Source organism: Grus americana, chromosome 12, assembly GCF_028858705.1.
Source record: "Grus americana isolate bGruAme1 chromosome 12, bGruAme1.mat, whole genome shotgun sequence".
Classification (NCBI taxonomy): Eukaryota; Metazoa; Chordata; class Aves; order Gruiformes; family Gruidae; genus Grus; species Grus americana.
Window position 1 is genome coordinate 11,998,923 of NC_072863.1, and position 135,423 is coordinate 12,134,345.

A 135,423-nucleotide genomic window follows, 5' to 3' on the forward strand; every position below is an offset into this window, starting at 1 on the left:
AGGAGGCAATGCTCTGCCCTCCTCTTCCTTGTGCAAGGGGCTGGTCACTACTTGCCTCAGGCAATGCCAAAGACAAGGAGTGTCTCTCTTCAAGGAGACTGCTCTACTTCTGGGCTACATCAGCAGTGCTGTACTGAGGCAAAATAGATACAAGTGGAGAAAAGTAACTCCCAAGGTGTTTAGGAGCTTGTTTCTGAGAAAACTCAGGCTCTTGGCATTAGCAAAATCCTCCTCAGACAGATATCTTTCAAGGGTGGAGGAGCAAGGACTGCAGCACTGGAGGACCCTGGGCAGAGACAGATCCCACAGGGCTCTGCAGGACAGGTCAGGCTTGAGATCACTGCTGGTGGAGCTGGTGACACCAGAACAAGGAGCTGCCAGGGTATTTGCAGGCAGCCACTGCCAGGGCTATGCAGCAGAGAGCTTTGAAGAGCTGCGTGGAGGTGAATTTTTTTCCCTCCTCCCATCACTGCTCCACGTCATCTGTCTGAGGACAGAACACAGTTAGAACCACTGTCCTTGATGCTCATTCTCCTCCTGGTAATGAACCAGGGCTTGTGCTGTTACCTAGCCAATGCATCCTTGTGTTGGGTTTGCGTGGCAAGGTTTTGGTAGCGGGGAGGGCTACAGGGGTGGCTTCTGCGAGAAGCTGCTAGAAGCTTCCCCTGTGTCTGATAGAGCCAATGCCAGCCGGCTCCAAGATGGGCCCGCCGCTGGCCAAGGCCAAGCCAATCAGCACCTCTGTGATAACATATTTAAGAAGAAGAAAAACACTTAGAGAGAGAGAGCTTTTGCAACCGGAGAGAGGAGTCCGAGAAGATGTAAGAAACTCTGCAGATGCCAAGGTCAGTGAAGGAGGAGGGGCAGGAGGTGCTCCAGGCAGCGGAGCAGAGATCCCCCTGCAGCCCGTGGTGAAGACCACGGTGAAGCAGGCTGTCCCCCTGCAGCCCATGGAGGAAGGATGAGGGGGTGTAGAGATTCCACCTGTAGCCCGTGGAGGACCCCACGCCGGAGCAGGTGGAGGCACCTGAAGGAGGCTGTGGCCCGTGGGAAGCCCACGCTGGAGCAAGTTCCTGGCCAGACCGGTGGACCTGTGAAGAGGGGAGCCCACGCCAGGGCAGGTTTGCTGGCAGGACTTGTGACCCTGTGGGGAACCCCACACTGGAGCAGTTTGCTCCTGAAGGTCTGCACCCCGTGAGAGGGACTCCATGCTGGAGCAGGGGAACGATGAGAGGAGTCCTCCCCCTGAGGAGGAAGAAGCGGCAGAAACACCATGAGATGAACTGACCGTAACCCCCATTCCCTGTCCCCCTGTGCCGCTGAGGGGGAGGAGGTTGAAGCCGGGAGTGAAGTTGAGCCCGGGAAGATGGGAGGGGTGAGGGGAGGTGTTTTAAGAGTTGATTTTATTTCTCATTCCTCTACTCTGTTTTGCCTAGTAATAAATCAGATGAATTCCCTCTCTCAGTTCAGTCTGTTTTGCTCGTGACAACAATTAGTGAGTGATCTCTCCCTGTCCTTATCTCGACCTACAAGCATTTCATTATGCCTTTTCTCCCCTGTTTAGTGAATGAGGGGAGTGAGAGAGCGGCTCTGGTGGGCACCTTGCCTTCAGCCAGGGTCAACCCACCACAGTCCTCCAGGAGCAAGACAGGTTCCCATGCCAAGGTTTCCCATGGATCTCCTCCCCATGCACAGGGTTGTGGCCTCTGGCAGAAGGTTGCGAGTCTCCTACAGCAGCATCCATGAGGCAGAGTGTGCTGACACACCTGGGACAAGAGTGGTGAAGGACATCTGAGGAGAAGCTGGTTACAGGGTCCCTTTGGAAGGCTTGGGGGATGAAAAACCCTGTGTAAGCCTCAACCCTCTTTGAGTTGGGGCACGTCCTGCGTGGTAGAAACATTTGTTTACTCTACCAGGGCATTTGTTCAACATAGCCAAGGTTTTGTCTTTTTCAGGCTCACCAGGCAGACCAGGCACAGCAGCAGATGTTGCATCTGGGCTCACATGACATTAGTAACCGCTCCAGCTGGGCTCTGGCTTCCCACCATTATGGACAGTGATGATATATGAAGCACGCAGGACACAGTTTGGTTTTTAGGTGCTGGAGTGAACTTGCAGTGCTGACAGATAAAAAAAGTGTTTGGAGCCTGAACAAATGTGACATGAATGTTTTCCAAGGAGAATGAAGGGTGTGGGAGGACAGCCCAGGCCATAGCAAGAGCTGGTGCAAACTGTCCCAGAGGGTGACAAGAGCATTGACGGGAGTGAGAACTTTACTTTCATCCTCTGCTGCTACGTCAGGCCAGGCCTGAAGGAGTCTCCACTTCCCTTCCACTGTGGACAGTCCCTCTTCAAAATTAGTTGCTTAGTGGGAAGAGATCACCAAACAGATAGGTGATCTGATCCTGGGTGTCAGAACAGTTCTCGATGTCATCCTGGGGATGAGAAAGATGCCATTTCCTGTACTTTTATGGTTCTGCTCTTCTGGCACTCTCCCCAGCTCAGGGTTTCCTCCTAGGGATCACTATGTGAAAGGAGAAAATGTACATGGAAGAGGGTGGGGAGGGAAGAGAATTGGTAGCATTTGACAAAAAAGGGAAAAAATCTCAGCAAATTGAGCACCAGGTGTTTCAATACTTTTTGAAATGGAATTCGTAGCTATGCCATCCATACATCTGATGTCGTATGTCCAGTACAGGACCATGAGCTAGTATTTTGGTGTGTTGCACCCAGAATAACTCCCAGGCAGTACATCCATATTTTAAATACTGTGCAACTGCTGACACAAACTTTGGGGACATGCAGCTGTAGTAACAGGAGCAGCTGCTTCTCTTCACTGTAGAAATGCAGCTGCCTCTGCATGGAGACACACTAGCTCCTTGTCAACTTGTGCCGCAGTAGTTCAGGGTAGAGGAAAAGGAGCCAGGAAGGTCGTGGAGGCAACAAAAGCTGTCATTGGGATGCAAACTGTATTTCACACAGTGATTCTTCTCGGGGTTGCTCAATAGCTGGGAAAAACCTGGGCTTGGGGCTCTCCAGAGGATGCGCTGGGATTCAGAGCAGCAGAAGATGGCACTCACGACCAAAACCCCATGGATGGATGTGGCCAGCGGTAACCCTGCCTGACCCTTTCCATACGGCAGCTCTGAAAGCGCAGCTGAGGGCACATCACTGGCCTCCCTGGCAGGATTTAAGAGAGTGTGAGAGGGAAGCACAGTTGCCTTTTATTGTTAATACCCTTAGGCATTTCTGTCCAGAGACGCAGGGATTTCAATGACTTCTCTGTACACTGGCATGGGAATGTTTATACACCAGTAAATAATGTTAACTGCTCATCTGTGGCTGAGTTTAGCTGTTGCAATTACAACCATTTCCAGCAGCTGATCTGGGTCCTGCACTCTGCTTTCCCTCTTGCCCTGGCTCCGTGGTTTGCCTGGCAGTTTGACATTTTGTCAGCCTGAGGATAATGCAAGTGGAGAAACCAGTGAAAGAAGCTTTCCTCTGAGAGCCAAGGCAGAATGCAGTCCCCTCTGTGGCAGGTAGCAGTTGATCTGGGGGTCACATGAGCTGTGTTGCTTTACTGTCTGTTATGGGACTGACTCCGAAGCCCCGGACAGATGCTTGCAGTGATCCCATATTTTCACCTCTTTCCTTCTTGGGAGCTACTAGGCATTTTCAGGCTCCTTTATTTTCCTCCTCTGTGAAGCTCTGGTGTCTCCCCTAGCAAGAGGGTAATGCCCCTTTTGCTCAAGTGTCTGAACTCAATGGATACATTTTGGAGGGGCTGGGTTTTGTTTTGTTTTAGGGAGGCAGTGATCAGGACTGTAGCTCTGCGGTCCATGGTGCCACCCCCACAGGCTGCATTAGCAAGAGCTCACTGGGGAGGTGACCACCTGAGAACAGGCTTGGCACACCTCAATGCACTTTGCCCATCTGGCATGTGGGGTCCCCAGCACCTGCCTGCTCAGGGCAGGTGCAGTGCCTGCTCCTCACCTGGAGCAGCTCGGCAGCCCCTCCTCTACCCCTGGCCCAAAGCATCATTCATTCAGGAGGAAGAGAACATCCTCTGTGCTGCTATTAATCACTCCCAGATCGGGGGGGGGGGGGGGGGAAGCAATGGGACCGCCTCTGATTCCATCTCCTCTTGGCCCAGGTGGGATACAGCAGGACAGTTGGTCCCCATGGCAGCCCTGAGAGACCCCATGACACCAGGGTTCTCCTGAGTCCATGGCACAGCAGGGCTGCTCTCCCAGTCCAGACTCCACCCAGCTGTAGCTGCTCTCTGCTGCTGGCACTGTCATTTGCCCCCTATCCACCTCCACACCCCTGTGAGCATCCACGATGCTCCTCAACCCATGCCCACAAGAGTACATGGAGAAATGCCAGCACCGCTCTCCCGCAGCTCCAGGATCTCCTGTGAAACACTGATCTAGATCAACCCTGCGCTGTGCATGAGCCCGGCTGGCTGCCAGGCATGGTGAGCCCCATTCAGGTATCCCCTCCCCCACTTTGGGATTTTACTTTCCAACCAAATAGTCCTCACACCTCATCAGGTGGAAATGCAGACCCTGTTTGGCCAACGCAGCCAGTGCCACAGTGCCCGGCATCCATCGTCCCCCTCACCTTCGGTTTTCTTCCCCTCCATCCCAGCCCCTCCGGTTGCTAAAAGCAATCAGTGGCAGCTGAAGTGCAAAGAAGCTGACACTGTGAGCCGTGGCTTTCGCGCTCAGTGCCCTCCAGCTTCTGCACTCCCAAAGTCATCGGAGCAGAAATGCCTGCACACGCAGCGCTTCTCCAAAAGAGAGATGCTGGCACTAGGATCTGGTAATTGCCAGCACATCCGGAATGAGAGATCTTCTCCTAATACTCACTAAGCTCCAATCTTAATCTTGTTTGTCAGTGTTAAGTCTCGGAGAAATCGGGCCGACGCGTGGAAAGGAGGTAAAAATAAAAAGATTCAAGAGGAGGCTGAAGTCTCTTCAGAAAACTGAAGAGAAATAATCTTCAAAGGATCCCACAAGCCTGCACCGCCCGGCCTGGAAAAGCGGAACAGATAAACACTCAGAACAGCAGTGGGAGCCTTGCTGGATTTGTTTTTCAGTCTGATATTTTGTGGAAAGAGACAGAAGAGTTAAGGCTGGAATATCAGAAAGCAGTTACGGGATCTCAGCACCCAGGGCTTGACCCCTTCTCCTGGGACCCCATCCCTGGGGTCACTGCTGCCTGGCAGGCTCAGGTCCTGGAGGCAAAGCCCAGTTCCTGTTTCCCCACCAGGATGAGGACCAGCCAGAGCAGCGGCACATGAGGGGCTGGATGCCCTTCCTTGGGTGAGACCCCTCAGGCAGGCCTGCAGTCCTTTCCCACTGCCCCACCTGCAAGCAGGATCCAGCCAGGTGGAAAGACCTGCAAAGAAACAACCTGTTCTGGGGGATGGAAGGAGTTGCCTTGGGCAGATGACCTCTGCCTATGTCCAGGCAGGGTGTTTGCTACCCATCATCCCAGGATCTCAGGGCAAGGAGCCAGGGCAGTGCACCACCCTGCCTGGGGCTGCCTTACCCCTCCCGCATCCTGTTGCCTTGCAGCATCCGTGCAGATAGACCCGCGCCAGCACCCTCTCACCCTCACACAAGGGACATGCATGGAGAGGTCTCCCCTTTCTTTGTATCCTCCTCTGAGGCCTGGGGGGTTCCTGCAGTGGAAGCTGCTTCCAGACTATGTACTTGTCACTGCCCGCCTAGCTGCAGCTGAATCCCTTCCTCAGCTCACAGATACTCCCTGACAGACAAAGGCAACACATGTTGCCATTAAAGAAAGCCCTGCTGTGAAAGGTGCTGCCTTTTCACCTTGAAAAAAGTGTCTGTGTATGGAAGAGACCAGGGATCATCCCTGGCATACTCCAAATGCATGCCAACATGGCACACTGAGCACACGCCTTCGTCCCATGCACTGCAGAAGGACGTGCCCAGCCTCTGGGTGTTTGCAGAAGGAGTCGCTGTGCAGAGACGTAGATAAGCTGAACCAGATCATGACTGTGCAAGCAGGGTGGGATTTAATGGGAGTCCCACAAAGTGGGGGCAGCCTATCTGCAGGCTTTTGGCTAGACCCTGCAGCAGGGAAGCAAAGCACTGACTCCTCAGGCAGCTCTACCAGCTTCAGGCTTTGCAGCAAATTTTGCCTTTGTGATTGCCCATGTGTTTGGTCGACAAGGGACTCCTGTCTTCTAGGAGGCTGTTAGAAAATGCCTTTCAACAGCAGGCAAATTCACCCCCCCCCCCAAAAAAAAAGAGCAAGCCGTAATTACGCCCACACAGCTCTCCACACTGCGCTAAACTTCACCTCCCCGTCAGAAATGCACTCGCACTGATAGAGTGGATATGTTGATTAAAAGTCCCCCAAAATGAATAGATCAAGAGAAATTTGCCATACCCCTGCAGCAAGGGTGAAGTGCTTTTTAATTAAGGACAAAGAGATGCAAATGTCCTGAATCATCACAAGCAAATAGCAAAATAGCACCTGTCAGAATATTAAAAAACAAGCACTCAGCGTTCCCTTGTGATCAGCTCGAAGGAGGCCTTGAGTTAAAAAAAAATAAAAATTCCACTGAGAGTTGAAAAATGTAATAGGCTGAGAGTGAGCGAAGAAAATGGCTTGATAAAAACAAGCGGGTATTACTTGCTGGTGATTTTGGCATGGTAACATGTCAGCACAGCTCACAGAAGGGTCCAGAGCCAGGGTGCAGGCAGCAGCCTGTGCCAGACCTGCTCAGAGGCTGGCACAAATGCCTGTCCTTGGGGATGGCACGAGGTACTCACAGGCTCCTTTCCATCAGCGGCAAAGTCCCGTGCCTCCCAGGTGCGAGATCCCTTCCGCAACCCAACAAAGCCCATAATCACAAGCACTCAAATAACCCCAGTCAGCTGGGAATAAACGACTTAATGCACACTGAAATGCTTTGCTGGAGGATCAGTCTTGGGGTCTGCTCCATACCAATCCCCTTGCCTGTGTCAGACCTGCCCATGCTGAAGGAGAGAGGATTTAAGTCCTTTTAGGTAATAAAGGCAACAACAGGGTTGCATTTCAGAGTCATGTGATGTGACCCCATAAGCCATTTTCCTCCTTGCTGTGCATTTGTTGGGGAGGCAGCCTGGGAACGCACAGGAAGGGTCCTGTACATGTCCAGCGCCCTTATTATTAGGATTGATTACAGGGGAAACTGGCTGGAAAGGATGTCTGGATGCTGATGCTGCTGGGGAGAGGAGGCAGGTATCTCAGGCTGATTAGGGCAGACAATTATTTTGCCAGATTGAAAGGGTTAAATGAGTGAGGAGGTTTGGGGGATTCTTTTGCATTTTGGATGTTTTCATTGCTTACTTTCACCTAACCCTCTTTGTGTGCAGGTTAAAAACCCATACATGGGGGAACACGGTGCTGCGAGGAGCATCCCACACATGCAGCCTCCCCTCCAGCCTCCACCTGCTGGGCTGCGCTCCAAAACTGTGGCTTTGAGCACTCCCCAGCTTAACGATGTGGCTGAGGCCACTACCATACCAGAGTCAGGAAGGGATGAGGGCTGGGAAAGGCAATGAAAGGAGCAAGCGTCAGGAAGCACGGCGAGAGCCAGCACAGCCCAGAAACAGTGACAAAGGGCCGGGGCTGTGAAAGGAAGGCAGAGCAAAAGGGAAATGGCTGGAATAATAAGTGATGGATGGATGCCTTTGAAGGGGACTCCAGTATCTTGGGTCTACCGCCTGACCTACTTAAAACTGGTGTAATCTGATGAATGAGCATCCTCTGGCTCTAAATATAAACTTCGCTCCTCTTTATTTAAATTCCTTCCCTCTGCCAGCCAGGGGTAGGTCTGTGGTTGATGGCTGGGTGCAAGGCACTGTACATATTCCATAGGTCCGTAGGTCCCAGAGTCCCGCAGAAGGCCCCCCCCTCCCTGCCTGGTGAGAGCTGGCAACCCCAGGGAGGCTGCTGGGCTCTTTTCCCGTGAGAACGGGCCATGCAGCAGTAAGGGCACCAGCACAGACCCCAGAGGGACAGCGCTGGCATCACACCATTTTCTAGCGGCCTATTTATGAACAGGAGTAAAACTGTGCTCCACAGGGCATTGCCTGTAGGGGAATTATGAGATGCACTGCTGTCAGGTAGCCATTCCCAGCGCAAGCTGCAGAAAACTGTGCATCAGGAGCCAAAAGTCAGGGGTCTCCCATTAGCTCCTTGTATATGTGTGATGTGCAGTCAAAGATTTTTCATTTTAAATGAACCACAAATCTGGTGCACAACAATCTTGAGGCATTTAAACAATTGTCAAATTTAGGCAGAATTTGGCAATTAGCTTAAGTGAGAAGAAAAACAAACAAAACCACAATCCAAGAAAAACCAGCTGCAATCAAAGCACATTTTTTCATCCTGTTTTGAAATGAAATGCTTTGCTTAAGAATGCCAAAATGTTTCATTGATCCATTTTCTAAATTAAATGCTTCAAATTTTTCACTTCAGCACACCATTGTTCATTTAAAACTCAACCTTCTTTAAATAAAAAGGGTAGAAAAAGAACAACTGTTTTGGTTTGAACAACATACTGAGATGACAAGATGAATTTTTTTCATTTTTCCTGCTTCATTGGAAAGCCATATTAAAAAAAAAAAGACATTTTGATTCTGAACCAATCCATTCCTCACTCTGCTCCAGAGCAATTTCCATATCTGCATTGTGTATTCCCTGGAGAGCTGCTCTTGCTGCAGCCCCAGCCCCGCGCTCACTCTCAGCATGCACAGCTGGAGGCAGCACAAAGGGGATGCTCAAGCAACACTCGGCCGGTTTTGTTCGAGCAACTCAGCAGCGATCAGACACCCGGCATGGGGCCAGCTTTGTCAGAGACATAGTGACTGCTGGTGGTAAAACTCCAGCAGAAATGAAGACGCCTAAGCGGTGAGATGGTCGAGGGCAGAGCGGTGGAGTGGACAGCCTGGCCCTGTTCTTGCAGGAAGCCCAGCAGCAGCGCGTCCTGGCTGAGATGCACACTGCACTGTTCCCAAGCAAGAGCAGCTGCCGCCACTGTGGACTACTGGGCTATAGCCAGGGATGCTGCATCTCTGCTCTCATCCTTCCTGCAAGAACTGCAAAGCCAGGACATGCCGGGGGCTTCTGGAGCTCCAGGTCCTTCTGTTGTCAAGTGGGGAGCAAGGCGGGTTTGGTGAGAATTCCCAGCAGATCAGAGTAAGACTCATAATAGTGTTTTATCAAGGTCTTTCATGAAGCCCTTACAGCTCCCTAAGGATAAAAAATTTCCAGCTCATAGGCTCTGGGACTGTATGAGGTATTTAAGAACAGTCATACGGTTTATTCAACTTCCTGGCTTTGGTGGCAAAAATGTATGTGGGATTAGAAAGGAAAAATAATTAAATTAAAACCCAAGTCATTACAAAAAGCCAGCAAGCTGAACGTCTCTCAGTACCACCAAAAGAATTAGATGAGCTTGTTCCCTTTGTGGAGATAGGCCTTGTTAATTTTCTTGGCAGGATCTCCCACGTTAAAGCAATGAGGCAAATGTTTGCTTTGACTTTTTGACAGTGTTTGTGAACACTTGGAATCTCGGGGGAAAAAAAAGATAAATTTTCTTAATCTGAAATGCTACACATGTTGATTTTAGCAAAGCTCAAATTTAGGGTCAAATTTGAACTGAGAGTCTCCTTGAAGAAGGAGGAGGGGCAGAAGATAATATTTGGTAAAGAGAAGAGAAAGATGAGACAGGCAAAGTGGATTTTTTTTTAAGCTGGCAGGGAGATAATAAGCTCAATAATCAGACAAGAAAGGCAATGAACAGCTATCAAAGCAGCAGCCGTTTTAAGAGCTGTACTGGTCTGAAAGTGACTTTTAGTTCTTGTGAAAACTGCCGCCTTAACAGCTGTCCCAATTAGACCCAGCCAGAAATTTCCCAATAAACCAACATTTTTGTCAGAAAATAGTTCGCTGAGTCTGAAATGCTCCAAGTTGGCTGAACTTTTGTTGAATCGAAAAGCAGGGCTCCAACTGGGTCCGGTGCTCAGCTGCCAGGTTTGTGCTACAAGCAGCAGCGCTGTGACGGAAAAGTCAGTTTTGCTGAGCAGCTGCAGGCGCCAGGAAGCTCCTGGTTCCCATAATTTATGTTTGGGATTTGGTTTGAGTTGGAAAAAAAAAAAAAGGCAACTGAGTTCCTTATAAACTTGAACCAGCCGAATTTGCTCATGCCATAATCCCATATGCCTGACCGTTTTAGGATCTGGTGGCTGGATCTGCGAGAAAAATAAACCCAAAAGTGCTGTGGAAGTGGCTCCTGCCAAGAGACATGGCTCATGGCCGTGCCCACATCTGCGTGACCCCAAGGCCAGCAGGTCTCCTGGGGTTTCTCCTTCCCTGGGGTGGCCCTAGCAGAAGCATCCTGATGTTCCCTTCCTCCTTTTTTATTTTTTAAGTATAGTGAAAGCAATGACTACAGTTATCGGGTTTTTTCAGCTATGTCTTTGCAACCTGATGTGTTACCACTGGACGTATCACCAGATTTGTTCCAGCTGCCTCACTGCATCAGAAACTTATTAAAAGGAGGAAAAAGTAAACAAGACTTTGTCTAGGAGACCCTGTGCAAAGCTTTGCATGAGCATGGAGAGATTGTAGCTAGCTGTACTTAAATTAATTGTTTGGTTTTTTTTTTTTTTTTTTTTTAAAAAGTCACAAGGCAGGACAACCCAGACTCCCCCCCAGCCACCCTCCAAGGGTCTGCCGGGCTCCAGGGCAGCTGCTGGGGCCAGAGGAGTCCTTGGGCTAAATTGGAGCTATTTGCAGGGGAAAAAAGCTGTTAATGCTCTGTGTAACTCCTAACCAGCAGGGAAAAGCCTTTCTGTGAGTGGTGATGAGTAGTTACTAATGATAATTAACTTACAACAACAGTGGCACTCAGAAACTAGAGCAGAGGCACACATCCCATCAGGTGCAGCTCTGAAGTAAAACAGAGCCCCTGCCCCAAAGGGATTTCTTTTAAAAAAATGCCTAGAAATGATGACTGATACAAATGGAGCTTTTCCCCAGATGAGCGCTCCCCAGGGCAGTTTGCAGAGCCTGCTGTAGGTAGCAGTCTCCCCGTGCTGCTGGCTGTCGCTCATGGAGGGGCTCTGCTCCTTTGCCGGGTGGCTCCAAGAGCATCCCCATGGGTCTCAGTGCACCAGGCTTCCCTGTGCCCCGGGGGAAAGGTGCTTTCTCAGGGCCCCACTGCCTGCCCATCACCAGTCCCATGTGGTGACCATCACTTGCTGGCCTCATCACCGTGCAGGCGTGGTACCAATGCTGCCTATCGTGCTGCCACTTACGCTAACAGAAATGTGGGGGTGTCCCATCCCACTCAGGGGGTGAGGGTGAGGTTAACATTTTAATTCTCAGTGCGGTAATCAGAAGTAACGACAATTACTTCAGAGGTTCAAAGCAATCATAAAATTACTTAAAACTCAGTGGAACTACAAAAGATAGAGGCTTGGCAAAAGTCATAACAATGCTCAAAATTTAGCAGAACTATGAAAGGTAAGCATTTAGCAAAACATGTGACAGTATTACCCTAATGTGCCAAAAATTAAGTTAGAGACAGAGAGAGTGATAGAGAGGAAAAGAAAGAAAGAAAGAAAAGAGAGAGAGAGAAAAGATATCACCACCCTTGGATCCAGCGATGCTCTCTGCTCGTAGTTGTAGTCTTCAGGTGGCGGGCGCACGCCGAAAACTTGTTTCCACTTTTTATAATCCGATGTGCCCGTCCCATAGGCGGGGGTCTGTCATCACTGCGCAGGCGCAGTATGTGCTCAGGAATGTTCAGAAGTGTTCTAGAAATGAGTCGGTGGGTTGTGGGGGTCCTGGGGACTCACTGCCCCCCTCCCCCCCCCTTTCAGGGCTGACCAAGTGAGTGGTGATCCATCACAGGCACATGGTGCACAGGGCACAGATGGTCATTGCTTACGTGTTTCAGGAATAGAGGAGTGGTCTCACAAGATGTTATCCTGCCTCCGCAGGTTCCGTTCTTGTTCAGCACTCCCTGGTCATCATCAGCCCATCCCTGTCCATGTCAAGATGGGTGTTTGCGACATTCACTTGTTATCAGAGCCTCACAAGGGGTACTGGGCTGGAGCTTGCAATCATCCCCCTTTGGTCCATAAAAGTGATGCTAAGGGCTTCTTGCTAAGGGCCCTCTGAAGCTAGAAAAAAAAAAAAGCATCTGCCACTGTCTCCATTTCATTTTGCAAGCTGTGAGATCCCACCTCCCTCACTACCTATCCCTGCTGACAGTCATGCTTCCTGCAGAGCAAATGGGCTGAAACTCCACAATCAAAGTCATTTGCATTGATTTCCATGGCCTGGTTTCTCTGTCTTCAGAGCAGGAGCACAAGTATCTTGCCTATTTGGGGTTTTGCTGTATCCCTGTTTCCTTCCCACAGGAAAACAAATATTGGTGCTGGACACCTGTGTGTACATGCAGGTTTAGCAGCACACACACTGAGCTGCTTTTGCTTGACCCAGTTCCAAGGTGGAGGTAGACATTTTCCCGCACACAGTTTTCCAGCCAGCTTTCCCATCTCCGCTCCCTCACAGGTCACATCAGCAGCTCACCTGTCCCCACGCTCTGTTCCCTACCAGCCCAGCTCACTCAGCAGCCCCTGTTTGTGTTCCTTAACCAGCCTGCCCCCTCAAAACCTCTCGGACAAAGGGCTCAGCCCCGATGGGCCAGTTGCCTTGGTGGGTGGCAGCTGGTAGCCCCAGCCCAGTAGCTCCTGAAAGGGCTCCTTCTGCTTTCTGTCCTGCTCAGAAAAGGACTGTAACAGCATCTCTCTCTCTGGGAGAAAAGAGGGTCTCCATGGCAGCTAGGAACAGCACTAACATGACAGTAAGACTGTGCAAGAAACTTGATATTTTTTGTCTTAGAGAAAATGCTTCTATTTTTGACAAAAGGCCTTTTTGAGGTATGAAACCTCTTATGAAACTTCTCCCACATCAGTGCTTTACATAAACTATTTTGCTGTAGTTGTGTTATTCATTGCACACATTTTACACCAGCGTGAACTAGTTTATCTCCAGAGAATGGAACCAGAGCCTGGCTGCAGAGCAGGGCCTCCTGCAAGCCACATCCTCTGCAGGTCATCTCATCCAAGCCATGCCTATCACAAACAACACTTCAGCCTGGTGCAACTCCTCTGAACAGGGCAAGAGCCACACTACAGAGCGAGAAAAGGGTCTCACCAGCATGAACATCACCTTTAGCCATGCAGGAGGAGACTGTAAATGGGCCAGGAAACATCACACAGTGCACTCTGTGTCACAGTCTCTGCCGGTGGGAGCTGCAAAGGTGAACGGCATTCCGCTGTTACAAAGTGCTCCTGAAGAGCCTGTGGCCCTAGAGCACATGGGGAGGACGGCCAGCTACATCCTCATAAGGATTAACAGGGTGAAGAGTCCATTCATTACAGTAGTATCACAGTCATTTTTTTTTTCTCTGAGCCTCAGATGTCAGGGCTGATAGCAGATAGTTTGTTTCACAGCGACTGTACAGTAATAGGTCAGGGGAACAAGTGAAAATGCCACCTTTGAGGGGAATTAGATCATTAAAATGTCACAGTAGTACCTTGGGAAGCCAACCAGAGATTCCAGCTGCAGTTTCTTGCTCCCTCTGCTAGGAAAAATAAATAACACCTGCCAAGTGAGACTAGGCCTTTCTTTTCTAGAATTACTATTTTTTTTTATATCACCATTGTTTCACAGCACTTTTCCAGCAAGAGAGTCGTGATCTCATTTTCCATTGCCACAAAGTCTGAATTTGGGTGAGTAAAAGCTTTCCTCCAAGCCTGGACTAAAGGATAAAAGGAGTGCTCTGGGGACAGTATCACAGAAGGGAAACCTATATACCACCCCACCTCCCATCACATCTGAAGAACATTAAATTAATGGCAGTGCTATGCTGGAGTTACTCCCTTTTCTAGCTTTTCACCCTCAGAGCATTTTTTCCAGCAGCAATTTGACTATGTGGGTCTTTTTTTCTGCTCCCCTATCCACACTGCTATTGCTCACCATCTAAGTGTCCTAGAGATTGCCAGACTCTCATCCCATCATGTGAAGCAACATTGTCCATTGAAAAATATCACGGTCTAGGGCTGTTCGCAGCTCTGAAGCTGTTTTGGCTGGAGCCTGCAGGGGATTTCTCAGTGCTCAGCTTCCTCAGCTGTGTAATGGAAGAAATAATCCTTATCTTTAGCATGTCCCCTTAGCATCGAGGAACACCGCGCTGCTATCATCGACCAGCACCCTTGTTAGAAATTTTCTTTGCAAGTACCTATGGAAGATGTTCTGTACAGTAATAGCACGTTTTAGAAGAGGCCACAGTAGGTAAAACCAAGTCCTCACTGTGCCTTTTGTCCCATCTCCCAGTGGCTGCCCAGAGGAGATGCTAAGGAAAGAGGCAGGTACGCAGACAGTTCCTCCGTTTCCAGGAGGACCCTCCAAGTTTCAGAAAGTCATCTCTCATGAGTTGCCGTAGTCCTGTTGTCTCCTTGCTTTCCCAGGCTCTTGCTCTGCCCCCATCAGGGCTGGGAATTGCTTCCTACACCAGCTCAGGATGGAGAAGCTGAACCAAAAAAAACCCAAAAACCTTTGACTGCTGTCAGGGTACCTTATCTAGGTAGCCAGTCACAGGAGAGCTGATGGCAGCAGCTGCCACCACTCCTAGCTTTTCTCCACATATGTCCTTCTGCTTCCCCTCCGGAGCACCAGCCCCACAGCCAGTCTAAACCTTCCCAAAACTCAGAGCACACCAGGTCTCGAAGCAGTGACCACTTTGCTCTCCCCCTGCATTATGCCTCAGTGCCTAATTGTTCTAATAGTTTTTCAAAGGCTTCATTCCTCTTCTGCCATAATTCAAGTCTTTGTTCCATGCCATGGTGCAAAGGGAGGACCAAAAAAAAAAAAAAAATCAGACACCAAGGGGCAGATGACTCCTTCCCTTTGATCATGCACACAAGGAAAATCAAAGCTACCTGGATTTTTGTTTGTCAACAGGAGAGATAATAACCACAAATGCACAGGGCTAGGGTGCAAAGAATGGGAAGGGAGCACAGTATTGTGGCTGGCTGAATGATTTGACTGCTGGCAAAGCAAAGCCTTTTGTCCACTGATTTTTTTTTTTCCTTGCAGATTACTTTATTGGTTATCTTTTGGGTTTCCCCGCTGTCTTCCCAAGCATTTTATTACTCTATTTGGAGGATATTTCCAGAAGTTTAGGGGTGACTAGGAAAGTGTAATTTAAAGCAAGGGCTTTGATCTGAAACCCCACTTCTAAAGGGGACATTATCTGAAGAGGACATTAACACTGTGCTGGAATCCAACTGCATCAGTTGAATTCACCCTGGCAAACTTTTTAACTCTTTGCCCACTGCTTTTGATGAGCAATTTTCAGTCTGTCAGACACAGATTAACCATTGGGTTCATCTGTCTTCAAGGTGATCTCTGTGCTGCACGGTCAGCCAGCTTGTCCTTTCCTGTCTTTGATTGGATGATGGGATGATTTTTTTTATCAGAAGAATCACAGATTGCAAGTAAATTAAAAGTTTTAAAAAACAAATTAATATTTATTATGATAAAATTCAGTGTCCTTTTTGTTTGCAACATATCCATGCATCGGGGGGATTGTGATTGTTTTGAACTTCTCTGATCAGCTCTAGCCCTGACCACAGGAAGTAAGCTAGGAAGATTTGGAGTCATGCCACACAAGCAGGTTCAAGGCAGGGAGACACCTAAGAGCCAGAATATATTCACAACTGCAGCTTTGATTCTCCAGTCCTCCTGGATGGGGAGAGAGGGATTATTTAACTTTGAAATTCCAAAATGGCCATGGTGTCCACAAAGGTTTTTGAGAGTGCTTGCAACACAGCAGGAGCCAAGGATTAAGGTCTAAACCCATGTTTTGTCCCTGAATAGCTGTCCTGATCACTAATAAAGTGAACTCTGTGCTCTCGAGAAATATTTATCTACATCATTATAACTCCCTGCTATTCTTGTGCATGACTGGCAGCCAGCAGCCGGGAGCAAAACTATAGAAGCCCTTCAGCCTGAGCTGAAGTGCCCCCGCTGAGCAGAGCAAGGGCAAAGAGAGGGTCAGAATAGCTGGGGGGTGCCAATGGGGACAGAGGCGCCTCATCAGAACTGTGACAGCATCATTAGCACCCAAGCCAGAATAGCAGGGAAGCTGGGCTCAGGGCAGAGGGCCACCACTGTCACTGCAGAGGGAGGCTCAGAGACAGCATCTCCATGCACTGCCACTGCCCCCCTGTAGCCCTCATCTGTCCCCCATTTATGTAAGCCTCATTTACCTCAAATGCTGCAAACAGAGGAAAGACCTGCAGCGCAATAATAGCTCCTGCAAAATGCAGCACTTTGCAGAACAGGCTCTGCTTTTGTGTAGCTCCTTCCAGAGGGTGGGGAACCCTCAAGTACAACAGGTTGTGACTCCGCAGGCTGCAAGACCAAGGGGAGAGGCCTCCCCAGAAGTGAGGGCTACAGTCAACTCCTGCTACTGAAATTTTGGCTTCAAGTGGGAAGCCGCTTTGCACCACCAGTGTGAATACCACAAGCTGAGCAAGACTATCAGAGAGCTGCAGCCCTTTCAGGCAGTGGGAAAGCAATGGGGCAAGGAGACAGAGCCTGTATGCCACCTGAGAAGTCCTAGCACGTTCTGGGGTATCCCAGGCTGACATGAACCTGTTTTTTGAAATGCTGTCCTAGAAACCATCCTCTGGTGTACTGTTGCAGCAGCACCGCACATCCCACCGGTCACAGGGAGATCCTGGCACATGGGCACAGAAACTTGGGGGCTCTGCTTGGAGGAAACATCACCAAAGGCACTCCAAAAAAACCCCTGAGTCAGGCACCAAGCAGCAGGCACATAGCTGAAGAGCACTGGACCAGTATCATGTTAACCCTGCCTCTATGGGCACTGGCCACACATACACCATGCTGCAGCTCTCCAGCACTCAGCTTTTGCTCAGGACCTGCTGTACTTGGAGGCAATAGGCAGAAGGAAACACATTGTGCCTTCATCCACCTCAATCACCACAGCTTGTTCCAGCCAGATCATTGGCTGTGCAGACCCCTTGGCTCACTCAGCCCCCAGAGCCATGGTTGAGATACTTAAGATGGAATATAGTGCACAAAGTTCAAGTGTATAGTTGTTTGAGGCAGGCCGAGGATGGACAGGGATCAAGGGTTCATCTTCTCTTCTAATGCAAGCACACAAGGAGACATCAGATGGAAGGGGAAGAAAACATAGCCCTCAAAACATAAATGAAGTGGTTCTTTATACCACAATTAAACCAGGAAACTCCTTTCTGCAGGCTGTTGTGGATACAGTTGATATGAGTTCAAGGAGCAGCTGGACCAACTCACAGAACAACAACAATCCATCGAGAGTTAGTAGAATCGAATATTTTCACTTGGAAGGGACTTACAGTGATCATCTAGTCCAACTGCCTGACCATTTCAGGCTAACAAAGCAAATTAAGGGTGTTGTCCAAATGGCTCTTAAACACTGACAGGCATGGGGCATTGACCACCTCTCTAGGAAGCCTGTTCCAGTGTCTGACCACCCTCTCAGTAAAAAAAAAATGCTTCCTAACATCCAGTCTAAACCTCCCCTGGCACAGCTTTGAGCCATTCCCGTGGCATCCTGTCACTGGATCCCAGGGAGAAGAGATCACCATCTTCCTTCTCCACTTTCCCTCCTCAGGAAGGTGCGGAGAGCAATGAGGTCACCCCTCAGCCTCCTTAACATAAGGATAAAATAACATAGTTAAACATAAGGATGTGGCTTTTACAGACAAATCCCTGAGCCACAGATTGCTGGAGGCTAGGAGAGTACCCTAGTGAAGCTCAGCAAGAGAGCCTAAAATTATAGGAAGCATCTGCTGTTTGACTGCTATCAGAAATCAGACACCGTTTAGACAAGGCTTTGGGCTCTCCCAGTACAGCAGCTCTTTCTGTACCTAAAGATTGTGAGCCCAAACACTTGCGCTAATGCTGGGTTAATTTTAGGAATACCTGCCTTTTCTCCTGCACATAGCTGGGCAATATTTTTTCAGCAAATGACTTATTCGCTTTAAATAAATGCAATTTCTAGGCATCCAAAGTGATGCAAAAATTCAGGTCAAATTCCCTGAATAGCTTCTGCCACCAAAAAAAGCAACAAACCCTCTGAAGTGTTGAGCAAATCACATGGAGAAGGGTTGGAGTCCTTCTGAAACACTCTTTTCTTGCTATTTCCAAAATGCTTCTATTTCAGGTACTTCCCATATACACCAGGGATGGGCTCCTTTTGAGCCCCAGAAGCACAGACCTAATTTGCTGCTCTGTCCTGGGGTTACATCCCCCCAGAGCTCCCCCCTCACCACCACACTCCATCCTGCCATAGGAACTTGCTCTCAGCCTGCCAGTGCTGGTGCAATTCACAGGAGCTGCTTTGAGTGCTTGTCAGGCTAGAGCAGGACCCTGAACAGGCACAAGATAGTTCCAGCTCTGCCACAGTCCCTGCACTGGCTACAATCCTCTTCAGCCTGCACTCCCAGCCCCAGAGTCCCCTTTGCTTGAGCCATGTTCTAAATAGTCTCCACATGGTGCCTCTGCTTCCTGCAGCAGTTATGGGGCTCAGCAAGCCAGCACCTGGGTAGTTGACTTCTGCAGGCTCACCTAGGTTTCATCTCATTATCCCCCTCCCTCCCCAAACCACCAGTTGCAGCTGAGCTGAAACAGCTTCCCTTCCCACCTGCCTTGAAGAAAATTACATTTTCTATGCAAGAGTTAAAGTGCCAGGGGATTCTTTTAGTTTTGAAGGAAAGTTCCCCCACATGGCCACCCTATTCCAGACACAGGAGGAGACACAGCATTTCAGTGGGGTATCAGTTGTGCCAAACAGGGTTTAGCTAAACACTGGAACTCAGATGCTGGTAACAGCAATGCACCAGGTTCTCCTTTCCCACTATGGTCTGGCCAAACAACTTCACTTGCAGATCCTTTGATGTCCGCTTGGAGGCCATTTAGGAGGCTACAGAATCAAAGACCCCTGAACAAAGTGTTGGCTAGATCCAGATGCCAAATTTTGACTTTTGCCTTTTGTGGCATGCCTTTGAGTTCAGGCTGATTTTAACTTTGAAAGTCAGTCAGCACTGTACAGTTTTTACTGATTTTTACACAGCATCTCCAAACTAGGACTCTCTCTTCAGAAGCCCAGGTCTTTCCATCTGCAAATGTCTCCCTACAACCCTACTTCAGACTAACTCATGTCCAGAGGACCTAACATCATCCCAGTTTTATTTTCAGAAAAGCCACAAGCATTCATAATCAGATCTCCTCATAAGCATGTAGGTATCTAGCTCTAAGTGAACATCTTAGCTTCCAGAGTATTTTGACTAATGTACACATTGACCCAAACTTTGGAAACAGAGAGGGTCATTGATTCAGATTGGGTAAAACACAGCATCCCTGACAGGGGACACATTTGAAACTAATTAAAGATTACTCCCATTAAACTGGCTTCTGTCCCTCTTCATACCCCCTGACCCCAGCACAGAGGTCTCTTTACTGGGCCAGTCCTGAGGACCATTGGAGTATCTTCCCTCTCAGGGAAAGGATCTCTTCTCTCCAGGGCTGAGCTTTGGGGAACAAAGCAGCATTAGCACATCCTGATTGTGTTTAGCTCCCATTATTTTGTAGAGTGCTTCATGAAACATTAGTTTTTCTAGGAGTATTTTCTTCAACTAAATTCCACTCCATTTTCTTCAGGCAATAAATGAATTTTGTTTACAAAGTACTTCAACAAGCCTTGAAATTTCATTTCTGGAAAACAGGCCTCAGACTTCTGAGGCATTTGAAACCATGCTGAAATATGGCAATTTCAAGCACTTACCTGTCTCCTTCCTGCAAGTCTCTGAATCAAAGGTTACCATGACAACAAAGCCCACACTCTGTCCAGCAGAATGAATTGTTTTTGCATGACATCATTATTAGCCAGGCCAACAAAATTACACAAATGAGATCCCCAGACAGCAGGACCACAAAAAGCCCAAACAAGCAGCATAACAGTTACACATTAAACTTATCAAAGGAAGGAAAATGTCACCCAACCCCCCAGCAATAATTCTTTAAAAAAAATATCAAAAAGGCTGATCTTCTCCCAGTACCCCTGCAGGGCTACAGAAGTAGACCAGACTGCCCTGTTCCAAGCTGAAATTGATTTCTACCCTGGGAGGTGGCACAGTTGCCTGCACATCCCAGTAGACAGCCAGTAGTGTTCCTAGTGAGGATGCTGACTCCCAGCATGCTCCCAGAAAGCTGGCTTGGTTTATGCTGTCTACATGGAAACCCAAAGCAGGAGAGGAGTTGCTGCCTTGGGTGAAATGCAGCTTCTCACCACCTTGAGCTCCCCATAGCCACTGCACGATGCACCCACAGCTCCACCCCCCCAGCACCTGGAGCATCCTTACCCCAGGGTAAGGAACTCCACACATACCTTCTTACCCAGGACATCACAACACTGCCATGTGATGACAGACCCCCACCTCAGAGCTTCCCCTGCCTAGGACCTCCAGCAGATCAACCTCCCCACCTCCTCCAGGCCAGGACCCTCACAAGCCAGTTGCTTAGAGATGCTTCCCTTTATAACCATGGTCAGGTGAACCTAATCCTCTCCTCCCAATGAGGATATGAGTGAGGTCCCCCAATCCTAGTTGATTGAGGGTTGACACTTGAAAACAAGTGTATTCTAGCAGCAGCTGTTTTCCAGAGGGGAGAGAGGCAGTCACTCAGCAATGAGTTGCTATAGATGGTCATTCAAGCATAATAAATCCTTCTTATCAACCCTGTCTCACTACCCCTCATAATTTAAGATGGGTGTAATAAGGCAGTATGAAGGCAAAGGCTAGCTTTACAGTCAAACTGGGGATTACAGTCTGGCACAGATATTTAAAGATTCATAATAGCAAAGAGAAATTGTAAGAGGAACGTAAACAGCTTCCCTCGAATGCCAGGAGATGTGCTGATGAATTATGGTCATTTCCAGCACAGGTCTGGGCTGATGTATAGCTGAGCTGGGGTCAGACTGGAGACTTACTGCTCCCAGGCTTCTTGAGCAAGTGTAAAACCTGCATGTGCTGAAAAAATTGTGCATTGACTTTAGAGAAGGTTTTTGTCTGTGTTATATGCATTTTATCTCTTTTTTAATCCAGATGACTGCATGCTTTTCTTCCTTTCTCTGAATAAACTCAGCAATACTATTTGGTCTCCTACTCTCCCCATTCTTCACAAAAGCCCAAGAAGTACCTTTCCCCTTATAAGCAACTTGCCACTCTGCATAGGAGCTAGGAGCTTTTGCTTTCTGATTGCTTCATTAATGAAGCTAGCCCAGACTAGTCCTTCCCAGGCCTAAGCCTGAAGTTTATGGCACCACGTCTGAAGGAGAGTTTGTAGGCCTGAAAGCTTGGCTTCTTTTCCCCAGCTGTGCTATCTATGTAATAAAATAATATTGTTTTTTCCTATCAATCAGTCTCGCCTCACTTATGTCCTTAGACTATCACTGCCGCAATACCGCCTCTGCTGAAACCACTGCTGTCAATTCCTAGATTGTTATTTATCAAGGATCCAAAGTGCTTTTATAAAATGCCTAATGCTCAGCTAGCTCCTACACCTCTCCCCTTCTGAAGAAAATCACCCAGTGCTGTTTTTTTGAGTCATTTTCTCTCTGCTAGCCAAAAGGGCGGCCGTGGGGATGGAGGTGACACAGCCCTGTTCAGCCCAGGGTCCCCGCTGTCCCTGGGCTGGCTGGCTCCTCGGTTGTGTCTTCCACACCCCCCACTGCAAAACACCCATCATAGCCCCGAGGTGGTGTGTAGGGGGGAGACCTGAATCCCACCTGTGGTACTCCTTCCCTGGAGCAGGGACCACAGCAGTATGCAGGGTAGACACCTGCTTTGTTGGTAACACTGCAGGGTTGTGCAAGAATGACACCCAAGGAGCCTCGCAGTTCCCACACCAGAGATGTCTTCCCTGCCCTGGGGTCAGAGCAGGGCTGGAGCAGGCTCCTCCTTCTGCTTCCCCTGACCGTGGGTCTCAGGGAGGCATTCCCTGCTGCTGTGGGGTAAAGGAGCTTTGCTGTGGTTGACACCCACTCCCACTGCCCCAGGCACATTGCCTGGTCCCTTCCACAGCCCATCGCTTGCTGCCTGCTTAGAGGTGGAGAAGAGGATATCTTCATCCCCATGAAGAACACTGAGGATCCACAGAAGGAGCTGATCATGTCCGTGCTGGGAAGCAGTCCCCCTTGCTGCTCTGGCTGCTGTTAATACATCAACCATCCAATGAGCGTGAAAAGGGAAGGTGGTGGGGACAGGAGGAAAGTCACAGCCACTTTTTCCCACCTCCAATTGCAGTGAGTGGGTGTTTGTGGCGGCAAAGCCTGGGATCCCCCTCAAGGTCCCTGCAGCCCACAGCCTGCTAATGCGTGAAAGTGTAAGGGAGAGTGAATCCCATCAAGCCACAAATCTGCCAAACAAGGGTGTTTTCCATGGAGTGGGGCAACTGCAAAGTCTCAAACCATGTTCTTGCTGACAAGCTGCTGATGAATGAGTTCGGTCAGGAGGAATTGCGTTTTGCAGAAGAAAGCACTGTTTGCTTACAAAGGCAGCTGGCATGGCGATGGTCCTGGGAAGAGTCCCACAAGCAGGAGTCATGAAGTGTTGGACCTACTCTTCTTACAGGGTGAAGGAACCAGAGAAGAGAGTTCCTTCTGCAGAGGTAACCCTGCCTTGATGCTGGGGTTTTTGATCATGCCACCCAAATGCATGAAGGATAGCTTAGGGCTGGCTTTTGGGCACTCACCCCACCTCATGAGGAGGTGGTTTGCAGAAGAGATCTCTGGAACAGCCACCCTTTGAAGGTAGAAGACGACTGCTGTGCCCCAGAGGACCCTTTCCTTCATGGGGCTGTGGGTCTGAGCCACCCCTCTGGCTACATTACAGCCTGGCATAGGGGACACATTTATCTGCTCCCCAACATGTGGCACCTCAGGAGCCACACATTAACAGTGTTGTGTCCCCTCCACACCCCCAACCTGAGCACTGCTGTAGTGTAAGCACCTAATAATAAAATCTGCTATTGCATTCCTAAGACACCTGTCAGCCTGAGCACTAAGCGCTGGGGTAATAAATACTTGCTCAGCTATGCCTCTTCTCTGCCAGTTCTCCTGGCTCTGCCTGTTTTCATTAGTATTTCTTTTCTGTGGACACTGCAATTACACTCTGTTCCTCTTCAGGGCCCTTGTTCCAGGTTCAAATAGAGAAGTGATAATGCAGGGAAGCTTTTCACATCGCTGTTTATTTTTGTCTTCTGAGTCAGGAAGATCTTTTCAGGCTAGGACCAACCCTGCGCAGTTTTGATTGATGAAGGATTTGGGGGGGGGGGGGGGGGGAGGGGTGAAAACTTCAGGTTTCAGATTTTATGGTTTAAACCAGTGGTGGGGTCCTTCCTTGCTTGCTCTTTCTGAGGTCACAAGCTATGCTCCTTCCTCAGGAAGACATAAGTATGCAGCCTGTACCACTAAGATCTGTGGTAACTATCCATCTGCCACAACAGCTGTGAGCCCTGGCGCTTCCGAGCCTCTTCTGTCATCTGAATCTCTGAGCAAGGAGGAGGATTCAGCTGAATGCAGCAAATTCAAATGCGTAACTTTTTTGTTCAAGGTTGCAATATGTTTGGAGATATTGTCCCACCAGCAAGTCCCTGGTGCAGCATCCAGATGGTGCTCAGGGAATCTGGGGAAGGGCGTTTCGTTCCTTCTTCAGGCGTGGAAAACAACTGACGATGTCACTGGAGTTATTTGCTGCTCCTGCTATTTCCCAGTGGTAATTGAGGGGGTAAAAAGTCCTCATTGAATATGTGGGATTTGGGTAAATCATTGATATTTTTAACTAAAAAGTAGGCAAAAATGCAGGAAAAAAGCACAAGGGAACATAAAATGTTTCAAACTTAGTGCGATAGGAAGAGCTTCAGCATTTCTTGCATATAATTTTTCTTCTGCTTTTGCGTTTGAAGAGATTTACTTCATTTCAGATCTTCCTACCCAGTGAGAAAAATCCTTCTTTCTATTAGTTGCTAAATATAACTTCTCATGCATCCAAGGAGATGTCCAAATGAAGCCCCTACACCTTGAACTTCCTTGCCAGCAGACCACGCATTCACCTGGACACGTCACACTGTCAGAGTGATATGGCATGGCCAGCTATGTGCTATTAAATCTCCAAAACCAAGGTAGCCACAATCAAAACTCCCTGCAGCAAAGGTCTCTGGACCATGGTAAATCCCACATCATGCCTGGAAGCTGTTTAGGTGGACCACAGTGACAGTGGAGGTCATTGTAACAGCTGAACAGTACAGCAGGGTGGGTTGAACTGCCCACAACCTTTCCTGGGCACGCATTGGATTCAGCACATGGCCAAAGACATTTGGGCTAAGACTCCATGTTCTTATCCCCACCAGGGTCTCTTTAAGGCATGATTCAGCTGGAGAAGTGTTATGTGGTGGGTTGGATAAACCAGTGTCTTGGCCAAGGCCTCTTCTGGTTGCTCCTAGAGCAGCAGAAAGCCCAATTCATGTTGTAGATAGAGAAATGCCAAAGAAGAGCTCTACTGGAAAAGCAAAGTCTAGCCTTGGGCCACACACTGCAGGGAAAGAGCACACCTCAGGGTCTCCTTCTTGCCCACCCATCACACCACCACCATTCTGTCTTTGAGTTGGTTCCCACACTCCCCAGCCAATCTGCCTTGAACATACCTTGTGCCCTCCACTCCCCTGACGTTGGAAGGAAAGCATTTTATACACAACACGATGGGATCCATGGAATATTTTCAGGCTCTTTTATTTTCCCCAGACTATTTATTTTTCATGGGTAGTTTGTCTGCTTGTCACTGGGACAAACTCCCCAGATGTGCAGGTAGCCTGAAGCCCACAGGACTGGTTCCCTGGGCTCCCCATCCCTTTGTATGTCAACATCATTTGGCTTTGAGGAACAAACCATGGAAAAACAATGTCAAAGATTTTTTTAAAATATGAATTTTTTATTGTTTTGATCGGAGTTCGAGAGAGTGGGTAGAGTGGAAAAGCGGAGTGATTTAATTCAGTGAAGAGGTCTAGTCCTGCCTTATGTGTTAGATCAGGAGGTTAGTAGGTGGTCAGAAGAGTCCTCCTCCTGCACTCGGCTTGCTGATCATATTCATGTAGTTCTTGTTTCTGATGTTTTCTAATCTCTCTTCAGAACTTCACTGTAATTTTTGAGATATTTTTCTGTTGCTTTAACTTATTGAAAAAGCTAAAAGCTGAAAAAAATTGCAGGACTCAAAATCCTGCCAATTACAATGGGCAAATTTTTTTTTTCCAGCAAAGGTTGAAAAATACGATTCAAAAATACGAACAGGCATTGAACATTGCACTAAAAGCATTTGAAACACAAATCTCAGAAAGAGAAAGAGAGAGAGAAAAAAATAGAGGAGAAAGGTCACAGTTTTCGTGAGAAATCCCTTAAGAAAGTGGCTACCAGCTAGTCAATAGAGAAAATAAAGTCAACAAAAAAATTTTAAAAATGCATTTTTTTTCTAGTTGTTAATTATTTACAGTTGTAATAACAGGATTGTCATGCATTAAACTGCTGCCAGCTAGATTCTTTCTCATAATGGAGTAAAGAGAGTCTCATAAGATGGAAAACAAAGACGACATACCAGGGCACTGATTGAACCTGAGGCAGTGAAAATGAGTGTATTTTCTGGCGATTTGTTGCGTTGTGCTCTTTCCCATGATGGGCTGCCCTAGCGTGATGCTAATGCAACTTTCCCTAGAAAGAAGCAGCAGGTACCCTCACCTTCAGATAGGACATTCACCTGCTGGCTATCCCCAAGTCAGTTGACAGTAAAAATCTAGTTGATGAAGGAAAACTTGTGGCCACCTGACTAGATTTGGTGGGCTGAGAAACTCCCTCATGACAGCTGAGAGGAGCCCTTAACTCTAAATATAGCCTGGCAAAGGCAATGTGGCAATGACTCAGGTTTTCCAACTCTGCCCCTACTTTTTTGTGATTGCAAAAATCAAATTGTTCAATATATGATTGCTGTTACGTTTGCTGGGTACCCTGCAAAAAGACAGGAGGAATCGACAGACTTTTCAGGGGAAACAGAGTGCTGCTAGCAGTGTAACATGAGCCAAGGGACTTATCAAGTTGACAAGACCTTCAATCAGCAGTGAAGAGAAGAGCCAAGAGCCTTTGAAGACTGTGGGAGCATCCTGGCTCACACAGCAAACCTGGGACTAGGCTTCCCTCTCTAGGCAGATGGGATCATTAAAGCTGCATACAGAAGAGATCTGCACTGGTGGGAACCGGGACAGTGGGGAATAGGAAAGAGTAGCTAGAACATCATATTTTTTCCTAGAGTTTCATGAGCAAAAACCCCACTTGTGGTGAAGGATGACAGTCAAATGTTAGGACTAATCCAAGCCTAAGGCAGGCATAGACCCAGAAAGAGAACCAGGTTGGTTTGCTTATGGGTGCTGACATCCTTCCTTCTCATGGCTGGGACACCACAAGGTACAGGTGGTGATTGCCACTGACCACAAGAGCCTTTCTCCAGCAGCAGAGGAAGGAATATAGGAGCTACAAGTGCAGTTGCAGGATCACTGCCTAAATGTTTCTCCTAAGACAAGGGAGACAAAGGGGTGACATTAAAGGAGCTGACACTGGGTACCATTGCTAGGGGCTGCACACTGCTCACTCACCACGGACCCACCACTCACAGGCTACCCAGCATCTGTCTTTGGTCCTGCTTGTGCTGAGGTGAGATCAGCTGCCAGTCCAGGACACAGTGGCAGCAAAGGCCTACGATTTTGCTGATCCCTCTCACAATTAGCACACAGTCATGTATCAACACATCCCACCTGGGTGAGCAGCAAGCAGCAGCCAAGTGCCAGCACTTCCCTTTGCTTTGCAGAAGAGCACAAGCTGAAGTGCAGCCCCTACCTGCGGTGTTCCACTGGCCAGGGACAGCTGGAACGGATCCCACCAGGTTTTGTGCTCCCTCCTGAAGAAGGCTCAGGGTGGAGACCTCACATTCCTTTGCAACACTCAGCTACACGTTTCCTGGTTGTGCTCTGGGGTGCGGACAACTTATGTCATTGCTTATGACATTAAGCTGTTGAAAAGCCATGCGGTCTTCCTGGGACCGTCCTAGTGTCCAGGGCAGGACAAGGGCTGTGTTGGAGAAGTTATAACACCTGGGACTAAGTTTTTCTGAAAGGTGCTGGGCAGCGCTGCCAGCAGTGACCTTGGTCCAGGCAGCATGCCTGCACCGAGACCCTAGTGTGGAGAGAGGCTCTTCTCCCTTGCTCTCTTTGTTCCCTGTGCTTCCCAAAGCCATCTGAAGACCAGCAGAGACACATGCACCTCCTTCCAGAAGATTTAGCAAAGAGAATGAGAGGGAAGCAAAATAATTGAAAGTGGCCATTTTATCTTTCAAAGAGAAAGAGGTTTGACTTTTAGATATACAGAGTTTGAGAGCATAAATATACACATGCACATGCACATATATAGATATGTAAAAACCTTTGGCTGACTGAACAAGGTCAAACAGTAAATATTCATACCTGGGAGCCATCAATCTCATCTGTACTGTGACCTCTTGCCAAAAATGCCTTCAGGAGTAGTTTAGCTTGATATGGAGAGAGGATTGGTGAATTGTTTCATTTTTTTTCTGCCTACTTTGACATTAATAGAGCATTTATATTTTCATGAATGTGCCCCTCACCCTGTCTGAGCCCTCCCCACCCTCATCAGCCACCAAGGAGTGAGGTGGTTCCAGTCTGCAAAACCCACACAGATATTTGATCAGGTGGGTTAAACTGTGGCCCCAGAGAGGCACAGAATTTGGGGAACAGGGCTGGCCTTATGCTGCATGCTGCAACGGTCCAGTCCCATGGCCCCACAGTGGCTCTGGAAGGGGGGCACTAGCATGTCCCTGCCAAACAGTTCCCCAGGTGAGCCCACTGGGAGCCGCCTGGTCCTCTCCTGCTCATGGCATGCCCTGACAAGCTAGGAGAGAGTGGTACCTGTCCTCAGTAGCCACTCGCCTTTGACCATGATCCTTCCTTTAACAGCAATGTGTGTTTAACTGCTCTGTTCTTCCAGCAGCTGCAAAGAGCACTGCACAGAGGCTGTTTCTACAGCACCCTCTGGAAGAGGCAACGGCTCCAGATTTCTAAAAGGTCTCAGAGAGGTTCTTAGCAGAACAGAGGGTCTTCCCATGTGAGGTGGTCTGGAGCAGGAAAAACCCCTTCCTGGTATGTGATGTAGCCCTATAATCCTCCTCAAGGGATGGCTGAAAGGAATCCAAGATATGGACACAGGAAATTAAGGCAGCAGATGAGAAATTAATGCACCTTGCATCTATAGGATAGGCTTGCAGGAACAGGCTGGTTTGCATGCACAGCTTGTGTCTGGGAACAGCAAGCATGGGGTCTGCTTACGCCAGGGATGTCCTACAGCAAACAAACTAGGACCCTGCCAGTGCCACCAAGCTGGTGGGCATCAGGACAGGGTTGACCTGTGTTTGCCACAGCACTTGCCTGCAAAACCTAGGGACTGGCGAAGCCAGCTTTGCTTATGTTGAGCTCAGTTAATGGAGAAGAAGCGGAAGCTCTGTCTTGGCTGTCACAGTCCTTCTTGGTGATGTTCAAGAAGCTTTTGAGACATTGTATGGGGGTAACTCTACAGCCCTTTGGAGGAACAGGTGGCACCAAGGGACCACTTCTCCCCCATCCGTCTCATGTCACCCCACAGAATGTCACAGCATTAACACGGTGCTTGCAGCCACTACATGCCGCCTCCCCTGCCCGCTTGGAGGTCCTCAGCCAAACCATCCGCTGCCTCCTTGCGGCACAGACCTCCCGAAAGCTGCACTGCTTTTGCCCATGTACAGTTTCAGAGGAGGGAAGAGGCAAGCTGCCAGCACCAAATGTCCCTCTGACATTTTCAGGAGGAATGCAACTGCAGGCTTGGACTGCACTGTGTGTGTCCCAGGTGGTGCAAGCTACAAAACAGGAGCGCAGACTGAACAGGTCATTTTTATCACCCCCAAAGCCTTCTAATTCCTGCCTGGGGGACTCTCATCAACTCAGGAAGACTTTGGACCTTGCCAGAAGAAAAGCAATATTGGAGTATTGAGGTTCACAGCAAAATGAAGTGCCCACTCTGTACACCTGCGGATAAAACTATTAATGGCCCTGTACAGATCTATTTCTATACAGGACCAATTATAAAAATGGAGCCCTTAGATACTATCACAGCAAGCAGTGAACCCCAGTAACTGATGCTAGGTTAGCTGTGGCCCGGCCTGCCCTTAGAAGAAGCCCCCATCAGCAGCCTCATGTTAGCTGGAAAGGAAATATCCCAATTTGAGCTGCTGTCAGATTTAAAGAAAAAAAAGAACATTATCTTCTCTGTGATGTCTGCTGGCAGGAGATGTTAAACCGTTTATTTATAACAATCTTCCCGAAATGCTTCTCTGCTTGGAAGCCAAACTACAAATCCTGTTTGGTTTGTTGTCTTTAACCAAAGGATGCCGGTATTTCTGCTTCCAGCTGGCAGAAAGACTTGGAGACAGTGCCAGGCTTTGGTGGGAATAGACTTGGCTTTCAAGGCATGTTAACACAGATCCAGGAAGGCAGCCTTTTATCAGGCAGAGTGCAAAGTTTTTGGAGTCAGGAAGAGCAAAGATGAGCCAGAAGACAAGTGTCACTGGCAAGCCAGCTCAATGAGCTGTGTCCTGGGGAGGGACAAGAGTCTCAGCATCGCAGGGAGGGAAGGAATAGGGGAAGAGACAGGCAGGAGATTCACCCCGACAGTTCAGCGAGACAGATCGGATCACCCGCAGGAAGGGAGGAGGCTCAGATGCTGCCCTGATGCTGTGCATGGCACCTTGAGCATCACCCTGCGGCACTGATCCTGCGCGGCCCTGGGCAGGCAGCAAAGGCAGCGCCTACAGGTACTTGGGCTGCTGAGAAGCCAATGGCAAGACCTGACAACTTACAGAGAGCTCTACGATGCAGGCACCAACAGACACAGGAACATATAGTGAGCTGATGCGCAGTAGGATGTGGCCTTCGGGGTAGAGGGGATTTTGGGAAATGCCCAGGCTAGGAGAGGAGACCACCTCTGCACTGGAGCCAGCTCGAGTCAGCCAAGTCACTGGATCCTGTATTTAAACTTGCCTTTGATGTAATTCTGTTAGTAAACACAATATACTTTTTGTTACCATTTTATTGTGTTTGTTTTGCTTTTTATAGGGTTTCTATTCCATTCACTTATGCCTGAGTATTATAGTGACATGAATGTTTTATGAGATACATTTCATCTAGCTTATTTAAGAAAATGACATCCAAGTAGTTTCCAACACAAACAGCCTCACAGCTGGTTAGCATAGCACTTCCTGCCAGAAAGCCCAGGGAGCAGGACAGCAGCAATGGCACTCACCATGGTGCAAGTGTGGAGGGAGCACGGGGGCCTTGGTGGCGAGGGGTATGGGGCCACAGTGGGGCAGTGCTGGGGCAGCCAGGCTGTTGGAGCGGGGTGGCTGCAGCAGGAGGCCAGTGCCAGGAGGAACCGGGTGCCCTATGTGCAAAAGCAGCTGGGATGTGCACCCTGCCCACGGAAGGGCTGGGGACGGTGCACCCTCCCTCTGGTCCTCCAACCCCATGCTGGGTGCAAAGGGGGAGCTCCCAGGCCTTCCCTTCCTCACCACCCAGCGGGAAGCCCTTGGGGATGAAAGGCACTGTAGAAATTTCATGGGTGGTTTGGGGTGCGGATGCTGTGGGGGAGGATAGGAAGACAGCTGGTTTCCTCAGCATAGGCTTGGTGGGGGCGTTGCCCCTTCTTGCCCAATGCTGCCTGCTAGTGTGGATGTGCTCATGGACTGAACACAGTGGGGCTGAGTCTGAGCTCCTCTCCTCACTGCAGCTGTAGGCAGGGGGAGCGACTGCACTGCTGTTAAGCCAGCGAGGTTGGTAAAGGATGGGCAGGACACACACCAATGCCATCCATGCTTGCCCCTGGCCTTTCCTGCTCCGTCCTGCCATCCCCATGGATATTCCAGGTGGGCCAAATCCTGTGCATTGTGCTCAGCCCCGCTCCTGCACAGGCAGGGGGAAACTGAGCTTCGCACAGTGGCTCAAAGCAATGCTGAAGACATCACCATGGGGGTGCTGGAGCCTCAGCCTGGCTGCATGCACCTGAAACATGCTGGGGGCAGCTCAGTGGGGCAGCCAGAGGGTCAGAGAGAAGCCTAGGAAAGATGGGGTGCATCCCACCCTGGGAACAGGGCTGCTGACAGGATCAGGGCTTTCCACAAGCTGGGGACGAGAACTCACCAGGCACAGGATGTCCTTCCTCATAGCAGGACAGTGTGTCCATGGGTCCAGGCATCAGGGAGGGAGGACAAATGGCTTGAATGCCACTATCTCATGCTGCTGCTGGGAAGGGGACAACCACTGGTTTGGGTCCTTGACTGTGGTGGCCGGGAAGAGAGAAAAAGCCTCTCTTCAAGGCACTGGAGGGCTTTCCTTGGAAGAGTGTGCAGGTGTTACAGCTGGATCTTATCTCAGTGGCTTTGTGGGATGGCACCTGGCTCATGAGTATCACCCTGCTGTTTCAAAGATCCCCTTCTTCTGTTCTCCCTTGGTGCTGAGGATGCTCAGCCGCATCTGTTCACCAGGAGCAGGGAGGTACTTGGGGACTGACTGTCCCCTGACCCACCCCCACAGGTGGCAGAGTGGGCCCTGGCGTGTCCCATGGGAAACAGCCTGCACCTGAGCTGGCCCAAACCAACATCGCTGCTGCTCTGGTGCACTGGCGCAGAGATGCACCATGAGCTGGACTCCCCGAGGCTCTGCTCCTCCCCGTCAGTGTGGCTTACCTGAGAGGCAAGGACTTCTCTGCCTAAATCCACCCATGAGCAGTGAGGTACTATTGAGGGCTGATGAGTAGCCAAAGGAAGATGAATGGGGAGCTGGAAGAAGGGGATGGGACAGAGAGGAGATGCCAAGAAGTATAAGTGGATGGGGCCAAGAGAAAGTGATAAACCACCCATCTGAACACAAACTCTATGGCTTTCAGTGCTGATGCTGTATGCACATGGCCTCACAGGCACTATCTCCTCCAAGGCATTATAAAGCTCCTTTCTTGAATTCCTGACTGACCCTGAAAAAAATTATTTCTCGATAGGAACCACCCCACCCTCTGACATGAATTGCGCCAAGAGCGCAGACAGACAAGACCTTTCTCACCTGCTCTTGTCTGGGGAGAGACATGGAGGAAACCAGCAGCTGGGTTTGGTGAAGACACAGAGGAAGAAGGCCTGTAGATGTGGACATCTACAAGATGCAGCCACCCTGTTCCACCCCAGCAATGGCTTCACTGACCACAGCAGTGGTGGGTTCACCCCCAGCAGACATTGGGCTACAAGCTGTCCCATTCTGCACTGCTCCCTCAATGGACCAGCTCACTTGCATCCACAGCCTGGGGAGTACCACCTAGCATAAAGTGCCAGGCACTGAAGAGCAGACCAGCTGACTGACTCTGGAGGCCTCCACATCCTTGAGCGCAGCCTACCAGGAGCATCCACAATGCTAGGGCAGTACATCACAGAAGAGGATGAGGGGGGCAGACCACAGTAGCAGCCCCTAGCAGAGTAAAGAATGGAATGGCAGTGGCATGCAGACCATGGGAATGGCAGGAGGTGGAGGAGGAGAGATGGAAGCACAGGGTGACTTGGACAGATGGGGGATATCAGACTCACGAAGTTAGAGGCACAACTTGTTATGATCCTTTTTTTTTTTCCTTTCGTCACCAAAGTAAAACGAAACTGAAGTATATGGGATTAAATTAAAATCACAGTTTTTTTACATTACAAAAGAACGATCTAATAGTAATAACAATAATAATAATATCAAATGAACAATAATAATTAAAACAGGAAAGAAGAAAACCTGGAGAATTCCTGCCTGGATGGTGCTTACTGATGGAATGTTTGTGTGACCGGTTTTATTGTTTGGGGATCATTCCCTTGATAGCTGACTCCCGATTTACATACGTGGCCCAGTAGACTAAGTTGAAAATGGCAAAGAGGACTGGAAAGATGATGCGGGACATCTTGTCTACCTTGCTGACGCTGTTGTATGTCTTCTTACTCTCTGGGAGCTTCTCCTCTATGCGGGGAATCTTGGAGGGGACGTTGGTGGCAGTAGCAGTGGCAGCAGCGCTCTTTGAGATGGTGGGCAGGCCGGGGTCCTTGGCAATGTTGAGGGCATATGTGGTGCCAACAATGTTGTAGGTGTTGTTGGTTTTCTTCGCTAGTGCCACTGGCTCTTTTTTCTAGAGAAGGTGGAAGGAAAAAACATAATAGAGATGAAGTAACCGTAGAATTGCATGGAGAACATTTTGTCCTTTGAGTTTCCCTGCTTGCTCAGATGAGAAGATGGAAAAGGGTGTGAGGAGCAAGAGACCAGGAAGAAGATATTGTGGAAGGGAAGGCGGATGTGGTGAGAAGATGGCCAGAACCCACGATATCTGCCACTTGAGGGCTGCTAGGGCATAAGGGCGTGTGGGACTAGGGTGGATCAGCTACTATGTGTAAGCCTGGCATGCAGCACGTAGCACAAAGAGGTCCTGGCCTGGCAGCTAGGTCCTACTGCTAGTCAAATAACTGAAGCCACATAGCTGGGTTTGTAGCTTCCTTGCAGCACCTTCGATCGCAGTAGTGGTATAGAAAGGTGTGTGCAGCTGCACTTGAGCAGTAGCTGCCCCAGATGGGTGACTCCTTGACTGGCAGAGTGCTGCCAGGTCTATGTTGCGTATTGCCAGGTCAGTATGAGTGAATGCAGGCTCAAACAATACAGAGTCCTTGTTTTCTCTCTCAATTGGGCAGTGTTTTCTGCTGCATGTACGGTTCAGCCATGGAGAGATGATGCAGGAACGTAGTCTTTAGAAAAGAATGACACCCCATGTGGTCATCTTGGGGGAAGAACTTGATTTTCTGCTTTGCTGGCCTGCTTCCTGGGTCAGGTGAGAGGAGGAGACATCACACAGGATTATAGTTCTCTTTTTTTTTTTTTTTTTTTAGCAGAAAGCCCGTGGCTTTAAGAATATGGGTGACAGCATCACAATATTTTTGCACCATATTACAAGACTGTATCATATCATCAGTGCCCCTCACAGGAATACCTCACAATTTAACACCATGATGTCCAAAATGCCTCTGGGACCCTTTAGGGGACCTCATGACCTACCCAGGTAAGATACAGAACAGATGGAAGGCATTTGCACTAGCCCTGGATTTCGGGATTGCTCGACATGGCACAGTAGGGCAGAGGGAAGCCTTTCATCTTGCCTTCATATCTAAGGGTTGCTGCAAATCAAGGGAGTTAAGTTCACTCCTCCCACCAGGCTCCAGAGACAGCCATGCTGTCCACACTGAAAGGAGCAGAGCTTGCATAGTAAATGGAAAAAGAGGCACTTATGTGTCAGACATGATGCAGTGAAGGATGATGGAAGATGCTGAAGACAGTTCAGATGTTGATGAAGATGAATGGACAGGAAGACAGAGCTAGGAAGTCATGATAGGCATTGCCCCCGCTCTGGGGATCTTCCTGTTGCTGTCAGGGACCTCAGACCAGCTGCACCGTAGACCATAAAGCAATCCAGGTCTACCAAGAGAAGCCCATTGAATGAAATCTATTCATATGCAGACATCAGGCACACTACACATCCCAGCACTCATGTACTCTGTGCGGTGTTCACTGTAACTACACCAAGAGCTAGCATTAGACACAGCAATGACTCCTGGTGGGAATCTAATATCTAAACTCAGAACAAGGTGTGACTTTTGATCCCATTTTCTATTCAAAAGCAACTGAAACACAAGATAAGGCTCATCCAGGCATTTCCCAGGGGTGCTTGGCATGATCTTGAATTACATGTGAGGGAACCACATACAAAGTGATTGTCAGGAGAAGGGGAGAGCGTGCAGCCAGCAGGACCTGTTCATCTCCCCACCCTGGCCTGGGAATTGGTAGCAGGCAGCATCACTGGGTAGCACTGGGAGTTGGAAAGGCCAGATTTGCCCATTCTGCTCTGCAGAGATACTCCGAGGGCTATAGCTTTCATGCTGTACTTTAAATGTCTCCACAATCACCATGGATATTTCTGGTTACCTTAGGAAATGAATTTTCCACAGTGATTTTCAGAGGGACACTAAAAGCAGACTTCTGTGCAATCTTTAAACCCTTCTCCAATAACATCATAGCCAAGCCTGCAGCCTCATAATAATGCCAGCAATTACAGAAATTAACTTGCTGTTAGAAGGAGGTCTAAATGTCTTCAGACTCCAGATCAGACTAAACCACTGATCAGACCATATTCATAGTCTTTTATGGGAGAGGGTATTGTGATCTTTAACAATTAACTGAGCGCATCATTAGAGCCATGTTAACTTGTACCCCCTGCACAGCAGGTGAACTTTTCCTGCTAAAGAGCTGACAAGAAGCAAATAAAGGGCTAAAGATGTTTCACCTTCTAAAACATTTAAATATGCTTAAGTATGATTACTTATTAACACAGCTACAGGAGGTAATAAAATAATTAATAATCAGTAATGAAATGAAAAACAGATTGTTGCTCGCAGAATGTAATTTGAAGTGCACTGTGATTATTTTAGAATTAATCAGCCACGTTACTTGTTACAGGAGTAAGATAACTACAAGTGACATGACATTTCCAACCTGGCTAGCTTTTCTGCCCCAGAGCTTAGAAAGTGGATCCGTCTTGCCTGGCCAAGGCAACAGTAGGCTGAAACGGAGTAAAGTCAGGAAAATATGAATGTTGTGGCTGGTTACAGGAAGCTACTGCTCCTATTAGCGTGATCCAGAGTCCCCAAACATCAACTTGGGCTTCTCTGGACCTCAGATCAGGCTGTTCAGGAGTGCAGAGGAGTGCTTGGGAGCCTACAGCCAGGGCCTTTTGCCAGCTACCTATGGAGTCTTCTGCCCTGGTCAGAGCTGGGGGGCAGCCTGTGGGAAGCTCCCAGAGCACCTACACCAAGGCACATGTGTGTGCTCTGGATGTGCCCTGCTCCCAAGATGTTAGAAGAAATGGTTCAGCCTTAAGTTTACTGGGCTGTGCTTTATAAATAAGTGTTTCAGGCAAGATTTTGACAACCAAACAAAACAAAATGTGCTTATTGCTGTCAGCTGCCAAGTAGTCCCCAGCCTTTTCCCTGCACCTTTATCTGTGAGGAGTTCCATGTCCTACTGAATCAGAAGAAAAGAGTGGAAAAACAGAAGGAAATCCCACATTTCCTTTGAAAACTTGTCCTATTTCAAACATCTATGTTGCAAAAACAATTCCTGTGTTTATGGCCCAGTATGGGCACAGGGAACCACTGCACAAAGCTGTCCCTGCGCTGCTCTCCTGAGGAAAAGCTGTGAAAGCTGGTCTAGAGATAACTATGTTCCCTGGATATTGCAGTCTGACAAGTTCTTCCACAACACACATACTGGAAAATAATAGCTTTTTTGTTAAATCTTTTTGTCTTCAAGCCTCTCTGTTGAGGCGCTAATGGATGAACCTCTAAATTATGGGAACTACTGATTCTGCCTATGATCTGCTGGAGAGTTAGTTCTCTGCACCTACTCCTTGGCCACAAATTTCGGTTGGAAGCACTAGCCCTCTGACAGGCCACTCTAAAGGTCACCATCACTAATATCTGCAGTATTTGAGAAGTGCAAGCTATCTGCCACTTGCCATTCTAGAGAAAAGTCACTTTAATGACCTCCAACCAGCTCTAGTCTCTGACATGCTTGTATCCTGTAATTCAAAGCCCAGCAACTGCAGTTTGCTGGTCCAGCAAACATGTCACTTCTTCCTCATGCCAGCCAAAGTTCCCCTCTGCAGTGTGCCAGAGACTTGATCCTATCAGAGAATAGCAGCAAAGTATTTTACACTGAGACGCCTGTACCCTGAGCAGAGCCAAAGGCTCCAAACAATGCAATCTTGCATTACAAGCAGGCTATGTCAATGCCAGGTTACTGTCAGCTGCTGGTGTAACCTTTTGCATCACTCATCCCTCCCATGTCTTCATTCAGATTATGTGGGACTGAGCCCAATGATCTTATGCTCCCTGGATCACCAGAAAAAGACTCAGAGGTTGGCTGGAGTCAATAATTAGCCCAACACACCACGCAGGTAGTGTTGAGAAAAAGAGTGTGACATGACGAAGAATGAACTCTAGTGAAGATGCTGAGAACAAAAATCACTTGCATTGCTATGGAGAGCTACAAATGATTTCCAGTGCAGTAGGACAAAGGACACATGGACTGCAGAGCATAATCAGGAAGGGAAAGTCCCAGCAAAAATGTATTTACTACAGTGAGACAGAAAAAAAAAGAGATGGGTCTGAACAACCCCGTGAGTCTGTAAGACTTCAAACTGGCTGAAAATGGTGGCCTGTCAAGGTTGGTTCTAGTTCCTCTCTATTGTCAAAGAGGGGATTGAAACACAGATGCCACAAATGGAAAGAAACAAAGGAGGAAGAAGAATGATTCCCAAGTGACCTGGATCAAGGGGCAAACTTCAGAATTGCTGAAGAGTGGGCTGGACAAAAAGTTAGGCTTTACTCAGTCAGTGGAAAAGGCACCTAGTGCAAATGGCAAGCATGCCTGTCTCTTCCAAAAAGAAAACCACGATGATCGTATCAACAGAGAGGTTTTGGAGGATGCTTTTTGGTGACTTTCTCTTAGTGAAAAGACATGTGAAAAGTATGTAAAAAGCCTGGACCTAACCTTCTCACCCTGCACTACAGGATTATCGTCTTAAGGGTGACAAGGATAAAGATCCAGGACTATTCCTCCAGCCAAAGTGTGTTCTTCCTTGTTTTCATGTGTCTGACTGCAGCTACTTGTATTGTTTTTGTTGCTTCTTGCCACCCAGGATTTCAAGGCAATGTCACACAAGTGCAATGTCACAGAAGTACAATGTCACACAGAGCTAAATCAGATTTTATGCATAGACGTGGTGTTGCAGACAGAAATGGGTTTAAGTAAGCGTCTTCCAAAGATCCAAAGCATCTTCCATCCTGAGGCACAGACAACACTTTTTTTGCAGGGAACTCCCTGGTAAATGCAGACTTCATGAGTTTCCCAGTGGCAAAGTCACCGTTAATAGCTGTCTCTCTGGATCCTCACTGTAACAGCCACTCAGGAAGTGACTTTGTTGGCTCCAGTGATGGCCATCCCTGTGCTTGGGATGGATGGGATGGATGGATCTCTGTTCAGACACAGCCCTCCTGTCCTGAAGTGGATCCTTTTAATGATATTTTGAGGATACTGGAGATAGCAAGCTTTGCTCATTACTGAAACCACTCATCTCTCAATCTCTTTGGCCTCTCATTCCTCCCCAACTACTGCCATCTCCCTACTTCCTCCTGATGACGTCTTTTTAAAAATCACCTTTACTAACAAGCTTTCCACATTCGATCCAGATACCTCTCTCCAATTTGATCTGCACCTCTAGGTTGGTTGCAGCCACTCTGCCATACAAAAAGAGAGGAAATCCTTCATCCACAATTAGTGATTACTGGTGGCAGGCAGGAAAGGCTTGGAAAATCTTTGGGTCCACGGAACATTAGTCAAATCTTATCAGAGTGCACACTAAAGGGAGTTTTAGGTGACATCTATGGTGATATCTGCCTGCCTTTCATTAGAGGAGAACTCCAGAGAATGTGCAGAGTACCTCTTAGCTAGAACCAGAACCCAACTGCTGCTATAGCCAGAATATCAGTGTGATCATTTATGATGCAGAGAACAGCAATTCACCAAGATCAGCCCATCATGTTAGATTCTACCTGAAAAAAATGCTCTGTTCCCATCTAAACCGATGGGTTGGCTGAAAGGGAGAAAGAAAGAATGGAACCAGCCCTGAGAGAGTTAACACGCTGGGAGTGCCTGTCAGCAACCAGCAGCTTTTGCAAGGTAGTGATTTCTTTCAAACGGGATGGGAAGCATTGCTGCTTCCTACACTTGAGGTGAGGGAAGGGCTGATGGTTATTGATTTTTTTTTTCATCTTCATGCAAGGAAACAATCAAACCTGGAATAAGGATCCTTGCCACCACATCAATAAAGAGCATTCTTTTAGGCTGAGGGAGAAGGCTCTCCAGAGACCAGGGCTCAGCCTGGGCTTGTCACTGGTAGTTTTATTCCTGGTACAAACACTTTAAAATGCCAATAGTTATTCTTCTGTCTCCTCTTTCTTTTGTAGTTTCAACCACATGGCTTGTCAATTGTTTCAAGAAGAGCTAATTAAAGGCTGAAACTGATCCAATGAGGCACCTTCATTGCGTAGCAAATTCACTGCTTGGAAATATTCAATGGAATAAAGATGAAAAGGAAATACGGTGACACATTGTATTCCCAAGCTCCCTGAAAGCTCAGTGATCTTCAGGGAGCTCTCTGAGCTGCAGAGACTGGGAGCGAGTTAGCCTTCTAAGATAAAGATGAGGGTTAGTTTGAAAAAGCATCCACAAATGTGGAGGCCTTCTCAGTTCTCCAGCCTGATACCAACTGCAGCAAACTCACAAAGAGCACTCCCACTGAAACACTCCTGGTCTTGCTTTGTTCTCTTGTTTGATTACCACGTGCACGAACATTCTGCATGCTCTTATCCTATCGTTTCAGCACTGTTAGTCTTGCAGTGCTGGGTCAATGCATAAATTGAGGAGTATGCTGCTTCTATGACAAAATGAAGCTTTTGAGCCTTTGCTGCTTTTTTGACTGTGCCCAGTTCACATAATTGCTTGAGGCTGTGTGAATCCTGACTTTGTGCTAATTAGCCCATGTCTGAAAGGGACATGGTTGCTTTGAGGACCTGTTCTGATCCTTCGCTCATGCCAACGACCCAGGAAAGGCTTCTCTCATCTCTAGAGGCCAGATTAGTGTTACTGTTCACAGTGGAAGTGAAGACCATCAACTGGCCTCCTCTGGAGTCTTTCTGCCATGAGTCTGTTGCTCAGAACACAGCTGCAAAAGCAAACAGATAGAGAAAGTCCAAGAAACACAAGAGAGAGGCATTCAACACCCAGTGATGGCTCTAGTTCTCCACGAAGTCTCTGTTCTCCTGCTTTGACCTCCATACCAGAGAGATGACTTGCTGTTGTGTTCCCCGAAGTTACAGCAATTCTACCAGGTATTTGCATACAGCCCCACAACAATTTTAAACAACACATTAAAATGCAAAGGAGAAAAATATAAAGGCTCCAGAACCAAGAACAAGGACAAAGCTGATTTTCAAATTAATTCAATAAATATAAACAAGGAGCAGCATGCTACAGTAAGCAATTTCTCTGTGCAGCTGAGATTAAATCACTTAGGAGGGAGGGGGCATGAGCACGGGTAGCAGTGGCTGCAGGAAGGAAACTGCCAGGGAGGGTGATCCCAAGCGAGAAGGGAAAATGTGGGTGATGCCAGGCATTAATTTACTGCCAGTTGCTGTTTCTGATTGCTTGCTTCCCACCCACCCTCTTTGCCTGAGCTTACAAAGCAAGAAGCTGCTGGCAGCTGTGGGCAACAGCACGAATGTTAGAGACCTCCTCATCATTGCACCATGCTTGCCCATGCTGGGGGAGACCTACAGTCGGGGATACCAGCCACAGGGGACACAGCAGAATGGGACCATTTCCATTGGCAAGGCTGGCAACCCATGGCATATTTGGGTTCGTGTGCCATGCTACCAGCATGGACCAGGGCATTTATGGGTTGGAGGGAGAAGAAAGGAGAGGGGAGACCACTGGTGGAGCAAGACCAAAACATGCATGCATTCATGTTTCCACCAGCAAATAGTCATGCAGAAGGACAGAGGGAAAAGCGAGCAGTCATGCCTGGGTGTTTTTCTGCAGCTAAGCACAGCGACCAGCCCTCCAAGCCCTTCCCGCCCTCGACCCTCAAGAACCGCTCCAGTTGAGACCTGAGCTGTGGACCCAGTAAGTAGCATCCAGCCTCCCGGAGTGCTGACGGGCTGCATGTTACCCACTACTGGCCGCAGTGCAGCTCTCTTGTGCAGCGTTTCTTCACTGCCCCCTCCTCCCTGACCCTGGCCACAGGGCTGACCTTCATCTCTTGGGCCTCCAGCACCTTTTTGCCATCCCAAGCCCAGCTGCGCTTGGTGAAGTAGTTGACAGTGGCAAATTCAATCAGCGCAGAAAACACAAAGGCGTAACAGACGGCTATGAACCAGTCCATGGCCGTCGCGTACGCCACTTTAGGTAACGAGTTTCTTGCGCTGATGCTTAGTGTGGTCATGGTGAGGACGGTGGTGACACCTGTGGAAACAGCAGGAGACAAGGATGGTGTGAGACCATACACTAATACCCACCCAGATTTTCCTCAAACCACACAGCTGGCATTTCCATCATGTAAATTTAGGAGCCATCCTCTAAGCCATGTTGCCCACACTCCTGCTGTAATTAAGGAAGCCTTACCCAGCACAAGTCTGTGGTGCAATTCATAGAATAACAAAACAGTCCAGGTTGGAAGGAAAGTCAGTTCGTCCAACCCCTGTTTGAATCAGGGCCAACTTCAGGTTGCTCAGGGCCTTCTCTGATTTAGTTTTGAATATCTCCAATTCATATAATCAATGGCAAACATCTGCATTCAGATTAGATTAATCTTCCCCAAACTCCATTGACTAGATTTCTGCTCACTATAAAAAAGTAGGCATAGGTAGGCACCTGTGTTCAATTCCTCATCTGCTAGTAGGGTAAGTTGCATGATGACCCAGCTCCCTTATAGAATATGCCATGGAGAAGCCTCTGGTTGCTTTTGCAAGGAAAGAAAAAAATAACAGTAAAAAGGACAGCTAGATGGTTGGGAACTTCATGGAGGACCAGAAACTGGCCACTCATGCAATATGGTTCTCAACATTTTAGAAATAGTGTCCTGTGACCTCCATGGATGGACACCTGGGATCCTGGGGCCTGCTGGCATGGCCAGGCACCTGTCAGTGACCCAAGCTGCCAGAATGAGTGTCACAATGATCTTAAAAAACCCGACCTGTTGCAAAATGCCTTTTAAAGCTTTTTTCATTAAAGCAAGCAACCATTGCTATCCATTTCCCCCAATAATGTGCTTTTCAATTAAAAATGCATTAAAAACTTTATAAAAATATTGACTAATTTTCACTTCCCTTAAGCCATACTCCTGGTAATTGAAGAGTTTCAATAATATTGTTGACAATACTTTCTGAGGGGCAAAAAAAAAGGGAATAAACAATTGGAGTTCTCATTATTTTCTTAACAGGAAAGCAAGGCAATTTGGGAGCAAAGACATTTTTTACAAAGGTAGGTTTCAATTTTTCAGTCAGCTCTTTGCTGCTCAATCATCTGAGCTGCTACTCAAGGAAACCTGACTAACTGAAAATCTCAGGATAACAGAAGGGAATTAAATATCCTCAGAGAAGGGCTCACTCCGGTGTTGGGAGTGCAGAGATACTCCAGAACTGATGCCCCCCACCCGGGGCACAGAAGGACATGGGGTCTGGGTGTGCACTCTGTGGGGTTTAGTTGCAAATGATTCACAGGTGAGTGAGAAAAGTTCATCAATGACTCTCTATATGCCTGACTTGGTCCCATTTTCCACATGATTTCTGTCTGAGCCCCCCCCCTTTTCCATTCTGTTGGATGAAAACACCAAAAAGTGGGTGCTAAGGGGCCATACCCCCTCTTTTTCACTGTTATCACTGTTGAACACAGTTCTTGCAGTTCAGATCATGCAAACCAGTCTGGCCATACCAACTGCCCAGCTGCACTCCACCTTGGGGATTGCTGTAGGATTCGCCTCACAGGGAAGGGAAGGCAATCCGGTGCTAATGGGGAGAAGCTGGGGTCAACTGTAAATTTTAAAACTTGTTCATGACCTACATTTCACAAGCCCCAGTGAACACAAAACCCATGATGATACCCTTCTAGTTCTTTTAGGAGGGTGCAAAACCACCTGTGACCCTCCCTGCATCTCATTCCAGTCCACAGCACTGGAACAAGGTCCAGGCCTGTGGAGATGGTCTGGAAAGGAGGAAAACAGCCTTGTTGGGTTTGTGGGAGTATTTCTATCATGACTCTTGCTACAGAGAAAATGCTTCATTATCTTTGAAACCACATTACTTTGTGTCTTATTCAAAACCACAAGCAGGTGGTACCATATATCTCTTCTCTTCTTGGTGACTTTTGTCCAATATACTCTCTGTTAAATGGTATCTACTGGGCACTGTCATTTCCAGGAAACACAATCCTGCAGCATCACACCTGGTCTGTGAGTGTGTGTGTGTAAATCCTGAACTGAAGGTCTTGGCAGGAAAGCACAAAGCAATTCTGTTATTAAATGTTTGTAAAAGCTATTAACACATGTGCAATGCCAGCCTGACACTTTGCCTCAAACAGGGGATCTGAAACCAGCTGAAGAAAATACAAACCATATATTTACCATGCAGTTATACTGCCTCAGCCCAGGAACTTATGTGGAGTTCTGACCAGGGGCACATCAATTTCAAAGGTAGAGCTTTAAATGCCTCCCCACGTACCTATCCTCTCCTTAACCCAAAAGCCAATATAGATAAGCAGACACAGCCAAATGCATATAATTAGATGATCAATACCTTCATTACTGTTAACATTTATGGCTTGGCTTGATGCACAAACATGGACAGGAGTATTTTTGTAGTGATTCACTGAAAATAGGGGCACTGGGAAGACACTGAGAGCTATTCTGGGAAATGGCCAGAAGCTTCACTGATGCCGGGCAAGGCCCAGAGAAGACCAGCTCTGATGCTCAGTCTATTTCCCATCATTTATGGTGCCTTTTTTTCCCAACCTGAGAGGATGCCCCCGTGCTCCCAGACTCACCAAAAACCGTTCTAGCAGGAACGGACTCCCTGTTAAGCCAGAAGGAGACCTGGGACAGGATGACCGTCATAATGCAGGGTAGGTAGGTCTGGATCACAAAGTACCCAATCTTCCTCTTGAGGTGGAAGTGTGTGGTCATGACGACATACTCCCCTGCAGAGATAGCTGGTTAGAGATGCTGAGCCACCAGTGCTTTCCAGGATGGGGCCAGCTGACCACCAATCCATCTCTAAACCACTCAAGATCTGTCCTGAACAAACTTTCAAGGTCTTAGATGGAATCACAGCATGTGTGTCATATTGTAACTGGCCGACATGCCCTGGTTTCTTACAGTACTCCAGGCCATCCTGACAGCCATGCAATGGAGGGATGCATGCTGCAGCACACTGTCGGCACTGACTTTGAATGTACTGCACACATACAACTGCTGTGCCATGCCAGGCGTGTGTCCCGGTGTAGCCTGGGTGACTTCCACATAGCATTTGTCCTTTCAAAACACTTCTCTGCAGACTTCTTTAGTTCACTAAAAAGTGGTTGTGGGACAAAAGCAAATCAATGCCAATAAACAACTGGGCAATAAGCTTTCCCTGTTTCACCCTAGGCACAAGATGCCCCTGGGGGGATCTCTCCTGACCCAGCTCTCATCCCTTTTGTGCTCCAGCCCAGGGAGCCACACTGTGGGTAAAATCCCTTAAGCCTAGAGAGACCCTAACATTGCTTCAGTAGGTTTTCAGGACAAAGGATTTTATTTTCTCTGATCCTGAAAATATTCCACTTTTCCTCACTGTAACCATCTCAAAAATCAGGGCAAGTTCTGTCATTAAAGGTCTGGGCTGTAAACCAAAGAAGCAGCTGTCCCTATTTTCCCTCAATGCCCTATTCCTCTACTCAAAGCTTTGGGTATTTTGCTGGATTATTGTGCCTTTTTGTTGTGAGTGTGGCTCTGCTAAATCATTACACACAGGAGCCTTTAGCAGCTTTCTTGCCACTTCAGGTTATTCTTCCGGACATTTTACTACAACTTAAGTAGAGAGATGGGCCAGATATTATGACATTTAGTTCCCTGGACTCCCCACATTTCCCCAAGGGAGGTGATATGACTTGTTACAGACAGACACTATTAAAATCAAGTGCACCAGAGAGGAAATATCCTCAAATGAGAGAACTACTGGTGCATACAGAAGAAAAAAAAAAAAAGGAAAAAAAAAGAAAGATGAGAGACATACATGAGATAACAGAAGCTATCGGTACCTGTATTCAGAGGGGAAGGGAGGAACAGCAGATGGAAGAGAAAGATGATTAATATCGGTCATTAATCAGAGGAAACATTTGTTTGGGGTAATCTTCTATTAGCTATGATAATATTTGTGTAAGCAGATGCAGTGAAAATCACACTCAACATCATGCTGCATTCGCCTCCCCTGCCCGCAATGCTCTCCTGAGGGACTAGAAAGGGATCCAAGACAAATGAACCCACAGTACCAAGAACCATCTGGGCAAGGTGGGGCAAATTTTCCACAAAATAGATCATTTTTAGATGCCTGAAATTAGTTTTCTAGAGGGTATGGGCGATAAGGCTCTTTCAGCGGAAACCACTAAAAGCTAAACCCTTTACTGCCTTGGTGACTGCTCCAGATGTTCCCAGACATACTCTCCAACAGCATGTGGCTCGGGAAGTACTGTGGTGCTCACTGCCCACAGATACTGCCTCTATAATTATGTCAGACTGTGGCATTCAAAGCCCATGAGTCCATCTCATCTGACAGTGTGCTCAGCCCATGCATCACATCATGGTCCCACAAGTACCTGTGCTGGATCGAACCATTTCTGTCCCAACAACATGGCCGAGCAGGTCATACTGGTTCAGGCGAGATCCACCCTTCGCTACTTCCACTGATTTATCCTTCCCTAGTGTCCAGGTGTAGATTACTTCCGTCTTTGTGTAGGCATCTGTGGAGGAGAAAGAAGAATGAGGTTTGTGCCTCTGCCTGACCTAAAATATACCAAAATTAGCCTCTAGCCAAATTGATCCCTGCTGTGCATTCCTCAGAGCCACATGGCTGAGCACAGCCAAGCATGGCCAGAGACCAAGGCAGTTCAGCAACCGTTAAATCAAATGAGCAAATGGAGCTGGGGTTTTCAGAAGGGAGCTGGAAGAGGGGGCAGAGCACTGTCGTTGAGACACACACTGTCCCCTTGACATGCTGAAACTGCAAGGGCTGGCTCCAAGCAGAGACAAGACAGGAAGGTGTCCAGACCAGCAGGTTGCTGGGGCAGCAGGATGGCCACAGCCCTGCCATGCCACGGACCGGGAGAGTCATGCTGGCAGCAGCTGGCAAGAAAGGCTAAACACAAATGGGGTTGAATTTTAGGTTATGGAGAAGAGGTTAAAAATCTTTACCCTCACTCAGAACCAACTCTCTCCAAGCCTCTCAGCTTCGGTGCCCTCCCACCAAGATGCTTTTCCCCCTGCATGATCCTGTGTTTGCCAGCCTCCAGGCCAGTCAGCCAGGCAGAGAGAGAAAAGCTGCCCACACATTGTGAGAGAAACAGCAGGCAAGTGCCACTGGACTGCGGCATGGGGTAGCACAGAGCTCAGGGCCAGGGCATCCTTCCAGGGGCTTGCAAGTTCCCCTCTCCATCCCACCTACCCAACTCCTTATAGGCAAACACCTCTCTAACACACACAGTCACCATCACTTTCACAAGCCTTTGTGACCAAACCCCTGCTTGTCCTCAGCCATTCCCTTTGCCAACAGCGCCTGCATGCTCTTGGTTTTGCCAGTCCTATGGTATCCAGAAATTGAGTCTCTTCAGACTCTACTAGGAGCTACTTCTCCCCATAATGTCCAATATTCCTGTCCATACACACTCTGCACCAGTTTTTTAGGAAAGAATGAAGTTCACTAAAACAAGTTTTTAATTAATTTTTACCACCAGCTTCTCCTATTAAGACATTAAGGAATTCTTTGGCTGGGGTCAGGTCAAGCAATGGGTCAGGTCTACTACAGAACTGTCTCAGCTCCTGCTTTGTGGAAGATTGTGTCCTGAGACAACCGGATTTCTCTGATCTTTTTTAAACAATCACTGTTATCCCTGCACCATAAGTTTTGGCAAACCTGTTACATACTAAGCACGCACTATGCAAAGTGGGGGGAATCATTTTGATGATCAGCCAACGTTTCTCAGCACACCAGCGTGCTGCCTAAGCACTTCTGATGAAGGCTGGCACCTGTCATCCAATGTGAAACACTCTGCTTTTCCAACCCCTCCTTCCACCTCTCAACATGCTTCTGGAGACCTCCATCCTCCTTCAGGCTTAGCTTTGTACAGCTCTGCCCATGCTCTGCCACCTTGAAGGGAAGCACCTTCTGCTCTAGCAGCCATGGTTCACCCACTGCCATTCTGTCTACAAAGGGAACTTGCCCACAGTTTCATTACCATCATCCCTGAAAACGCGGTTGTCTACATATCTGGTCATCTGGGACAGAAGCGTATCTGGTGTTACATAGGCATGATGTGGATGCTTAGAACATATTTAATGCCATGAAGCTGTTTTGGTTCTGCTCAATGCCTTGTTTGCAATGCAGTCTAGTCCAATCCAAACAAGGACAGCTCTTTGACATTTAGTGGAACTGGTAACTTCAGCAACATCTTCTGCTAGCCTAGTCTCAGACAGCTGCTGTACAAATGTCCTATGACTGGCTTAGAAACAGTTCTCTGCTGCATATGTCCATCTTCTAGGGAGCATGGTGATACGTAAAGCCATTACCTTCACTGCACTTTGTCCAAGAAATGACATAGGTGGGCAGTTGAAGCTATCTGAAATGCCTGATGCCCTTACTTCTCCTGCAAGCTCTATGCCTTCCCTCTTTGGGTGGCTGCCATGGTGGCACAGGGACAAGAGGCCACTGATGAGCCATTCAGGTTGTGGGGATCACTGGAAGGTGGTCACTGAGGCAAATTCAGCTATCCTTTGAACAGCACGTGTCTGACCTTAACATTGCCATACTTACAAATCTGACCCACTCTAAGCTTCTTGCAAATGAGCAGCTCCAGCTGTTGATGGCTTTTTGGTGCAAACGCTAGTTTAATCCTACTCCAGCACAGGAGAGGTGAGCTTAGATACTATGTGGATGGCTGCTTTAGAAAGAGCCATACTAATGTTAATCAGGGGCAGCTCTCTGAGCTGCTTGTGTCAAAACTCTCATCATTCAGACGCCAAATCAGTAAAAATACCCAGAAGAACCCCAAAGGGTGTTCCAGCAGAAATATGCACATTAATCTCTCTTCCTCACCAAGAAACATTATAAGCAATTAAATGTGGAGTAATCTGCCTTCCTGCAAGTCTTGTAATAATCCCAGAGTTTAGGCCTGAGGTATGAGATTTCATATCCCTCCTCACAAGGTCAATTAACATTAATAATTCATCCTTCTCTAAGACTTGCTATTTTGCTGGCCTTAGTGAGATCAGCAATGAGTTTCATGTATGCATTTTGTCATGAGGCAGAGGAGCAGATGCACATGATAAACATGATTTCTTCTGGTGTCAATCAAACTTTTTCAGCTTTCTCTTAGATAACTCCCAAATGGCTACAGGAAAGAAGTATCAGTTTAGAAAGGTTGTGATTTCTCTGTTTTCTTAGAGTCCAAAAGGGAGATTACTGGTGGGGGTTCATTCTTTAGTTGGAGGTGGGCTACTCTTCCATCTAACACAAACATAAACTGAGAGTGGTATTCAGTTTGTTGGACCTGGAGGAAATTCCAGGCAGAGTGGGACTAGGAAATTTATTTCCACATTATGGTGAACCAGTGGCTTGGAATTTGGTTCCTACTCACTTTAGGAACAAAACCAAAAGAAATTTGCATATCGGACAGAAGAGGGAATTTGTTCCTATGCAGGGTATGGGAAGCCCAGGCAGATGAGCAGCTGCAAGTCTGGGAGGTGGGGAACAGCTTTCAGCTCACCAGCAGCCCGCAAATCTTCCCGAAACCCAGACTCTTGTGTGTCGGGACTGAGATTCCCAGATTTTTGAAGCCTTTTACTTGACAGCAGCCTGCCTGACAGACTGAAGAGGAGCAAGGGGTTTGTAAGTTCCATTGGAGAATGGAGCCAGAGCAACCAGAGATTTCAGGCTCTGCCCAGGTTGGCAGGAGTGATGTAGGGAAGCTGGACAGGACACCTAGCAATAGACATCACTGCTGTCTTCCCAAATCTGTCCCCCCAGGATCACTTTATGATGCAGCAAAAGCATCTCTGAGTTTTCTACCAATGCCGGTCCTGCTGAGGCAGGGCTGAAAAGGCAGCACTGCCCACTGAAGGCAAGGAGGGCAATGGGAAGCTGCTCTTCCCACTGCCTTAATAAACTTACAGCAAACCCACAGGTGTCTAACCAATCCTGTGAGCTTGAATTGACCGCAGATTTGCTTGCTGCCCATTTCTGACAATGGTATGAAATGCATGTATGCGATACCAGAAACAAACTCTTAGTCACATTATCATTAGCAATAATTAATAACACAGTCACTACAATACTGGAAAACACTAGCCACACAAAGGACCGTTCTTTAGCTCTGTACCCACCTCCTTGCAGAGGCTGATCATGGTACTTACAGCTCCCAAATTTCAGTGGGCAAGCGTGCACATCCATTGGGAAGTCCTCCAGGTGCATGGGGCACTCTGCATGAATTGTTAGCCTACAAGACAAAACAGAGGGCATGATCAGGAACATACGGCTGTGGAGGTTCCCACCTGGCCCTTCTGCCACGGTGTCTTTGCCCTGCATCCATCAGAGGTGACAAAGGCCTCGATGTGGTCACTAACCTCTGGGTCTCCAGGCAGAAGACCATCAGCTGTGGAGAGAACAGCAGGCACACAGATCTGGCCACCTTTCCCATTGTATAAACTCTACTCTATTCACTAGGTTCATCTTTATCCACGCAGTGCAATCAGAAAATCTGACAAAGCCCGGGACTTACATTTGCTTATCCACTGTGCACAAAGAGCTCATTAATGCCTGGAGGCAGGGGACATCTCATGGACCATGCTGGAAAGCAGAGAGAAAGGGCTTCCAGGGAACTTGGCCTGTTCTTCCCAGTGGTCTGGAAGGAGCTGAGGGCTGGCAGATTGTTCAGTCAGATTGTTCAGTCAGGAAGCCACAGCACTACTGGGCTTGTGAACAAAGTCAGAGCCATGAAGTCGCAGGTGTTGCACCAGGGTACAACACACCCCTGTGCATGTGGGGCACCTCATCCCACCTCCTTGGCTCTTCCCTCACTGGTGGCCCTGCAGAGGATGCTGCGGGCAGATGCAGAACTGCGTGTCCTGGGGCTGTCTTTGGGGGGTGTGTGGGTGCAGGACAACTTGTGCGCTTTACGCATCCACCAAATCTCAATAGGATACATTGTCAGGAAGCAGTTTTGTGAGGGAGGCACAAGCATAAAAGCAGTGTGCTGCAGAACCTGGGACCGGGCATAAAAGGGTCCCTTATAAAAGACTAAAAAAGGCAGCTCTAAGCTCGTGTCCCTTCCTGAAGCACTGCAAAGCCTGCAGCCTAGGAGGGGGAGACAGGACAGATGGCTTCCCAGGAGACACCTAATACAATCTTCTCTGAAAGAACCATTTGTAGAAAAAAGGACCCACGTCTGATGGCTCAGCAAAATAACAAATAAACCATGACAGGAGCAACAGGTTGATACAAAGGGCAAGCGCACAGACCTATGGCTGAAGGTGGCTTCTGGAAAACTCAGGTCAAGAAGTGGAAAGTTTCTATTAAGATATTTTTCTTCAGCTGGAAAACCAGTCAGGTAAGTTATTCTTCATGGGATATATTGAGCCTTAGTCAAATGCAAAACAAACTCTGAAAAAAATAAAGGGTTCAGATCTTGTTTGCAAAAAGCAAAGAAAAGGAAAGAAAATAAAAATAAAGGTTATTTCTTTCAGGTGGACAAACCTTATATGATTCTAAAAAAAAAGGACCATTTTTTAAACTTGGCATAAAAAAATTTGGTGGACAAAACCAAGCACTTCACAAATTGCTCTAAAACCCCTGTGGGAGAAACAAAGCAGAATCACCGTGGCTTGGAGGTGGCAGGGGATCTCTGAAGCTCCAGCAATGGTGGCTGCGGGTGGCAGATGGTGCTGTGACAGGCAGACACCTGCAAGCAAGGGACAGAGTAGCAGCAAATTACCCCACAGTTGCTCCGTGTCGGCTGTGAGAGCAGCCCCGGCTGTGCTGGAAATTAACTCTCTACTGGCTGCAAATTTTGCTCTGCCAGGTGAGGAAACGAACCTCGTGATTTCAGACCCATGTCCAACCTCATCTGCTTCTTTTAGAGGGTCTAGGAAAGCTGGCATCCCCATGAGAAACAGGCAGGGGCATTAAATCAAGAAGCGGAGGGGCTTCTTGAAGTTACAGAGCTGGAAGCTGCTGTAACTTCGATGGGACAGGGCTAGGTGGCCAAAGCCCTCCTGTGGACCTGGAGCCCCTGCAGCACCTGCAGCAGGGGTTTAAAATCCACTTAACCCAGCCTTTGGGAATGTCTAGGAGGTGAGGCATGTGACCCTTTTGCAGTGGTCACTGGGGTCATAATGCCACAGAGCAGACTGCACCATGGGGAAGTCTACGTCTAATTCTTGTATGAGCTAGCAAAGGAAAGCAGTGAGTGTCCTGCAGACCTCCTGAACGCAGCCCCACAGTGTTTCAGTGGTACCTCCCTGCTCCTTCATGCAATAGCAGCACATACTCATTTCTGCTGTTTTTCAGTACCACTGTCCTGTCTCCACTCGGCACATCTGTCCCACTGTGCCCCAGGAGCTACCCTACGGGGGGAAAAAACCCCTGTAAAAGCAGCTCCCACAATCAGGTCAGGTTTGGTCCTGGTAAAGAGCTCTCAGCTATTCAGCATCAGCAGGACATGGTCCCCGTACGCCCCATGGGAACTACTTGCACTGAAGCCCTGAGTCACCCTTTGCTGTTGGGTCCCAAGGGCTCACAGCCCTTGATGCAATGCTCCATACTCTGGACAGGTTAATGACAGCGGGTTTATTGGGTCTATGCAGGCTGACTCCACCTCCGGCAGAGGAGGCCAGTGGATACTTAGAGAAGTATGAAACCTGGGTGAATTCAGAGCAAACCACACCTTGCTGTCATCTCCCAGCAGCTGGTGGTTTATGGCTTCCATGATTCAGAGGCTGTACCAGGTGATTGAGCGCACCAGAGACCAAGGACATTTCCACTCTGACTCTGCCAATCCTTTATGAATCCATGTACATGCATAGTGACCACTATGTCCTTGTAGCAATCATTCTGCTGACAAAGAGGTCAGGATTACTGTCCTGCTTGCATTATGTCTGGCCCCAGCTTGGCTTTCTCAGCCAATCCGAGAACCACTGTGTGACCAATGTGTCTTCTTTCTGACTTGCTGATCTCTTCACCTCTGGACTGAATGTACCTGTTTTACATGAGAAACCTGATATTTAGGACTTAAACCAAGACTCATTGAAGTCAATGGAAAGACTGATAGTGATTTTGACAAACCTACAAGCACATTGTTGGAATGATTTTCTTCTGGACACTCAAAGGCCACCACGAACAAATTGCTCATTTGCTCTGATGCCTCTCTTTCATAATCTGGATGAAGATTAGGATTTCAAGAAGCAGGTATGAAAATTTGGCAGCAAGGTGTGGACTCAACAGCCTTGCTCCTCCTGTTCTGTTTCTTTTGTGATGCTTTATTCTGCCAGCTCAGAATTCCCTTGGGGAGCTTCAGGGTTGGCACGCTTGTCAAGCATGTCCTCACAGATCTTACCATTCAATACTTTCTGTGTCCTTTCCAACTGAAATGGACTTTTTGCTTCTAATATTTGTCACTGTCACTTGTGTAAAGGATATGTTGATGCATTTCCCCTGGCTCCCTCAGCAGGCTACACAAGACTTTTCCTTTTTACCTTCCTATTCCTTCATTGGCTTTACTAATTACTTTATTATTTCAAAAGGCTCTTAGCTAGGTGTTCCCAAAGTTGGCTTTTCTAAAGGACCTCTCCTCTGATCAGTGCTTTCCTTCTGAAGTATCCTGAACTCCCCCCAAAAAACAGAAAAGCCTTTTTTATCCACTGTACTGTTTGCAAGTCTTGGCTCTGATCAAGAGCCACTATGAAGAACGCTGAACGACTCAAAGGACTGCAGATTGTGGGTCTGGTGGTTGAGTGCCATTTAGAGCAGCCAGAAAGAGCCTCAGAGGGGGCCGGGATGGCAGCAGAGACCAGCTGGGCACAAGCTGGCCTTGGCCATACCTTCTTGCCCTCTCCAGGCCACTTACCAACAAGAGTAAGTGCTGTCAAGGGAAGGACACAACTTTATATGGATGCTGGATGACTCTGTAGGTGTTTGGGAATGTAGCAGTCACATTTTAAATCTAAAGTGTGTTTTATTAGCTGAGCCAGTAAACAACAACACAATAAATCCATCAACAAACCACTGAAAAAGCAACCTAATCTGCCACTTCTCCACCTGCAACTGCAGGAGCTTTTCAGTTTCCTGAAATTAAATAAAAAAGAAAATGCCATATCATTCCAGCGCGATGAGTCTGGTTCAGCAACTTCAGCCAGCCAGAAGTCAGCACATTCACAGATAACACACGAAGGGAGTCAGCTTCCCTGCCAAAGGGGGAAACAATACAGGCATCCCCCCTCCCAGGTGTTCTCCCTTGCCTATAAGCACCTCACTTTGCCCCCACACTTGCTGGCTCCCCGAGATGCTCTCCCTACATCCAAAGTGCATGCACTGCTGCTTGCTCCTACTCACACCTCTGTCCCCTGCATCCCTTGGCCATCTTTTACCCCCCCTCCTGCAGCCTCTTTTGCACACACTCATCTTTCAGAGCGCTAATTAGCAGAGGTATTCAGGTGAGCTGTGGAATCAATCACTGCTCAAGAGAGTGCCCACATTCCCTTTCTGTTCCCCCCTGACTGGCCTTCCCTGCCACCTCCTGTTGCTGCCAAAGGACTCCTCAGCACCATATGCTTTGCCTAATGAAATGTTAAAATGTCAAACTAAGAGGAATGTATCTCAGTTCCCAGACAATTACCACTGCCTCTGCAGCATTTGGGTAAAAGACCCTGTTGCAGAAATTCTCATCTTTGCACCTTACCCTGTGGAAGGGAGCTTATGGCCAGCTAGCCACAGAGGTTTGCTTCATTACTTTGGTGCCCTGTTCAGGTCCAGACATCTGAGCCCTGAAATGTCATTATAAAGTCTAAACAGCAAGTGAAAAATAGCCAAGCTGCCAGCAATCACATAATCCAGCTGTTGTATCCTTTGGCTCATCTGTCCCAGGTGCTGGCAATAACTTATGCAGAACTGTCTTGAAATCAAACCCCAAACTCCTCATGTTTTCTCTTCACTTTGCTGGCACAATGGCACCAAAAGTGGAACATCCAGGAGAGAAACCATGTTTTTCTCTTTAAAGTCATGGGAAGTCCTTTGAACTGCTCAACACAATGGCAAGAAGCATGAATCAGGCTAAATATACCTCTCCCAGGGCTGATGGTACAACAAACCACTTCAGCTTCGTTCTCATGGTTACCAGGAGCTTAGCAAAGCCTTTGATGTGTCATTAGAGCCCCTGTTGTTACCTGCTTGTGCTGCAGGATGAGCGAAAGTCTCAGTCCAATTTCTGGGACGCAAATGTAATAATCCCTTGGACTACATGTGGTACAAAAACATGACAGCACCCTGCATAGCAGAACTGACTTTGTTTATGCCAGGGATATTGCTTGAGTTTTGTCCTGATTTCTCCTCTAGGAGATTCATTAATAACCAAGTCAGACTGAATAGTGTTTACGGTTTAGGTTGTGTGAGAATCTAGGTTAGGTTTAATTGCTGGGGTTTGAGCTTGAAAGCCAAATTGCTTTTAGGATCCTTGTGCTGGATCTGAAAGCACTGAATTCACTTTGCATACTCCCCCAGCCCTTGGAGATTTCAGCCCATGATGGCAGAAACGCAGATAAAGTGACTTCTGAAGATTTCTCCCTCCTGGGACAGCGTCCTTACAAAAGTATGCCTGCAAAAAAACAAGTCTGGAAAATAGATCATTTCTGCCTTTGGATCCAGTCTGGAATCTGTAAAGCAGGGAAAAGCAGGCTGTGCAAATTTCATCTCATCTGTTCATCTGCTTGTGTGGTTAGCAGTCTGTCTTTGGTCTGCTCAGGTCCATTTATGTTGTTGGCTAGGATCAGCCCTGATGTGGGATGCAGCCAAATAGCTACCTGTTAGTATTACCCAGAGGTGCTGGTGCTGGGATGTCCCAGCTGCTGCTCTTGCAGAAAGGAGAATGATGGTTGCACCTCCATCATGTGGAAGGGTTCTACAAGCTCCTGCCTACAGCTCTCAAAAGTTGCCTGAGGTTTAAAAAAAAACAGTCAGTAAAGACAACTCAAAGCCGTTGCTGGGAGAGACAGTGCGAAGCTCTGTGATTTCAAAAAGCAGCCTGGGAAGCTCAAACCCCTGAGCATGCTGCAGTAGGTATAGGACTTGTTATCTGGGGTTCAACAGCCCTGGTAGGACTGCACATGTCCTGAGTGCCTTTCTACTTAGCCTTCCCTCCTGTTCTGCCTCTGCCTCACCCAGAGGTTCACCGACCTTCCTTCCCAAGTGCTCGTGCACTGCTGCTGAGGACTTCACATTGTCTTTAGCAATACAAGTTCTTGAGGCAAAGTCTTTGGGCATGCAGCTGAATGCGTCAGCCTGGCAGTTAAAGAAAACATCCTTTAAGTGTGTAACTTGAGCACATATTGTCTGGGAACAACTCTGACAATAACCACAATGCCTCAACATGCCACTTTGGTAGTCCCTGTGAAGAGCAGGAGAGCTCTTTAAAGCCTGGATTCACAAAGTTGAATCACATCAGCCCAGCATTAAGCTTTCACTATTTTCATATGCTTGAAGGCTAAGAAGAACTAGAACATTATCTATGTGCCCCAAACAATTCGAGTCAGGGAGTACATCCAGAGATTGCTGCAGCAGCTGTATGTTTGTCTGTCCCTTATGTAAACTCATACACAATTCCCAGTTCATTGTACTCGGGTCTGACACCAGAGCTTTGAGGGCCTAGCTGGGCTTTTGTGAACTGCTTGGATCTTCTAGGAGCTCCACAAACAAGACTGCAGAGGCAGGGCTACATAATAAAACTGTGTTCCCCATGCCCTCTAAGGCAGTCAGAGTAGCAGGGAAGAGGCACAGGGATCAGTAATCCTGTCCCTTCCTCAGCAGCAAGAAGGAGGGGAATAGAGAAATGCAATTTTGTGCTGTGGTTGCAAAGACCATCTTGTCACCCAGGTGCGAAGGCCTGAGTCAGTGATCAGATGTTTGCACCATGACGTTGCACCAATCCATGAGGAGGCTGTGCCGTGACTAAAGGAAATCTCTGGGTGCTCAGCTACAGCTGGTGCATGACACCTTGAAGCTCAGGTCAGTGATAAAGAGGCTCTCTCCAGGAGCTATAAATATTGTCACACAGGTGTAATTTTGCTGGATGCATGTGTCAGAGTTGCTGTTCCACCAAAGCAACTTCATCTATAAATGTAAGCCTTGACTAAGAGAAGCTGGCTTTCACAGCAGGATAAACAGCAAGAGACATGCCTCTAATTGCACATCAGCAGAACTGATCCCTCAAGGATATTGGCTGGTACAAGGTAAAGGAGTAGGATATGTCTCAGGAGTCAAACTGCATGGCAATATACCAGTCTAGACTGAGCCTGCAAGGGACCACCTGGGCAGTCCTGCCAGTCCAGGGGAAATCTGGTGGAGTTCCAAACTCACTCCCTAGTCAGCAGGACAGAGCATGCCTCTTCTGGATTCGCACTTTGCTGGATGTCAGCTGTGTGGGGCTGAGATTGGCTTCATGTTCCTGGTCCTTCCTTTGAGAAGGACACATGTACATGCCCCTGGGCATGGGGGAGAACAGAGAATGTGCTACCTGGACATAAAACATGAGTCTCCTTCCAGCCCTTTCCTAAGAGGAGATTTCAAAGCACTTAACAAGGGAGTTACTATTTTACAGGGGAATTGAGGTATGAGTGCCTATGAGTGGCAGAGCCAGGTAGGACTTGGTCTCTGAGCCTCAGACTGATGCACAGTCCTGGACCATCCAGGACTGTGCTCTTGCATCTTCCTTTCTGAGCCCCCACTCAAAAGACCCTGTGTGGTCCTGAGCAGGCATTTCCTTCAGCAGCAGGGAGAAGGGCAATCATCAGATGCACCAGGATAGACATCCCATCCTGGGGTCGTTGAACTGCAAACCCAGAGGAGCCCTGCTTTGCCCCTGACACACTGTCCTGTAGAGTGGGCAAGGCTTTCCAGATGGCCATCTGGCCAGCTCTAACCACATCGCCAGCATCAGGCTGGTCCAGTATTGCCCAGAGCCCCACCAGGATAGCTTCACACACATCTGCACAGCAGCAATCTGTGCTGGGTAAGGAAACGATCTCCATGCACTACAGCTTCTGGTACTGTGCAATACAACATGTGACAAAAGGCCTCAATCTTTGGGTATCTCTGAGGGGGCTCTTTACCTCCTACAAAGCCCTAGACATACATTTAAGGGGAGCAGGAGCACATGCAAAGGGAGGTCCAGACTCTCCTTCATCCCCCCTTCTTTGGGAGACAGCTAAACTGAAGGATGTGTTGAATTTATTTTAAAAATCCCATGACTCCATTTTCTTCAAAAACCTCATTCCCAAGAGCCTTGTGATGCTGCCATCCTGGCACCTGCCCAGCTCCGAATGGAAAAGTAAATCCAATACTTTCTCAGTCACAAAAAACTTGCTGAAGCTAATGGCTGTTTGCTGAATAAAGAAGAAATTAAATGATATAAAAGCCCTGAAATTGAGTCCTTTTTTTGCTGTCTTATGCCAGTAGCTCCTATAATACTTTACAGTCAGACAATGATACAAATGGGGGAGTGTTAGTCATCCACATGCAGGTCAGAGAGCCGGGAGCAGAACCAAGCCCTTAAGTCAAGTTGGGCTTCTCCCTTCATTTACCCCATCTGCCTCAGTAACGTGAGATCACTGATGTGTGGAGATCTAAACCCCCGGGGCACTAGCAGGATTAGCTCATATTTGAAAACTGCTGCACAAAAGCAGAGCATTGTTTATCAATGTAGGCTGCAAAACTTGCTGACACTATGCAGATTCACAGCCAGCTTAACTATGAAAAGATGAAATTCTGTCTGGTCCTCAAAAAGCAGAGGTGAAAGTGCAGCATCTCAGCACACAGAATCCACAATGAAGCCTGTTATTAGTCAGGATCAGCTTGAAGAGGGAGGCAGAGAAAATAATTTTTGAAAACAAAGATTTACACCTTTCCAAAACCAATCAATACCTTTCTTATGCATCTATGAGTAGCTTGGTGTTTCTTTTATAAGCCCATTTACCTCAGAAGGCAAATTAGTACATCAGCTCCAGGTGGCAAACATTAGTTATGTGGGTGAATAGCTTACAAGCATACAGGAATATCTGAATAGTGCTGGAACAAACGTACAATTAACCCAAAGGCATTTCTCTTCATACTCTCCACTTGTTGCAGCTTAGTGTTAAATGTATGTACCAGGGCTGTTCTTGAGAAATCCAGAAAAGATGACTACCCAAGCATGGTTCCCCAAAGCAACTTGTGTTTTAGAAGGAAGGCCCTAGTTCCTGGAGCTGACAGTGGGGTTGCACAGGCTGTATCACTGCCTGGGGTCTCATGCTGCAGGGCTACCTCACGTTCGGGGCTCACACTGAGAGCTCAGCTGGGGGCAACATGGGCTGGGTTAAACTGAGAACTTCCAATGGCCTCTCCAAACCTGGCACCTCCAAAGCACTTTTAATAAGCTGGTAATGTTTGGGGTTTTTTTCTTAATGATGTGCATTGATTACAAATATTTGGATTTTTGATTCCATGAAGTAGGTAAAAATACCCCTTTGTTCTTATAGGTGAGCTTGGGCTCATTAGATGTTTCAAATGGCTCTGGTGTAACATGCTGAAAAAATTTAAATCTGTTCTCAAGCTGCTGGGGAAAAACAAATTCTCCCATCCTAATATCCCCTACCAATACTGGAAACCTGACTTCATATCCCACCAGAGGTCAGGAACAAAAATAAACCAGGTGGTGCTCCAACTCCACAAACTATACATCCCAACACTTCTACCTCATCACATAAAAGAAAAAAATCAATGTGAATGATGAGAAAAAAGCTACCTGTAAAAATGTGCGTAAGTTGAGGATCAGTGATGCTACATAGATAGGAAACAAGGACAGCAGGGAAAGCAGCAGGGTAAGACTCAAGTGTACTAACAGAGTCAGTGGAAGTCTGTGCAAACCGCTCTGTAATGTATCTTGAGGTCCCATCCTTGCCTGAATACTACAGGGGCCTGGAAGACCGTGGCCCAGGAGACACAAACTTACCTCATAGTGTATAGGAGGGTGCCATTGTCCACCAGGCGCAGCAGCTTGTTGGGTGTTGTCATGTTATGGGCGACAGATTTCTTCCCATTGTGGAAGAAGGTATCAGGAGTCCAGATCTTACTGGCCAGCAGGTTGTTCAGGGGAAGTATTTTCATGGGACCATCAAACTTCAGCCTTTCATCTCTCCAGGACTGCCGGAAAAATACATCAATAGTGTATTCCTTTGTGGAAAAAGGAGAGAAAAATAAGTCTTGTTTTACTCAGCTCTTTTTTGCAAACAAGCATTTCAAGAAATGCTAAATATCTTTGGTCATTGAGCATACTGTGTTTTGGCACACCTTGGCTGAGTGAAGTGTGATGCAACATGAAGTAGGGATTAACGGCAGTGGAGAAAGCTGTGGAAGATAGAGGGCATTTACCACATTTTGTATAATGACTTATATTTGATGGCAAAACTTGCATTTCAGTGTTTCTGACCACTGCAGACAAGCTGCAATACAGTGTACAGTGATCAGTGGCCAGTCCTGGGGTAGCTCTGCTGCACCACCACCTTTATCCAGATGTTTCAGGGGAGGGAACTGTTGTGTGCAGCTACACAGGAATTTAAAAAGGCAAAATAAAGTTCCTGGAGATGGAATTTGGCCAGGATACAGGTAATTATACTCCTGCTTATAAAAAAAATAAAGAAATAAAGTTTCATGACATTGTCTTAATGTTATTTTGTTCCCCAGGCCACCTCTAGAAAAGCACGGAATCAAGGATATCACAAACTTGCATTACACGATCCTGTGACTTCCTTTCCTTTCCTTTCCTTTCCTTTCCTTTCCTTTCCTTTCCTTTCCTTTCCTTTCCTTTCCTTTCCTTTCCTTTCCTTTCCTTTCCTTTCCTTTCCTTTCCTTTCCTTTCCTTTCCTTTCCTTTCCTTTCCTTCCCTTCCCTTCCCTTCCCTTCCCTTCCCTCCCTTCCCTTCCCTTCCCTTCCCTTCCCTTCCCTTCCCTTCCCTTCCCTTCCCTTCCCTTCCCTTCCCTTCCCTTCCCTCTCCTCTCCTCTCCCCTTTCCTTTCCTTTCCTTTCCTTTCCTTTCCTTTCCTTTCCTTTCCTTTCCTTTCCTTTCCTTTCCTTTCCTTTCCTTTCCTTTCCTTTCCTTTCCTTTCCTTTCCTTTCCTTCCCTTCCCTTCCCTTCCCTTCCCTTCCCTTCCCTTCCCTTCCCTTCCCTTCCCTTCCCTTCCCTTCCCTTCCCTTCCCTTCCCTTCCCTTCCCTCTCCTCTCCTCTCCTCTCCTCTCCTCTCCCCTCCCCTCCCCTCCCCTCCTCTCCCCTTTCCTTTCCTTTCCTTTCCTTTCCTTTCCTTTCCTTTCCTTTCCTTTCCTTTCCTTTCCTTTCCTTTCCTTTCCTTTCCTTTCCTTTCCTTTCCTTTCCTTTCCTTTCCTTTCCTTTCCTTTCCTTCCCTTCCCTTCCCTTCCCTTCCCTTCCCTTCCCTTCCCTTCCCTTCCCTTCCCTTCCCTTCCCTCTCCTCTCCCCTTTCCTTTCCTTTCCTTTCCTTTCCTTTCCTTTCCTTTCCTTTCCTTTCCTTTCCTTTCCTTTCCTTTCCTTTCCTTTCCTTTCCTTTCCTTTCCTTTCCTTTCCTTTCCTTTCCTTTCCTTTCCTTTCCTTTCCTTTCCTTCCCTTCCCTTCCCTTCCCTTCCCTTCCCTTCCCTTCCCTTCCCTTCCCTTCCCTTCCCTTCCCTTCCCTCTCCTCTCCTCTCCCCTCCCCTCCCCTCCCCTCCCCTCCCCTCCCCTCCCCTCCCCTCCCCTCCCCTCCCCTCCCCTCCCCTCCCCTCCTTTCCTTTCCTTTCCTTTCCTTTCCTTTCCTTTCCTTTCCTTTCCTTTCCTTTCCTTTCCTTTCCTTTCCTTTCCTTTCCTTTCCTTTCCTTTCCTTTCCTTTCCTTTCCTTTCCTTTCCTTTCCTTTCCTTTCCTTTCCTTTCCTTTTTTTCTTCTTTCAGCTAGTGTAGAAACCCATTTCCTAGGCCAAATGCCAGTTGGGGCAATTAGAAGTCATCTCTTTGAAACCCTACAGCCAGGGTCAGCTCCTTGCCCGGTGTGTGCAGTCTCAGAAACCATTTGACCAAGCAGCAAAGGTGCTTCGGCTCCATGGCCACCCCAAGGCAAAATTAAATCAATCTGCCCAGTGCCTGGCATAAGGAACTGCTGTTCCCTGTGACCTGATTCACCCCGTGTCCTCTGAGGGTCTGTGTCACTTGAGGGAAATTCTTCAGCCCGTATGATCTGCACCAGTGCTCACCTCTACAACACACACCTCTTGCTAATGAAGGATCTCATTAGCTCACAAGGCTTTCAGAGAGAGACGGGGGCTTTGGAAAATCTGTCTCTTCCAGCTGTTCTTCCTCTGCCATTGCAGACTCATAGCTTTTATTTACAGGTTCCTGGACGCTGCAGGACCAACTAAACTTATCATTGTGAATGACTTCTTTCCTGCAGCTCTTCTCAGCAGCATTTAAAAGCTGCTGTGCATCAGTTTCCTATAGGTCATAGAAATTCCTAGTTTTGCAGCAGATGGCAGCTGAATGAAAGCATCTTGGTAAAGAAATTCATCCCTGCTCCCTGGCAACAGAGCCACTCCTGCTCAAACATGAGGGGCTGGAGGAAGGAAAGAGAAGATTCTATGTTCCCACAGGTTCTGCCCTGTACAAAATATTCTGCCCCTTCATGGAACTGATCTTAACTTTGTGGTTTTAAGCTCAGTAAAAGGATAAAACCAAAGGAATGAGCCTGTGTGCAAGCCCAGGAGGTAGGCTTTGGAAAAGATCAGGAGAAGAGCTATCTTATTCAGAATTCTCTGTTTCTATTAATAAAAAACCCAAAACAAGCAAACAAAGAAGCAAAACTTCTATAACAACTTCCCAAGCCCTGTTTTAATTCTTTTATGCTAAGGAATCATTCCTGAAGAAAAGAGAAATCATGTTCAGAATCTTCCCCTCTTTTTGATACTTCTTTCAATGAGAACATCACTCCCAAATCATCCCTTCCAAGAGGCACACTTAGTTCTATGTTATGGTCTTCTCCACCTTATAGAAGTGACAGAAAACATCAAGTCTGAGTCTGTCTCCAGAGTCCATCCACAAAAGCATAAAACTCCCTTGAACTTTTGTTTTTCCCTGGGGACTAAGGCAAAGCTGCAAGAGCTCACTACCAAAGGTTCAGGTCCTATCAGGCTCTACTTTCCAAACCAAACTGAAAGAGAGATTAGAAGTCCCTTGGAGCATCTCAGAGAAAAGGTCTACACGTCCTCCTCCACGCTTCATAACCAGCTGCTCTCCTCCATTCTCCATAGCAGCTTTACCTGCCTCTCCTCCATCATCATAATTACAGTCTCTGTCTGCATCAAGATGCGCAGGAGTGGCTTTCCATTGCAATAAGTAATGGCTGTGGGAGGGATGGGAGCGAGATCACCAGGCAGATGCGAGTGGGGAAGGAGGGACTTCCCCACTCCTGAGATGAAAGGAACCACTGCAGAAGAGCAGGCTCTCCCCATGCTTCTCGAGGAGATGGGTTTTCTCTCTCTCATGTTTCTGAGTGCATTTAGCACCAGAACAGCACGCTAAAACACATTTGCTATGCATTTGTGAAATACATAGAACTAAAGCATGCGAAGGGGAAATAATTTATTATTCTTTAACTGTCTTCCTAATTTTAAATTCATTTTGTCAAATCACATTGCAGAGAATACCTTCCTCTTTTCAATACCTCATATTGCTTCTTCACAGTTCATTATACACACTCCCTTAATCAAATACGCTCCACCTTAGAACTAATTATCAGATACTCCCCAAGGGCTAAGATTGCTGAATATATTATGGGTCTCTGCTGCAGTAGGAAAGCAAGTGACAGAGAGAGAGAACTCAGATGAGATTAATACTCTTGGCTATGCTGACATCAAGTTAACTTTTAACCCTGTAGGGAGTGGTCTTTTCAAAGCAACATGGGGTTGCGTGAGGGGGCTAGCACCTCAACGAAACACAGAGATTTTACTCTCCCCCAACTCCTCCGCTTGCTAGCACAGGACTGCCGGTGGGGCAGCTGAAGAGATGTTCATGACCCCGTCAGCACAGAAAATGAAACCCTCTCACCTCCAGAGGGGTTACGAGAGCCACAGGACATTGCTCCTGCCTGATGCAGCTGGTGAGAGCAATGCCTGCTCCCTCTCCCAAAGTGGGCTGCCTCCAAGGCCAGGACTGCCCACCACTGGCCTGGGCTATGCCAGCACCAGGTCACCTCTGGGACCAGATGAGCAGGAGGGTCTCAGTCCTGAACGAATGCCTGTCCTCATGTGGCACCCTTGAAATGTTGAGCGACCATCAACAGCCAACTCTCCTCTGTGTGCCTGGGCACGTGTGGAATACAAGCTGCAAGAAATGCTGTTGAGAAAGCTCACTATTAATTATGCTCCACAGGCCTGTTTTAATTAGAAGACAAACTGTTGTGGGAATACAAGCCTAAATTCAGACCTCAGGCCTTTTCCTTAATAATTTTCCCTGAACATGTCAAAACATTGCAATCAGTTCACTCTTCTCTCCTTTACCTCCCTTCTGGTTCAAGCACTAAGGACAGTTTGATGGCGAACTGTTGTCTTCTGGCACTGCCACCCAAACAGGTCAGATTCTGGCATCTCCTCCTCTTCCCAGGGAGCACCCTCCTTCCTCCACACACAGTCAAGTCAAGGAAAGCTGGCTACAGTGAAGGGGGTTGTCAAGGCATGTAATGGATGGAGCACGCTATGTACAGGTCTTGGTCCCATGGGCAGATTTCCCATTTCATTAGGTTGCACTTGCAGGAAAGAAAAAGACTCTAAAGCCTGCAGCGTGCTTGAGTGGTGCAAAGGCATAGACCCTCCAAGGCTGCATTATCAATTGTTTTCTAAAAGCCCAAATGCACCTGAGAAACAATCCCTGTCTACCATCCACACTGGGCTCCCCCTGGTCTGCAAGAAGATGATGAGGTGCACTTATGCCCGGGCGGGCAGCTGGGATGCTTGCTTGTGTCTTGTCCTTTAGCAAAATCCCGCTTTTGCCCAGATTGTCAAGGGACAAGGGTGGGACACGTCCGCTGTGGCTGCAGGAGAAGCCATCCCTCCCCGTGAAACGACCAGTCAGTGGCACCTACCATATCTGTGTCCGAGACAGGGCCGAAACTTGTCACGTAAATGTCTGTCTTGACTTCAGTTACGCTGTCTGGGACCAAAAAAAAAGGGAAAAAAGCAATTACAGAACTGAATTTACTTGTACAGGGAAGAGTCTGGGTTTTGTTACGTGGTGGTTTTCCCTGCCAGGTGCCTCCCTGGCAAGCCCTCAGCAAGTCAGCACCGTGCTCTCTGCTGTGCCCTGAATAATGGCCAATTTTATCAGTCGTAATTGGGCAAATTCATGTCTGATGTAGCTCTGCTGCTTTCCACACTTACACTGAGGATGAATATGTCCCACACAGCCAGACAATGCATATTTACAAAATGTATGTGGCTACACGACACATAACGTGGTACAGATCCACTCATTTTCAATATAGAGGTAAGCCCTGATGCATTGAAACTCCTTTTTAATCTGAAATCCCTTTGTGTCTCCCAGCCTGATAAACAGCCTAGCAATGTTCCACCAGTTTTAGGAAACCCTGGGTTTGTTACAGCTTCGGGCTTATCTGTATGTAAAAAGAATCAATATTCTGATTGCCTTTTACTGCCAACGTGTTTGCTGTTCTCCTAAAAGTGCCTCGCTCCTGGCAAGTGGCTGCTTTTGCAAAGCTGCTGCTCGTCTGCATCACATGCTCCCCTGCATCCCAGGCTGTGCCGCCCTTGTGGATGCTGAACAGCAGCCTCACTGCCCCAGCAAAACCACAGAGCACCAGTTCCTGCCCCGAGTGCTAAAACTCAGGGGCAGTCTTAATCATATGCCTTCAGGTAAAGATAAACTGAAATGCTTTGCAGAACACAGCCACCAGCAGGTATTATTCATGCCAAATAGCACATACAGTGCTCATTCTTGACTGCATTACAATTTCAGCGTGTTTCCTAATTGAAATCTCTGCTGCTGACCTATTTTGCAGGGAAATCAAGGCATGGTGATTTGCCAGCTTCATGGTCCTATGCTCTGCCCACTGAGTTGTACTGAAAAAATGATGGATGAGGTGCCTTGAGTTTAGCACTACGTAACCATAAATCCTCACCACTTTAGGGACAGATCATGCCATTGTGCTCCTTTTGCATGGCATTAGCTGGCTCAGAGCTGCTTTGCAAGTTGCCTGGATGGCCCGTTGCTCAATGCAATTGTGGAAATCCTTCTGTCCCCTGACAGTTATTCTGCAGTACTATGAAGCTTAGTTTTGTGCTTCAGAGTTTTGTATCCAAAAATAAGATAATGCATTCTGGCAGGGTTTTCTCCTTAATGGCTCAAATATACATATACATGTCTTTAGTTATTATGGCTGGAAAGCTTCCGATGCAGCCTGTGGCTGATATTATTGTGCTATATAAGTAACCCCTGATCTCGTCTTGAAGTGATAAAAAGGTTAAACAGAAATATGTATGTGGTATACTTTCTGAAACACCCAGAAGCCAACAAGACAACATCCTGAACAAAATTAGTTACTTCTGTAAGACTTAAACACTCAGGGTATTCTCTTTTGTCTCCTTCCAAACAAGTCCTCAAATGAGATACACAGCAGACAAGAACATTTAGTGAAGCAAGGCTCTTTCTGCTAACACATGCAGCGAGAGAAAGCTGATTATGTTTTAGAGAAAACACAAACCCTCTCTCCCCTCTCCTCCTCCCTTCTTGGCATTCAGTTTGCCCAAGATAGTAATTTACAGCCATGGTTATCAGATCAAGATCCATGGCTGCCCATGGCCAGTGAAGCCAGTCCTTGTGAGGTGGAGAATGAATTGTCCCCTGCACCTGAGGGGGCAGAGGGACAGGGGTCCCTGAAAGGAACCATGTGCTTTACAGTGTGATCCTCAGGGTCCAAGATGAAGGAAGGGATTCAGGAAGTGATGAGGAGGTAAAAAGGCAGAACTAGTTTTGGACACCTTTTGATATAATTCTGCTTTCTTTATATGAGCCTTATGTCCTGATCATGCTGGAACCTGGCTGTCACAGAGCTCCAGAGACCCCTTCCCACCCCTTCAATCTACTGGCAAATCTGATCAAAGATAATGGCATTAATAAATGCCATTAATTAATATTAAGAATTTATTAATATTAATAATTAATTACAGCCTGGGTCTGAAGAGGATCCCCCACTTCCAGACTGCAGACATACCCCCTGGGCCAGGTCATGCAAACCTGCTGAACTCAGTGGAACCCCTTTGCACCTGCAAGGCAGCACCCGGTGCAGGGACGAGCTAGGGGGGCTAGCTCGGTCGTTGGCTTATTGATGCTCCCCATACTTACAAAAATGGGCTCCCTGCATGTTTTAGGGCAAAAGCCAGACTGAAGTTTCCCTGTTAATATGTGCTCCTAAGGGCAGAATTTGGCTGGGATCCAGAGGGATTTCTAAAATTAAATCATTGCTACGCAAGCAGGGATTTCAGCAGAGCTGGGAAATCCAGAGATAAGTAAAACACCAGCAGAACAGAGAGCGCTCCATCCCCAGAGATTCACTTCCTTTGTGATGCTACAGCCCAAGAGCATCCACACTGCTTGCAGCTCTGCCCAAGCTCATCGGCTCTGTGATGGTGAGACCTTCTCCTCCAGACAAATCAGGAGCTACTCAGCCAGCCTCCCCGCTCCTTATCCTCACACCTACCCACCCTGAGCCTGAACTGCATCGCTTTTGCAGCAAGTGAAAGCTGAGAGGAGCATCTCCTGCCTCTGCTCAGAGACATGGAAGGGAAATCTTTATCTCCTTCTCAATTTGCAGACATGCTCACACTGCAACTTGGCTGTCTTGCCCAGTTCTCACCAAAGATTTAATAATTAAGAACTGCACTGTAGAGGGTTAAGCCCTTTCCCTAGACCTGTTGCAGAACATTAAATGGCATTTTTCCTTTCCTAGCATAATCCTTCCCTATGACTAAGTTTTTTTACATGCACAAGTGAGTTGAGCCTTCAAGCCTGCTGAGGTGGCAGGCGGGTGCTGCCAGTCCTGTTTTATAATTAGGGAAACAAAAACCCTTGGTTCAGGTAGGAAGGCTTGGTGCAGCTTAGTTGGTAGGAAGGCTTGGTTCAGGTAGGAAGCTGGAGTGGAGCAAGGACCAGAGCCCAGCTCCGGCTGCCTGAGGGAACGGTGTGGGCTGTGCACCACTGCCCAGCCGAGGGCTCGGTATTGCTCTTGGCAGGCTGCTCAAGCACCCTCTGGCCACATTGCTGAGCCTCACCGTGCCCCAAGCTGCTGCCACCCAAGGACCAGGAAAGCAAAAAAAGACCCTGAAGCAGTCATGAAACTAGAAGAGCAAGAGATTTTTCAGGTTCAATGTTTGAACCTGGGCAGAATTTAGGGGCCGATTCCCTTGTCTGGAGGCTTTTCCCATTTATAGGCTCAGCTTATTCCCAAGCTTCAGCACAACTGTGTTTCTAAAACCAGCTGGAGCAAGTCTGTGAGCAGGAACAAGGTGCTGCAAGTCGATCAGAGGTGTCCCTTCTCCCACACAGTACAAAGCCCCATCCCTGCCTGCCAGGCAATGCCGCCTTGCTCCTGCCTGCAGAAATCCCCCACAGCTGGGCAGATCTGCAATGCAAATGTAAAACAAAAGCTGCAACATCCCTTCCCACAGTGTTACCATGGCACTCACTACACCTGCCTGCTCTTTAAAAGCTACCCCTCTCCTTCTCCAAGAATTTGCTACACCAGATCTAGCTGCTTGTGCAAGCGATAAACATCCTTATTAGCTCTGTGTGGAGGGCTGGATCCTGCCACACCAAGCCCCATGCCAGCAGGGTCAGTTGCTTCCCTTGTGTATACAGAAGGTGTAAAGCAGCAGTGGCTGCTGATGAGTTGCTTCAGGGTTTCCATTTCACCTGCCCTCCCCTATCCCCCCCTCCATGTCCCCATGTCGTCCCATCTTCTTGGCCCTGGCTCAAGGCAGACGTCTCGCCCTTCCTGCAATTTCCCTTTTAAGTGCTCGTGACTCCCTGGGCCTGTGAGGAGATAGCTATTATTTACAAAATGATGGAGTGCTATTTTTACTTGCTTCTTGGAAGCACTAGGAGCATTAGCAGAGCTGGAATACAAATTATGCTGCCTCGCTGCCTCTCCCCTCACCGGCTGCAGATTGTAGGGCTCCTTCTATAAGTGATTATGGGAGGCGGGGGGCACGGGGGGCTGAGGAGGCTCTTATTAAACATCCCGCTGCACTCATCAAGTGCTGTTTATTTAAGAATCTCGGCTGTAACATAATCGACTTGGCCGGTTGTGTTTCGGCTCTTGAGGTTCGCAGTTGTGCTGAACACAGTCACGTTTCCCAGGCGGGGGTTCCTGGAGGCTATGCCGCAAGCGAGCAGAAATGATGTGCCTGCATCCGAGCACTGGAGGCTCCCAAATGATGTGCACTATTAAAACAAGGGTGAAGCCACTGCGGCTTCACACAGGGGATTTCTGGCTGCTGTGCTGATGTCAGGGAGGCTGCACAGCCTTATCTTGGAGATAAGCTGAATGAGCAAGGGGATGGAGACCTCCTTGAGGCTGTGCTCCTCGTGCAGTGCTCCACTCTGCCCGAGGGCTGTGCTGGGACCTAAGGGAGCTCAGAGGTGAGAAGCCTGCCTGTACTGGTGTTTCTGTGCATGATGGCATGATAGAGACTAGAAAGGAGGATAGTGCTGTTCAGGCTCTTCTGCACTCTGGGGTACAAACCCTCAATCTGCTCCAGGTCAGCTCCTGGAGGTAGATGTTTCTGCACTGGCGTCCCTATGAACTGCTCTGGACTCCAGCCAGCCCAGTATCCCATCTCCAACTGTGGTAACAAGGCAAAAAGTGCAGTAACAAGCCGATAATGCCCCTTAACAGCCTCCTAGACTGCAACTGCATTTCGCCTAAGCTCAAGAGTTTCACAGCTTGATGAGGTCTCCTTATTCAGTGATCCTCTTCCAAGGACCCGTCCAGCATTCCCTCAAATACATAAAATCCTTTGGGAAGGACTCCCACCAGCCTGCAGTGAGAGCAGCGTCACCATGAAGAGAGAAGGGATGCTGTGTAGCTCTTTCCCGTATCACGTAACCCAAAGCAAGCACGGTGGACAGGATGGTGCTTTACAGCTAACTCAGCATCCCTGGGAAGGGAAACATAAGAGGTTGGTTTGTACTACCAACTTCCACCTCATGTCTTCTCCCCAGTCTTTGCCATGCTAATTGATAAGCAAAAGGTAATTTTTGCAGCTGCACAGAGAAGCTTTTTGGGTGTTTCATTCTTCATTTTCTCAGCATCTCACTGCGGGGGGGTTTAACTTTTCTTCCAATTTTAGCCTCTGGAACAAAAGAGGCTTCCATGACCTTTGATACAAGCCTCATGAGCCTGTACAGAGCCAAGCTGCACCACAGCCCAGGGCAGCCCTTGCCAGAAACTCCACCCTTGGGTACGTCCTCTTTACTCTGACAGCTTCAGTCCCATCGCACCAGGGCTGCTGCCTTTGCCAGTTCCTACTTTTTTTTTTCAGATGGCCTCTTAACCTGTGGTGCTGCCTTGTTTTGGGAAGTAGGAACTGAGTTGTGTCTCCTTAAGAAGAGAGGCATTGAAGAAGGGAGGACACGTCTCTGAATGGCGTGGCACGGGGTACCCTCTCTGTGACTTTGCCCTTGGGACTGCCATGCCAGTACTGGGAGAGGACAGCAAGGCACAAGCAGAGGGTAGGTGCCTGAGGGGAGAGGGTAACCTCACCTCTCCCCACAACCTCCCTTGCAAGAACTGCATAAATGGAGACGTGACATCTTCTACATCACCAACTACAAACAAGAAACCCCTGATGTAGCCTTCACTGCTGCTCTCCTGCTGTGAGGCCAGCAAGACTCCCGCATACATTAGAAATGCTTTTCTTGCAATTTTTGCTAAGGAGCTCAGGAATAGCAGCACAGAAGGGCACATTTCAGTGAACATCACTGCAGTGCTGTTAATGCCTCCTAGGCTTGTCCAGCCCAGCCAGGGGATAAAGCTGACTCCGAGGACATAGACTGACGGAGATCCTGCCACCCAAAAGCCGCAAAGCAGCATGAGCTATTGCTAATGTCAGGACCACAAACATCCCTACTGCACCTGGGATGCTCTCACACCATGTATCCTGGGAGCAGAGTGTGTGGGTCAGGAGGGGAAGGCTGGGGAACAGAGATTGCAAAATTCTGAGAAGGTACTGGGATTTCCTCCAGCATCTGCGAAAAGGCGAGCAGACCTGGAGCGCAGAGAGATCTGGGTAGATTTCAGCGCTGCCCCTTCTCTCTCCTCAATTGGTTTTGACTTGGGGATCTTAGGCAACACATAGAGAGGTCACAGTCAACCTCTTCAAACTCCTAGTCCCAAAGTAAAAATACATATTTTCAGATGTTACTTGGCTGTTTTGGTGCTTCAGCATCCTTGAATATGAAATCACTTGTTCGGAAGCAAAAGCCAAGTCTCATATTGCAGACGTTCACCCATGTTTGACAAGTTCAGCCTGGGCATCTTTCCCAAAAGTGGACAGCAGCATGCACGTGTTCTTCTTAGAAGAATAACCCAGAACATACATAGGTTGTCTCAGTCCTGTCACCAGCCTTCCTTACACAGGAATAAATTGTAACCACCTCCTCTATATAGAATTATTTAGAATTGAAACTGTTGAAATCAGTAAGATTTTGGTAGCACACCACACAGCCTACAGAAGTCATCATAGAATCATAGAATGGTTTGGGTTGGAAGGGACCTTAAAGATCATCTAGTTCCAACCCCCCTGCTGCGGGCAGGGACACCCTCCACTAGAAGTCAATGCCGAATGGCAGTAATCGTGGCCAAGAGTGTCACCAGGAGGGCTGGCAGCTGGCCATGGAGAGCTAACAGCAGCATCAGGTTTAATTCCCCAAACTACCTAAACACTGACACATCTCCAGGAAAACTCACTTGGGCAGAAGCATCAAGACACAACAGAGACCCTGTTTTGTCTATGGGGGAGGACAATCCCAGAGGTAGGTTAGCCCACCCAGACCTGACTGCCTCTGATGGCATCTGCCTCTAGTGAACGTAGAGATGAGGATGACCAGGGTCCCATGGGTGAAGGCTGGTCTTAGCCTCCTGCTCCCACCTGGGACAACATGGCTAAAGATGGCAGATGCTCATCCACTGCAAAGTGGGGTCAGCCAAAGACTGAGCACTGGGAAATTTGTACTCCGCAGAATAAACCACACAGTAAGGAAAGAAACCATATAAATGTCTGAAACAAATGTCTTATCCCAGCAAAAGCAGGGGTGAGTAAAAGCCTGCAGGGGATTGCCAGCAAGACCATGGTCAGTATCTAGGTCTGCCTATGTGTCATGAACTATTTGTCTAATGCAGTTTTTCCTGGCTATTTGCCTGCTTCCAGAATTGGTCACCCTGTCTCACTCGTAAAGCTGAAATAACTTAGTCTGTGTAACAGATCTGACCCCCCCTCAGTTACACTCCTAGTGACTTCTGCAGAGTTATGATCAAAAAGGCATCATGTTTACACAGAAAACAAGGCTATCTGCTGCTCTCTGTGAAAGCATCAAGCCTGTCCCTCCCATCCTGGGGTACCGAGGCATCTTTTCACAGGGGTTGGCTTATCACCCACTGCTGCTCAAAACCCCTGGGACTGCCAGCATTTGCTGTACAGCCAGTTCCCAAGTTGCTGCTCTGTGAGCCACAGTGATTAATCACTACCTTCTCTCTGGTGTGATGGCACATCAGTGTCTACAATTGCATATCCTCCAGCCAGACTACAGAGAAGTCATCAGATCTGTAAATACAGATACGCATGTGGTATCACTTCCAGCTGTGCTCTCTCTCTCCCCCCAACTTGGATAATATTTCAGCACAGGGCAAGCAAGAAGTTCAAAAGAATTTCCAGGGCTCTCTCAAGAGACAGCCAACAACAAAACCACTCACACATGATGAGAGAGATCAGCATGGTGTGCAATTACATGTGCTTAATTTTTCAGCCCAGATGAAGTGAGATGATGCCTGTCAAATCCCTCAGAGAGATTGCCTGCTGCCCTGGCTCCCTTTCTTAGCAGGGCCAGAGGAGAGCTGATGCAATGAAGAGATTTATTCCCTGTCTCACACAGCAATGCTGCGTATGCAGCTTTCTAACAGCTGCATCCAGTGTCCTCTGCAGGAACTAGACGCAGGACTATGAAGTGACCCAGTTTTACCACTTGAGCATGGCTTGTCTAGGATTTATGGCACACTGTAATGCCTAGATGGATGTCTAATTTCTAGGTGATCCTTGGGGCACAAGCCACCTGAGGCACAAGCTCCTTGAGTTATGTAGGGAAAATCAGCTAAGTTCTTGGAAAAGAAATCCCTAAGCAGTTTCCAAATGCACTATACATGTGCTCGTGGCTCTGACCCAGGTCTAAGCTCTCTCCACACCTATGTAACATGTTGGCTATGGAGTATGGATCAAGGCATAACTACTGCTGAAAGAAGAGGAGTCAGGCACGCCCTGTTCCTCCTTGCTTCCTCGTGAGGAGAGAGCCAGTGTCCCAGCATAGTGCTGATAGGCACACAGGGCATCTGCTTGTCCCTTTTGGGTGAGAAACTGCACCCTCCCCCTAGCACTTCCATGTGAATAACAGCACAGGGTGGCCCAGTTTTCTGGTCTGAACTCCCTGCACAGAACATACTACACTGCCCCTTTGTCTCACCATGCGATAAAGGGGCTCTAGGGATATCTGGCATGGTGAGTACGTCCACATGTTGCTGTAGAAGGTGCTATAGGGATTTCACACCCTCCCATGCTGGAGAAAGGCATTTTCTCACATTTACCCAGAGTGAGGGATGCAGGTTAGAGCTCTATCCAGCAGAACAGCCTAGCAGAGATGCTGCTCTACCAGTAGCAGAGCCAATAAACCCTGCTTTCCCGCATATCAGCTTTTCCTGCCTGTTTTTCTGATGCCTAACACCAGTTGATCCCATCCAGTTACCTCTCTCTACTTTGGGTCTTTTTCCACTCAGCTACATAATTCCACAAATCTTGCAGGGACTTAAATTCTCTGAGATATCTACCCTTCTGTCAGGTTTTGTTCAGATCAGCCAATAGGCTCAAAAGCTTTTAGAAGACAAAAGGCAGAAAGAAAGATGTGATAAGCCTTACTCCATTAGAAGCCCAGACAAAAAACTACTGCAAGACTCAACAGAACTATGCATTTGGCTCATGTAGTTTAATTTAGCTTTCCCTCACTGGCCTGTGCAGGCATGCACACACACGTATTCTTATTACTGGATTAAGTGACATAAAATACACATCCAGAGGTTAGAATCAGGATGTGGTGCAAGTTATTGATAAACATAAAGTCCAGGCAGAATAGAAGAGAGAGTCAGAAGCAGCAACTGCTAGAGAAGTCATGGAGGCTTTACACACACCTCTTATTCTCACACATACAGACTACAAATTAGTTGTGCTATTTTTGCTACAGACAGAAAAGACAGAATGAACAAAGCTACTGTAGTTTCTATTTTAAGGACTTAGGACACCCTCAGATGCTATAAAGGCAGAGGAGGAATCTGAATGTATGAGCATGCTTTTAGAGGTTCTACAGTGCTTTGAGACCCTGTGGTAATGGAAGAGAGATGCTACATAAACATGTTTGTTATGTATTATAAACACAATGAGAAAATGTGTGAGTATAAATTGGCATGCATAATTTAACATATTCAGTATTAAAGTCTGTTCTTGATGCCTAAGCCAGAGGTGCTCAGGGAAGGGAATCCCTGCCGGTCCCAGTGGACAGGGGAAGAGCATTCAGACAACACCATGTTGCCACCTGGTACACGTAGCTGTGGCCCTAATGAAACCAAAGCCAGGAGAATTTTGCTGACCGCAGCCCTTCCTGCAGGGTGCCTGCATGGCTGTATGCACTGGAGGGAGCAATGAGATGAGGGCAAAAATGCCAGACTGGTATTTCAACATTAGGCAAACCTTTCCATGTTACCTGCAAAACACCTGTGTTCCATTTTGGGCCTGCCTTCCTGACCTCATCTTTGGCTAATTTGCCTCTTTAGGAGTCAATGACAATGTTCTTGTTGACCACATCACAGGATCTCAGTGAACAGCACCCTCAGGGAAACACTGCAGTAGGTCCCGTGCCCCAGTCCTGTGGCTGAAGTTGCACATACGCAGGAGACATAAGGCATCAGAACAAAGCAGTCACTGGGCTGCTGCCTTTGCTGTATCCCTTCACACCTGTATAACTCAGCAGGGAGAGTCAGTGATTAGACCAGGCTTATCCAGAACCATGTGTGGACACAGTGCACCTCTGAAGCTTCTCCATCAGGGAGCTTGCAGACTGTCCCCGGCAGGTTATTGTTTACTCCCTTTCCTAAAAACACTGAACCTTTTGTTAACTCATTCTCAGCAAGTCTAACAGAAATCATCACCTCCCAACAGGCCACTCACATGCTTGAAGAGGAGCTGCAAAAACATTAGGTCAGTGCCAGCAAAATCCTTAGCATTTGCAAAGCAATTACTGAGCTCTGTAACTCATCAGAGCTCAAGGCAGATCCCCAGGAAAAAGATAAGCACAAGCGTGCAATACAAAACTGCTATTGCAAACCTGATAATCATTGATACATAGAAAACAACTGGAAAGATTGGAAAGCCAGAAAGCAAGCAGGGAAACACAAGAAAAATCAAGTGAGAGACACACTGCATTGCATTAATTTTATGTCATTGCAGAGGGAGAAAGAATAACAAGATGTCTTAATCAAGTGTGTGAAGTCTGAAGGCTGAGCTCTGAGCTCTAACCCCACCGTTGGTGCTAATCTGCACTATGGCACTGAGCATGCAATGCAGTTCTGCTGTGCCTCAGTTTCCCCATCTGCCTTTTAGCCCCAGCACTGCCTTCCCATGTCTCTGGCTGTATCTTATTCCAGGTTGCTCTGCAGGCTGAGGATTGCCAGACTGCACGATAGACTGTAGTGTGCAAAAAAAGAAAAAAAAAAAAAAAAAGAAAAAGAAAGTGGCTCCTGGAACTTGCTGTATAGCTAAGAGGAAGAGTCCATTGTCCATTTAATTCTCAAGCCTGTCCCCTGAGGCCAACACCAGGTACTGAAACGAAGATACAAGAAAACCATAGCAGGGAGTAACACAGTAATTTGCACTCTAGTTCCCTTATCAGATAGCTCCTGGCTGGTCTTTCCTTCAGTAGGAGAACTTAATCAGCTCCTGTGACAGTGTGCCTTCAAGTGACCTTCTGGCATCCTTCACCACCACCCCAGGGCAACGCAGACAAATGCTTTCCCCTCCTTAGGCACCCCATCATGGTCTCTGCCTGTGTGACTCCCGAGCTGTGTGCAGAGCCAAGGTCTCCACTGAGCTGTTTCTCCCCTGTCATGCATTGGTCACTGGACTGCATGGCCACTGCTCATTTAGTTTGCAGCAATTCCAATACATTGTATGGATAAACTTATTTAATTCGCATTCCTTTCAACTGGTCAATTTAGCATTTCCTCTGATGGTGGAGTCCTGTTGTGCAAGCACAGCAAGCTCTCCTTGCCACCTGGGCTCACCTAGCTCCCTGTGTTACCTCTGCGCACACTGCTGCCAACACACCAAGAAATGCATTAGACAGCACGGACTGCAAGTCCACCTCTCCCATGCAGCAATAACTCCTCCTGTGTTTGCTGTCCCAGACTTGCAAGGATAAACAGAGAGTCTCTGAAGTGCAAGATAAATCCCCAGACACGCACTGTGTCCCTCCATCACATTCCTTCTCGCCTGGCTTCCCTGTGCCTCCCAGGGAAGTCCCTGGCAGGCAAATGGGGCCAGCAAACCCTGGGAGCAGCGGGGTGATCCACACGTGGCGAGGTGGGCTTATTTGTGCGCTTAGGCTGTTGTTTTATCCCCAAGTGAGCAAAACCCTTTTAGAGGAAATTCTGGCTCTAAATCTTCCCCTCCCCAGCACTGTTCAGACACCAGCATTGTCTGTCCCATGGACAGGAAGGCTTTTTAACACAACTACTCTCAAAAATTCAGCAACAAATATCATATTTTCAGTTCTGCCCACTACATGAATTATGACATGCTGTACGATACTCTGATACTCCCATCAGAGACAAGCAGGGGGCAGATGCCTCCAGATGTAATTTTTAATTTCCTTCGCTGGGGAGAATGTTTTCTTGTTTTAGCGATGTGGTTCAAAGCGTTCCAGTTCCCATGGCAACTCTCTACTTCCACTGGAGATGCCATTTTTCATGCCATCCCTTCAGAATTAGACATTTCCCAGCAGAGGTTCTGAAGAAATGTCTCTCTTAAATATATATTTATTAGAGACAGTGCCTGCAAGTGTGCTTTATTGACAGGTTTCTCAGGCGACCCACAGCCTACAGAGGAGAATATGCTGGCTGCCAATCTGCCTTTTCTCAGCTTCTGTTTTCAGCCAGAACTCTCCTCTCTTTTTCTGCCACATACATATTAGCCAGCACCTGTTCCTTTTTTATTTTTCATTACTTTCTGGTCCCATCACTCTCCCCCATGCCCAGCACTGGCCCAGTTCCCCAGCAATGCAAGTGCAGCAGGGGAGTGCCCAACCAATTCAGCACATGCTGAAAGTATCTGCTGGCACAGACGCTGCACAGGGACCCCCTCTTCTCCTGCAGGCAGAGAGCCATCACAGGCCTCATTATACATTTGCACACAGAGAAAAACCCTAAGTACTGCAAAATAGAGACCACCACGAGAGCCTCCTAGCCTCAGAGGGCAGCATCGGAGCACCTGCTCCTCTCTGCTCCCGGCTGCTCTCCCTGTGCCATCTGGCTGTAGCCTGCTGGGCACCATGTGCCCTCGGGGAAGGCATGAACACATCGGAGAACTGATTCTGCTCCCCAGCATAGAAGCCTGGGCATGGGGCTGGGGGAAGGATTTGTGCCCCAGGTCTTGGTCACCTGCTGCCACTCAGGCACCCCCATTGCAGAGGTTCACAGTGTAGTGGTACCTCCACGGGTGTGGAGCCGAGGGATGCTGAGACAGACTCACCTCCCTGCCTAACACGCTGCCTTCCCTGCCGCACTGAGGCATGCCACCCGTCTCTGCTCCCACGCAGTCCTCGCCTAACCATCACACCCAAAAAACCTATGCCTCTGACTCAGAACCCCCTGCAGAAAAAGTGAGATGCAACATCCCACCCACAGCAGCTTCCAAAGATTTTTCGCAAGACCCCTGGGGTGAGTTACTATTTCAGGCTGCGCAAGCAGCCCCCAGCCCCACTGCCCTCCAGGGGCAGGGATGCCCCTTCACCCCGAAGGGATTTCCAGGCTCCCTGGCTCAGGGGACCCCGGGTACCGCAGTGCCCGTGACCCTCACTTGCACCATGCTCAGCATCTCCCACCCAAGCTCCTGACAGCTCAATGGAAAGAGGCGGTGCCAGACCTGGAGGGGGTCCCGGTGGGAAACTGCACTAGAGCTCTCTAATAGACCCGTAACATTACAGCTTCAAATTGCCTGCCTTCAGGAGACAAATCCAAGCAGGTAAATTGGTAGGAGCTGAGCAGATTCGGAGGCTGATGGAACTAATCCCAGGCATGTTTAAATGCAAAGGCCCAGGGAGCCTCACTCAAACCCAAGATTGCTGAAGCTCACTGCTGTGCTTAATTCGCAGGTGCAGCCTGCTCAGAGGGGCGTGAAAAGCAGAAGAAAAGGCAGAGTGCTGGGGGCAAAAGCCACACGCCGGCTTCAAGGTCAGGACGCTGGCCCTCAGAAAAACCATGCCCAACCAAACAGCCGCAGAACAGCAGCTCCTACTCATGCCATCCTGGAAACCACATGGATAAACATCGCTGTTGTCCCTCAGAGAAGTTTAGAAACATTTTCTTAGCCCAGCCGCCAGCAAGGACGCACAGACTCAGGGGACACTTCTTGCTGACTCCAGACTTCACATTAATTTTACCATCCCACCTGCCATTAATCAAACGTCTTCCTCTGGCATTTTTATTGAAAATAAATTTAATAAAGTAGGTGGGAGTCCACATGCTTCCATAACATCAGATAAATATTCATGGGGGCTTGTGCTGCTTTAGCTAAATGAGTTTTTTAAATTTAACTGGTGCAATCTCCTTGTTCTTTAATATATAGCTTGGCTTGCCCTTGTTCGGGAATAGGGACTCGGCCCTGCGCTGGCTCACTCTCAGGCACACCAAGGAACAATTCTCTGCTGTCAAGCCAACACCTTTTGGTAAGGATATTGTCATCTGTAATTGGAAATACCGGTCTGCTGGGGTCAGCGTCACCTGGTGCGAATTCCCAGAGCCCAGGCTGAATTCAGAAGGGCCATTTGGAGTTGAAAACTCATTTCCAACCACTAAAAGCGTGGCCACCATTTCTACCTCTGTGGGTGTGCCATTTGATTTCCGCTTTTCCCTCCCTGTTTAAGCAGCTATTGTGCTCCAACAGCAAAAGCTAATGAAAGCCATCAGAAAACGCATTCCCCTGATGCTTACTGAGGGGGTTAAAAGGCTTCCAGCTACCAAAATACACAGCACACCAGTGAAAGAACTGAAACACACCCACACAAAGCTTCAAAATTTGTGGGGTGCATGAGTCCTAGGAGAAGAGATGAGCGCCAAGCTCACCCTCACTAAGACAACCTCCATCTGCAGCCCTGGCTGTGAGCTCTGCCCTGGGGAGGGCAGGTTAACCCCTTGTTCCCGAAGGACACTGCAGAGTAGCTGTGACAGAGGGTCCTTACTGCAGTCCTTCTCCTCACAGGCAGTTAGTAGAGTCCAGGCGGAAGAAAGGAAAAATCTGACACATTGATCAAACTTAGTAGAAAGGCAGGATTCAGACAGTCCTTATTAGTGAGAGATTTTACAGCATCTAACAGCTGCTTTGTTAACTGGAGCAGTGAGGACCTGCAGCTTCCAAAAAGCGGCAATGCAGGGCAATTCAACCACTGCCAGGACTCTTGTCATGCTATCCTAGTGATACCCTTCTCTTGAAAGGCAGTGCTTTAGGAATCAAGCGCATCATCATTTTGCCTTTGTTATTAACGCAAACTGACTTGTTTTCATCGTTATAGCCTCGACCTAATTCCTCATGCACATGATTTGCTTTCCCTGTTTTTTAATGACATGAAGGTTGTGACTAGCCCTGCAGACACGCACAGATAGCCTGAGCCCAGGAATAGGGTGCAAACAGCCCTCTCCTCCCCATGCACTTCCACACACGAGTTACTGAGGTCGCGTTTCCTATGCCCCAGCTCCAGGGTGGAGGTAGTATGAAGACAAATGCAGTCCATGAAGTGCCAACATAATAATTTTCCCCTCATCCCCAACAGCTACCGATGCAGAAGAGGTGGGCAATGCCCACTTTCTGATGCCATCAGATAGTCTAGTCACCCAGTTCCTCCCAAAATACATCGGCTGCAGGGACAGTTCTCCTGCAAGTCTCTAAGCCTACTGATTTCTCTGATTTCCCCCTATTAAGATAGCAGTCCTGCTTCTGAGAGATCACCCTTGCTGGAGACAAACTGCCTGTCAGCAAACAGCATTAAATACAGAGTATCATATTCGACAGATAATGGCATGCTTTTAGTTTTTTCTCTCTTGAATGCAGGTCACACAACTAATGTAATCTCCAAATGCTGAAATCCTAGATGTGAAAAGGTAAAGCTTAATTGCCTTGAACAGCAACTCTTGTATTGACTCCAACATAAGGCCCATAAATATTAATACAGCTATATTTAGCCCCTTTCAATTATACATACAAAATTAAACATCTTTCTGGGAACAAATCAGTCTGGATAGGGTTTGGTTTTATTTCCTTTTCAATGCATTTTGCATCAAAATAATAATAATTCTTATAGAGATAAGACTTAAAAAAAAAGAACAGTGGATGGAGGCAGAGGCTTAAAGATACTTTCAGGGGGGCACACAGGGGAACCAGCCCAGCCTGGGATCTCAGGGTCCCACACCACCTCTGGGAGGGGGATGTTCAAGGAGGGACTCCAGCTGGCCGGAGAGGAAAGGTCCTATCTACAGCGGGGCCATGCCCACACGATGTCTTCTGCAGTTAAAGACCTTCTCTTTCATATAAAAATCACATACACTTTCTTGATTTGCAAATTAATTATATGTTGCTTTCCTTGCGAAAGTGGACTTAATGGTATTAACGTTACATGATAAAGAGAAGCTATCAGAAAGCTTCTCTCATAATGATGGGTAGATTGATCAAGAAAGAAGAAAGGAGATTTCATGCTTTTGTTCTTTAACCCTTCCTTGTGCAAGCAGACAGGGCCCTTTTCTATGAAAAGGCTTTTTCAAATTCTCAGGCGAGACCAGGTGCATCTCTCCAAAGGGAAGAGCTCTATCTTTCAAGCACAAAAGCCTCTAATTCAATTCCCACATGTGCACAGAGCCTTTACAGAACACAGAACTTGTGGAAAGAAGAGTTTGCACCGTCATTTTTTACAGGACAGTGGCCTTAACTGGCTAAAGTGACATTCACAGCTCTCCAGGAGACATGTCTTCAGGTGAGTAAGTAGGAATGCAGGACCGCAAAATTCTGATCTTGCCTGTATGGATACAAGCAACTTCCTCGACAAGAATTCAGATGAGTGCAGTAAGCTTCGTGCAGAGCCTCTGCCACCTTCCCCTTTACAAATTGCTGTCTTTTGTTGTTTTTTTTTTTTTTTTTAATGGTCATCAGATCCTTTGCTTGACAAAGTTTCTTGTATCTGAACTGATCCTTCCAGAAAAGAGGCATCTGAATTGACTTTTACAAGGTTGAAAAGTGTCTTGAATTTTCAGACACAATTTATTTCGCTCCAGTCATTAATCATTCCATCCACTGATTCAGTCTGAACTTCGTCATCAATAGGATTTTCCAGTGGGTTTGGGGAAAAAAAATAAATCATATGCTTTTTCCATGCCTGTTGTTCTCATAATTTTCGTCTGAATTATGTTCTTCCAGAAGGTAAACTGAACGAGGTGTCCTTTTCTCACAATGCAAATTGCAGATTAGAAAGTCTCTCTAGGCTATACTCTATGCTTACAATTGCCAGTACTCCACAAAGACTTTTTTTTAATAAACATTAGCTGTATGTCCTTCAGAGGTAGATTTTTAAAGTAGGCTAGTACACATAGACAGAGAAATCATTACATGAAATTCCTGCCCCACCAGACTCGGTGACAGTTTTGCCATTTACTGCAACAGGGTGAGAATTTCACTCTGACTTTTAACAGTACTTAGTTAAAGGACCCTGCACGGTTTAGCCTCATAGCCTTGCAGCAACTCACTGCCCAAAGCCCCATGCATCTTCCAGAGCCTCACGAACACTCCAATATTTTTATTTAATCAAACAATAACCTTTAAATAAATGAAATGGCTTTAACAAGCTGACAGGTCTGAATCAGCAGCATTAATCCTCCCTCTGCAAGGGGGCCAGGTAGATGTGGTTTGATTGCTTCTTCGAGATGGAACCAGACTGAAATTCACCACCAACGCAATCAATGACTTTGCCTCATGAGACATAATCAGTGCTTCTGTACAAGTACACGAACTGCTGCAAACATTTTATCTGCTAGCGCAATGAATAAAATAACTGCTGTTTCTTAAATATTTGACCAGTTGTTTCATCATCAGTTTCCCAGAACAAACGAACTGAAGTTGTTTTCAAACTCTCTAATACCTAATAAAAAACCTCAACTTATTTCACGATCCATATCAAAGACACATTATAAATCCTTTACATGGGACTAAACAAATGGAAATTCTAATAAATGAGTAGATGACATAGTCAAACAGATCAATAAAGACATCCTTGCAAGCAGTTTATAGCCATCTATAACATCATCTACTAATGTTCTTAACACTAACACATGTTCAACATGCTTAAACATCAGCTCCCCCATTCCAAAGTCATTATAAAGAAATAGCGTCATCCCGTCTCCAACACACACCCACCAGCTTCCCCTCGGGGAGGGATCAGCTGCCTAACACTCACACTGGTTCTCTGCAGGTGTCTGATCTAGCATTGAAGCTCTGAGATGTTACTCCAGTACAAATTACAGTACAAATCCTCCAAATGGATTCACTTTCCTAGAAAAATTTCTCACCCTCTGGGAAAAATCTTACTTCTTGCCTACATGCGTGGATATATGGAGGGGTTAGCAGCTTGGGGCAGACTCCTCATTGGAACCACACACAGCAAGTGAAGGCATCACCTAAAAAAAGTCATCCAAAGTAGCATGAGAAATACTTTCCCCTCCACAACCCTGGCAGCCTGGGGGCTTGATTGTGGCCCCTCTGGAGAGCCAAGGCACATGCAGCCCATGGACAGCCTCATCACTGGTGATCGGCTATGGCCACATGACTGCCCCATGGAGAGGGTGGCTGGGCAGGGACCTGCCGTGGTGGCCCGCTCCTTCCCACGTCACTGCAGGGCACAGGCAGCTGCGAGATGCCCTCAAAGGACCCAGTGCTGACCTGAAGCACAGGTGCCATTTTACACCAAAAGCTATGAATCTCTTTTCGCAATGGGTTTCTGACCCATCCAGAGAGTTTGTGATATCCCTGAAGCTTTGATACAGGCTTGTCGCCCTAAGCAAATTCATAACTTATTTAAGAGAAGACTTTCACCCTTAGGCGTAGCTGTCAAGCCCGTACTCCTCTCTTGCCTTCTGACGTGTGCATGCCTTTTCATACAGAGCTCTCTCTCCCTGTTCGCCATGGGTTTAAACAGCAGCACAACTGGGATTTCTGCATGAGAGAGGAGAGCAACGGGGCTGTGCAAATCCATGGCAAAGCTGCCTTTGGAGAGCTGCACCCAAGGGGAAGACAACCTTTTTTTAATTTGTTCATGGATCTTAACTTCAGAAGTTTGATGAGACAGAGCAGGGTCCCTGTTGCCCAGAAAGGTAAACAGAAGAAAATGCTGTTTAGGCAATGCCTCAGCTTCAAATTAAAACTCATCAAGGAATCTCAGACAAAGACAAAAATCTAAGATAAGACATGCATTTTTTCTAAGAAAGGATCAAATTCCTCCCTGGAGTAATCAATACAAGGCATGAAGTCAGATCAGAGAGAAGAGATGAGAAGTTGGGGGAGGTGGAACATTAAGACAGAAAAACAGATTAAACACAGTTCTGGAAACCCTGGAAATCATAACAAACCACAAAGGACCACTGGGTTTGTCATCTGTTTCTCTTTCGCAAACTTTAGATCTAGATAATGTTTATGACAAAATGCAGGCAGCTTCATCCCGCACAGGTGAAAAAACTGCAGAATAGCTCAAGGCCAGACTGAGTCCAGCCTCCCTGGACACCCGGTCACCAGCTCTGCTGCAATGCGGAATGGGACACACTGCAGTGGGGCTCTGCCACCACTGCTCAGGTGTCCCCACAGTCAGAGGCAGTGCCTGATGCTCCAGCCAAGGGACCAAGAGCAGTCCTGCCCCCACCTCTCTGCCCAGCACCGAGCACCTGAGAGCTGGGCTTCTGCACACTGCAACTTTTCGTGCACCCAAAGAGCCTGCGAGTGTCCCTTCCCCAGGGCTTTGCAACCTATCTCCAGAAGTAAAGGACAATTTCAACATTTCATCCAGTTTTTAGGAGAAAAAAAAGTTCTCTAAACTTCAATCATCTGGACAATTTCACACTTTCTAGTGCTATTATAGGTTACTCTCACTGCAAACAGATTTCTTCTTGGATCTTGCCAGGCAGAAAAGCCCTCACTGTTTCAGCTTGAAGAGCACTGTACTTTTGAGAGAAGTCAGTTAATTTAACTGACTATTTCAGCCCCTCTGCCTTAATACTCACATAATAACAGACAAGCCCTTACCTGCAGGAGGTCAGGAGAAAATGACAGATGCACTGAGGTGTAACACACCAAGCATCTCAAGGGAATGTGTCAACCTAAAGGGAGCTGCTCTGAACCTAAGTCCAAAATCTTTTGGCCATCAGCACTTGAATCAGTGAAATACAGGTGGCAAGAGAGGGATACAGATGTATCTCGCTCAGAAGCCATCCTGCCAAATTATACCGTCATTAAAAAAGCAGGAAGAAACACTGCACTGCAGAAAGAAGAGACAAGAAAAACTCCAACTGAGGTGTGCTTCACTTAGAAAAGAATAAAGGGAATACATCAACAGGATAAATATTAACAGGCAGCTAGAGATCAAAACCATTAGCAGGGCAGAGCTGACACAGTAAGGCCAGATAAAAGGCACTGTAGGCCCATGTCAGGCATCCTCTGCCTGGATGGGACCCACTTGCTGCCAACCTTGAGGACAATGAATGGGCACCATGCCCTTTCCCCAAGGAAGAAGAAACCAAAGGGGCCAAGTGCCTCATTCTGCCTAGGGAATTGTATTGCTTTAATCCAGTTGCCTGTGCTTGCTGGTCCCAGTAAACTCCATGCTCTGAAAACATTGTAGGCTCCTAACCCTCAGCTGTCCAGAAGCACATCATGTAGACATGGACTGGCAGGACGCTCGCCAGCCACGACTCCCTTGGCAGGACCTAGTCAGCTATTTAGGGATTCCAGAGACACGTGGTAGAAACTTCAAGTAAATACCGTGCGTTACCTTGTAATTGATGCTGCATCCAGGAGAGGTAACACTGGATCCTAGCCTAGCTGCTTAACATGGCACAAATTACTTTTTAATTGCAATTGGAGAAACTGGCTTATCTAGAATGTTTACAGTCTGTCTTTTAGAAAACTGAACAGCCTGCTCTCTCCTTCTCTACCTTGGGGCAAAATCTTTTCCTCCTCAGCACCCCCTGGAAAAGGCTCTCCTGGTTTTGGCTTAATTTTCTTCATAGTAGTTAGCATGGGGCTACGTTTTGGATTTGTGCTGGAAGCAGTGTTGACAATATGGAGATGTTTTCGTTACTGCTGAGCAGTGCTTACACAGAGCCAAGGCCTTTTCTGCTCCTCACACCACCCCACCAGTGAGTAGGCTGGGGGTGCACAAGGAGTTGGAAGGGGACACAGCCGGGACAGCTGACCCCAACTGACCAAAGGGATATTCCATACCATATGGTGTCATGCTGAGCAATAAAAGAAGCTGGGGGGACGTTTGGAGTGATGGCGTTTGTCTTCCCAAGAAACTGCTACATGTGACAGAGCCCTACTTTCCTGGAGAAGGCTGAACACCTGCCTGCCACTGGGAAGTGGTGAATGAACTCCTTGTTTTGCTTTGCTTGCGTGTGAGGCTTTTGCTTTACCTATTAAACTGTCTTTATCTCAACACATGGGTTTTCTTACTTTTTTACTTGTCTGATTCTCTTCCCTATCCCGCTGTGGGGGAGTGAGCAAGTGGCTGTTTGGTGTGTAATTGCCGGCTGGGGTTAAACCATGACAGTCCTTTTTGGCACCCAATGTAGGGCTTGAAGCGTTTGAGATAACAACGGGTTTGATTGAAATGTGGTAGATCAAATTTATAGCTGTTATCACTGTTTAGCTATTAATTGGCAGGCTCCTGTGCTTGCCATGGGGCTTGCTTGCCTTACTGTATAGTAGAGTCTAGTGCTCATTAGTGGCCGCTTTTTGCTTTCGCTGCTCACTGTACTGCTGTGCTGCTTATCATCCTACTGTGCTGTGCCTGGGAACGTTTTGATAACAGCAATGGCGATATGCCTGGGCTGGCAGATGGCCAGGGCATCCCTGCTGTTTCTGTGCTGCTGTCCTGGACAGGCTGGAACTCCTGTGTGCACTCTAGTCGAAGGGACTGTGACCTGTGGATGAGTCCACGTGGGAGCAGGACACCCCAAAGCATCTGTGGCCGTGAATAATTCCACATCAGAGCAGATACACCTCAAAGTGTCTGTGGCTGTGGTTACGTCTGTGCCACAGCAGGTATACCTCTGAAGGGACTGTGGCCCAAGGATAAGTCCACACTGGACTAGGTACATCTCGAAGCATCCATGGCTGTGGATAAGTCCACGCCACAGCAGATACACCTTGAAGCATTAGTGGCTGCGCATGAGGTCATGCTGGAGCACTTCAAAGCATGTGGCCATGGATAAGCCCGTGACGGAGCAGTTACACCCCTGGAGGGACTGCAGCCATGGTAAGGCCATGTTGGAGCAGGTTTACTTCTGAAAGGACTGTGGCTGTGGGTAAGGCCATGTTGGAGCAGGTGTATCTCTGAAGGCATTGTGGCTCATGGAGAAGGTCACGCTAGAACAGTTGTACCTCAAAGCAACTATGGCTGCGGATAAGTCTATGCTGCAGCAGGTATACCCCTGAAGAGACTGTGGCTCATAGATAAGGCTCCATTTGGAGCAGGTACACCCCTAAGGGTCTGTGGTCCGTGGATAAGTTCAAGCCAGAGCAGGGGCAAGGGGAGTTCATTGCAATCAAACATTTAATTTAACAGACCCTGTTCTGGTCCAAAGGGACTAGGGGTGGAGACTGTAATGGAAATACCTTTAAATTGTTGTAACCTGGGATTTGAGTTTCATGTTATGGAAATTACTATGGCAGGAACCACCTGAACCAATGGAGGACAAGCCTTACAAGAAGTTGTACAAGAAAGAGCAGCAGTGACTCGACCTGAGCTGGCTTTGGTGCTCAGTAACTCCACACAACACACCACCTCTCCCGTCCTGAGGGACTACCATAACAGATGGAGCCTAAAATCATGGACTAAATGAACTCAATTTTGTGAACATTAGTGGACGTTTCAAAGACATTTTATAGACGTGGTCCACAGACTAAGGGAATGATATCTGTGTATTATATAAAAGGATGGGAAGGGGGTGGTGGTTAATGAGGTTGTATTGGATAGTGTGGGACCTGAGCATGATGTAAATGGTATGGAATAAGGGGTAGACAATCTGTTGCTTTTGGCTAGGATAGAGTTAATTTTCTTTATAGTAGCTAGTATGGGGATATGTTTTGGATTTGTGCTGGAAACTTGTCCTGGTTTTCAGCTGGGTTAGAGTTAATTTTCACAAGAAACTGGGAGGGGACACAGCCAGGACAGGTGACCCAAACTAGCCAAAGGGATATTCCATACCATATGAAGTCATGTTCAGCATATAAAGGAGGGCTAGCTGCGGAGGAGTGGCGGCTCCCAGCCATAGGATAAGAAATTGCATTGTGTTTCACCAGTTTTGTCTATTCTGTTATAATCACTGTAGTTATTTTCCTCTTCCTTTGCTGTCCCAGTAAACTGTCCTTATCTCAACCCACTAGTTCTACCCTTCTCTTCCGATTCTCCTCCCCATCCCACCAGGGAGGCTGGGGGTGGGGAGGGATGAGGGAGTGGCCGCATAGTGCTCAGTTGGCGGCTGGGGCTGAACCAAGCCACAGGAGTGTTGATAATTCAAAGATGTTTTCATTATTGCTGAGCAGTGCTTACACAGAGCCAAGGCCTTTTCTGCTCCTCACACCACCCCACCAGTGAGTAGGCTGGGGGTGCACAAGGAGTTGGAAGGGGACACAGCCGGGACAGCTGACCCCAACTGACCAAAGGGATATTCCATACCATATGGTGTCATGCTGAGCAATAAAAAAAGCTGGGGGGACGTTTGGAGTGATAGTGTTTGTCTTCCCAAGAAACTGCTACGTGTGACGGAGCCCTACTTTCCTGGAGAAGGCTGAACACCTGCCTGCCACTGGGAAGTGGTGAATGAACTCCTTGTTTTGCTTTGCTTGCGTGTGAGGCTTTTGCTTTACCTATTAAACTGTCTTTATCTCAACCCACGAATTTTCTCACTTCTACTCTTCTGATTCTCTTCCCCATCCTGCCGGGGGGGGTGGTGGTGGTGGTGTTGAGCAAATGGCTGCATGGGGCTTAGCTGCTGGCTGGGGTTAATCCATGACAAAGACCAACAGTTTTCTGGAGCACAGGCTTCCCCTGACCACCCGATACAGAGAGTTCATCCACCACTACTACAGATGCCCTCTGGGTTCCTCATCCTTACACCAAATAACACCTCAGACACACCCCCAGCCCCCATGAAGCAGACAGTCTCTGGCTGAGCTGGAAGAAATCCCTATCCTGTTTTGCGAACAGCTATGGAAAGGCCCCACGTGCCTCCTCCCTGAGCGGTAAAGTGCTCCCCAATAGCTTTGTATTTCTAAAGCATGTTAAAAGGATTCTCAAGGCTGTAAGGAAGCAAAAGGCTGGGCCAAGTCTGGAAACCTCCTCTCCTGCCCCTTCCCAGGCATTCACAAGATGGTTGTATTTTGGTTGCAGCACAATGGACCCGGTTAGGAAATAAGGCTGCAGGAGGTACAGCCAAACAGGGACTATCACTGAACCTCAAACAACCCAACCACTACATCCCCTCTCATGGTAACTGTGCTGGGCATCACACTGGCTGTGTAAGGATTGCAGAACTTCCATCACTCTTCACAGTAAGCAGCACAAGGATATACAGGGTATTTTTGTGCATCAGTCATTCTTGGAGGATCACTCATGGTCCCATCGCTCACATGACACTCCTTGAGCATCTCTTCTTTTTGGGTATGGGATGTCTCTCCCTTTGCCAGTCATGACATACCTCTTTCTCATGGCCACATCTCCTCTCTCCTACTCTTGCAAGCAAGGCAAACTCCAGGTTCACAACTGAGGCCTTTCCATGTGCCAGTGCTGCAGACAGTCCCAGCAAAGAGAATTTGAGAGCTATAAATAGGTGACCCTCATCATAGCCCTCGTGGGGCTGGGCAGAGGATCTGTATGATTGCACAGCTCCAGACCAGGAGTGGAAGCCAGTGCTGTCCATAGAAACTCTCTCAGTGGGAGATTTTCTTATCCTGCAAGGTTGGCCATGACAACAGATGTATCCATCCCCTCGGGGTCCATTTCTGTTCCTCTTCTGACTTAATAACCAATCTGCCCTGTGTTTTCCCAGGGGAAACACAGGTTATCTGCTGACATTTCCTTCCTCTCTCCCCCCATGCTGAGTCCTGTAACGATCTATTTATGCAGTTACCCCTTCCCCAAGCCCAGACTGTATTTCAGTGGTCATGCGGCCAAAAAAAAAGGCTCGGCTCTGTCCCTAAGAGTGAGCCAGCCCCAGCTCACCTGGCAGAGACATGGAGAAACCTCCTATCAGACACGTAAGACTTCTCTGTGACACCAATGGTCATGTCCACAGTGCTATGGGGCATTCCTGCAGAAGGAGGCATCTGACAGCCACCATCCCTCCCCACCTTTCCTCTTCTAAGTTAGCCTGGAGTGTGCTCACAAACCTCTACCTGCTGTCAAGACTGCAAGAACTCCTTGCAGGAGAAGATGTCCTCAGCCACGTCCTGGGGGCAGGAGCAGCAGCAAGGCACAGGACCTCCCTCGCCTGGAGCCTGGCTCTGCAGCACTGGCCACTCCTGAGCAGCCTCAGCACTGGTTTGCTTCAGTTTGTGTCTGCAGCATCCTGGTAGGAAAAGGAGCTCTGGCATTGGAGCTATTAGAGTGGGTGGCAGCAGATGGTGAAAACAGAGGGGATAAGAAAATAAATACAAAGAGGCTATCTTGAGGGGAAAAGTCATTACATCAACACTCTGTTGCTTACACAGTCTTTTTTCCCAAAGCCTAAACAAACATTGCTCAGCTCCTGGCGCACAAGGAAACGGTTCTGCCGAAGGTGGGGGACAGGCACCTGGGCACACGCAGCACTGCGCAGCCCTGAGAGGTGCTGCAACCCTGCACCCTGCTCAGCCCTTTGTATCTCAACCCAATGTTTTCAGGGGGATCCATCTCATACAGAGCAGGGAAACTAAGGCCAAGAAGGGAGTCTGCCTGTCCTGCTTCCCAGTTACACATAATTTAGGCCAGTCCATCATTCCATTAGGCTGTGCGTGGGCTCAATACCACAACATCTGCCCTTTCCACGGACACCAAAGCAGGACTGCGTGGTGCTCTCTGAGGGGAGACCTCATCACGGCCTACAGCTTCCTCACGAGGGGGAGCGAAGGGGCAGGCGCTGATCTCCTCCCTCTGGTGACCAGTGATAGAGCCCGTGGGAACGGAATGAAGCTGTGACGGGGGAGGTTTAGGTTGGATATCGGTAAAAGGTTCTTCACTGAGAGGGTGGTTGGGCACTGGAACAGGCTCCCCAGGGAAGTGGTCACAGCACCGAGCTTGACTGAGTTCAGGAAGTGTCTGGATAATGCTCTCAGTCATGTGCTCTGATTCGGCTGGTCCTGTGTGGAGGCAGGAGTTGGAATCAATGATCTTTATGGGTCCCTTCCAACTCAGGATATCCTATGATCCCAATGGATGCTCTTGCCTGACATCTTCAGAAAAGCAATATTCCTGAGGGAAATGGAGAGACCCAGTGCTGGGTCTACAGGGACTGCCCAGTCCTGTCTCACAGGAAAACCAACGTACCTTGTAAGTCACTGAATCACAGTGCTAATTTGAAGCAAAACAATCCCTTTCACAGATCTCACATAACCTTGGACAGCAGGAGCCCATCTCTTGCTGACTATCACCCCAGGCTATTTGGTTAACCCATAAGTTTGGAGTCTGCAGCAGGGCCATTTCTGTTTCTCTGGCCACCAGCGGCAGTGGGAAAGGTCTTTCCTTCTAATGCTCTTCCTGATAACTGCACTGACAGACCTCCAAGGAATAAAAGCCAAGACTTGGGGAAAACAGGTACAGCTGAAAGTGGGGACAACCCGGCTCACCAGGCTGCCCCATACACGCACACACTGAGGACAACTCATTGCCAGCCAAGAGCCCCCAAAACCTGTAGCCCTTTTCAAAATCTCCCGTCCGGGTCCGTGAGAGTACTCCATGAGGGGAAATCAGAGGTAAAAGCAGTCTAAACATGCAATGTCTGGTTCAGGCAAAGCCAATTTATTATGTTAAGCACATTATTAAAGGATCTAAAGCAACAGAGCAGAGAAGTTCCAAGAAAGGTCTTAACTTCCCCAGCAAGGGGCTCCTGGGAGTCCTCTCATTAATACTTTGCACGGGGTTGTCAGCAACTGAGCCTACAGTGGACATAAATGCCCCCTCAGTCCCCTTACAGGATTTGTTTCAGTTAAATCGATACAGCCATCGGGGAGACTTAAGGAAAAAAAGCTATTAGTGGGACCGCAGTTAATTCTGGGGGAAAGAAACAAGCAACAAAAGCAATAAAACTGATGGATGGCTTATGCAGACACAGTAACCCTTTCCTGTCTGGGTTCTGCAGTGTGGCAGCCCATCAGAGGTGAGGACGCTCACTGGAGAAACCCTTCTTCCCCAAATTTTGCATGGTCCCTGCTTGGGATCAAATTACTCCTGGACAGGTGCAGGGCAGAGGGCCGTGGCACAGAGGTGGACATGGGGCTGGGAAGAGACAATGAGGCTGCTCTGAAAAACGCAGGGTGCATTTCCAGGCTAGCACTGTATCACTGGAGCCCTCATCAGTATGCAAGAGTTCAGGAAGGCTTGTTTCCAACCTCCCTTGGCAGCTCCCTTGGGCCTTCAGGGAACGGGGGAGAACATGGTGACTCCAGCTTTGGGTGGGAGTCATGGTCCAGCAGCATACCTTTGCAGGAGAGCTCAGAGCAGTGTAGGGATATCACCTCAGTGGCCCCTGTGGCACACAGTCATCGGCACCTGAGAGGGCTCATCTTCTCTGCCACAGCAATGCCCCTCAGCAACAACACACCAAGAAATCACACAGGGTCAAGTCTCCCTCATCTCACCAAGAAAGCTCATGTCTTCCCCACACATCTCTCCGTTGCTTCTACATCCTTACATCACAGTAAATGTATGCCGTAATGATTGGGAGGGAAGGTGACTACCATGCTTTTGCTTTCTAAAGCACCTTAAACATCTGTACGTGTTTGGAAAGAAACTCAGGAGCAGTAGCTGTAATGGCAGTGGTGTTAAAAGCAGCTCAAGAGAGAGCAGAGCCCAGCTGACTGCCCAGTGCCCAGACTGGCACACAAAGAGCTTGCCACATAGGTAACCTATATTGGAAATAACTGAGATGTCGAGATAGAGGCTCTGTAGAGAAGTCCACTGACTAAAAAGCAACACCAACATGAGTTGAACGTCCTGCAAACTGGTAGTATCATTACTTCTGAAACGGTAATGTCTATAAAAGTAGCAGAAGTAAGTTTAATCATATTTGCTCCATCTACAGGCCTATCAATGTAATGTCATAGAAGACCACAGCAGTCAGAGACTTGCACCTCTCATCACACAACCTATCAAACAACAAGATAGCATGGACTCAAAACAGGGAAACCAGCAACAGACCGACTCTGGCATTGAACCAGCCTCTCCTCCCGACAGCAGCAGACTTTTTAATAAGTCATCTGTGCAGCCTCTCATTTCTAAAGCTACACAGCTGTAGCTACACATCTTCTCTCCACCCAACTGACCTCCAAGTCCAGGTCTTAGGCGGTTGTCGTATCCATCCAATAGCCTGTCCAGGATGCGGGTGAAAATGGTGATGTTATCTTTGCTGTCATCGACAACGTCTGAAACATGCTTCTGAGAAAGCCTGGCACACAGGGGAAAAAAAGAGGATAAAACATCATCAGAAGAGAAACCTACTCTTTACACGCTCTGAACAGTTACTGGAAATGAAGGGGTGTTGGTTCAGCCTGTGCTGCAGCGGGCCCTGAACTGCAGGATGGGGCGCGCCTGTTGATAAGGTGATGTGCTTGCAGAACTCCCCACAGAGCATCTCGAATCATCTCCCCTCTGACCTCTGCCACCGCAGCTCTCACTGTGGAAGCTGAGGCATCCCCACTGCCCCCTCCCCACCTGTCCATGCTCAGGGCCAGCAGCACCATGGGTAGCGGTTTAGGAGTCCTGTTTTTTCAGGGAGCCTTCCCCTGCCCCAGCATCCCTTGCCTGCCCCTATGAAAGGGCATTTTTATGAAAAGAAGCTGTGAGAAGCTCTGTTACTCAAGTGCCAGTATCTCCTTATAGGCAGCATGGAAGAAGTGATGCCAGTTATTTACCATATAGAGCTATTTCAAAGTTCTTTGCTCCTGGGAATGGGGAAGGGAGGCAGAAAAGTAGGAATTCAGTAAAGCAGACTTGAAGCCTGAGTCCGTCATTAAAACTCTTCATGAATCATTTCTGTGGTTTGTTGAGCTTTCCCTGTTTATAAAACCAAATGAGTTTTCATGTTCCTATCCCTGCTCAACGCAAGAAGCCTGGAAGCCCCCAAATAAGATGATTTCCTCAGGGCATTTTCTGCCCCAGGTGGAATAAAATATGTAGTAAATTTCTCAAACAAAGCTCATCTCACCAAACAAATCTTCAATGCAGTTTTGCAAGCTCAAGGGGCTCAAATAATACATTTTGCATTTTGTGTCTCCCTTTCAATCAACAGAAAAGGAGCCTGTGAATCCTTCTGAAACTGACTGTATCCAAAAGAGATTTCAGACAACACAGACTACTGGTGCTGTGGCTCCAAGCACAGCTTTCCCCAGCAGAAATAGCTGTTAGGACCAAAACAAATGGAAAGGCAGAAAATTAAGTAACAGAAAACCAAAAGAAAAATCTATAAAGATGCAGAGATTGCAAGGAAGATGGACGAGAAAATAAAAGACACCAATGAGGCCAAAAAAAAGATGAAGAGGCACAGACAGGCAGCAGCATGGCTGAGGAAGCGCAGCCAGGTGGGGGGAGAAAAGGCTGCTGAAGCAGAGGGATGCTCAGCAGCAGCACCAGGACCCCCTTGGGAGCGGGGCAGCCCGAACTGGCAAATCAGCCCCATGCCACTAACTGGAGAGATAAGTGACTAGTAAGCACTGCCCAGATGAAGACCACGAATGTAGCAAACTAGAGAGACACTGGTGTTGCAAGATGTGGGTGCAATTACCAGGGAGGGCACCTATGACCCTCTGAGGCAGGGTCCCACTCCTCACAGTTGGGGAAAAAGAAGCCCCTAAATTGTTGCTTTCTAATACTTCTGCCCCTTTCCTTCTCCTCCCCAGCCTCATTTGCTCCAGTTGATGTGTGCAGCCACTGGTTTAAGCTTGCATCAGGAGGTAATTGGGGAAAAAAAACACAGAAAGACGAATTTAAGGAGTTCAAAGCTTAATCTTGTTGCATCCCATCTGGTTAGACTAGTTACCCCTGACACTACTGGTCCGTTTGTAAATACTCTGTCAATAGGATGACAAGTAGCAGAGCTGGCTTTGGAGTTTTCTATCAAAATGTTCTCCCAGCAGAAAACCACCCTCTGTAAGATAAAAGAATAGCAAAAAGTATGTTCCAGCAAAAGAAGAAAAATTGAGAGCAGGGTATGGGTATTTTTAAAGTCAGGCTGAATCAATACTATTCCGCATGCTGCAGCTAATTGAAATATTCTGTTTTGGGCAATTTTGACATTAATTTGTGTCGGCATCAATGACTAAACACTCCAGGAAATTGTATTTCAAGTGCTTGAGGTTTGCTTCTCCAGGGATTGGATCCCACTTCTCACAAGGCTGCTTGGCCTCTGTTTTTTAGCAAACCAATACCTGCTATCATGGGAGAAATGGTCAAGCCAGGAAGCTCAGCCTACAAAAGGCCAATGAGGGTAATAAAGTGCTTAAACTGCAGTTCCCATAGGGTATGGGGGGTGGGAGGCGGAGACACGGTTGGGAAAACACCCGTCCAGCCCTAATGCAACCTGTCAGATCCAAAGCATCAAAACACCACTGATACTATGAACTGCATCACAGCCTTCAAGACTTCCCATTTGAATCAAAACACTGGTTTTGGCTTTTCATCTGGACTTTAAATATTTGAAATAGCTGAACTCCCTGCAGGTAAGTAGAATTTTGAGGAATTTAACAAATGCCTACTGTAATTAATGAGGTTTCAATTGTACCAGCTTTCAATAGATGTCATGGTTAAAAGCAATCTGTACCGGTGTCTGCTGATGGGTATATAACCATCTATAACTTATGAATAGCTAACATGCTCATGAAAGCTCATTCATTAATGTTTTATAAGCTATCTTTAAAGATTACCTGTGATATAAAGAGCAAGAAGACAGATTTTTGTGAAGAAACTCCTGGCGGAGGCTCAGCGGTGATGGGAAAAATGAGTTTACAAATTTCAAACCTGTTTTACTTAGCCTGACATTTGAGATTTTGACTTCAATGTGAGCAGCGTGGGATTCACTTAGTAGGTGCCAGGGAAAGAATGGCGCAGGCAGGGCAAAGGGAAGGTGCAGACAGGGCAGAGCCAGCAGCACCTCGGCCTGGCACCTGATTTGGGCTAATTCTCCAGTCCAGCTGAGGTCTGGGCTGGCTCACCTAACCTTAACATAAAGCTAAAGCTGCCCAAGTCTCATTTATCTCTCTCAAAGCCCCACTGAAGAACTCTAAGGAATTGCAAAGAGGTATGAGGATCATGGTTTTAAAATAACTAAAAGCCTTTAGGCAGGGAAGACAGAGGTTTACAGCAAATTTAATTAGGATAGGCTTGAGGAAAAGTCATTACCTCACCACCTGTCCCTGAGCACATGCTCTCTGGAGAGCTGGCTGCCACATTGGCATGCTAACCTCCAAACAAGGGTCCCCTCGTATGCAATTTAGGAAACAAATCCTCCTGCAGACCAGAGCAATACCCGCATGGCAGGCAGCGAGGGAGCAGCGGCAGAAGCATCAGTGAAAATGTGATGGGAAGCAAAGGGGCAGTGGTGGGGAAGGCAGAAGCAGGGCTGCAGGCACAGGGGCTGCTGACACGCCCCTGCAGCCAAGATGGGGACAGGGACCCAGCCCCAGCGGGCTGGAGGGGAAGGTGAGAGGCCAGTGCCTGGAGCTGCCTGTGCCTAGACAGGGGCAGCCAGCCGTACATCGATACGAGGGTCAGCATCTACATGTCAAGGCATGCTCAGGATGCATTTGCTTATGCAAAGTGTGATCCAAGCAGATGAAGTGGTGTGGGCAGGACAGGCTAGGAGCAGAGAGGTGTGGGTGAAGTAGGAGAGGCAGCACTGACATTTTCTCAGGCATGAAAATCCTTGATCACTGCTGGACTTGTAACTCAGCAGACAGCATTTCAGTGTCCGTACCTGGCACTCTAAAGGCTTTTCTAAATTTTTTATAGAAGTCATGTATTATTTGCATTTCTCTCCCTCTGTGCAGAGCTCCTCCCTCCTTGTGGCTGGCAGGCTGTGCTGGGGGTGTCTCTGCCTCCCTTCCTCAAAGGACTCTGAGCTCATCAAGCCTCAGCAGAGGTCCAGCAGGATGCAGAGGAGGGCTGCAGAACCTGTCACGGATTAACAGGCTTTCGTCTTCTCCCAACGGCTCCCAGAGGCTGGGAAGGCGAGGCTGGTGGCAGCGTTCTCTGTGCTGGGACAGCCGGAGCCGGCACACCCAGCGACACCAGCCCAGGCCAAGGGCGAGCAGCGTGCCCAGCCAGGGCTGGCCAGAACCCCCCTGTGATACAGCAGATCAGGTGTGCTGCTTGTGGGTCATTGTACTACAAACAGCCAAACAGCTGAAGCAGTTAAATTTTCTTTTCTTTAAAAGAGTATTAAAAAAATGGGGGTAGGGGGTGTCTCTCTTTCAGGTTAAAACTCATCCAAGCCAAGTCCTTGCCCAGAGTGAATTGTGCAGTGGCCAAATCTGAAAATTGGTTTTGTTGCAAAAAAATCCTGACAGCTGTCCTTAGAGCACCTCAAATAATGCTAATGTAATCAGTCAGCTCAGCTACGAGGGACTGAAAAGTCCACGGGTGAAAGGCACAGGGACAGGGGCAAGGGGAGGGTCAAACACAGCGGAGGCACTTTTTTGTGCTTTGCCCTGGACTACTTCACACAGGTACTGGCCCTGGGATATTTAAGTACAGTAAGAGGATTGCAGCCTTGGCCAACAGCCTCAGTGCTTGCCACCTTACCCAGCATCAGCAGGGACAGCCAAAACCAGGACTAGGACTCCAAGGCTAATGAGAGAGAGCGATCCCATTCCCAGGAGCCTCAGTGCCATGGCGTCAGCACGTGGCGACCAGCAAGCAAGCCTCCAAAACCTGCGAGAGTGGGCACAGAGGGGAAGGAGAGAAAAGAGATTTTATTTACTAGGAGGAAAGCCATCAGCTTAGTTCAGTTTTTCCCAGCAGTTCATCCTCATTGGCCAGCAGTCAGTATTTCTGGGGTCCTGTATTTGAAGTCCCAGAGACCCCCCCAGGGATCAAAGGGAGCAGCATCCCCTGCAGCACTGCTGACCCTGGGGAAGTCGCAGCATGGGGTCAGAGCCAAGCATGTACATACACATTCAAACCCTCACCCCATGTTCACAGCACATCCAGCAGCTCCCCAGGTGCTTCAGCATCTGGCAGCAAGTGCATAGCTCCACTTCCAAAATGACCACACCCATTGCTTCCTCCTCCTCACCCCGTGCTCTCAGTCACCACCCTCGCCTTGCAGCAGTTCCCAGCTCCCCCCGCTACCTGTGCTGCCTTGGGGACACCCACACAGCAGAACCACTTGCAAAATCTCAAGACCCATTTTTTTTTCCAAACATCTTTTTCTGGACACTTAGGCCCTTATTTAATTCTGGTAATGACACTGCCAGAAATTAAGTTTGGACACTGAGGCCTGAGGTAGTGGGAGTGTTCAACTGTACTGCACTTAATGTGCTCAGATATTTCATTAATGCTCAGTTTTACTTTTATTGTGATGTTATTGCACATTTAACTGCCTTCCCCTTTTCTGTATCTCATTATGTTGATGCACCTTGGAACAGCACTGCCAAGCAACAGCCTGTATAAATACAGCTTGTCGTGACGTCTCCCCAACACGACACCTCATGTCTGGCACACATGGGATTCAGCCCAGCAGAGGCTCAGCACCATGGCAGCCAGGGACAACCAGCCAGTGTGAGCCCCCTAAGCCGTAAATGAAGGCTCACTTCAACCACACCCTGCAGAAACCAGGGCAATATGTTGTTGCCAGCCAAATCTGACTTCTGGATTTCCCCACTCGGTAGGCACCAACGTTGCAGAGCCTCAAGCAGCTCCTTCCAGCAGTGAAGGAGATGCTAGGTTGAAAGCCAAACCCCACCACCTGAATGGCATTTCTCAACTAGCAGAGGGTCCCCCAGAATGAAGGGGGCAGATAAGCTATGCAAGGGCTACCAAGGACCAGGAGTTTCTGTACATGGACATAGGAGACGGGAACCCTCAGCAGAAATCCCATGCAGAGAGAGCAGAGAGCTCAGCCAAGCAGGATGGAAACACCTGGAGATCATGTATATCATGTATGTGCTGTGATGTGCATCTGGCTACCTCTGCCACAGACAACTGGAAGAGAAGAAAGTACACAGGACCAGGCTGCATCATACCACCATTCTGCATTTAGCTACCCCTGGTCACCCCACACCACTTTGGCCCTACAGTCTTCCTGGATGCTGTGCCTGATCCTTGCTTTTTAGCTCAGTACAGCTCTAGGAGGACATGAGCTGCCATGCAGGCAGAAGATAAGAGCCAGACACTACTATCCACCCACCTCAGCTTTTGTTCTGGCAAGATATTCACTAATGGCAGGCACAGGAAAAAAATTAGCATTGGGCCCTACCATTGCCTTGCATAGAGCATACTTCAGACACGTTACCTTTATCTTCCTCTCTATCACTCACTTAAAATCCTTGCAAATATCAGTGCATGGATTAATTTTGTGCATGTGAGCATTTGTCGGTGTGCTCAAGCCTTGTTTAATCAGGATGCTACCTAGGGAAGCACAGCCTTCGCACCAAAGGAGCACACGCTTACCGGAGGCTGCAGAAGCCTTCTGGCACGGGCACACCTACACCTCTGGTGAGACAAGCCCTGATTCAGGATGGCTCCTCTGGCTCCTGCTACCCTGTAGCTGAGAAGGGACACACGGTCCTGGAAATTCAAGTATTTGCTGATGAAGCACAAATTAAGAGGCTGAACATCTGTTCTGTGGGAAATTCCAACAGTTAGGGGAGACTCGTTCCCAATCACAATGACGACAGCTAAAATGTTGATGTTTCTTACAAGGCAAATTCAAAACTCCTTCAATTAGCAGCTCCTCAACAGATTTCCTTTCAACTTTTCTCTTTCATTTCACTTAAACTTGCATATTATACAATAGGATTTAATTGAAATTTTTTTTCTAAAGCAATTTCAAACACTAGCAAAAAGAAAAAAAAAATTGCTTGCTTTCCTCTCCCCTCCCCACACCACCATTGAAAAATTTCATTGAAATCAACACTTTCCCATTCAACTGCTGATTTCAATGAATGGTTTATTTTGGCAGAATTTGCACTGACAGCAGTTTTTGACCAGGCATATCCACACAAACAAGGACCCTTTGGTTTTGCAGCAGATGCCTCCTGGCTCTGCAGGAACTGTTCTGACTCCTCTAGAACATTCTGGACCACTTTGTTAGATTTGGTGAGACCATGGACTAGGGAGATTACGCACCAAAGGTGGGACAGAGCAGCTAAAGAATATAGGACCAGAAAATGAGGCAGCAAGGTAACTCAGAAAGAGATAGGATCAGGAACAGTGACAAAAGCCAGAAGCACTTACACCTTCCATGTAGATGCGTATAACACATGCCTGTCTATGCCAAGAAGCTCTAAATAACCGCATTTCCACCAAACCTTGTTCATACAGTTTTCCTTCAATATTATATAGAGATGAAAGACTAATTTTCTACTGTGGATAGTTGTGTCAAGGAAGGTGCTAGCCAAGGATAACAGGACTGCTTGAATAAAGTTAAATACGTGCTTAAGTTTTATTTTAAGCATCAGAACCAGTTCTATATACCTGCACTTGGATAAAAATCTGTTTTTACTACTTGCCCAAGTGATTACTTTGCCAGCCATGGCTTGGTTTGCCGGCACAGAGAATGCCCCCAAAATGGGGTGTGAGAGTACATGGATGGCTGGTTTGCTATGGCTGTGCTTATGGACAAAGGAAGGACGACACAGCATGGAAAATAGCTCGGCACTGTTTTCTACCACTTTCCTTTGGTTCTTCTATTGTATTTTTCCTGGGGAGCTGGATAGAAGAGGCTGTGTAGCATTTTCCTTGTTCTTTGGCTCTTTTACACTTAAGACATGGACTGAGAAGCAGTCCTGAGGATTGTGGTTGACATTCCCAATTAACACAGAGGCTTTAACTTTTGGTGATGAACCCTGGTAACCTTGTGACATTGAGCCAGGGCTGGCCAGGCAGTGCTGGGGGAGCAGCAGCAGGAGCAAACCCCTTCCAGTGCTGGTGCTCATCACCCTATTGCTGGGCAGGAAACATGTCTCTAGAGGAAGCAAGGAGGCTTTCCAGAGGAGTATGTTTCACCCTTCATACAGTTTAAGGGATCGTCCAAAGCTCCCCATAGTCAGAGCCTAGTGTGGTCACCACAGCACAACAGCTTCCAGCATCACCTCTCCCCTTTCCTGGGGCTCTTCCTAAAATCTCAGCCAGTGCAAGTGCTTTAGAAGCCCAATAGCTACTGGCCACACAGCCTCTCTAATAAAAAGGTTTCTGGCCTGGCAGGTTTGTAAAACCAGTCCTGGTTTCAACAGCCTAGTAACTGAGCTCCTCAGATTTTAGCACAAAAGAGTTGCTCTTGGAGAGGACTGCCTGCCCCATAGCTGTTACTGCTCATGGTAGAACAGGCAAGAAGGGGTCCCTCAGCACGCAGCACTATCTCCAGTAAAGGGAAGGGATGGAGACACCCACTAGTGTGCCTCAGGAAAAGTAACACTGGGGCTCCTCCAGCCTGAACTGGTGCTGTCCTTGCAGAAGGCATTTAAATAAAATGCTATTCAGCTGTCACTTCCCAGTCAGGAAGCCTCTGAAACAGTCAATGTCTTGATCTGAATACCTGCAGGGATCCCTGATCCTCTAGGAAGGGGAGGGAGGATGCAGGCAAATGCATTGAACTGCATGTAACCGAGTGAGGGTTTAGAAATGTTAATTGGATGGTAATAGTCTCAAAGAAGAAAAAAACCTAAAAACTCTTACTAGGTCTTGCTGAAAGGAAACTGCATAGTATCTGTGAAGAAAAAAAGCTGAATGCAAAGATTTCTAAGCTCAGAAAAGAGTGGTACAGCTCCTTAGACTGACTCCTCTTTCACATAAGTTAAAGAACATCACCCTATAGCTTCTGGTTCTCATCTATGCCTATGCAAGATGGAGCCTATAGGGATGATACATGTTCAAGGCAGCCCTGCACTTCCTTCCTCCATCTGTCCATTGCTCATTTCTTAATGGCAGAGTTAGTAAATACATTCATCACTAATTCTGCAGTTGCTGGTAACCTCCACAGCTGAATCAAATGCAGATTTTCTAAGGAGCCCTGCTAACACTTTGCAGCTGGAATCCAGCAATACTTGAGGTGTGCAATTCTGTGCACTCTGGATTTTGGCAGGTCTCTTTGTAACCACATACCTAAAAGCATCATAAACATACCCACTCCTCTCCAACACACACAGTCTGCCCAATCTCCAGAGCATCCCAGCATAACAACAGTACTGAGAAATACAGCCTTCCTGCTGGATGTGCAGTTTTGGAATGAGAAATTAGAACAGCTTCCTTCTCCCCAAGACAGTAAAATGTTCCAGCTGAGGTGGGTTTGGGAACCAAAAAAGTACTGGTACCCTCCAGATCAGCAAGGTACCTAGTAACTATGTTAACATTGTGTATCTCCTGACTTTGCATACTGAGCTTGATCTTTTCAGAAATCCTTATTCTAGAAACCATTAAATATTCTGAAATGCCTTCCTAGGAAAGAGTGATTAGCACAGGCTTACTGCTGACAAGGGAAAGAGAGATAGAGCTTTGGAGGTGGAAACCAAAAGTTAAAGCTTGCAAAAAAAAATCTGAGAGAACAGCCCAGAGACGGGGAGACAAGGATCAAAATGGGAATGAAGAAAGAAGAGGCCCATAAACCCACCTGGGTACATTTGTGAGAGGCATGTCAGTATCTCTCCCAAATTACTGCCTCCTTGGAACATGCACAGCCAAGGTAACGATCTGATTCACTTAGCAATAGTCTCACTGTGCAGGCAGCATTCATGAAGTAGCCCAAAGGACATATATGCCCCATCACTGCACCCAGAGATGCTGTGTACCTGCAGTGTCATTAGGTCAGCACAGCCACATACCATGCACCTACACCAGTGGCATCAGCTGAAGGAGTGCTGAGCACTTACAGCTCCCACTCAGCCCACAGCCCCCAGGACCTGCAGCTGCTCCACATCTTTGCCGAGTCAGGTATCTCAAGGAGGGATGTGCAATGAGGACCTGATGCTGGGAAGCCAGCTGGAAAACAGACTGGGAAGTAGAGGCAGCCTCAGTACGAAAGCCCAGATAAAAGCACTTCCATGCAGGGAGAAGAGACCTAGATCTAGACCTAGTGGGTGCCAAGCACATCCACCCACCTGCACAGTAGCACAGCCAAGCACAGCACTATAGGTGACCTTACAAGGGCTGCATATTTATCCACAAAGTCAGGTGCACTTGCACAGCACAAGCAGCTCCTTAAAGCCCTTCCTCATTGTGCTGGAGACTCTGCAAAACAGGACTCAGGTATCAGGAGAGGTCCTTCAACACCTCTCAAGGATTCCAAAATTGTCCAAACTGCATGGGCTGTGCTCTGCCCAACCATCACCAGTCCTCTGTGAGCACACCAGCCTTGTGGTGATCACTGTTACGCCTCTTCTAGTATTTCTTCGGGTAAAGCTCCAAGCTCTCTCTGCAGAGATGGGCAACCAGCAAGCATTCAGTGCAGCAGCAGCAATAAATGCAGGCAATGCACATGCTGCCCTGTGTCCCTTTTGGGCAGGTATTACTTCAGTTCTCAATCACTTCAGCTAAAAACGAGGGTCACTTTGAATAAAACTATCTTTTTATTTCAGGGCAGGGTCAGCAATGAGCAGATGGGTCATCTGGAAGCCTGGAAATGATGGAATAAGAGACCGTAGTATTTCACAAGACCCTTGTCCTACTGCTTGCTTGCATCTCTTTGTTCTGAAATGAGCTAACTGGGAAGCATGCATACACTGCATAACGCTGGCAGAGGCACCCAAGCCAGCCTGTACTGGAAGCAGTCCAGCCCTGCCAGCATCATGCTCTACCTGCACCAGCCAGCTCAGGGGAAGGCTTGGTTTGTTAGCCTGGACTGAGGAGGGTGTTCTGCTTGCATCATCTGAGATAGCCCAGATTTCTCCAACTTGCCTCTCAGTTTAGTGCTGCTTTGTGCCGTACAGATGCTGCTGAAGGCCAGAAGCTACTACAGCAGTTTATAGGAATTGGAGAACAAAAACCAGGCAGCAGTACCTCTGCCTACCTGAATCAAACTTGCTGTTTACCATCTACTTAGAGAAACAGCACTGACTCACAGCAAGAGGCACATGGCAGAGGAACCACACAGTCTTCAACTCACAAGCATGAAAATGTTTGTGCTTACCTACCTGAGAGGCACACATTGGCTCATCCCCATAAACACACACACTGTACAAGCCATAAACAACCTTCCCATGAATCTGCCACACACCTAAGGTACCAGGTACACGTGATGGTTACCAAATGCGTTGTCTGCAGCTCTGCAAGAGATGCCAGCAGAAGAGGACACTTGGAACCAGAGGCACGAGGCAAAAAAATTAAAGGATCAGATTAACATGGAAATCTTGGGAGCAAGTCTTAATGTGGATCTCTTCTGTAGAAAGCTGGTAATGGAGAAACAAGCTCTGTGCCCAACTCCCAACCCAGCTTTAATTTTTCAAAACGAGAAGCCACAAGACAGTTTTTCCTCATCAAAACAAAATTAATCCCAGTATTGCATCTCTACTCAAAAACACATCCAGAGGGACTGTAGAGTGATTCACACCCACAACTGCTACAGGAAACCATTTGCACTCAAAGTGTAACAAGCCAACACTGATTCACCCACATAATTACAGGCAGACACTGATTCACAGCTACTGCAACTGCAGACAGACTGACTCACAATCAAAGCAACTGCAGACAGACTCAGGCTCACAAGCACAACTGGAAATGCAATTGTGCTGACAATACCCACAGTTTGCAATCGTATGTACACACAAATCCTTGGAAAACTAGCTAGCACCCTAACCAATGCAAACACAGCTAGCCAAGCCCTGCGCTTTTTGCTGGCATTCTTGACCTTCACCCCACAGCCATCTTTCCTTCACTGATGGAACAATATCCACACCTCAGCAATTGTTCCTTCCCTGACAGCCCTCGCACTTGCCAAGCACGACTGTCAAAGCCTGAACCCAGGAGCAGAGCCGTATGACGCATATTCAGACACACAATGCATACAGGCACAGTAAGTGTATAAGGTGCAAGACATCAATGTACATCCACTTTGATACCATATATCTGTGCACGGACTGTGCTGACTTAGTGTTTCAAGAATATAAATAAATGCAAGCCAAGTATTATACATTTAGCCCATGGGTAAAGGACATGGCAAAAGACTCACCACTGGGCAAAAGCTTGAAAGGCAGGATTATTTACTACAGTCTCTGGCTGGGTATGTAATTATGTCAGCATTCAGCCTGGATATTGTTCTACTTTTTGTAACCAGCTGGCAGGAATACTCCTACTGAGATGAGGGGCTGGGCTGCTTCTCCAGTGTTGAGAGGAGCAAGCTGAAGAAGACAAGGTCTACTTCGAGAAAAAGAAACTGAGGTAAAAGAACAGAATAAGCAGGAAAAGATGAAGGAGAAGCTGAGACTGAAGTGGGACAGGCGGCAGTCTACAGACAAAGAAGAAAGAGGAAAGGAGAAAGAACAGAAGGAGGAAAGCTGCATGATACAGACTTGTGATAAGAAGCTCCAGAAGTGAGGAAAAGCAGCAGCCTCCCAGTGCTGAGCATGTCTTGCAGCGGTGCAGAGAATGCATCTGTGCATACCCATGCCCTGAGCTCTGCTGCGCACTGCGAACCAGGAGGAGATTCCAGGGGAAAGGATGCAGCCTTCAGCCAAGCATGTGCCCCAGGGCTCAGGTGCAGCCGCAACCCCTCCAGCTGCTCAGAGCTCTCTCAGAAAAGAGCAGGAGCATCAGGCTTGCACTGCTGCCTTGGTGCATGTGCATGCACGCGCTGCAAGGCACCCAGCCACCACAGGCACAAGCTGAAGGGCAGGCTGGCAAACTCCACCAAAACAGCATCACCTCAAACCAGCCTGAAATCTTTTATCCTCCAGGGTAAAGAGAAAGTTGAGAGACAGACTACATAAAGGAGGGGACTTGCCTGAACCCCACGTAGCATCTTCTAGTTGTAGGCTAGACCTGTGTCACCACCTGTTATTTTTCTTCTTCACGCTCCCCACAAGAAAGCTAAGAGGAGCAAGAGGTGAGGGAGCAAACCTGCTCTAGTGCTGCAATCAGAACAACTCAGGTGAGCAGCCACTCAGAGCTGCTGTTGCCGGCTAGCCCATGACAGCAGGAGTCTCACCAGTGTCCCGGTTCTCCGTTTCTGTCTGAGGAGGCTGCTGTGTTTGCAGCCAGTCAGCAGCAGATTTAGGGGAGAGACTACGGCTGCAATTGGCCAGGGAAATGAACTATTTGTTCAATTATATTTCTCTTGTCCAGACGAGAATTGTTCTGGCAGAAGGCAGAACAAGGAACAACGGTTAAATGTTGCAGTGGGGACTGTCTAACGCTTAATTGCATTACGCTACTCCTTTTTAATGATCTATATCTCAGTTCTAGTAACTCTGGGGGGAGGAGGAAAGATCTGGGGCTCTTTTCCCTTTCCTCCCATACCAGCCTCAGAGACTGCAGCCCCCAAAACTCCTTTCCCTCCCCCCTTTCCTCCCCACCCCGACACAGCATCAGTGCCTATTAGGCCTGGCTGCAGGATTCAGGGGGAAATTTGACTTTGCTTTACTACACCGTTCTCCTCGCTCAGCCCTTCGTCTGCATTCACCGTCCGGCTCTAGGAACGGAGCTCACTATTGTCCTCGTCCAGACATTTTCCATCGCAGCCGCTTACACCTCTCCCCGTTCTCCAACGGGCAGTGCCAGGCGGGCGGACTGGAGCCCCGGGTGTGCCCAGCGGGGTGACCGCGGCACGGCTCGGGCGGCCGCTCTGCTCCTGAGCAACACACTCCGGAGTTGCTGCGGGAGCGGAGATGCTCCGACCCCGCGGCCGCGTTCCGAGCCCCCCTTCCCCCGCCGGGCCGCTGCCACCCTATTGTTTATCGGCCCGTAGATTATAGCAATAGCCGGGGGGCGGCGCAGCACCCGGGAGCCTCATCCCCGGCCGGGGGTCCGCACTGCCCCCCGCGCCCCCCCCCCCAGCCGGGCGGTCATTCGCCGCTCGGTGCAGCCGCCGGGGAGGCGCAGAGCGGAGAGGACACCCGGGGGAGCAGGGACGCGAACCGCCGCCGCGCCCCGCAGGCACTCACCGCCGCGCCGGCTGCCCCAGCGGGAGGCGGCCAGAGCCCGCTCCGCAGCGCTCCGCGGGGCTGCGCGCTCCCGAGCCCGCCGTGCCGCCCGGCCGGGGCTGCCAGTCGCCGTCTGCGCGCTCCTCCGGCCGCGGCGAGGGAGGGAAAGAGGGAGGGAAGCAGCATCCCCCCGCCTTCCTCCTCCTCCTCCCCTCGCCCCGGAGGAGGGTTTACCCACCTTCTTTGTGCGGAGCTGCCCTCTCCGCAGCGCGGGCGGCGAGGACGGGCTGCTGCCTTCCTCCCTGCCCCGGGTTGGGGCCACCACCCCAAGCGATGCCCCGGGGACCTCCGCCAAACCCTGGCATCACAGCACCGCGGCAGCCCAGCCCCCGGCATCCTTTCCGCGCAGGAGGGCGAGCAGAGCAAGGTTGGCTGCTCCCAACGTCTACCTGTTGAAGGGGGGAGCTCTCCAAGGCGCTGGTGCTCTGCAAGGAGGTGGCCAGCAGCCCAAAGGGTGCGCTGCGCCCCAGCTCCAGCCAACCTGCCTCCTCGGGGCAAGGCCTGGCTGAATCCCAGGTCTGCCGGGAGGACGGGGAAGTTTGGCCCGCAACTTGGAATTGCTGCGGTTTATATCGCAGTAAAACAGCACGCAGAGGAAAACAAATGCAGGGAAGGGGGGAGGAGGAAGACAGGTTAAAACACAGCAAGGAGTAGGCAGTGAAAATAAGGACAGATTCAGCGTGGCAGTGCAGGGATCCCAGAAGAAGGGCGATGCGAGATGCGCTGGGCAGAGCTGGCTGAGCTTTGGAGGTTTTGCGGAGACACACGACAGTGAGGCTGGGAAGGCGAAAGCTGACACTAAGGCGCACCCAAAATATATTGTCCCTGCAGAGCTCTCCTTGTTAAACACACACTGCAAGACTCAGGCACAGCTGTGACTCCAAGGTACATAACCATTCTACCATGGCTGAGGATGTGGGATGAGACAAAGGATCATAACTGCAGGCATTACTGACCACCCCAAAGTTCCTCCAAAATGCTCGTTTTGAGTACTTAAAATGACATGCAAACATACTCAAGGCATGAGTGATTAAATCCAGTTTAACTGTCAGTTCTCTGCATTTTGGTATCAGAAAATGACCCAGTTCTTGCTTCCAGGAGAAAGTTAGAGGCAATCATTGTTTTACCTTATCCCTACAGACCACAGCCATGCCAACTTTGGTGACATAGGACCATTCATAATGACTTGTTTATGGGCAGTAGGAAGAGAACATAGGCTGTCTTCCAACATAAAATTTCAGCTCCCTGTGATCTGACCACGGTCTTTACTAATCCAGGTATCCAGACTTAGAACAGCAGCAGTAGAGTTCTGCTTTCCTCTGCTAGGTAGGGACCATAGGCAAGACCAACATCTTGAGCAAAACCTGAGCTTAGTCCAACACAGTGCCCCTACAATCAAATCTGACATCTCTTAGACCAGAGGAGGAAGAGTCCTTAGTGTTACTGCAACACTGGGCTCTTTTACAGGAACTCTGTGGCTACCACAAACTGTATATAATCAAGATAAGTTTCTCCAGCCCTCAACACCACATCCAACCCTAGCTGATGGAGATTAAACACTCACAGGACAATTTTGAAGCATCAGTAACCAGGCCTTCAAGTTATTATTTTCTGATCTCTGAAAGATATTTTGTCTGAGCTGCAGGAACCTTACTTTTGAGATCTTGTGTGGACAGGTAATATTTTAATTGTTCTTAGACTGCTCACACATGAATGACACCAACCAGTACATGGTGTGGGGCTGTTCCCATTTAAAAAAGTCTGTTTCTGCATTGAATTCCTCCTGCCATAATCTAAAGCATCACTCAAGAAGAGAGCTGTGCGTACATGCCAGCAGAGGAGCTTTTTGCTGCTCTCCACCACTGGGGCAAATCATAGAATCATAGAAAAATTCACATTGGAAGAGATTTTAGGACATTACCTAGTCCAACCTCCTACTCAAAGCATGGTCAGCTGAGGAATAGCCCCATGAGCAACACAAGTTGGCCATACTTATTCACACTGAATTTCTGCTTACATCTAAGTTTCCTCCAAGGCACATCTTCCATTCCTGATTTATATGCTTGTGAACATAAGAGTGTTGGCAAGGGAACAGGGAAGAGCTCAGAGGGAGTCCCAAGGCACAGCCATTCACTTGGCTAAAAGCCCCAAGGATCTGGTCCACCATCTTCCCACTGGAAGGTAACACTCAATTGGAGAATATCACTGAGATGATGATACCCAGAGGTGGGACCAGACACAGGACCTGGCTAACCCAAGAACATTGGTTGCCTGGAGGCTGAGAGCAGAAGAGGCCCTAATACTTATTCTTCCTCCCTTCCAAACTGACTCAGCTGCTGGCATAAACTGCCTTGGATATGAGAACAGGCATGAAACAGAATCAGCAAGACAAGCATATCCAGAGACAGAAATGACTCAGGATTTTAAATGGCTCATATTGAAGAACATTCCAAGATTTACAGATTTAAGTAGTGCTACCAATAGTCCCAGGCAATGGAAACCATGCTGCTCTTGAGGCCTGTTCATCCAGGAACAACAGCCATACAGACTTCCCCAGGAGCAACATATCTCACTCCACTCTGAGATGTCTTCTCCAAAGACTGCCTCCTCTGCTCAGAGGTCTCCTCTGACACTGCCAGCAGCCTGAAATAGTCTTGGTCACAAGGCCCTTTATTGGAAAAGTTTTTCCAAGAACCTAAAAACCAAATTAAATTGCTCCCCTTGTAGCCACACCACACTCCAAGTTCTCCTTACAAATGTGGGGGAAGTGGCCATAATTGGGGTCAGACAGGAAAGAAAGCACAAGGTAAGGTATTACAAGGGTGTAGCAACATGAACTGTGAGTTGCTAAGAGCAGAGCAAGAGATACAGCACCTAAAAGGCACCCTAAATGAGGTCAGTGGACATGCACATTGCAACCCTTTCCACCCCTCCAGATGTGCTGAACCACATCATATCAGCTCATGCAAATCCTTGGCAGACCAGGCACCTGAGCACCACAGCAAGGCACTTCTAGCTGCTAAACAGCAATAGTCAAAATATCCACCAGTCAAATCCCTCCTGACTGGCTGCACCAGACAGACTCCAAAGCTTTGCGTGATCTGTGCCCCTTATGGTTTGGCTGCAACAAAAAGGGTTGGCTGGCTCACCCCACCAGCTAGCAGCAGAGACATCAAGGGAGGCCCTGTTAATGATGGAGGCAGTGGAAGTCCTCCTTCATCCTAGCCAGTGCCGAAAGCCAACTGATATGTAAGGGAGAGGAGTACTCTTACCATCTGGCTAGTGCATGATGACAGAGTTAAAGACACAAAGGCTGTTAAGCAGTAGCACAGGATGGCTTTGAACAACAGGGGATGCTGTTGGGGGGGGCCTTTGGCCAAGGAATAGGACATTAGCTAGCTCAAGAAGTCCAGCTTTAGACAACCTTTTCTTTGGGGGGTAGGGATAGCGTTACTGGTAGTTGGTATTAGCTAGCTGGAATTGTCTTGATCTCTGCTCTGTTCAGAAGGAAACTTCACTTGACTAAGAGCATCAGTCTCTGTGGATATTTAGGAGGCATAAAAACATCTTGTGAAACCTGTAAGCAATTATCTTTTAATGCATTACTCCATCATAAGAGTTTTTATTTCCTTCTTAAAAAATATAATCTCCCTCCCCCCACTTGCTATTCTTTACCTGCTGGAACAACTACCTGAACTCTGGCACACTCCAGGAGGAGACAGCTTTGAGGCAAAACCCTTCTTAAGGTGATCAAGGTTAAAATATGGCTGTCACCATATTACTGAAGAGTAATCTCTCAAAATGGAAGTACAGCACCTTGGGAATATCTTGCTAATAATTAGTTACACCTTTCCCTCCAATCACCCTACTCAACTAGCCAGAATAAAAGTACGCTCAGTTTTAGGTCCATGGTACAGTGCCCTTGAACTGAATGGGACTGCAGACTTAACCCATACTATACCAAAGCAGGAGGGTCCTTTCTGAAGGTGCAGGCTGGAGCAAGAGCTTAGGGATGTGCAGCACTGCTTCAGCACACCCTCCTCTTTGGAGGCAAGTCCATGCCATCCCCATTCATCCCACCCAACACCCATACTCGGTATCCAAGGGAGCTGGCTGCAGTTATGTTGCTGGGATGGAGGACCAAGCCAGGGAACAGGTGACCTTCCCCAGTGCTGAAAGGCAGAAGGGCAGCCACATCCCTGGAAGTGTTCAAGGCCAGGTTGGATGAGGCTTTGGGCAACCTGGTCTAGTGGAGGGTGTCCCTGCCCATGGCAGGGTGGTTGGAAGTAGTTGATCTTTAAGGTCCCTTCCAACCTAAACCATTCTATGATTCTATGATTCTAAGGGCAGTGTGCTGAGTGAGACATGCCCTGGTAACACACAGCTCCTCAGGGGCACTGGGTGGTGCAGCCCTGCTCCAAGGCTGAAGGCTTATCAGCACAAGGAGGGCACTCCAGTTAGAAAGGTCCTGGCTGCTTTCTGTGCAGGCACCTGCCTTGGCATGGAGCAGGTCCTGTTTTCCCCACACATAAGCTAACCCTGTGCACAGCAGAGTCCTTTGCACCAGTCCTGCGTGAGGTGGCCTCTGCAAGCTGACATCCACATCCACTTTGAGGCCCTCTCATGCTGCTGGGGGAAGCAGCCAGCTTACAGTCACTAAGCAGACAGGTGGCTGATGCAGGCAGGAGCCCAGAACAAAAGATACTCTGGCTGCATAGGGGTCCAACCCCTTCCCTGAAAGCTACTGGTTCCACTCACTGCCAAGGAGCACCATGCTGACACCCCCTTTCCAAAGAGCTAGGAGAAGGAGGCTCTCTTCTCCCATCACCCCTTCCTTTCTCAAAGCAGCCAGGGCCATCTCAACAGTCCCAACTCCTGCCCCGCTCTCCTGGTGCTACCCTGTTCTCACTCTCCCTCCCCACCAGGCCAGCTGCCCCTTCTCCCCACCCACCTGCTCCTTGCAACCATAGCAGCATCAGAGTCAGCTGCTGCCTGGTACTTTATTAGCCCATCTCCATGGCAACTCGCCTACAGCTTAACTCAGAGAGACCCCTATCTTGCCTCGGTCATAAATCAGCCACCCGCCTGCATCCTCAGTTGGAGATGGGATCACCACTCATCCTGCATGCTGCTGGAAGCCTTGCTGCCACCATCCCAGCCTCCCTGCTGGGGCTGTCCCATGCAGGCAGCAGGTACAGCAGAGCTGCTGTTTGCCCTCAGTGGAATCAACCACGTTTGCACCCCTCAAGCAAAGTCTAACAGTCATCCAAAGAAACCTTATCAAAAAGCTGCTGATTTTCCCATTTTGCAGGCAAACTGGAGCCACCCATGCAAACCAACAATGAGCTGGTGCTCTCCCTCCTTTGGGTAGGGAACAGAGTCCTGGGCCAGCCCCCAGCAAACAGGCATTGCACTGGGCTGAGGCAGAAGGGCAGCGTCTCCTTCCCCCATGGTAAGGCAGCCCTCTCCCCTCCTGGTCCATGGTGAAGCCCTCAAAGCGTGCTAGGAAGGAACAAAGAACTGCCTAAAATGCTATGCTGTCCCTGGTATCCAGAAACAGTTCAAAGGCAAGGCTCCCCTTCAAAGTGTTCTCTCGTCAGTACTGTGCTTTGGGCATCACCTTACCAGTAAACCCACTGGCTGTTATTTCACATGGCCTGGCGAGTTAAAAGTAGGTGACTGGTAAGAATCTGCTGGTCCCCACAGGAGCAGACTTTCCCACACACTTTTTCCCTGTGGCACTGGGAAGGAGCTGCAGCACATGCTGCTCTTTTCACCCTCTCAAACACACAGCAAAAATGTGTTCTTGCTGCTGAAACTCTCCACCTCTAAACCTTAGACTTAGAGAATGGAGAGAGATTTTCCCTTGTATCCCACATGTTACGCAGTTCATCCATACATTTCAAGCACCTGATAATGTTGGGGCTAAATCTTGGCAACACAAATGCAAAAGTGGCTCCCTCCACCGGAAGTTTAGTCTACAGAAACCTGGCAAAGTAAGCAAGAAAGGAAGCATCTTCTTTAGAAGCTGTTGGAGCACCGCAAGGCTGTGCTAGTGGGAAGAGGAAGGTGATGGGCTAAGGCAGAGTCATCAAATGGCTCACTTGAGGTTACAGACACAATCCATGACAAAACAGACAGGTCTAATGTGCACCAGTGGAAAAGATGATAATTTTTCCTCACCTTTCCACATTCCTTGAGAGGTACTGATCTACATATTTAATCCCAAGGGATGCTTGAGGCACAACACAGTGATTCTATACAAGATCACATAATCTTTGTTGCTTTAGATAAGGGCTCCAGCACATCTGGAGTTTTACTCAAAGCTTAGACGTGCCTAAGGAAATCCAGAAGTGGGCATCGGGATAGCTACGTATCTTCATTTTACATAGATAATCAGCATGTATACCCACGCAACAACTCAAAGAGCTAAAAAAAACCCTTCTTGCAGGACACTGCAAGGTCTGTGTTGCAGCAAAACAAAGAGCTTGGCAAAGCAAAGAGCTGTAGCCCTGTTTCTATGACAAAACATGTCCATCCAAATCTCCAGAAGCCAGGTTCAACTACATGGAGAAATACCAGAGCTCTTTTAGCAGGGATAGCTGTCTCAAATTTCAAAAACTATATGCTGGCTGTGGAACAAATTAATAAAAGCTAATGGACCTGAAAGAGACTGTATTTGTCCTGCAGTCTCTTGGCAAGGGCAAAAATAAACCTGGAGAGAAAGACCTGTTCACATACTCTTTCTTTTCTCTTCTGCAGTTACAACAGCAGCATCAGTTCAAAAATCCTCTGTGGAGTCATAAGGGTTTAGATGCCTTGGCATTTGTATTTCTAACATTGCGCATGCTTTTCAAGTCCAAATATGCTTAAGCAATTTAGGTATCTAACACTCATCTAAATCAAATGCTTAGGAAAGCTGGCTTTAAGAGTCCTGCTTGTTTGCTTTTCTGATACAGGGTCCTTCTGGGTTTGTCTCTGCACATACAAAGCTGTGAACTCGTTTTTTGTTTCAAAAGGAAGTAGAGTGTGGCATGAAGCCAAAAGCTGGAACTTGAAGAGGGGCCAAATATGAGGAGGTTCACACTAAAATTGCAGGACTTGACAAAGGAGGTAGGACACCTGCATGGATGAGTAAGGAGCTTCTGGAAAAACTCAAAGGGAAGAAGGAAGTTTACAGAATGTGGAAAAAGGGACCTCCCACTTGGGAGGAATATAGGAATGTAGTCAAAGTATGTAGGGATGCAACAAGAAAGGCTAAGGCCCACTTGGAATTAAATCTGGCAAGGGATGTTAAGGACAACAAGAAGGGCTTTTTCAAGTACATAAACAGCAAAAGGAAGACTAGGGAAAATGTCGGCATGCTGCTGAATGAGGTGGGTGCCCTGGTGATGGGGGATACAGAGAAGGCAGAGTTACTGAATGCGTTCTCTGCTTCAGTCTTTACTGCTAAGGCCGGCCCTCAGGAATCCCAGACCCTGGAGGTAGGACAGAAAGTCTGGAGAAAGGAAGACCTTCCCTTGGTTGAGGAGGACAGGGTTAGAGAACATTTAAGCAAACTCAACATCCACAAACTTATGGGCCCCTGTGGGATGCACCCACGAGTGCTTAGGGAGCTGGCAGATGGTATTGCTAAGCCACTCTCCATCATCTTTGAAAGATCCTGGAGAAAAGGAGAGGTGCCTGAGGACTGGAGGAAAGCCAATGTCACTCCAGTCTGCAAAAAGGGCAGGAAGGAGGACTCAGGAAACTACAGGCCGGTCAGCCTCACCTCCATTCCTGGAAAGGTGCTGGAACAGCTCATTCTGGGCAGTCATCTCTAAGCATGTGGAGAAAAGAAGGTTGTCAGGAGTGGTCAGCATGGATTCATCAAGGGGAAAGCATGCCTGACCAATCTGATAGCCTTCTATGATGGCATGACTGGCTGAGTGGATGAGGGGAGAGCAGTAGATGTTTTCTACCTCAACTTCAGCAAGGCTTTTGACACTGTCTCCCATAACCTCCCCATAGGTAAGCTTAGGAAGTGTGGGTTAGATGAGTGGGCAGTGAGGTGGATTGAGAACTGGCTGAATGGTAGGGCTCAGAGGGTTGTGATAAGCGGCGCAGAGTCTAGTTGGAGGCCTGTAGCTAGTGGTGTGCCCCAGGGGTCAGCCCTGGGTCCGGTCTTGTTCAACATATTCATCAATGACCTGGACGAGGGGACAGAGTGTACCCTTAGCAAGTTTGCTGATGATACAAAACTGGGAGAAGTGGCTGCACGCCAGAAGGCTGCGCTGCCATTCAGCGAGACCTGGACAGGCTGGAGAGTTGGGTGGAGAAGAACCAAACGAAATTCAACAACAAAGGCAAGTGTCAGGTCCTGCACCTAGGGAGGAATAAGCCCATGCACCAGTGCAGGTTAGGGGCTGACCTGCTGGGAAGCAGCTCTGCAGAGAAGGTCCTGGGAGTCCTGGTGGACAACAAGCTCTCCATGAGCCAGGAACGTGCCCTTGTGGCCAAGAAGGCCAATGGTATCCTCAGGTGCATTAAGAAGAGCGTGGCCAGCAGGTTGAGGGAGGTTATCCTCCCCGCCTTCTCTGCCCTGGTGAGGCCACATCTGGAGTACTGTGTCCAGTTCTGGGCTCCCCAGGTCAAGACAGACAGGGAACTACTGGAGAGAGTCCAGCGAAGGGCTACAAGGATGATCAGGGGACTGGAGCATCTCTCGTATGAGGAAAGGCTGAAAGAGCTGGATCTGTTTAGCCTGGAGAAGAGAAGACTGAGAGGGGATCTCATCAATGCTTATAAATATCTAAAGGGCGGATGCCAAGAGGATGGGGCCAGACTCTTTTCAGTGGTGCCCAGCGACAGAACAAGGGGCAATGGGCACAAACTGGAACACAGGATGTTCCATCTGAATATGAGGAAAAACTTTCTTACTGTGAGGGTGACCGAGCACTGGAACAGGCTTCCCAGAGAGGTTGTGGAGTCTCCTTCTCTGGAGATATTCAAAATCTGCCTGTGCAACCTGCTGTAGGTGATCCTGCTTTAGCAGGGGGGTTGGACTAGATGATCTCCAGAAGTCACTTCCAACCCCTACCATTCTGTGATTCTGTGACAACACTAGCTGAAGTGTTTGGAAAATGGCCTATGTTCATATGATATGGAATATGTCATTCCAGGTCTTCTCTTTCCTCCAAGTACCTTCTTCAGCTTTCTTTATCAACTCAAAGGAGACCCTGATATCATCACAGCTTGATAAACCGAGCTCCGTTTATAGCTGCACATCAAATAACAGTGAGCCTCCTGGCACAAATGTTGCTGAGCTTCAGGTGCAAAGGCCATTAGGAGAATAAATCCCAAGGCAAGTATGAACTCTGATGCACTCAGGAACCTACCACATCTAGAGACTGACTATACTTTCAACGAAACAGCAATTTTAGGATCCTCTCCCTCAAGCAAGATAGTTAGCCATGCAGTATGGTTGTAGATAGAGCCTGTCAGCAGGCGAGCAGAAGTTTCCTGAAGACTTCAGCTGAACATGCTACTTTAACAAGAGCTCTAAATGTCACCATATTGCCTGTGCTATGGTCCCTGAAAGGATTAATATCTTGTCATATTTGGTAAACTTTACAAGGACCACAGGAAGCTGAGGGACAGGCAACTGCCTAACACTGAGTGGATCTCATCAGCTCTAATTAGCTGAAACAAAACAGCAGAGACCCAGGTAATAAGAGCTCTTTGTGATATTAAGGAGAGTGTTGGCTGCAGGAGGCAGGACACTCCAACCACTGTCTCCTGGAGGCATCTGTGTGAGAAGATGAGGCTGAGCCAGAAGCTCAGTAGTTAATGAAAGGAGGAACTGCTCAGAAATGGTTCATGTGTAAGCCTCGCTGCAGGCTTGGGGCAGAGTGGCTGGAAAGCTGCCTGGTGGAAAAGGACCTGGCGGTGCTGGTCAACAGCTGAGTATGAGCCAGCAGTGTGCCCAGGTGGCCAAGGTGGCCAACAGCATCCTGGCTTGCATCAGGAATAGTGTGGCCAGCAGGACTAGGGAAGTGATTGTCCCCCTGTACTCAGCTCTGGTGAGGCTGCACCTCAAGTACTGTGTTCAGTTTTGGGCCCCTCACTATGAGAAGGACATTGAAGTGCTGGAGCATGTCCAGAGAAGGGCAACAAAGCTGGTGAAGGGTCTGAAGCACAAGTCTGATGAAGAGCATCTGAGGGAACTGGGGTTGTTTAGCCTGGAGAAGAGGAGGCTGAGGTGAGACCTTATGGCTCTCTACAACAACCTGAAAGGAGGTTGTGGTGTGGTGGGTGTTGGTCTCTTCTCCCAAGAAACAAGCGATAGGACAAGAGGAAACAGCCTCAAATTGTTCCAGGGGAGGTTTAGGTTGGATATTAGGAAAAGTTTCTTCACTGAAAGGGTGGTCAGGCATTGGAACAGGCTACCCAGAGAGGTGGTGGAGTCACCATCCCTGGAGGTGTTCAAAATGTGTGTAGACATGGCACTTCCAGACATGGTCTAGTAGACATGGTGGTGTTGGGTTGATGGTTGGACTTGATGATGTTAGCGGTCTTTTCCAACCTTAAAGATTCTATGGTTCTATGATTCTATATGGTAAAGCACATAAAAAGGAGCAGCTCAAAGCCCAAGGGCTGTCTCCCTGTCACTCACACAGCTTCTCATGCATACACCATCTGCACAGCTGGTGCCAGGGGTAGAAGCAGGCTGGAGGACTGGCTTATCCATCAGTCCAGCTCCCTTCCATCCTTAACTTGATTAGGATTGATGGTGCCCCCTGCTCTCAGAAACACCTTCAGGCACGTGCATTGGAAACCACAACACCAGTTGCCTGCCAGAATTGTGCCAACACTGAGGCAGACAAACATGAGGCTCTGGGTCCCAGGGCAGGCAGCTGGGACTCCTTCCTGGCACAGTGCTTTGGAGAATCCAGCTGTAGTTGTGACTACAAATGTACCATAGACAGTCAATGCTCTCCCAGGACCTGTCTGCTTCAGGAGGGTTTTTAGTGTAAACAGATCAGAGACAAGCAGCAAGAGGAGTTGTGCATTTGATGATAGGAAGGTACACAGCAGAGCAAAGCAGCTACGCACAGGAGGAAGAGCCACAGGGCACAGAGACAGGCAGATGTTCTGCTGCTGCTATCAGCTGTCGGGGAATGGGACATGGAGCCTCTGGAAATGCACTCAGCCTCAGCTAAATAGGAAAACTCAGGGTCAGGGAATCAAAGGACACTCAAGATGACTGCCCCCAAACCAGCAATACTCATTGCGTGACCCACAACAGCCCTACACAGAGGGAAACCCTGAGGCTGGTTGGACTGCGATGAGCATCACTGCTTCCACTCAGCCCGGTATCCCAAAGCACACTAGCCTTCAATAGTGGGAAATTTGAAACAGCAACTTTTCCTAAGTCTTCCCCTCCCACACCAGATGAAAACAGTCAGAACTAGACAGTCCTACAATGGCTTGGTCAAACATCTACCAAAGATTCAAGTCAGTTATTTCTTTCATATGCCTCCCTAGTCCCAGTTCCTGGGCTACTTGGGTGACTCCAAAGCAGCAGCCAGTCTGAGCCAGGGTTCTGGCTCAGAGTTACCCCCCAGTACTGATGTACTTCACCTGCAGGACTGGGCTTGAGCCCCAGCTGTTAGAGGGCACCAGCTGCAGCATCTGAGCATCAAACTTTGCAGGATTCACCAGAGGAAGCTTTACTTTGTTCCAACTGATAGGAGGGGAGATTAGCAGGATCCATTCTGCTTTTCCCAGTCCAGCCAGCCCCACCATTAGGGAGGAGAGCTCCTCCTGCGTGGGAGCCACTGCACACTCCACCCTCTTGATTTGTAATTAGTGGAATAAGAATGCTCAGTCTGCTGGGAAATCTGCCTGAGTAAATGACATCCTCAAGTGCTTTCTAATCTGAGGAAGGCAGCCTCTCACTTCACTGCTAATGGGCTGCAGTGGGGAGCACCAAAATTTCTGCTGTGGACGCACATGCATCCAGAAACACTTCTTCAGCTAATTCTCTCCAGGATCCATGCCAGCAGCCCCAGCCAGTCACCTGGGACAACCTGCTAGGTTCTGCCAAGAGTTGTGTCAGTAATTAAGCTGCCTCAATCTCATAGTACTTGCTCCCTCCTCAAGCACATACTGTTTAAGGAATGGTCCAGGCAGAAAGGACTCTTGGGTCAAGGAATATGGGAGCTACTGAAAGCCCAGAGGCAGGTTCAAGGACAGCTGCAGTGCTATTTCCATGGACAGGACTTTAGAAGTGAAAGAACAGAGGTTACAAGTCAAGACAGAAGCTGCACAGCACCTGGCAAATCACACACTGGAATATTAACTAAAATAACCCTCTGCCTCATCTCTTTTAAATTCAGATGCACAGGGGAATCCGTCAAGGTAATTTATGGTGTGTAGCTGCTGATATGCCAATCAAAGGAAGCCCAGAGTAATAAGTGTGTTAAAGAGACCTCATTGATCGTTATCTCCACAAACACAGGCTTAATTCCTTCAATCCCAGTTAATCAGGCTACTTTGTTACATTTCTTATACAAAAGGGTAAGTGATCAGTGGGAAGCATGAGGCATTAGACACGCAACCCCCAGATAGCTTCCCTTGTCTGGAGGGAGGCTGTGGAGGTGGTGTTTACTAGGGCACACGTTCTGGAGAAAATCTGAAAGCTCTCCTGCCATAGGTTTTCAATAGGACATTTTTTTTCTTTCATAAATTGAAATTTCTCCACATACGAACCTCCAAGATTTTGATGAAAACCTGACAATTTGCAGATGCAAATATGACAGTTAGGAAGGCAGAAAGAAAAGAAACAGCTTTGCTACATTCCAGGAGCCCACAATCAGCTTTCACAGAGGGAGCAGGCTCACACGTTTTTCCAGGAGCAGCAGAGCGGACCTCGCTCTGTGGATTGCAGATCTGGAGCCATCCAAGGTACCAGGAGTTGCAGCAGGAAAAGTACCACTATAGCAGCTTCTCTTTCCACCTTCTGTTTAACAGCACAAGCAGAGGTCTCTTTTCCTAAGTCTTATATATTTTTGTTCTTTACTTGAAGAGAAAGCCATTCTGACCAGATTGGTAGGGACCTTTTTGCATGGACTAATGTGCTATTGCATTACTGTAAGCTGTAACATCATGACAAACTGAAAAGTGTTGAGAGAGCAGGAGGCAATGCACAGATCAGGACTAGATCTGGACTTATTATATATAATAATTACCGATCTGGAAGAGGGAATAAGCAGCACATTAATTAAGTTTGAAGAGGATCTGAAACAGAGGAGCTGCTAATAACAAAATTGAAAAAAGCTTATAAACAGGAGGAAAAAAGATCAGGTGAGAAGAAAGCAGAACCCATCAGCAAAGGAAGACACTAAAAAAGGGGCGGGGGGGAAGGGAGGTTCAACACTATCTCACCCAGTAGCCCCAGGAGTCCCTTGCTTATCTCTACCTTTTTCCAGGAAGCCAAAGCAGCACCCAGGAAGAAAGAGCTTTGGCACGCCATTGTAGAAAGACAAGTCCTCTCAAGTTTTTTTACTTCAGTACTGTTAGGAGGGAATGATGGAAGCTTTGTCTTCAGATAACATGGGAAACTTTTGTCCACTTTTTAGCAAAGAGACATTTTGGGAACCTGCAAAGATTCATCCAAATTCAAATCTCTTGCTGCAGGGCATGGCAATAAAGCACGGCGTTGCAGCCTTGCACACAGACCAACACGAGATACTTGCAAAACTTCACCCTTTCCTAAGGATGAAATTGTGGAGCTTTGGGTTTGGGGTTTCTTTGGTTGGTTTGTTGTTTGGGGTTTTGTGGTTTTTTTTGTGTGTGTGTGTGTGTGTGTTCTTTGAGAAGTTCAAAAGCTACAAAAATCTTGTCGTGAAGCAGTCCACAGATGCCAAGGAAGCCAGGGAGTGGCACGCTGCAGAAAAGCTTTTGCTGAGCAGCAGGATAACTGGATGAAGCTGCAACCTCTCCAGGACAGAGACATGCTCAGAGAGCCCAAGTGACTGCCCTCAGAGAGGCACAGACACACAATCCTCTACCAAGTTGCAAAACAAAAGGGCAAGCTCCCTTGCCCTGACAGTGGCAGCGTTTCCAGCTTTGCTATGGTTGTCTTAAAGTTGCTACACATTATAAACTTCTTTAATACAGATTAATTTGTTGAAGATTATATCTACATCCACAGGTGATGTTTCAGCTGGCCTGCCCTGGAATTGCTAACAGAATGACATCACCACTAACTAATAAGCCTCTGTCCTGGGCATTTCTCAAATCCCCTGAATTCAAAGCACAGCAATTAGTCACATATTCCACCAGGAATTGTCACCTTTATTTCCTCTTGCATTCCCCTCCCATTTATTGCTCACACACATGCTCTGTAGCAGTGCTGCTGAGCCAATCCAAGCATCTATCCACAAGGAAAATGATCACATGGTATTGCTTGAAGTCCATATTTGCCTTGCTCATCATCATCCCTGACAGAGCGTTGGCCAACATCAGTATTAACAGAAGCAGAAATGCAAAGGAAAAAGAAACAAATATTTCCCATACTGTGGCAGAGAACTGGACTTCACTCAGCCCCCATGCAACCTTTCTGAAGGCCCTTCAAAAAGCAAGGGCAGAAGCATATACTGAACACGCACAGTAGGATTTCCAGATTAAAAGGGACAAGAGGGAGTTCAGTGGCTGACAGTTCTACCTGTCAAATCAGGGATGTTGGGACTGGCTGGGGAGGTAGGAACAACTGAGACAAGGCCACATTGGTCAAATGCTGGGCTGAAGACATAGGACGCTGGACCATAAACAGCAGCCAAAGCATATGGGGAGGGGACCAAAGTCCATAAACACTGCTATGGCCACAAGTGTCTGCTGCCAACAGTCTGTGAAGCCTCTCCAGAAGCAATACCCACAAGGTTGTAGAGTCAAGCACTCAAATCAGGAGTGCCAGAATTCAGAGAAGCCCTGATGCCTTTACAGGCAGATATAAGAGCAGCAAATTATGATACTGTTTAATTATATAATCCTATTACTTCACTGCAGGACCTCCAGCTCTTTCAGCCAGCCAGATGCATCTATCTCAGACTGAATTAGCACAACAAAGTAGCAGCAGTTCCTGTTTACAGGGGACCGCTATTTGTTGCAGATGAGGGACAAATAGCAGATAACCATAAAGCTGCAGAAAGGTAGAGGATGATCATCTTGTGAAGGCACACTGTGGGAACACGTGCTGCCTCAGGCTCTTACGGAGTACCAACAGAACACTCAAACCCAAGTTTCCATAGGGAGACACTTACTTTGGTTCCCAGAGGTCTATGAGATCTCCTGGGTCTGCCTTACAGATGTACAGGAACTCACTACTGTTACTCAGGAGCAGCTGCACTGCAGGGACCCCTCTGGGGTTAAGTATTCCAAAATCATGACCCTAGATATCTTCAGTTTGACAGCCAAAAGCATTGGCTGCTTTTCTCCCTTAAGCTCTGCACGTCAATTCTCACAAATTTAAAGAGAGGATAAAAATAACCTGTCTTCCAGTAGTGGTGGTGTGAAATTAAATTCATTACCATGTGTGAAGCAGTCTGATACAATAGTGATGAGTACTACCATGCAGCAAAGAAGCAGATCCTACGATAGGCAAAAGAAAAAACCTAAGAGCCACACTGAATGCAAGCACTGGGTATCCTGTGCACTTAATGAGGCAGAGGTGCTTCAGAGGAGATCTATGGGGGTCAGGTAATTGCGCTGTATTGATGCATATGCACAGCATGAGGTGGAGTAAGGTAAAAGAGGCAGATTCAATTTTCATCTCCCAACTCCTGAACATCAGGCTTCACTGCCTGAACATTTCAGTAACATCAGCATACATAGTACAGAGAAGCTTGGTAAAGAGGAGAAGGTTAAAAATGAAGCTAGAAAAAAACAAACCCCAAACAAAACACAAGATAAAAAGACTCTGGGCCAAAAAGACTAATGAAATCAATGTAGAGAATACCAGGTTTGCAAAAAAGCTTGGTTGCTTACAAGGAAGCACTCCTTCTTGAAAAGGCTGATCTAAGAGCCAGTACTTCATTTACTCTAAAATCCATAGCTACAAAAGAAAAGACACGTAGAGTGTAGAGGTAAGGGGAAAGGGAAGGTGGGCAAGTAGAAAGGCTTGTGTCTCTTGGTGGGAAGGCACACATGTGAAAGCAAGGCTATCAGAGCGAATCCAGACATCCTAAAAGCCAAGCAAATCATACTCAGGAAGCACTGCTAACCCCTCCTATGACTGCAACACCCACGAGGTCTCACCACAGACTCTGGGGAGTAATTTTCAGCTGTCTGATGCCTTTGCCTGGCTTGCATTTTACTGCTGCGGCTTAAGCCTCACAGATCAGCAGCCAGCTGTCCTTGGCCTCCAGCCCACAGCAAACACATCTGGAACAGCTGCAGATGGCAAACTGCTGTTGGCCAAGAAAGGATTCACCATGTGGATTTACATTACTGCCTCCATGTGATGTTTGAAATTGGAAGTGTAAGACAGCCACTCTTATTGTCACTTATGCAGGCAGCTGGTTGGGCTCTGCTCTGGACATGGCATTTCTGTGCCTGGGAGCCCCTCAAACACTGCACAGGCTAGGCTGGTCCACTTGCAGCTCTTGGTTTCTTCAGTGAATTTAGTCTTTCCCATCTGAGCCTCCTGCAGGCAGAATCAGACTGCTTTCCATCCCAGTCATTGTCAGGTGGTTTGGTTTGATGCAAGCTGAAGCTCTTTGACTTTATGTCCCAGCTTCAGAGAATCTTGCCCATGACTCCACTTTCTTTTCCAGTATTTTGTCTCCTATATAAAGTTCATCCCATGAAAACTGATAGCAGCCTTGTCCTTATTCACATTTTTAAAATGGCAGTACAACCTACAGCTGTCTCCAGCAAAAACTCTTTGCCTCAGTCTCACCTGCTATCCATTAGCATGGATTATCTTGCACTCAGGATGCTGGTTAACATATTTAGAAATAGGATTATCTGAGGCCTCTTTCCTGCCTGGAAACAACTGACCTACTCCCCCCCACCCAACCAAGTTTCCACACCAAAGCTTAGATGATTTTTTTTGGGCTAGTTTTCATTTTGTCTTGACTCCACCTCCAGAGCACCTCCATTGGGCATGGTACTGAAGCAAGTGGTCAGGTTTCCTGTTGCTTTTGGGGCATGCAGATAAGGCCAGCAGGTGAGAGTGCTCCAAATCCCTTTGAAGGAGATAGAGGGGAATTAGGAGGAAGAGACACAGTGCAAAGGCGTGATAGAGGCGAGGAGCCTCTGCCAAGAACTAAACAGACCTCACTGCACATCAGCTGCACCAGGCTTCAGCACTGCTCTGCTGGTAAGAACCAGAGTTACAAGGATGTGATGCTGGCAGCTTTCACATTTTAAAATAGTTTCTGCTGGATTTTCTACTTTTTTGAAAAAACAATTTTGACTTTAAAAATGTAAAATTAAAGGTCTTACATTTCCACTTTAAACTCTCTACCAGCTAGAACAGCAGTAAGAGAGATGAATTTTTCAGAGGAAACAGAACAATTTCTTTCAGTTCTTTTCTCCCTTTTATCCTTCTATCTTCACGTGAGTGACAAAGAAGTCAGAATATTTGAGCAAGTAGCTGCTGCCTTAGTCCCTTTCTTCACTCCCATTTTACCAACTAGAAAAGCGATGAGGGGTTTCCATCACTTTGAGGAAGGTGGAAAGGCCTGATAAGTCTTCCCATTAGAAAATAAAAAATTAAACCAGAACAAAAAAGCTTTGTCAGGTGAAAATGGATGAGAAAATTCAAAGAAACAGAAGGCTACTTCTCACCAAGAGACTACCCATTTGAACCAGCTTCAACTCCTGTGCTAAGACATTCCTCTTGGAAAAAAAAAGGAGGGGGAGGGGGGGAAGTAGTACTTGCTGCTTAAGGTATTTTTTTTAACCTGGGATGATAATATCAACTAGCTTGCAACACAAAGCCCTGTGATAAGAAAGTAAAGAGAAACAGTAAAGCTGCTTTCACCCCTTCACAGACAAACCTCAGAGCCAGCAGTGCTGTGCACTGATTGCTGCACTGAAAGGAACAGAACCAGCCCTGGTCCTGGCCATGAGGACCACAATCCACAAGAGGTGTTTTACAGTGGGATTAAACACCTGTGAAAGTTACTTAGATATTGCGAGATTATAGCCTGCATAAGAATAGCTGCATGTTTTCTGAAAATGCTGAGGCAAGGAAAGCTGCGTCTGTGGTGGCGCTGGGCTGTGCAGATCAGGACCTTTCCAAAAGGGACTGTTGTCCTTTGGTAATAAGTAGCACCAGAATACCCTGTTTCAGGAGACCTAGAAAGAGGCATCCATAAAGAGGAGGTTACTGAGGGATTCCCTCAGCTATTGACACACTGAGATACTTGGCAAGGCGCTCACTCTGGAAACTGCAGAGATACAGATGCTGTGCAAGCTCCCTCTGGGGCTTTTAAGAAGTGTCTGACTCAAATGGAAATCAATGCAAGGTTTGAGTCAACTACTCTGGAGAGAAAAAGCTCCATGCAGAGCCAAGCCCAGGACAGCCTCTTCGTGTGGCTCTGGGGCGAAAAGGCAGCATACTAGGGTCCTGCCTAGCTTGCAGTGAGGGAGCAGCACACCAAGGGGAGCCCAGGGGTTTGCACCACATTTCCAAGAGCTTCCCTTCACCACAGCACTGTGTTCCTCCCCCGCACCCCCCAGCTTACCTCCCTTCTGCACTTCCTCATTATTTTCTCAGGCTCTATCCACAGGCCTTGCTGGTCACACTCCCATCCCAATGCCTGGGGCAGGACTGTGCCTTGGTCCCAGGACAGCCTGTGGCCGGCAAGCTGCAGTGCTGCCTGCAAGGGTGCAGCAGACCTCCTCCTAGGCTTCACTGCACAGACTGACCAGGGTCTGAGAAGTTTGTTTTGCCAAAACCAGCCACTTCCCTCCCAGTTCCCAGACAAGGCTGGAAGGGGGAATTACCTGTAGTGCAAGGAAAGCTCCCTAAATCACAGCTGTATCAGGAGTCATGGCAGTAGCAGATATGCTTGAAGGGCCACCCAGGCCACAGTCCTGCTGGGGAGTGACACTGCTATGAGGCTGATTCCTACCATGGGACAGAAATGCATTTGCTCCAGCAGCCATCCTGCTACTTTCTATGCCTACGTACCAGCAGAAGGCCCACTACAGATAGCACAGATCTTCTCAGCAGGCACAGAGCTCAGGGCTGTTGCTGGCAGCAACAGCATCTGCCTGCAGGCTCGCCCAGGGAAGGAGCCCGGAGGGAGATCGGATGAGTCCAGCGGAGGAGCTCTCCAAACAGTCCAGGCTAACCGCAACAGGCGTTGCCCATCCCCACGGCTCTGATCAGTCCCCCCTTCCAGAAAAAAAGTGTTTCCGTACCCGCCGCAGGCTGACAGCGGGCAGAGCCCGGGTGGCACAGCTCCGCCGTCCCGCTCCGGCCCGTTCAGGGCTCCGCCGTCAGTTCCGCGGCTTCTGCTGCCCTCTGCCAGCCTCGGGAGGGAAGCGCCGCTGCTGCGCAGGGCCGGGCCGGGCGCGGGGCTCTCGGGACACCTGCACAGCGACTGCGATGGGTCCTCACGGGCAGGTGCGACATCCCCCAGTTAAACAAGAACGGACTCTCAGAGCAACTTCCAGCAGGAAGATCTCCGTCCTCCCCACGCATCCTGCAAGCGCTAGAGATTACGGAGAACCACACCTCAGCCAGGCCACAGAACACTCATGCAGTTTTTCAGATTAAAGCACCTGTTAGACAGAAACCTCTGCACTTCCACTGGTGATAGAGGATTGTCAGATGAGCATTGCAGAGCAGATGCGGCAGTGATCTGGGTGTACAACGATACAGCTTGTTTTATTTATGCATATTTATACCTCCAGAGACATGATCAAACATCAGGCAGGGAGCTCACTGGGAATTTCTGTGCAACGCCAGCACATGGTTCCTGAGGAAGGAGACTGATTCAAGAGCCAGTCTCTGGAGTCCAGCAAAATCCAAGCTATCTAGTTAAATGGAAACAGTTCTGTCTTCTCAGAGAGGGTTCTCCCCACACTTTATACAGCACTTCTAGCAGCCCTTAATACACAGTTCCCAGAGTGTCTTTGCTAGGCTCACTTGCTCACATGCTAAGAAAAGCTGTAAAGCAATAGCAATGTCACCTGCAGACATGTGCCACAGCCCTTCAGGTCAACCAGTGCATTTCTGGTAAGTGGACAATGCTCATGGGAGACCTCTGCTTTCCCAGATGAATTTCCATTTTAAACTGAAAGTTATTCAAGCATTTGCATCCCGGTGATGCATGAAAGTATGCCTCTGCAGGTAAAGTGACTGTAAGATGGCATTTTTTGTGTATCTGGACTTTTTCTTCCCTCCAAGCTGAGCTATGGATAGTTCCTTCTTCAAGTTACTGCTTATCAGTAGGGTTAGGGTTTAAGCTACAAGCTCTACTGCCCCAGACAGGCCCCAGCCTGTAAACCTACCCAGCAAGGTAAGGAACAAAGCCAGGGGGCTAAACCCCTACCCAGCAAATGCAGATCAGCAGAAGTTCCCTGCCTACACAACTATCCCCATTGAACATCTGGGAAATCATCGGCTTTGTTTTTGAGGGATAGAGAAATTCAGTCTCCACACACATGTGTTAACACCCCACAGACAGCTGGCAGCACCTCTAACCCTGGCTCTGCTGGAAGAGCTTGAGCACAAACAAGCTTCATCCCTGCAGCTCTCAACCATACCCAGCAGCAACTTAGCACTAAGCGTTTGCTGGCTTATGCTACTGCAGACGTACCACAGGCTCACTGCAAGTCTTATGCGTCTCCTTCAAACTCTCCCTGCCAAGTAGGCAACAGGGCCCATTGGAAAACAGGTCAGTTCACTGCCCTCAGGGTAGTCCCCCCACCAACCCACTGTGGTCCTAACCCTGTGTTTGCACCCACCATAAGCCATAGAGGCACAGGCCCTCTCTGGAAGCCTGCAGAGGCCCCATAAAACCATGGGTTTTGCTTTTCTTTCCCATTAGAACTCCTTGGCTACTCACAGCTTGTGGGCAAGTGGGTTGAAAAACCTTGGTTTGATCTTCAAGTGGAAGATCAGCTTTTAAGAACTATTCAGACGAAGCGTGACATAACAGGGTATCTGTTTCTTCAACAGATCTGCTTCCTTGCATTTGTTTGAAGTCTGACCTGATTATTCTTGCAATTGTATTTTTAATGCTCATCAGGTATCCTTAGAGAAATGGATAGTCACTTTTTTAGATCATACATATGCAATCAGACAAACAAAATATAGCTCACCTGCCCTGTTCTTCCCCTCTATAGCAAAAAGCACATCCTTAACAATTGCTCCAGTGAAAGCAATAGCTATTCAGATGGGATGGAGCACCAGTTTCTGATCTGCCTTGGGCACATGCACCAGAAGTACCATCTGTCTTCATTGTAGGGATGAATGCTACCCTCATACTGGAATAAACCAAAGAAAGTTTTTTTTCCCTGTCACCCATGCAGTTGCCCTACTCATATTAGGAGTTCATGCATACAGTGCCTTCCTCTAGTATTGTTCTCACATATTTGTACAAGTTTACCAAGATTTTTAAATTGGCAAGTTCAGCTCCATGAGTACTTTTATTCCTGTTTTATACAGTCTATTAACCATTGCCTGAACAAGACAGAGGCAAGGAGGATCACTCTTGGTACTTTACAGTAGTGATCTTGCCATGAATGTGCTACCAAAAGGAGAGGGGCGTTAATTCAGCAGATGATGCAGCATCAGTTCAGCACTTTGTGGCTGGTGAGATGCCACCCACGTGTGCTGGGTCACCCCCCCTCAGGCAATATAACCTTAGCCCTGGAGGAATGAGGAAGAGAGACTGGAAGACCTGGTGCGGAGGCAATCACAAAAGCTCAGCCAGCCCAGCCCACAGTTTGAACCTGGGACATCAGCTCCAACCTGTGAGCACACCCCAGGCCCCTCTGGTCTCTGAGGCTTAGTATGTGTTACAGTTCTAGGGCACACAATAAGATCCATAGGCAGCCCCTGACATCAGGAAATGCCATCTCATCCAGATGCCTGATCAGCTCAGCCCCCAGCCCTCAGTGAGCTGTGGTCAAGGCTTCATCTCTCTGCCTTGCTGTTGAGCAGCTGCTCTGTGACAGATCAACATCCCCTTTCAACTCCCGCCTCAGCACTCCCAGCATTCCCTTCACTGCTGTCAAACCTCTCCAGCCAGGCAGGGTTGGGATCACGGTCAGCAAGCTTGGAGTGCAGGGGAGGTCTACACACCAGTCTCAGCAGCAAGAGCCACATAAACCCCCCTCCAGGCCTGAGTTAGAGGAAGAAAGTTTGAGATGCTGCAGAGTGCTGCCATAAGCAGAAATCATGGACACAGGCAGTCTCTGCACCTCATAAATCATCAGGAGGGGGCAGAGAACTAGCCACCATTTCATCAGTTAATTACAACTGTTAATCATATTTTCATTAACCTGAAATGAAACTGCCAGCATTCCCCCTATTTCCACCCCATGCCCCAAGTCCCATTTCTCAGACAGCAATTCTCTATCAGCCAGGACACATGCTGTCCTTTGCAACATGCATCTGGCCAGCTTCCTCTGTACAATAATTTCCAGACCCTACTGTCTTGCTTCTTTTCCACATCTGCATGCACACCCCTTCATAGGACTCAGTAGGCACACATACTGCCTTTACTATACAGGTGACATGTTTAACTCCCTTGTATTCTTCCAACCATGCTCCAGGTAACCTCCTAACCCTGCTTAGGATGGGGAAAGCCTGCAAGGTCTATACTCTTGACTGTCAGACTTGCTAACATATTGATTGTATTGCTGTAATAGCATGCCTCAGTATCCCCTATTTTTTAAAACAGACTGGTGCTATAAGCCTGCTCCTGCAAAGCATTTTGAGTTCTCCATGTATACCTGTAAACAGAGCTGTTCATGCCAGATCACCCATGGGACAGACAGGAGGGACAGGGAAGACTTCACCCTCCAGAGGACAGGAGGTAGCTGCAAGAACTGTTTTGCACTCTGCCAGGGATGGAAAGCAGAGTTAATAGCTCAGCAGTAATCTTAAAATAGTCAGGCCTTCCTCCCACAGGGACAGAGGAGTGGGCTGCAAAGCCCCTGTCCCACACTGCTCAGTGCCCCCGTGCAGCCACAGCAGCCGCCAGCAGAGGCTCTGCACACTCCAGCTCCACTCCTGCTCCTCCTCAGCTTCCACTCGTGGCTCTCCATGAGGAGAAAGGGTGTTAATTAATGTTAATTGTACACTTTGGGTGCTACACCTTCCCCCAGGGTACAGAGAAATAATGAGCAGCATGACATTTGAAGTGCCCTTTGCCTATGCTGATACAGCAGCACGTCTCAGACCTGCCTGAGGGGAAAACTCACCCCTGGGGTGAGAAGGAGATTCAGCATCCTCATTCCTTAACTACTCTCCCTTCCCTGCTCCAGCATTCAGCCCCAGGCCTGGAAAACCCCCTCTTCCAGGCTGAGGCATCACATCCATCACATCTTTTTGCTCTTGGGAAAGCAGCCCATGAGTAGAGCCCAAACACCCTGTAGAGGAGCAATGATATCCCCAACCCTGCTAAGCACCAGGCACCACATCAGTGGACTAGCACTTACCAGTGGGTTGGGGAGAGGGAGGACATGAAAGCAGCTACAGAGCTTAGAGCTTCCTGTTCAGTTTGCTCTGGTTCAGTCTTGGTCTATCAAGGTCACCCCCAGTCTGAACTAGGTGGCTTGAGAGAACGTGGTGACCACCCTGGGCAAAGCCAAGCCCTAGAAGGGGCAAGACAACACTCCTTCAGCCTCCAGAGCTGTCCCAGACTTCTTACATGGGGATGTTGCACCTCTTCCTCCATTTGCTTAGTCTCTTCAACTGCTCCTAACAACCAAGGGTGAACTCAACTCTTTGCTCCACTACCTGCAGGGCTGAAAGGAGGTCAGAAAGCCAGCCAGGGAAGGGAGGAGAGCTTGGTTATAAGCCAGGAACAGAGGCTCCAAGGTCTGCAGTTGCTTTTGCCTCCCTCTCCTCTCCCCCACCCTTCAGGAGCCTCAAATGTGCTAAGCAGCCTGTAAAGGTGTTAATGGGGAACGTATCACCTCTGTCACAATTGCAATGCAACATGGCACCCACCACAGAAATGAGATATAAGGAGTGTACTTACGCTCCCAGTGTGAGAACTGCTGGGTTAAATATAACAGGCTTGCTGGCTTCAGGAAGCATAGCTGATCTCTTCATTTGATGGCAGAGTTCTTACTTTGCCAAACAGCCCTTAGTCCCCATGGAGCAGCCAATTTCTCCTGTGTTAAATGTGTATATACCTTTATATGTATAGAGGTGCACAAATTGCCTTCAATATATATATTTCCATGGAAAGTGTCACAACACAAGGTCTCACCAGCCAAGCCTGGCATTTTTTTTTGTTTGTTTTGTTCAATTAAGTTTTTGATCAGGTCCGAGTAACACTGGTTTCTGCAGATGCAGAACTTAATGAAGGAGGTGTGTTGCAAAGAAGGAACAAGAAACTTTCAACACCTCCCTGGCAGCTTCAAGCTGAGACACAGCTAACAAGACACAGGATTGCTACTGGTCAGAACCTGCTTCTCTGGCAGCCTTGAGAGTTAACATCTGCCTTGCAGTTAGAGCTTTAGCCACAGATTTCCTCTCCCCTTTTGTGCTTACCTGACCCATTCAGCCCCAAACAGTCTCGGAGTGAGGATAAGCTGCATTTGTAATATACCATCACACTGACAGCACAGACTGCTTGGCATTCATTCTAGGTCTGCCACAGGATCATTTGTAATCCCTTGGACTTGAGTCCAACACAGGACATCCTTATCAGCTACCAGTGAGGTGAGCTTAAATGCCAAATAAACACTCCCATGAGTTATAGACATGTTCTCCCAGCTAAGCAACTTCCACACCTCGGACCCATGTTAGGATACTGCCGGTGCTCATCATCATTAAAAATGAAGCTTCAAATGCAAAGCCTTCTAAATTCAGCAGTAAGCTGAGTTAGTTTAGCTGGGGGGGCGTGGGGGGGGAAGGAGAAGAGGCAGTGGCAGCGAGGCAAGGGGAGCAAAAAGTGAGAAACAAGGCTTCTACCAGAAGTTACCTTCAGACTTTGAAATTAGCCAAGAAAAAGTCACACACCAAACATTTTTAGCAGCAACGGTAATTAAGTATTGCATTCCCTGCAACTGCATTCCTTGTCTATCTGGTTGCATAGGAGATTCTGTTTACAAGAGCTCTACAAATCAACATACAACCCTTCTAACAAGCTGGCCTTGCCAAACACCTACTTTGCCTTCATCCAGCTAAAGTTATTGGGCTCATCAACTGAGGAGTGTTAACCAGCTGAAACTTCAGGACACCCTAGATAGAACAATGAATCAAATTACCCCTTCTGGCCTCAAACTCCAAGAGCTCAAACCTTGAACCCTTATCAAATGTTGAGGCACTATAAGCCATTTCTTATACCAGACTAGCTAACTGCCAACAACATAGGAACATACCACTCACCTTAAAAAAAAGTCAGCATTAATATTTATTAACTGAATGCAAATTGCGTAACAGCTCTTATCTGTGCCGGGTTTAAGAGCAGCCCAGTAAAGGCATGTCAGCTAGGCTTCTGTTTTTTAAAAAGGGTGCCAAGGGATCTTGTTGTAAGTGAAGATCTTTGAGAAAAGTAAGGAGATTCATTGCATTAACTGCATGGTATAAAACTGGATTAGACAGGACTGCTCTCTCTAGGGAGCTGGCTTTGCTGGTCACCTGGGGGGAAGTATCTGTTAGAGAAAAAACAAACAATCCTCAGTATTACCCAATGTATTTAAGAACATTGGCCCTTTACCAGCCCAGTTTTCCTCCTCAGCTGAGAGCACCAGCTTGGTGGATGGCACCCTCAGCCCACTCTATGCATTATCCTAGCTGGGTGAGCACGTACCACAATGAAAGGCATAAGGCTACCACCCTCTTAACTCCCCTGCCACAGCCCACATCTTCATGGCAGCTACAGCTTTAGCATCACCTTCTTTTGCAGTATGTTAAGCTAATCCAGGTCATCCTCCATAGAAACCCTGAAGAGTAGCTGCTAATACATCCCAGCCCATTTTCAAGGAAAGACCACATACAGGGTTTGCCAGCTTTCTTATATCCATGATAATTTTATATCACTTCATTTTATTACCTAGCACTGTGACACAGAGCAGTGCAGACTGCAGCTGGAACACCATGCCCAAATTTGCAGCAGCATCTGAGAGACTGTAGACTCACTGCCAGGAGAACTGAAAAGCAACAGAGGCTTATTAGCCTTGTTTCTTCAGGCTGAAAGAAACACTTTGAAGACACAGGCAACAAAGGGGGAAGTTTCAACTCACCTGAAGCATTTTGCTAAAAATAGCTACTCTACCCCCAACACAAGCTTGTGTTAGGCTGCTATAGTATTTTAAAAGAAAGGTTATACAGACAGCTTCCTTCTCTTACCAAACTAAATTTCTGATCAGCAGCTGCAGCACATACACATTACAGCAAGCACAGCACCCTGGCAACCATTCTGCCTTTAAGACTCATCAAGTATTAGGGCCAGCTCAATAGGCAAAACTTAACACATTTGCTATGGGGCAGTAATTGCTCAGGTCCCCTCCACACTTTGTAGAGGAATCACAAAACTCAGTAACTCACTGCAGAAGGAAGAAGGCTAAAATAAAAGGCAGAAGCAAGAATCAGTACCTAATTAGAGCAGGGACTTTAAAAACAGGCTCTGCAGTGCCTTAGACCCCTGCCTCTGAGGATGTCTGGTTACACTGCTGATACTGGGTCCCTCACCAAGGTCCAGAGCAACCTGCCCCTCAACCTTACTGCAAGGCCAAACTAAGTTCAACATGTGAAACCCCACACACAAACACAGCACCTACCAATCCATAAATATGCTGATTGTGATCTGCAGGTGATTAATTGCAGATGATTTTACTGCAGTATGTGGGGTGGATGCAGGGGTTTTCTACAGTATCACAGGTGGGTGCAGCTTGCTGCTGGAAGCTGTACCTCCCTGTGGCTGGAGATGAGATGGATGCTGGCAGCAGTGCTAAGGCTGCTGCTCCCAGGCTAAGATTTTGTTCCTGCTCAGGCTGGGAGTGCCCTGGGTGAACACAGCACTTTGCTAACATAATCAGTGCTTAGAATAATTCCTCAGCAAACAACTCACCTGGAGAGCAAAGTCTTCCTCTTTAATGCCCTGGTTTTGCAACAAGATGTTTTTGCAGGAGGGCTTTGAAGTCATCTAGTCTGCTACAGATCACCAGTAAGAGATGATGTTTGGGCTAATGCTCAACTACATCTCCTAGGGCAAAGGCCAGGGAGAAATACTGCAAGAGAATGGAGAGGGAGGGAGAGGAATTCCCCGAGCAGAAATTATTTTGAGCAGAAAAAGCTGCAGAGCAGTGTGGAGTAAGGCAGAAGAAATGCAGGAGAGGGAGGTGGCTGTGCTGAGGGAGAGAGAGTGGATACTGAAAAGGCTCCTCTGGGGAGGATGAGGGGGGCAGATGCTGCTCACTGGGGCTCTGTAGAGGATCCCTGTCAGGAGCTGGCTGGGCTCAGCAGTGTTTTGCCCTGCAAAGGGATTCCCTCTGCCATCCACTATTGGTCCTGGTGCAGTGACGAGCTGCTGGAGTAGATTTCTCTTCCCTGCATATGTGGTAGAGGTATAGGAAAACAGCAGCCCCGTCCCCCTCCGCTCCCCTCCAGAGAAGTGGGATTCCTTCTTCTGCCATCACTGGATGCTCTGCACCAGGGCTGAGCACTCACACAAAACCACATGACCTGTCTTCAAGGAAATCTACTGGGGTTTGTGTTCACCCTGTCTGCAAGATGCAGGGGGAAAGGTTGCTCTGCCAACAGAGTACCAGGGAAGGATTCAAAAGCTCAGTCTCTGGTGAGATCCAGCATATCTCCATGTGCTGCTGGCACCGAGACACCCACTCAGCCCCACAGTAATGCTAGGGTCCTGCCTGTCCACACAGAAGCAGACACCCAGACACCAACTAGTTTTGCAAAGCTGTTGTGCTCCTGCATGTGCAGAAGGTGCAAGCAAGGCAGCCCAGGAGATGTGGGGCCTGGGCTGCATTCTCCCCGCTGTCCAGCCCTTCTGCCTTTTCCCACTTGTGAAAAAGGGACACAACTCTCTGCCCACCTATTCATGATCATGCCCCACCATGTCTGAGTGCAAAATATTACAGCCTAAAACCCTACCTTAAGTTAAAGTTGTATGTTAGTGACAAAACACTGATCTCTGACATAGACCTCCTGGGTAATGTTGGGACAATCCACTTTTCTTGTCTCTCTTGCCAAGGGAAAGATCTTTTTTACTTATTATCTTGAGGGC

General features: G+C 48.0%; 1 protein-coding gene across 1 annotated transcript; it reads right to left on the reverse strand.

Annotated features, from left to right (window-relative positions):
* Positions 1 to 25,092: 25,092 nt before the first annotated feature.
* On the reverse strand, positions 25,093 to 107,075 carry GABRA3 (gamma-aminobutyric acid type A receptor subunit alpha3). Its single transcript, XM_054839326.1, has 10 exons — positions 106,949 to 107,075; positions 97,440 to 97,568; positions 92,969 to 93,090; positions 64,684 to 64,751; positions 59,527 to 59,747; positions 49,691 to 49,773; positions 45,883 to 46,026; positions 44,077 to 44,229; positions 41,291 to 41,502; positions 25,093 to 33,508 (listed from the first exon to the last, which is right to left on the reverse strand). Exons 2-10 carry the CDS (start codon positions 97,526 to 97,528, stop codon positions 33,179 to 33,181), a joined length of 1,422 nt encoding a protein of 473 aa, XP_054695301.1. The 5' UTR covers positions 97,529 to 97,568; positions 106,949 to 107,075; the 3' UTR covers positions 25,093 to 33,178.
* Positions 107,076 to 135,423: the final 28,348 nt, after the last annotated feature.

Coding starts and splice junctions, on each gene's coding strand:
- GABRA3 (XM_054839326.1), bottom strand. CDS start 97,528: ATGGCACTGAGGCTCCTGGGAATGGGATCGCTCTCTCTCATTAGCCTT. Junction 93,091..97,439: donor GCTGTCCCTGCTGATGCTGG/GTAAGGTGGCAA, acceptor CCTGTGTGCCAG/GCTTTCTCAGAAGCATGTTT. Junction 59,748..64,683: donor CTGTCTCGGACACAGATATG/GTAGGTGCCACT, acceptor TTTTCCACAAAG/GAATACACTATTGATGTATT.